At 35.7% G+C, this 128776-nt stretch overlaps 6 protein-coding genes across 11 annotated transcripts; 4 read left to right on the top strand and 2 right to left on the bottom strand.

The window, feature by feature from the left end:
* Positions 1–8076: 8076 nt before the first annotated feature.
* On the bottom strand, positions 8077–34855 carry LOC110105068 (protein Asterix). Its single transcript, XM_020834439.2, has 3 exons — positions 34638–34855; positions 24498–24598; positions 8077–8371 (listed from the first exon to the last, which is right to left on the bottom strand). Exons 1-3 carry the CDS (start codon positions 34785–34787, stop codon positions 8305–8307), a joined length of 318 nt encoding a protein of 105 aa, XP_020690098.1. The 5' UTR covers positions 34788–34855; the 3' UTR covers positions 8077–8304.
* Positions 34856–47483: 12628 nt separating this feature from the next.
* Positions 47484–58778, bottom strand: LOC110105047. 5 transcript variants are annotated; one of them, XM_020834426.2, is made up of 10 exons: positions 58396–58778; positions 56550–56884; positions 55584–56399; positions 53593–55499; positions 53356–53498; positions 50657–52624; positions 50507–50555; positions 50166–50413; positions 49768–49875; positions 47484–48428 (listed from the first exon to the last, which is right to left on the bottom strand). In XM_020834426.2, the coding sequence occupies exons 3-10, from the start codon at positions 56272–56274 to the stop codon at positions 48200–48202; spliced, it is 5343 nt and encodes a 1780-aa protein (XP_020690085.2). In that variant the 5' UTR covers positions 56275–56399; positions 56550–56884; positions 58396–58778; the 3' UTR covers positions 47484–48199. The 5 variants fall into 5 exon arrangements, with proteins under 5 accessions (XP_020690085.2, XP_028551125.1, XP_020690071.2 ...); XM_028695292.1 differs by lacking the exon at positions 58396–58778 and adding exons at positions 57754–57908; positions 58015–58270 and having other exon boundaries at positions 53593–56399; XM_020834412.2 differs by having other exon boundaries at positions 53593–56399; positions 58315–58778.
* A 2233-nt stretch (positions 58779–61011) lies between these two features.
* On the top strand, positions 61012–90805 carry LOC110105035 (protein LEO1 homolog). Of its 2 annotated transcripts, none has more exons than XM_020834397.2 (12): positions 61012–61219; positions 61699–62132; positions 62557–62668; positions 63142–63327; positions 66283–66459; positions 73836–73967; positions 74114–74293; positions 84404–84535; positions 85570–85683; positions 85786–86019; positions 89399–89559; positions 90474–90805. In XM_020834397.2, the coding sequence occupies exons 1-11, from the start codon at positions 61079–61081 to the stop codon at positions 89531–89533; spliced, it is 1977 nt and encodes a 658-aa protein (XP_020690056.1). In that variant the 5' UTR covers positions 61012–61078; the 3' UTR covers positions 89534–89559; positions 90474–90805. The 2 variants fall into 2 exon arrangements, with proteins under 2 accessions (XP_020690056.1, XP_020690047.1); XM_020834388.2 differs by having other exon boundaries at positions 61014–61219; positions 62554–62668.
* A 12263-nt stretch (positions 90806–103068) lies between these two features.
* LOC110105027 (ninja-family protein AFP3) lies at positions 103069–105502 on the top strand. Its single transcript, XM_020834377.2, has 2 exons — positions 103069–103765; positions 104849–105502. The coding sequence occupies exons 1-2, from the start codon at positions 103228–103230 to the stop codon at positions 105265–105267; spliced, it is 957 nt and encodes a 318-aa protein (XP_020690036.1). The 5' UTR covers positions 103069–103227; the 3' UTR covers positions 105268–105502.
* Positions 105503–111018: 5516 nt separating this feature from the next.
* On the top strand, positions 111019–111553 carry LOC110104942. Its single transcript, XM_020834255.1, has 2 exons — positions 111019–111376; positions 111450–111553. The coding sequence occupies exons 1-2, from the start codon at positions 111019–111021 to the stop codon at positions 111551–111553; spliced, it is 462 nt and encodes a 153-aa protein (XP_020689914.1).
* Positions 111554–122185: 10632 nt separating this feature from the next.
* LOC110104992 (glycerophosphodiester phosphodiesterase GDPD6) lies at positions 122186–128493 on the top strand. Its single transcript, XM_020834327.2, has 8 exons — positions 122186–122290; positions 123510–123688; positions 123901–124084; positions 124208–124282; positions 125168–125277; positions 125594–125812; positions 126840–126995; positions 128056–128493. The coding sequence occupies exons 1-8, from the start codon at positions 122254–122256 to the stop codon at positions 128290–128292; spliced, it is 1197 nt and encodes a 398-aa protein (XP_020689986.1). The 5' UTR covers positions 122186–122253; the 3' UTR covers positions 128293–128493.
* Positions 128494–128776: the final 283 nt, after the last annotated feature.

Raw genomic sequence — 128776 nt, 5'->3', positions numbered from 1 at the left:
AATAATAATAATAATAATAATAATAATAATATTATTATTATTATTATTATTATTATTATTCTCTATTTTTACAGCGAAACAATCAAGTTGGATAGATGTGAAATTTTTAAGAAGAAAAATTATTATTATATAATACTTATTCTATGAGAATTTGACTCTTAACATGATTAGAAAGGATTCACGTATTTTCTTGCTTTGGATTGTAAAATTTAATCGAGTACAATTTAAGCTGGAAAATATATTTTATACATATACGGAGCTCCACATACATAATCAACACATAATAATTTCTTTGACGGTTGATCGTATTCCTCTCATAGTGCTCTGCTAGGGTTTTGTTCCCTCGTCGTCTCCCGCCGTTTTGCTCTCTTCCTCTTCTCCCGCCCTCCAGCTCTGACGGAGGTTTCTCCACCTTTCTCTGATGGCTTCTTCTCCTCCTCCCTCATTGGATTTCCCTCCGTTGGCTTCTTCTTCCTCTCCAGGAGGTGCCCTTTCTTCCCCTCAACGCTTATGGAAACAATTTTTTGCTCCCTCCGAGCCTTCTCCTTTGGATCTTCGTTTCTCCTTTCATCCTTCTGAGCCAGAGATCATTCCTTTCTCTGGTGAGAAACTTGCTCTGGACGCTGACTCCTGGGGATTATGCTTAGTTGGTTACTCCATAGGGCGACGTCCATACTATGAGGCGCTGCTTGGTGCTATGAAGAAAACTTGGCCTCTTAAAGGTTCAATGCAACTGCTTTCCTTAAGCGAAGGTTTCTTCCTCATCCGTTTCACTTGCCCTGAAGACTTCGAGCTGGTCTGGGCTAAAGGTGTCTGGTTCTTACTGGGTAAGCCGTTTAGCCTTCGAAAATGGCACCCTAAGTTCAAGACTCAGAAAGAAAATTTCTCTTCTGTGCCGATTTGGATCAAGATTCACGACCTGCCTCTAGCTTGTTGGAATTCCGAAGGGATCTCGAGGATCGCTAGCAAAGTTGGGGTGCTTATTGCTGCGGACAATCTTACTACTCAGAGGACCAGGCTAACGTATGCAAGAATTTGTGTGCTCGTAGACAGTGAAGCTTCTTACCCCACTGAAATCGCTGTTTCTCTTGATGGGGATGTGGTTCGGCTAAAGGTTCAGTATGAATGGAGACCTTCTCCTTGCATGCACTATAAGTCTTTAGTTCACTTACCTGCTTCGTGTCCGTCAAAGCCGGATGTTGCTAACAGTGATACTGTGAATCCTCCTGCTGATTTTAATGTCACCAATAGAAGAGGGAGGAGTCATAGTAGGAATCCCAAAGCCCGGACTCTTCCTCCTCATAATCCCCCTCTTCAGAATGTTGCACCTCCACCAAGCTCCTCTCCAGCCTCTTCCCCTCCCATTATTAATGAAGTCAAATCCCTGGATATCCCCTCTTCTTCCTCTGAACCTCTGTAAACTATTTCCCACTCTAATAGTTTGGGAATGCAATTAATTTATCAGAAACACTCTCCGCCCCCAACAGAACATAGGGATTCCTCGGTTTGTTTACAAGCTCCCCCTGTTTTAATTGCTGACTCCCCTGTATCTGCATGTATTCACAACCTTAATTCACCTAATTCGGAGGACTTAGTCCTAGACCAAATTTAGATCCCACAGGAAACTTTGCCTTCCTCTGGGGTTTTATCTCCTAATCGCTTTGACATTTTACAGCAGCAGGAGGATTCACAGTCCTCATCTGATAACCTGTCAGCTGATACCGTGGTTGATTATGGTAAAAAAACTAAAGAGAAGCCTAAACAAGTTTCTGCTTCTGTTTCATCCAAAAAACCTGCTAGAGGGAAGCAGGGGAAAAAACCCCCTCCGCATCCTAGTTTCTAATGTCTATTCCAAACATTGCTGTTTGGAATATCAGGGGTTTTAATCGCCCTGATAAAGTTCTTTGCTGTAAGAGGCTGGTCTCTTCCTTTAAGCTGGATATGCTTTGTCTACTGGAGAACAGGATTCATATTTCCTCTCTGGGTGATCCGTTCTTCGAATCCTCTCATACTATCTTCAATTATGAAAGCAGTTGTAACAATTTTGCTCTTTCATCCTCCGGTCGCATTTGGGTGAAATGAAATTCCAAAAACTTCACTTTCAACCTTCTGTTATTACCCCACAACTTATTTTGGGTATGGTTTCTGTTGGTGGCAATTCTATATTTTTCCTGTCTGTTGTTTACGCTGCTAACCACAGTGCAGATCGCCTTGCTCTCTGGGAGCTTATTTCTAATTCTGCACCTCAGTTCGATTTTCCTTGGATTTTGATGGGAGATTATAATTGTTGTCGTTACACTTATGAAAAAATAGGGGGTTCCCCCTTAACTTCCAGAAACCTCTGCGACCTCAACAATATGATCTTCGATAATGGCTTAGAGGATCTACCTTCCATTGGGAGCAAATTCACCTGGTTCAATCAATGTGCTGACTCTCCCATTCATCTAAAACTTGATAGGGCTTTGATTAATGAGGCTTGGAGTTCTGTCTTTCCTAACTCCTATTGCTCATTCCAAACCCCCTCTTGCTCGGACCATTGTCCCATCATTCTGCATTCTGGTTTGTCGCTGCATTCTAATCATAGGTTTTTGTTTAAGAATTATTGGACTAAAATGGACTGTTATTGGGCTCTTCTTATTGAGGTTTTTTCTAAACCTCAATCTGGCAACCCCATCATTGCTTTTTGTGCTAATCTCAAATTGTTTAAAAACAGTATTAAGAAGGAATCCTGGGCTTCCTCCAACTCTGTCACTTCTCATCTTAATCAGCTTCACATGCTTCAATCGTTATGGTTGGATAAGCTACACCATGACCCCAATAATTCCTCTTTTATTGCTTCTCTGAAAGAGGTTAATACTCAAATTGCGGATTTCTCTGGATTGATGGCTTCCTGGTCCATTCAAAGAGCTAAAAACAATTGGCTTAAGCACGGGGAAGACGACTTAAAGTTCCATTATGCTAGTATCAGGCATAGACAACGCAAAGCTCAAGTCCTGGGTCATCTTATTCAGTCCACTTCTACGGACCCTTCATCTGTTGGGGCCCAATCTGCCATTCAATATTTCCAGGACTTGTTCAACCCTGCCCCTCCTAACTTGTTGGAGTTGTCTACTTTTCCTATCAGCAACAACATCCCTGAGCATCTTCTTTCTGTGCTTGATGATATGGTTAATATTGATGAGATTAAGCATGCGGTGTTTTCTGGTTCCCCCTCTTCCGCGCCCGGTCCCGATGGTTTCAATTTTCATTTTTATAGGTCTGGATGGTACATCATTGGCCCTCTCCTCATCAAAGCAGTTTGCTCTTTCTTCACCAAAAATTATTTGTCGAGGGGGGTCAAAGCTTCTGCTCTTGTCCTCATTCCCAAACATAAGCATGCTTCTAGCATTTCAGACTTTAGGCCCATTGCTCTGTGCAACGTTCTCTACAAATGCATTGCTAAGATTTTAGCTAAAAGATTATCTCTTGTTATGCCTTACATTGTCAAACCAAATCAATCAGGCTTTGTGAAGCATAGAATTTCTACAGATAACATCCTGCTGGCTAAAGAAATCCTAGCACATTGCAATAAGCATTGCACTAAGATCTTTTGCGCCAAACTTGATATTCGCAAGGCTTTTGACAGCGTGGCTAGGGAGTTCCTCATTGCTAGGCTACACCAGATTGGTTTCCCTACTCAATTCGTGAATTGGATCAAATCTTGCATTTTTTATGTTAATTTTTCTGCCATTCTTAATGGTGGTTTAGAAGGGTATTTCCCTTCTTCGGCTGGATTAAGGCAGGGTTGTCCTCTCAGTCCTCTTTTGTTTTGTCTGGTCATGGACGCTTTTTCCTCTTTGCTTGATGCTAGTGGATTTAAAGGTTTTTCTATGGAAGGCTTTAGCATCACCCATCCACTCTATGCTGACGATGTCCTGATTTTTGGGGAGGCTTCCATTGATAACTATCATGTTTTGAATGATGTTCTCAACAAATTTGCTCTTGCTTCAGGTTTGCAAATAAATCTGGATAAGAGCTCCATTATGTTTCCCAAGTGCTTGAGAAACACAACTGCTATTTGTGATGCTGTTGCTATTCATAATGTATGTGAAAGTATCAGTTACCTGGGCATTCCCCTCTCCTTTAAAGTTCTGAAAATAGCTGACTTCATGCCCTTAATTGATAGTTTATCCAAGAAAATGTCTGGCTGGAGGGCCAAGCTTCTCTCAATTGCTGGCAGATTGCAATTTTTGAAATTCACTATGATTAACTCCATTGCTTATTGGATTAGAGGTTCCATCATGCCCAAATCTATTTTGAAATTCATTAAGCGGATCTCCTCCAAATTCCTTCTTTTTGGGGAGATGGATGGCTGCAAAAAAGATTCATATGCTATCCTGGGATAAGATTTGTAAGCCTAAGGCTTGCGGAGGTTTGGGCTTACCGTCTCTGAATGCCATACAGCATGCGTTTAACTGCTCTGTGATTGCTAGGATGTTTAATAGCAATTCTATGTTTACTAATTGGCTCATCAACAGATACAAATCTCCTTGGCGTCCTTATAACTTTAGTGATTCTAAATTTTGGAAGTCTATTTGCTCTACTGCGCAGGCTGTCAAACCCTACTTCAATTTTAGAATCACTAACTCTTCTCCTATCATGCTGCATTGGGATCACTGGTGTCATAATCGCCCTCTGTCTGATGTCCTCGGTGGATTAAGTTTTTTAAACCTGATGAACACAGAGGTCAAACTTAGGGAGTTTATTGTCGGGAACAATTGGGTTCTCCCTAACTCTCTTCCCCCTCAATTACAGAATTACATCTCTACTAATTGCATCTATGATAATTCCCTTCCTTGTCTCTGCTGGAATAATAACTCCCCTGGTAGCTTTAGTGAGTATATCAAAAGTTATTACATTCAGGAAGTTACTGTTGATTGGGTTAATCATATATGGCATAAGAAATCTGTACTGCGGTTCTCTGTTTGTTCTTGGTTTACTATTATGGGAGGTTTGAAAACTACAGATGAGCTTCTTAAACGAAACATTATTGTCCCTTCCACCTGCGGTTTATGTTTTAATGCACCTGAAACTGCTGCCCACCTATTCTTTGAGTGCTCTTACTCCTTCGCTATTATCACTCACATCATGCCTGCAGCCCACGGGTTTCTTCTTAAGCCTAATGTGATGCAACTTCTTGACTGGATTGAGACTACTTATTCAATGAATAGAGGGGAAAAATCTTTTTACCTCCTTGCTGCCTGTTGCTCTATTTATTTTATATGGAAGGAACGAAATGATAGGAGATTTGGGACTTCTTATCATAGCTTCGTTACTACTGCTTTTGTTATTAAAAAGCTGTTTTGGAAAAGGTTTATAAATGGAAAAATGCCTCTATACTGCTGGAGCTGCTTTGACTTCCTTCCCGATTTCTGTGGCTATCGCTGGGTGTTTGGCTTGCCTGCGGGTAACGCCTTGGACCATGATGTACCCAATTGCAGGCACCCCTTGGATGGTCTTTATGGCAACCAGGGGTTCTCGACTTCCTATCACTTTTTGAGTCCAGGCGAAGCTGAATCGTATTGCCGTCGATCTACTGGTCCCTGTTTTCTTCTGTTCTGCAGACGTAGTGTATTCTTCTTCTTTTTTGGGCGTCTGTTGCCAACCATTCCTTATGGCCCTGTGCCGTTGAGCTACTGTTTCCTGTTTTTGTTCTGTTTTGTTGATGAAGTGTAATCTTCTTCTTTTTTGGGCTTCTGTAAGCCAGCCATTCTATATGGCCTTAGCATTTCTTTTTTTTACCTATAATTTTCTATTTTGATTAATATACGGGCAAAGCCCAAATTTTCCAAAAAAAAAAAATAATAATGTAGTGGGGCAGATCAATAATAATTGAGCTTGTCTTATGTGTGGTAAAATTATTATTATTATTTTTTGTGAATGGGGAGTATCGGTCCGCTGCCACCTCAGTTTATAACGAGCTTGACGATGTCCACTAGTCTCCTCAGCTGACCTAAACGAGCAACCCACACCTATTATTACTCATAGCCCGAGCTTATTAGGTCCCCCCTAGAAAGGCGCTGCCGCCCGAGAGAATCGGGTACGAGTTGAGAGTTCCCAATGACACTCGTCCACCAACTAAACTAAACATTGATGGTCATTGTCATTTGGCCTATCAGTGGGGGTTATTGATTTTGTCTTATTTAATGTTTTGATTATTATTATTTTTATTAAAAGAAGGGCAATTTATGATTAAAATATTGTAATAATTCAACTATGCACATGCACGTGCATGCATCATATAACCTTTTTTTCATTAATATCATAATAATTCGACTATGTGCATGCATCATATGAAATTAATGACAAATGCCATTACGTAATCGGAAATTATTTTTTTAACACACTTGTCTTATACCAACATCTCCTAAATGTAATCTTCGTCTATCATTATTTCCAATATTTAGATAAATGAACTTTTTTAAAAATAATTATACTAGTATATAATTTTTTAGAGTCAAGTAAAATGGGCAAGAGAAGCATTTTGTTTAATGTTTGTTGGTCGATGCATGTCAATACAATAATAACAACAAGTCTTTATCCCACTTGTCGGGTCGTCTTCCTGAATCTTTTTTCTTCATTATGTCATGTTAAGGAGAGAGACTTATTACACGCGGAGTTCGGACCGGAGCTGTCTAGATTCTATGAGTGTGCGAATGAAAATGCGGTGTGCACAATAACCACACTTTTACTATGCACACTCACAGATTCGAACTCCACACGTAATAATTTCTACCCGTTAAAAGTCAAATTCTATTCAAATCTAATAAAGAAATGTCATTTCTAATATTTTCTAAGCCTTTTTAGGTCTATCTCTACCTCTTAAAATAAGTCAAATCTAATACATCTACTTTCCAGTCTGGGTCATCAAAAGGCCGCCGTTTTATGTGACCAAACCAACTATAAGGCGACTCTCTCTAAAGGACATAATTCTACTAATTAAATTTACATAGTTTAAAATATAGCAAAAGCTTTTAAATAATCTATTGAAAACTTGAATGGATAAAATAGAAAGAAAAACAACGGCTAACAATTACTTGCATCAACTTGATATAATCATTTAGCTTCTCGACAAACAAGTCACTTTTAAATGTAAAGTTTTTCTCTAATTTTTCTAGAGGGATTGATGTGGGAGGCTTGAAAGCGCCTAAATCATGATCAATCAAGACCATTTGCTTGGTTAAAATCAATTCTATTTGCTGGACTAAAATGCTTCCTATGGGACAGCTTTTATCCACATATTTTTTTATTATTTTCAACAAATTTTTATACTAAAAAATTAACGTAAAAAATAATAAGAAAACTATCTCTTACAAAGACAAAAGATTCATTTATAACAATTTTTTACTGTTTCTTAAACACTTTCTAATACAGAAATTTCTTAACATCAACAAAAAAAATGAGCTCAAATTTATCCCAAACAAAACTTAAATTAATGTCTTTTCTATTTCAATATTCTTTGAGGAAAGATCCTTATAATATAATATTTTTATACCTTAACAAGAATGACTAGATTTTCATCAACGGTGAAATTACATATATATATATATATATATATATATATATATATTACATTTGAAGATAAACCATATCAAAGAGATTATCATTTGTATAAAATAAAGAAAAATTAACTCAATTTACTTTGTATCAAGTGCACATGCAATTTTACCTGTAATTTAAAAATATGCTATTCAGTCTCATTTGATTCACACACAATATATCCCGCATATTATGACCTGTGCTTTCTGTTGATTATTATTTGCAAGCAACATTTAGTCGAGTGAGATAAATGAAAAAAAAAAAATCATATCGGCATAACAAATGTCGGGTTGAAGCAAAATGGGCAAAGAACAAAATTTTTAACGCTTTGGAAGATGCGAACAATAAAGGACAGAGAAGCGTCCATGGCGATTTCAAACTGTAGCACAAATTTTCTAATGAACTTTTGAATATTTGTTTGAAGAAAAAAAAAAAGGTAAGAAAACATCTAACAATGACTTGCGTAAAAAGCTGCATCTTGAGAATATAGCCATTAAATACTTCAGGAAACGACGAAATTTAAAATAGTAGGGCCATGGAATAAAATAGCCAGGTAAGAGTGCAGGAATTACATTAATCAAAGGATAGAGGCAAATCAGAGTGTTGTCCATTGTAACAACGAAATTAATCTGATTATCACAAGTAGTAGAGTTCATTGAAAAATCTGGGCTAAATTTTTAGTTCAAGAACTACAAAGAAGAGAACGGTGGCAAGAAGATACCAACATCAAGGCTGTGCCTTGGGCGGGCGTTTTGGGCCAAAGTAGTTTGTAACCAATCCCATAATGGCAAACCTACAAGATTTCCAGTATCAGAGTGCGGCGTATAAAGCCTTGATCTATATAAGTAACATAGAAATATGCAATGATTGCTTTGCAAGGATGGCAATAAAGAGCTGTCGAGCCTTCTCAAAAATGATAAGATAGATTGTTCGAGTCTTTTCAAACCACTCTTCATCCAGTTGTGATTTTATTCCGGATATGTGAATCATGAATGACTTTTTATCAAAATGTGCAGCAAATTATGTCGAACATAAAACACAAAATCAGCTTTTTGCAAAGTATTTAGGCTTCGTTTGGGATGGCTTTCTTACTGTTTCTTAAAACAATTTTTTTTACTAAAAAGCTGTTTTAAGAAGCAATAAGAAAGCCATCCCAAATAAAATCTTAAACTAGAAAAATGATTATGCATAGTGCACGCATCTCTCATCAATGCATGAAGCCTTATCCTTAAAGAAAGACCCATCTCTATGATTCGAACATGCTTCATCTAAGTTACAAAGTAGGCAGCATAAGAGCCTCACTCTGACATATCCTCCAAAGAGTGAATTTAGTCGCATATTTCAATGTGGTTTATATAAAACATAGCGGCGAACACCCCCACACATGCATGAGCATAACAAATTATGATGAATGACATCTGAACTGTCAAAATTGTCAAATGGTAAAAAGAATAACATTTCCAAAGTTTGCCCAACATGTTAATTACGACACTGCAATTTTCCTTGTTCAAAGTTGGCCAAGAAAATGACGAATTTATATGGTTTTATTAAATTATAACAATATCAACTTCAATAAAAACATGAACGCAATTATTATGATTAGCCCTATACCACTTATTTGAATGGTAATCCAAAGGAATAACCTCTTTCAAAGTTTGTCAATCATGTTTGTAGCAACGAAGGAATTTCCCATACGAAGTGGTATAAGCAAATGAGGAATTTGCACGGCTTGATTAAATTACCAGGAGATCCTTGTTAATAAAACCATGATCATCGCAAGGATGAAGATGAGGCGGAGATCTTAAAGGGAGAAAGGAGAAGATCCCATCTGGAGCCTTTCCAAAGGGAGGATAGAGGAGGGAGGTATGGGGAAAGGCATGGGTATGGGGGGCAGGAGCAAAGGGGAGCTGAATAGGAACACAAGGACGAATATTATGGCCACCGAGGTGCTAATTTTGAAGGAAGGAGAGGGGAATTTGAAAGAGGTTTTGGGTATCAAAGGGGAAGGGGAGATCAAGAGACTTGGGGAGGGTCAAACACTTAGGAAAGGGGAAACTATAGAGGAATAAGGGGAAACAGAGGAGATCAAAAGATGAGAAAGTTGAAAATGCCCATTTTCGAAGGAGAGGACGCACATGGGTGGATCTATAAGGTGAAGAGGTACTCTCCGTCAATGGGTTGACGGAGGAGGAGAAGTTGACAGTAGCAGGCTTATGTTCGGAGTGGAAGGTACAGTCATGGTACCAGTGGAGGGACTAGAGGAGACCCCTACAGAGCTGGAGAGAGTTCAAGAATTGTTTAATATAACGTTTCCAAACCGACAGGGGAGGAGACTTCTATGAGCAATTCTTTGCACATGTGCAGGACGGATCAGTGGCAGACTACTGAGAGAGGTTTGAGTATCTAGCCAGTCGAGTGGAGCGATTTTTAGAGACAACATTGGAGGGGAACTTCCCGAAGGGGATCAAATCAGATATCAGATATGCAGTGAAGGTCATGAGGCCTCGTAACTTGGGAGAGGCCATGGAGTTGGCACAGCTGGTGAAAAATCAGAGGTATCATGAGAGGGGAGCCAGGAGCAGCAATTCAGGGGGGTCTTACAGGACGATGACCACTCTTTCAACACCCAAGGGGCATGTATCATGCAACATTAATGAGACTCCCAAAGAGAATCCAACAGGAGGAAGTGGAGGGAATTTCAAAAGACTGACGAAGAGGGAGATGCAGGAGAATAGGGTGAAGGGGTTATGCTTCAGATGTTATGAGAAGTATACTCCATGGCACAAGTGTAGGGATCGAACTCTTCAGGTTCTCACCGTCAGTGATGACGAGGAAATTGAGGATGGAGGTGAGAGTATGGGGGAGAGAGAGAGATGGAGGACAAGCTGCATCTGGAGGTGATGGAGGTCTCCCTAAATTCAGTGGTGGGATTCATTCCAAATCATACCATGAAGGTGAAGGGGAAAATAGCAGACATGGAGGTGTTGGTGTTGATTGACAGTGGGGCTACCCATAATTTCATCTCCAACTAGGTCGTGGGCCAATTGGGGGTGACATTAGTGGATATAGGGTGTTATGAAGTGATGATGGGTACAGGGAAGATGAAGACGGGTCAGGGGATATGTAGGGGGTAGTGTTGGTCATATAGGGGGCTTAGGTGAGGAAGAATTTTCTCCCATTGGATTTAGGAAGCACTGATGTCATCCTGGGGATGAAGTGGCTGCAGACCTTCGGGGACACCAAGGTCAACTGGGGAGCATTGATGATGGAGCTGATGGTGGAAGGGAGAATGATAGTGATCAGGGCAGATGCACGGCTCACCAAAGCCATGATATCACTTAAAACCTATGATGCATGGACACGGACACGGCGACACGGACACGACACGACACGGACACGGGACACGGCTTTTTTTTTTTAAATATAGGACACAGGTACGACGCGGACACGACAATACATTTTTTTATATAGTGTATATATATTAATGTAATATCATATTAAAAATGACAAACAATAATAAATGAATGACATGATAACTTGTCTAGCCTATAATATAAAATATTTAGTATAAAATATTTAATACAACCACAAAAATATAAGCAAATAATCACTTACTACAACATCAGGCATTCAGGCTTCAACTACTAGGATTAGCTTTAGAGGTTTGTTTTTGGCCTTCAATATCATCATCATTGAATATCACTACTTTCAACTTTGATTCAACAAGAGAAAGATTTGTAATTGTACAAAAAGAGAGGAGATGAAAATAGCTTCACTGCCAAAGAAATGAAAATGAAAATATTCGATGAAGACGTTAATTTGGTGTTGTAGATAGAAAATAAGAAATTTAGTTTAAATCTCGCCAAACATAAGAAATTATATTTTTTTAAAAAATTATAAAATATTTAAGATACGCGTGTCGGACACGCGTGTCCGACACCCGTGTCCAATTAGTTTTTAATATTTTTTTAATCGGACACGTTTTCGGCGTGTCCGACACATGTCGGAGGAGTGTCGGACGAGTGTCGTGTCGGACACGGTGTTAGACACTGCACGCCTCTTTGAGGAGAAGTGTCGGTGCATCATAGCTTAAAACCAAGGTGAGGAGCATACAAGAGGTGGGGGAAGGTTATCTGATGGAACAACATAGACTGGAGGAGAGCAGATTGGAGGAGAGCAAGGACATTCCTCTTTCAGTACAACCATTGATTTAGCAATTCAGTGAGGTTTTTCAGCCGCCACAAGGGTTGCCTCCTCCGCAGGAACACGAGCATGCTATCATCTTGAAGGAAGTAGTTTCACCTCTCAGTGTCCATCCGTATCATCATCCCCAAATCCAGAAGGATGAGATAAAAAAAATGATTAGGGAGATGCTGTAAGCAGGGATCATTCAACCCAGTATCAGTCCATTTTTCAATCCAGTGTTATTGATCAAGTGCTTTAGGAGCAGTTTCCTTCGTTCCATCTTGAGGACAATGTGGCACTTCGGGAGGAAAGTATTGTTAGACCGGTCCAACCGGTCTAGACAGGACATGCTCAGGTGAATAGAGGCGGAAGAATTCCACCTCCTTGTACGCGCCGACCGAACCGCAAATCCAAACAGAGCTATTCAGGAAGGATTTTTGAGGGAGTTATGGGGAAATTTGAATGTAGGGACTGTTTAGAGATTTCTTTTGGATTGTATGTATTAAATAGTTAGTTTTCCTAGGATTATGGCATCTTGAATTTGGATGAAATTTGAGATCTCTTAGTTTCTTTGGGCTCTAGTGGCGTCTAGAGATTTGGGAGGGATAAATCCTCTCGAATAAAAGATCAATTGTATCAGGTTATTTTCTTCAGTTCTATTTGATTATTGCAATAAAATTATTATTTTTCTGGTTTTCTATTGGAGTTTGGAAGAGTTTTTCTCGCTATTTTTTTCTAAAATTGATAGGATTTACTTGAAATATTCAAGTGTTTCATATCATGCACTCATGCAGTGCTTGGAAGCAATGGACAAACCACTTCGATTGGATATTAGATTTCGATGCACCCACAACAATAAATTGGATCACAACAAGTACAAATTGGTAATGGTGACATGCTTCCAATAGCCAATTCTGGACAAGGTCTCCCTCTCAACACAACATCGTAAGCTTCTTCTAAATTCTCTATATCATGTTCCTTATCTTTCACACAATCTTATCTCTATAAATATATTGGTTTCCAACAATCCTTGTTCTATCATCTTCAATAATGCTAGTTTCTCCATCAAGGATTCGATGAATAATCTCACACTTCTACAAGATCGACCTCATCAAGGATCATACCACATTAAAGCTACCCGACCTACCTCAACGACCTCTTATGTGTTCATCATCACTTGATTTGACTCCAAAATCATTCATAGTGATTCTTATGGTCTAGCAAAGAGTTACAAATTATCTTTCTAGTTCTCTTTCATGTAGCAAATAATCTTTAGAGTTAATGCATACTGATGTATGGGATCCTTCCTCAATTTTTTCAATGCAAGGTTATAAATATTTTCTTATCTTCGTTGATGATTTCTCACATTATAATTAGATTTATCCTTAGCGAAATAAATCTGAAACTACTTCCAAATTTTTGCATTGCAAGGCATTAATTAAATGTCTATTTAATAAACATATCAAAACTTTTCATTCAGACAGCAGTAGCGAGTATACTAACTCCAACCTCCAAATCACATACAAAATTCTGGCATTATCATCAATTAAGTTGTTCTTACACATCTGAACAAAATGGCGTTGCCAACAAAAAAAAACATCGTCATATCATTAAAAATGACTCTAATCTTGATGTAAAATTCCATTTCAGTTTTGGGTAGATATATTGTTAATTAGAGTGTATTTAATCAACAAATTACCATCCTCCACCACTTCCAAATGTTCTCCTTATCAATTACTGTATAACAAAATCCCCATGCATAATCATCTCAAAACATTCATCTATTTTGCTCTCCATGGTTACCCACTATTTTGTTAGACCGGTCCAGGCGGGACCGGTTCACTGGCGAAATCGCAAAACAGGCGGAGAATCCGCCTCCTGGCGGAGAACGAGCGGCCCGACCAACCCACGTAGAGCCGTTTAGGAAGTTTTTTTTGGAGTTTTGAGAGGGAAATTTGAATGTAGGGACTGTTTAGGGATTTCCTTTTGATTTGTATGCATTAAATAGTTGATTTTCCTAGGGCTTGGGTATCTTGAATTTGACAGAAAGTTGAGATCTCTTAGATTTAGGTTTTCTTTGGGCTCTAGCGGCGTCTAGAGATTTGGGAGAGATCGATCCTCCTCTCGTATTGAGGATCAATTGTATCTTGCTGTTTCTATTCATTTACTAGTGAAATACAAGCTTTCCTTTGAGTTTTCTCTCAGATTTTCCCGGACAAGTGCTGTTTTTCTGCTGTAAACAGCAGATTTCTGCTGTTTTCCTGCTGTGGACAGCCATTTGGCTGCTGTTGGTTCGCCGATTTTGGTTAGGTTACTTGCGAACTCAAGTATTTCCTATCATATTTCCAAGCACAAATTTGATCCAAATCGTCTCCCTAGGTTTTCTTCGAGTATGCTACCAATTATAAATGTTACACAAGCTACAATATTCAAACAAATAAAACTATTGTTTCCTGTGATGTAAAATTCTTTGAAGATATTTATCCATTTCATTCTTCATCAAATTCTCCTATACGTTCCCCGGATCAGCCATATCATCCACCATTAACACTAGTTCTAGCTTCTACTTCATCTCAGCTTGCTTCCAGATCGGTTCTCTCCTCCATCAGTCCACCTATTGTTGCCCCCTTCTTCTACATCACATACCCCATCTTTCCCTACTATGGTTTCTTCACAACTCATATTTTTTCCTCCCAACATTCTCCAACGCCACCACCTCACAGATCTCATCCTATGATCACCGGAAGCAAACTGGCAGTTTAAAACCTAAGCACATTGTTAACATGTCTCATGGAAGCAAACTGGCAGTTTAAAACCTAAGCACATTGTTAACATGTCTCATGGTCTACACATTGCTGATCTGACCTGCTATTCAAAAGCTAGCAAAGAACTTGTGTGGCATCACGGAATGTCCACAGAGTTCGAAGCTCTTCAAGCTAAGGTCACCTGGATTTTGGTTCCACCATCACCATCACAAAATATCTTAGGTTGCAAATGGATTTATAAAACAAAATATAATGCAAATGGGTCCATTGCCCAACATAAAGCTAGATTTGTACCTCAAAGCTTTAAGCAAGAATATGACTTACATTATTCTGACACATTCAACCTTGTTGCCAAACTACCTACAATTCTAATAGTGGCAGTTACTCATAAATCGAACGCATTACATTTAGATGTGTCTAATTCCTTCGTAAATAGTTCCCTTTATGATATGGTCTACATAACTCAATTGCTCGAGTTTCAAGATTCACACCATCCGGATTATGCGTCTTTTAAAGAAATTAATTTATAGATTAAAGTAATCCCCTAGGCCATGGTTTTCTAATTTTCCTATCTATTTGCTCAAATTTGAATTTGAAATAAGCACTGTCAATCCTTTGTTGTTATATCACCGCAGGAGCATTTCTTTCTACATTTTAATATACGCGGATGATATTCTCTTTACGGACAGCAATAATAGCCTTATAGCCTTACACAACAAGTCCTCACTGATTTACATAAAGCATTTCAATTGAAAAACCTTGGCAAGTTCATTCGTTCATGGTATTTAGCTAATGCATACAACAGCTGGTCTAAATCTCACAAAATCGAACTATGCTGCTTCTATCCTAAACTGTGCTCGTGATGGATTGTAACCCCCTAGCTACTCCAATGCCCACAAAGTAGTACCTTCGGCAGATTGAAGTGCACCGTATTCCTCTGCAGAATAATATAAACATCTTGTTAGTTCTTTGCAGTATTTAACAATAACTAGATTTGACATTTCTTATGCACTAAATAACCTTTCTCAATCTATGCAGTAACCAATAAATTCAATTTATCAGCTTCTCAAAAAGCTTCTTCGATATATTAAAGGTATTATATCATTTGGCATACCTATTCATCCAAACAATCTTTTCCTTCAAACATATTTTGATTCCAATTGGCCTAGAGATCATGTGGATAAGAAATCTACCACATGATATTGTGCTCATCAGAAATAACTTCAGATCTTTGCAAGTTAAGAAGCAAAAATAGTTGCCCAGTCATCTATTGAAGCTGAATATTGAGCTTTGGTGACAGCTGCCACAGATCTTATTGAGTTGTGACACCTTTTTCAAGAGTTTTGCATTCCCACCGTGCAATCCATTGATCATTATTGTGACAATATCTTTGCAAAAGCTATTGCTAATAATCATATTTTTCATGCGTGAAAAAAAAAATTGCAACTTGTCTTTTATTTTATTCGTGATTGTGTTAAAAACAACATGATCATGATTCATCACATCAATACAATGGATCAAATAGCTGATATTTTCACCAAATCATTATCAATCAAATGTTTTCTAGAGCTACATCACAAGTCAACAATCAGAGAGTAGATCATTAAATTGAGGGAAGATGATAAACAGCCCTGATATGCGGTATTACCTATGAATATTGAACAGCCATTTTCTCAACTTTATGGCACTTTCTCTGCTGTGATCAAATTCCTTTTTATCAGCTTTTAATCTTCAACGTTGTTGTATAACTGAATTCATATCACCGTTCCTCTATTTTTCACTTTTCATCTATTCTGCTTATATGGTAGATGTAAGCACATTACGTATTGAAATGACATAGTCAAGATATATGAAACTAAACTATAGATGCTATGTACATTCTTCATGTCTCTCAGCAATTACTATTTCTGTTTCTGTAATTATAGTTTCCCAGTGCAGTTTACACCATTGGTGCAACATCTTTTGTCCTCATAATATATATGATCAAATTACCTACAACAACAACAATAACAAGTCTTTATCTCACTCTGTGGGGTCAGCTGCAACAATCCTTCTTCTCTATTGCATCATATTAAGAGGCAAAATTTTCAGTTAAATCTAACAGAAAAAGATCATTTCTATTACGTTTTCTAACAAAGTCTTTTGAGGTCAGTATAGGTAAAATCTAATACATTTACTGTTTGGGAATGAGAACCAATGGGGACGGGGACCGGCATGAACACGGAACAAGAAGGGGAGGGAAATAATGAAATACGTTTTAGCTTTTTGTTTTAATTTTTTAATTTAGGATTTTAGACCATTTGATCTAAAATCAATTGCTGCAAATTTAACTCATTCGAAATGCCTGGTTTTTGAAAACTGGAACCGATTTTCCAGTCAGCAATCGAACCTCCAGTTCAAGCCGGTTATACCTAGTTCCGTGCAAAACAGATTCTGCGAGAGAACCGAACCATTCGGCCGACCAGTTCCAAGTCAACTGGCCGGTCCGGTCTGATTTTTAAAACCTTACTGTTGCCCAGATAATCCTCACTCCACATGAGCTTTACCTCTACAATTGAAGTCAATGCATCAAACAAAAATAATAAGCATGTAACTGTAGGAATATGTAGCAATCAATATGAATAATATCATATATATCATAGAATTCATATACACTCTTATCATATACATGTATTAGTCATATCTTCATCATATATCATATGTTCATATTAGTACTCTATCAGTCCGTTGTATATCAGTCATGTCACTTAATCAATCATTGTATATCATATCTCGCATATCATCAATCTTATCAATCATTAATATTATCGACCATCAATCATCGGTCACATTTGTCATTAGTTTAAATATCATATATGTCATCGATCTATCACATCTATCATCTATCATCTATCATCGAACTATCATATATGTCATTGATCATCGAACTTATCTAACATATTTGTCATCGATCTATCACATCTGTCATTGATCATAGGTCATATCTCTATTCAGTTTTCACTCATCAATCTTCTCAATTATATCAGCACAAATCCCATCCATCTCTATAGCACGTCAATTTATTCATTTTGTTTATTCTTTCACTTATTTCATATCATGTATATCATAATAATAAGCATCTTGTATGCATCATAAACAACAATCAGAACATATAGATATATCCAGTATACTCATCAATATGCATGTATTAATGCAAAATGTATGTTATGCAAAATGAAAAGTAATCTGATAGGAAATACTTAGATCCAAGTATTCCTATCTCTCCACGTGGAGAAAACAACAAGAAAGTTGCTGTTTTCTACAGGAATTCAGCCCAAAACGTATGAAAACAATAGAGAATCGTAGGAAAAACTGAGAGAAAACGTTCAATGGACTTATATTCCACTAGTAGATGATCAAAGCAAAAGCAAGATACAATGTTCTTCGATTCGAGAGGAAGAACAACTCTCCGATCTTCTCCGGCAACGCCAAGAGCCCAAGCAAGAAAACCCTAGATCTCAAATTACATTCAAATTCAAGATGATCCTCTCTCCCTCCTAATCCTCCTAATTAACAATAAAGGATTCCTACAAATTACCTAAACACCCCCTTGCATTCAAAAATTTCCCTCCCACCTCATTAAATCAGCCCCAAGTGGGGTCCACCTTGTCCGCCCCCTCCTCTGGGCTTTTCCGCCTCCGCCTGGTGTAGACCCGGGCTGAACCGGGTCCAGCCGGCCCCTCCTGGGCCGGTTCACGCGTAACATAATCATATACATGTCAAGTCTTTCATATCTAGATTTAATACATTAGGACATGATTGTCTTATACATAATATTTCTCTACTCATTTCAATTAAAATATCATATAAGTCAAACCATTCGCTGAAAATTCAATATAAACCAATTAATAACAACATCTACCACATATCAAATATTACACGATGAAAGTTCACTAAAATAATAGCTATCATATTTTTATCACTTTCAAGAGAGAAATATATCAAATACAAAATCATTGAAAATATATATAGAATAGAGGTAACCTACAACGATCAAATACTTTTCATAATAGAAACGATGGATGAACAAGCCCCGGAAAGCCTTCTCTCTTCTCTCTACTCTCCCTTCTCTTCTCGCCCTTTCTTTTCTTCCCCAACAAGGCAAATGGAATGGGGGAGGGATGGCTTAGAAATAAATAGATTGAGATATTTTAATATTTAATATCCAACATTATCAATTAGTGCCACGACACTCAACTTTCTAACTATCACGACCTGGCCCGGAGGCTCGAATTAATGAGGCAGGAACAGATGGTCGAACGGTAGATTAAATTTTTAATTACTAATTAATCATTTCCAATACACAGAAGAGGAACTAAAATCTCAAATTTTTAAAATCAAATGTCATTAATAACTTTCTCTCGGAGCGCTATGTTTACGGTACACATTCTCTTTTCTTCTACTCATTTTACGTCAATCAAATAATACATATGAATGTTATTGAAAATAAAAATAAGTTGCAAAAGAACTCAGTGAGTAAATCATATTTCTAGGTTACGATAACACAAGATATTAAGAATAATATGCATACTTATTTTCAAATATAAAGTAATTTGATTTAAGATTCATTTCAAACATGTACATCAATATTATGCATATTTCATATATTTATCATTTCTCGTAAATAATACAACTGTCATTGGAGACACTCATACACCATCTAAAATAGTACCAAAGAAGATACTCCTCTTTCATTTTTCTTTTCATTTGCGCACATGAGTATATTGTATCCGCATTCAATATCATAAATGAGTGTGCTTCATCAATTAACATGCATATACAAGCATATATATATATATATATATATATTATTATTTTTAATTAATTACAATTTATTTCTTATAAACATATTGAACTTGTATAATGAAATTGGCTCATAAATAATTAATTATTTCAATAATTAAACTTAAAATCTTATTATCATGCTAAATTAAATTTAATTTCATTAATAAATTTAGAAGCATTTCCAAATTCTAATTAATTTATTATAGATTTTATCTATAATATTCATTTAATTATTTAATCACATATTATTCATTATCAAGTTTTAATTTGAAATCTAATTATTCTCTTTATTTCCATTTATATCTATTAAATTTACTTTTTTTCTCAAAATCTAAGTTTTAAATTATAAACCCTCCTAATTCAATAATTAACATGATTAAATTTTCTAAAATTAAACCTCAATTAAAACTAAATACATATATTTTATATTATTTAAACTATATAGAAATTTAAATTACAAAATCGCTTACCGCCGCCTCCTCCTACTTGTTTGAAGTCTCTCTCTTTCTCTCGATTAAACTTGTTTGGTTCCTTTCGTTCATTTGGCTTAATTGGACAAAGCGAATCGAGAATATCTCACGTGAGGAGTCACCGCTTTCCATTTTCGAAAGTGCTGCTTCGCACATTTGCGCAATCGAACTCGTTTGCTGCGCCCCCATGCTCGCATGTGCTTGCTCGTCTACTTCAGTGCTTCGCCCTTTTTGGTAAGGGCTGGTTCAACTAAATCGGTCCAACCAATTATACCAATGCCACTTCACTCCCAAAGAATCTTTCAGATTCTCCCAGAATATCTTCACCTAAGAGCCGACACCACAGCGCTCAATCAAAATCATTTTTTCCTCCTAAAACCTATGAGCTCAATGCTGAGGCGCCGCCAATCTCGATGCCGCAAGGCTTGCAGAAAAATTTTCTGAACATGAATTTTGGACGATTACAGTGGCGTTGGGTTTCTTAGCATTGAAGTGCTGACATCAAAATTTTTCTAAAATATCAAAATCCACTTAATTTTCATTTGTCAAATTCTTCCCTCTTAAGAGCTATCAGTTAGAGAGAGAGAGAGAATCTTAGAGAGAGAAAGTCTGCTTCGAGTTGCTTCAATCTATTTTTTTATGTAATCTCAGTTTGATAAATTGTCCTAATCAAGGTAAGTTATATTCTGTCTATCTCAATTTTTAATATTATAAAACTTTGGGATTTTTTAAATTAAAATTTTAAACGATAACTCATAAATAGGAATAACTTGATATCGATCGAGCTTTCACTGTGTAACTTTCTGCATGTTATACATACGAATATTCTGGATATTTCAATATTTTCTTTAAAAAATTTCATTTGGGTAAATTGGAAAATCTGATATTTTTAGCAATATAGAAAAAAATGTTCTTATACAATAAAAATTTCATAATAGTATTCTGAAGAATCTATGATAAATTGGTGCAATTTAGAAAATATAAATTTATATTTTGGCTGCCATAAAGATAAATAATGAAAAAATGCAATTACTTTTGTTAGTGTTTAAATTATCTAAAAATATTTTTACTATTAAGAATATATGCTTGAATTATCTGAGTTGTGTGAAATGTTGAGAAGTCTGGGTGTTGGCGGAAGTGATGAATTTAGTTGTGTTGCAAGCTATAAGGGCCTGAATTTTGAATAATTGTTGTGCTAAATATTTAGTAGTTATAAGGGCCTATTTTCTAATATGTTAGCACAATGAGCTATAAGGGTCTGAATTCTAATATTTGTTTATGTTGGGAGGTATAAGAGCCTGAGGAAAATCTTTTAATCTTTATTCTGATATAAAAAGTGTTTCTTTATTTATATTTTGAGATAATTATATTTAATTTTTGTTGTTTATGTTAGTACTATTCTATTCAATAGAATATCTTATTCATATTTATGTTGGCTTGTTGTGTGACAGAAAAGTCCCCCTCAAACTTAAGGAAAATTTTTATAAGATGGTGGTGAGACCTGCAATGTTTTATGGTGCCGAATGTTGGCCATTAAAAGAGAAGCATATACTAAGTTAAGTGTTGCAGAGATGAGGATGCTTAGGTGGATGACTGGCTTTACCCTTAGAGATAGGATATGAAATGAGCTTATACGTGAAAAGGTTGGAGTAGCTCCAGTGGAAGATAAGATTAAAGAGAGTTGCCTTAGATGGTTTGGTCACATAAAACGGCGGCCTTCCAATGACCCGGTTAGAAAAGTAGAGGTATTAGATTTGACTTATGTTAAGAAAGGTAGAGGTAGACCTAAAAAGACTTGGTTAAAAAATATTAGAAATGATCTTTTTTTATTAGATTTAAATGAAAATTTGACTTTTAACATGATGCAATGGAGAAAAAAGATTCATGTGGCCGAACCCACGTAGTGGGACAAAGGCTTGATGTTGTTATTGTTGGTTAAGTATTAAAAAAATAGATTAGTAGGTGCGACCTGTTGAGCTGTGTTGAGTCACCCCCCTATTATGCATTCTATTTCAGGTAAGGCAAGAGTAAAGAGTAAGTTGAGTAGCTAGGGTTGTAGAATCTATTTGTTTATGTATAGGTATTTTTCTAGTTTATAAATTTTGTATAGTCATGGTTATTTTTTATTATGTTTTGCCTCACTACATTTTAAAAATTTTGTTGTATATACATTTTGAAGATAAATTAAAGGAGATGTGTGGATAAGCATTTTTGTTTATTGGAAGTTAAATAGTAGCTCGGATATCTATTAATGATAAAAGGAATCTAAAGAGTTTTCAAAATTAGATCTTGGGCTAGGTTTGTCCATCTAATACGATATGACATATTTTGTTTGTGAGTTATATTGAGTTGGGTTGTGACATCTACTCTCTTATTCGGGTCATCATAAGATCAATGTTTTATGTGACCAAACCATCTAAGGCGAATCTCTAATCTTATCTGCTAATAGAGCTACACCTTTTTTTCACTTATATACTAATTTCACATTCTATCTCTAAGAATGAAGTCACTCATCCACCTGAGCATCCTTATCTTTGCAACACCTAACTTAATTTTATGCTTCTCTTTTATTGGCCAACATTCTACATCATAAAGCATTGTCTCAATTTTTTTTCTTCTAATATCTGATTCCCAACAAGTGCTATTCCTTCCATCTCTCTATTATGATCATTTCTTACACTTAAAACTTAATTACCCTACAACTCAATATTTTCATTCACACCATACTCAACAACCAGATTCATTTTAATCAAAGTATTAAGTAAATTTTAACTTCCTCGTTCAAACCAAATGTTATAAGTATACAAAGGAATCTGTATCATATATAAGAATGCTAAGGATAGCGTCGTTAAAATGAATAGGTTTTGAGTCCGATGCTATGAAGCTAGTCAGCGATAAGTTCATATTTGGAGTCAACAGTAACAGTTACTTTAATTTACCGATTTCAAAATAAAGAAATTTTTTTGAAGGGTATGGGTTTTTTAATAAAAGAAGTGATGCACGGTTCAAATGGCATAGCCAAAGGAAACACAAAAACATGAAACAAACTAAATGAGATCTTTTTAATGCTGAGTTTTTTCCGTTGAGTCGAGTGATCCTAGTAGCAAGGCCTTCTTCATGTAAGGATTGTTATTTTGAACACTTTTTGACATATCAGTGAATCACTTTGTAAGCCATGCTTTATTACACTTTTGCATATTGCTTTACTCTTTTGGTCACATTTAGCCATGCAAGTCTAGGGTTGAACCTATGGGAAGAACCATATGCAATATAGTGGAAACACTAGTTTGATCTGTGTGATAGGGAGATCAGCACGATATCAACATCCATGATATATACATAGGAATGATAGGGTGATCACACAATGTTGACATCCATGATATATCTCTAGGAGCTCTTGACATTTTTAATACATGAGGCCTAAATTATATCCCAATTAACGACGCTCTAGTCCCTGGGATCGAGGGGCAAGCCTTCTCGGCGGAAATAGCTATGAACCAGGGACAATTTCAGTCAGCGAGGTTGTACTCATAGACTTCAAATGTGTGTACTTCATTTATCTTGATCGAGAATGTCTGCAATAGACTAATGACCTTCATTGCAGATAACTGTTGTGAGTGAGTGGGTTCTATTGAGGCAAGTGATCCTCAAAGCGTGGACTAGTCTGGGTGAGTCCTTTGAAGGAGTTCACCAAGGATGATTGCACCTATGGTCAGAATATCCAAGGCGAGTCTGCAAACTGATCTATGCAGGATAGAGTGGTTGTTGCCCTCAGGTTGGTGCTAGCCACTGCAAGGGCTGCACTTCCTTCAAGCAAATGCCTTTTTGGCCAAGTGATCCGCCTGATTGAGCTCTTTTATAAGAACTTATTTTGATAGCTGGAGTTACCTACATGGTATGCATACATATACAAATGAAATCTTTCCATTGCTTTAATTTTTCATTTCTCTCTCAAACTTTGCTAGAACATACACATCTATTCTAGATATAATAACTCACCTACTGGGAGTTAAGGTAGTGCAGATTAATTTGCTAACATGTCATAAATTTATACTAACAACATTCATATCACTTTTTTTTAATATTTCTAAAAAATTATTCTCGATTTTTTTTGGCAGTCTTTTTTTATTTCATGTTTACTAAATTTACTGGAAAATAATGTTTTTTTCTATATTTTCCTTGCTTGCATGCATTCCTATTATTTCTGAAAGATGTTGGTGTATTTTGTATTTTGTGTTGATAGATCAACTTAAAATAATCTATATGCCCGGGGTCAAGTATCTTTATACTATCAAAACATTTTATTAGATGTATTGCTGAAAATGAAATTTTAGCCAAAGTAACATTCAATGCCAACGAGTAAAAAAAAGGTTACTCTGCATTAAGAAGTGTGCCTGTAACCAAAAAAAAAATGTCACAATCATCAAATTGTTAATTCATAAGTTTGTATTCTCATGATAGTAGATGAAAACGAGACCTAATCACAACACAACAAACTAATAGACACCAATCCAACTGTTCTTCTCAGTCTTAGTTGCATAATGCATATTTCATCTCATTACGCAATGAAAAAATTTTGCAAAAAAGGGATGATGTAGTTACATAGTAATATTTAAATTCAATTTTAATGAAAGAACTGAAAAGATGCAAGCGGACATATTCAGAGTTTACTTACATCATGGCCATGGATACCTGTTTAAGATCAGCCTCAAAGTTCCTCATGTTTACAAGAGATTCAGCACAGAAAACAATAGCCAGCCATGAGCACAACTTATACTGCAGAATCAATAATGAAATTGGTCAATAATCCGTGTTGTTCATTCTTAGTTTCAACAAGAGGATCAGTTGCTGTATGTTAACAATAAACCAGCAGAAAATTCCACAAAAGCGAACCAAAATAACAAAAAACAACAGAGCAAAATATACAAAGAAATGTTCTATATTCAAACGTTTCAGTATTCTTTCATTCTCGCAATCAGCACCAGCCAAAATTTGCCAACTTATTACTACAAGCTCAACATGTATAATTTATGAAAAAAAGAGTGAACCGACTAGAAGAAGCAGCTAAGCTCTTAGATTCATGTTTCAATGTGTGCTTGCCAAAATTCCAGCTATAACAAGAAAACGACACAACGGGAAAAAAAAAAAGACTCATCCCCCTTGCACTCTGGAGTTTCCTAATTTGGGTGGTGAATTAATCTAGAGGGATTTCTACTTTTAATTCATTTGAATTTTTTTTTTTTTTTGAATTCAAGATATTTCCTAATATAACTCCTTTATTTTAGGAAAGTATCTATTTGGGGCCTAGTTTGAATTTTAAATTCCATTGGATTTAAATTTCATCTTTCTGAAGCCATAACTGAATTTAAGGAGCCTTCATTGCACTCATTAATTGCACCCTGAAATTCCTCATACCGCCGGCTTCTACAGGAGGATTTTGAGAATTTCTTTCCTAAACTTCCTCTAACGTTATTAGGAGCAATTTCAAATCACCACCTAAACCCAGTTAGAAATAATTCAAATTATTTCTTTCTCTGGCCGAATATTCCAGGGACTCCAAGCTCCATATTTCTTGCCTTTTTCACTTCTGCTTCTTTGGAAAGAATTTTCCTGGCACCTCTTCATTGCCGCCCAAGCCTTTACCGTGCTCCCTTTTTCTTTCCAAACTATCTTCCCTCTCATTAAGCCGTCTCTTGAATTGCCTGCACAAGCTTTCCTCCAAAGAATTCGACTGTCTACTTAGAGAAATCTGAAACTTTCTCTAAAGTTTAGCTAGAAAATCTGAAACCTTTTTTAGATTTTCTTTCAAAGATTTGGAGCCAAACCTGAACACAATTTCAGGTTTTGAGATCAACATTTGGAAGAAGCCATGGACGAAGACGTTGAAGGCATCAAATGACGGATCTCCACGTCTCCTTAAGCAAAGGTCTTTCTCTTCTCCATTTGTATTCAATTTCTTCTAACTCTAAATTCTCAATTGGTTGATTGCAATCACAAAAGCTCCTTCAAAGTGCTCTTGCCAAGCTTAGTCATTTGTAGGAATTGAGTGTAATCTTCTATGCATCCTACGTCTCGTTGTTAGATTAGGGATTTAACTTGAAACTACTATTCTGTATTGCTTCTATTTTCTTAATTATCTTGATAGTTCAAACTCGGAGCATGTGATTTAGCCTACGCAATTGATCCACTCATTTGTTTTAATTATCGTTTGACAATCGCTTGTAATTTTGTTCCGAAATTGTTCTAATCTATTAGTTGTGCAATGCCCACATGAATCCATAACATGTCATCTAAGTAGTCCTGCATCACATGATCATCAGTCAATTGAAGCTAGTGTTTTAATACATACTATGAAATGATCAGTCAGTTGAAGCTAGTGTTTTAATACATACTATAAAATCTTTTAACTTTGTCTTGACACTGCATTTAATGATTAATATTTTAGGGATTCCGAATGAATTTCAAGCCTTACAAAGAAAAGATCAATATATCATAAATGCAATAAAATTGGTAGAAGTGTTCAAACAACGATTGCAAAAGATAAGGGAAAATGGGTGATAGCCATTACTTGAAGAAGTGTCATGTTTTTATAATATTTTTGATACTGAAGTTCCAAATATAAATTCTATATTCAAGGCTCATGGACAGTTAGTACGAAAAGGTGCAGAAATAACAAACTTCCATCATTATCGAGTTGACTTATTCTACATTGTTGTTAATATGCAACTTCAGAAACTGAATAATCAGTTCTCAAATACTAGCACTGAGTTACTTCTTTGTGTGAAATGTTTAAATCCAAGTAATATATTCTTTGCTTATGACAAGGGAAAATTAATTTGTCTTGTAGAGTTATATTCAACAGATTTCTCTATGGTTGATCTTGTGTCTCTTGAACATCATCTATCTATTTATATTATTGATATGCGTGCAAGCGATGAGTTTAGCTACTTGACTAGCATCGCTGCTTTTGCAAAACATATTATAAAGGCCAAAAAAATATTGTGTATCCCCTGGTTTATAGACTTATTTTTTATACCGAGGTTATGATTAAGAAAACGAAGAACGACGAAGAAAACAAACCTTCACTGCTCACGTCGCCTTCACTGTTCGCGTTGTCGAGCCGCTTCGTCGACGAAGGATGATCCTAACGACTTTAATGCTCGCGTCGTCAAGCCTCTTTGTCGACAAAGGATGATCATGTTTGCTTCTATGCTCACGTCATCGAGCCGCTCCTTCAACTATAGCGAAGAAGATGAACACTATAGGAGTATCCGTGCAACATAGGAGGTGAGGTGTCGGCTCTAAGGTGGAGGCGGCTTGCGTGAGGAGCTTTGACGAGAAGAGGGATTCGCAGAGGAGGTTCGGCTAGGGCTTGGATAGGTATGGAGAAAGCTACCTCTCTCTCTCTCTCTCTCTCTCTCTCTCTCTCTCTCTCTCTTGTGTGGACCAAAGGATTGGGCAAGGATGGAGTCGGGATTTGACCAGAGAAGACTGGATTGCTGTTGTTGTTGTGTAGTGATTCAACACAGAGGTTGGAAGAGGTCGGAGATTTGACGGCAGAAGGGAGAGGCGAAATCGACGGGGTACAGAGAGTTCGGCTTTGGCTAAGAATCGGAAGTGTTAGTAGGAGGTCGGGTCTGATTTTGGCTATAAGGAGAGTTGCGGCAGTGGAGGTCGAGTGGGAAGAAGCGAACCAAAGGAGCCCTCTTCGTTCCCCTTAACGACAAGTGGGAGCATGGCCAACGCGGGATTTAGATGGAGCATGTGTGAAACGACTAACTTCGGCGCCGTTGCAGGGTATGGGTTGCTGATTTGGGCAAAGATTTGGTACAGGTAAGTAATCATTTTAAGCATTTTTTTTGTTGTAAGGTGAAGGTCAACAGTCACTTTATTCTTTATTTATGGAGAATCAAAATGGTCCCTAGACCCATTTTAGTCCTTTATTAAACAGGGACCAAAATGTACCCACAGAAGGACTAATTTCATCTCTATTTAGAGGGTCAAAAGACTAAATTGGTACTTTTAAATAGTCCGATACTATTTTCGTCCTTCATAAGAAGTTAAGAGCATCAATTCGATCATTTTCTCCACAAAAGACATGCTCTTAGATACTCTTCTTATGTTTGGATGGCATTGCTGGATGGCATAAAAACTGCTGAAATTTTAGCTAGAAGGAACATTTTGGTTGATCTTAACTGTTCTCTTTGCAGTAAGGAGCCGAAGAGTATAAATCATATTTGCTTTTAATGTGATTTTTCGTTTCTAGTGATTTCCTCCCTTCTTACGATTTTGCGAGGTTTTTTATTCAGGACTACTCTATTACAAATTTTTTAGTTTTTTGAATATCAGCAGCAGCTTCTTTCTTCTGAAAAGGTTTTTTGTTATTTTGTGATTTGCTGTGCTGTGTATCACATTTGGAGGGAGAGAAATAACAGACGTTTTGCGAGCTTGGAGTGCTTTGCTACGTGAATATGGACATTGGGGACTATTGAATTCGCTAAGCTGGACGGTGTATGTTGGGAATTTTCCATTCTTCGCGGACGATGATGATTGGTTCCAACACTTGGATATCACTTCCCCTTGGACAGTCTCAAAGCAGCTTCCTGACAGTTTTGCACTTGCAGCTTCTCGGATACTACTGGATCAATGGTGATGTGCTTTGGTGGAAACTAGGGAAATGTCTTTAAAGTAGTTGTTCTATTCGGGTTGGTTGATGCTTTGATTTGCTTCCGGGTTGTTACCCGACTGCGTTGGTCCCTACTAACCTGAGTCCGTTATTTGTCCAATGTATTTTGGTCTTTTTTTTTTTTGTTCTCTTTTTTCTCTCTTTTGGGTCCTCTTTACTTGTATTTTTGGGTATAGGGATGTTTTTTGGTTCATTTTGTAACTTTTTTTTTTCATTAATACATGGCTTTTTGCCCCAAATTTCCCCCCCAAAAAAAATGATAGCCGACTTCATAAAACCTTTAAATATGACAGAAAGGCATGGCAGCTCAGGTTAGAAAAGCCTTGGAACCACGTTCATCCATAAAGAGCACAAACTTTCTAAACAGTCTAGTTATTAATGATTCTTCGATTCAATGTTTTCCTAAATTTTCGCATGAAAAAGTGGCCCTATAATTTTATAACGGAATTGCTTCCAATTTAGGTTAAATTAGTATTTGAATAGAAATTACCATACTTGCCCCTAGTACCACTCTACGCACTAACATTACAGCCACGCATGCACCAATAGAAGAACATATATGAGGTCAAATGAACACTACTTTCTCAACATGGCGTGTTCTGAAAACAACCAAAATGCTAAATTTATCAGCACAACATATTTAGAAAACGAATCAGTACAAAATCCCTTAAATAAATTTTCATAAAAGAGTCAATAAATTGTCTTAGAAGAAGAAAAAAAGTCCTCTGAGGGAGGAGGGAAAAAAAAACAAGGATCCCACATAATTCCTATGCAACAAATAGTTGCTCAAGACAGTCTCTTAATGTTATAAAGTATAATGATCTTCCGTCGTTTTCAGATGCAGACGAAATGTCGAATCAGTCAACCATGAAAAGCTAGTGTAACAATAATACCCAAAATCAAAAGAGTTGACACTTGGGAAGTAAGCTTCCCAATTTGTAAAATACCGCTGCATTAATCTTTGTTTAGGTTGCCCACGCAAAGAGTAATAGGAAAACCCATTTTAGAGCAGGCAAAGTCAGGTTTTGATGCTTTAAAAGAATGATTGAATGATGGGTACAAAGCTAAAATTCAGACTCCAACTAAATAAGAAGCAATAAGAGAAAAAGTCTAAAATGAAACCATAACAACTCGTATGTAGCCAATTTATTCCCAAAGTATCACATTTTTCCACATACAAAATTGATCATAAGTGGTCATTCAAGTAGAAATTGTAGAAATTAGGTTATAAAATTGATCCCAATTTAATCCCTAAACAATACATAATTGATCCAACCTAGTTCTGAAGGGATCATTTGGATTAGTTTTGTATAATATACGGCTAAATTGGAAAAATGTGGTACTCTCGAACTAAAATGGTCGTATACAAATACTTGGGAGACTATTTTGGTTATTTTTTCAATGCAATAATATCAATAACAATAATAACCAATAAATGTAAGTATAGTGTATACAAGGTGTGATATAGTGTGATCTTGGGCTAGGACTTCCTAATACAACTGATATGGTGCAATGCTTTCACGCAAAGAAAATTAATGATTCATAAATCACAAGTTACGAAGTAATTTAACAACTTAACTTTAAATGTAAACAAGTAGAGATAAAATTTAAACCCATTGATAATGAAATGATCGAAATAATTAGATAGGTTTAACAAAAATAAAAAATAAAAAATATATAAAATCAACCATCAAATTAAATTTAATCTTCATAAACTAGATTTATAAAATGTCTTTTTTTAATCAAAATCAAGAGCACTACACAGGTAGATATTATATAATATAAGATGAACACATAATGAAAATACCAAAGAAAAATCAAGTCTCACGCTCGTATAAGAAGAGGTTGATGGGGACATCAGATCAGCGTGGAAGGTTTATCAGTAACATGGCCGCCGATCTACGACCACGATCGGACCGTGGGCCGTCGGGTGTAGAACCGGACCGGTCCAGCTGGGACCGGTCCAGGCGTAACACAGTCCTGCATCAGAGATCCTTCCCCATAATCAGGTAATTGCACTTATATTACAATAAAAGAATGCCACTCAAGATTGAAACTAGAAAGAGAAACTTTACAAAACCCAAAGTCATAAAAACAACTACTTATAAGCCCATCATATCCTAAATTAAAGGATAGGATTGGCATAGGATCAAATTAATTATATTTTAAATTAAATCCCAGAGATAAGAACCCACTCAAATTTTAATTTTAAATGTCATAAAAACCTAGGATTAAATACTGGGCGACCAACTATAATCCTCAAAATTCACCAAGTTTCAGAAGAGATCCTTATCAAAGACATGGCAAAAGGATTAAATACCGAGATATTTCAACCTAAAAAATGGCCACATTCAAGAAAACTCTCTAAGGATGATTATCAAGATTCAAAGAAACTCTCTCTATAAAATTTTCTCAGGAACATGAAATAATTCGAGAAAAAAGCTTACCATTATAGATCATCGCAATAGAATCATAGTCATTAATCTTACCCGACATTGAAGACATTTAGATATTGTTGATTCATTTAAGAACAATGTTACATGAAAAGAATGAACTGAATAAGTGTTAAAAGAGAAATTAATCCAAAGGGGATTATTCAACTTCAGAGATCAACTAGCTAGCATATTATATTCTTGTGAGATTCTAGTCCTACAAAGACATAAATGCACTAATTCTTTACAAACTAGTGAGTAATTTCCTCGGCTCACCTTACAGTGAATGTAGGTCACAAGATGAACCTAAATCTCCATATGCTACACTTCTGGCTATGATTTTGTTGCACCTCCTAATAGAGTACCCGGAGTACCATTCTATCTCTCCCAACCTTTTGTTTTCATTGAACCCAAAATGCCTGAATTCCTATGCTCTCAGTTGAAAGCAAATTTCTCACATTCACATTTAAGCATCATCCATGAGCAAGTTAAATATACTTTCAAAAGTACAAGCATAATGACTCATGAAAATCATAACAATGCTGCTCAGTTCAAGTTTTATGCTATCCATTCTAAGAAATATGTCAGCGAGACATCACATGGTAACACTGATTTCACATGAGAGAAGATTGAGATCTGGTTTAAGCAGATTCATTCACAATTAATTGTCCTCGTTAATACAATTGAAGGAGCTCTTAATTACCAACGGACTACTAATGTTGTTACTCAACCATCCCAATCTTGTCATAAGGGTAAAGCTATTTTTATTGATGAAACATCTTCTCTTTCTAGGACTACAATGCACTACTCTCCTTTTACTTCTCAAGTTTAAAAGGGGCTTGCTCAACCAAAATCACTTGGATAAGCTTGAGAAAATGTTGTCTCTCTGCAATGTTTCAAAAGCCATCAAGCATCGAATATTCGCTACCACCTGCAATGATTCAACATGAAGGTAATTCAAAACTAGCCAACCTCTATTATTGAATCCTTTTGTATTAAGTAGAAAGGGGTGGAGAGTTTGAGAAATTATATGGCCAGATTCAAAAAGATCTCTCATGAGATCGCATTTAATGATCAGTTTCCCAGCAAGACTATTTTAATCATTGGGCTACCATCGAGAAAATTTAAGTTCTCGATGGCAAAGAATACTTCTGATTGCATATATAATATTTTTAGAAAATTTGCAAAATTTGTAGGTGTTAAATAATTTTTGGAGAGTTTGAATATCATGAAAAGGAATGTTCTTCTTTTCTTGTGAAAAGGAAGAACAACAACAGCCATAATATAACTTCTCGACTTAAAAAGAAGCTTAAGACTAATTTCTCCAACCACAAAAAAAAAGGAGAACCACCAGTTGATCCTACGAGGCAACAATTATTTATACCTCCTCTAACACCTACAATCTCCACTGAGCATCAACACCAAGAGAAAAAAAAATCAAGAAAAAAGACTTCTATACCAAAATTTGTTAACCAAAAGTTACTAGGCGAGTACCAAAACCTTTAATCTTCATTCAAGTTAACTAAAAGGAAATACCTTGATTTTCTCTAGATTATGATAACATTATTTCAAAAGAAAAGAAAAGCTAGGCCATCTCATTAGCCCCATACTTAGGAGAAGATGATCTAGAATTTACCGGATGGGAAGTGAAAGATTCCCCAGTTATTTCAGAGCTATCAAATTTAATGATATCAAAAGTTAGAGAAACCTAAATGTTCCTAACCATAACCAAAGATATATGGGATACAATAAGGGCGCGTTTGGGACGGTGGCACTGTTGCTTTACTGTATAAAAAGTTATGAAATCCTTGTTTGGGACATTGCGGTAGAACAGCGGCAGAAAAAATTCTGCGGCACGTAATTGCTTCCAGCGACCTTTCCCTCTCTCCTGCGGTCCGCTGCTTTCGGGCAGAAAAATGACGAAACTCTTCTGCAAATATTCGCGACTACCACCGTTTCTCATCTCCAAAAAGCTAGACCTCCCATTCCTTCCCCCATTTCTCACATCCACCTCCTTATGCACCAATCTCTGTTGTTTAATTCTATCTCCTCCATCAACTCCAGCGGCGGCGGCGGCTTCGGCGGCGCCGTCTTCAACGAACGACGTAAGGATTCCGACGCGAACTCGATTGGAAGTCGGAAGTCGCTCTATCGCCGCCCACCGGAGCGCCTCCTCGTCGTCGTCGATGCGGCGTCTCGAAGAAGCGGTATTGGTTCTTGTGAAGGCTTCATCGACTCCCCAATTCTCCAAATTCATTCCTCTGCTGATGCTTCTGCTAAGCCGCAAACTCGCTTTTTTACCTGAATCCCAAACCTTCTCCATCGATTCTCTCTATAATTTCCTCTGCTCTGTTTCTCTCTCTGCTTCTTTGCATAAATGTGACTTTCTCCGAGAAGTGGCGACAGATTTGTCCAGAAACGAGCCCTTGACTTCCTCCGAGAAGTGGCGGCAGAGGAGTTGGGAGAAAGAGAACGTCACCGGCAAAGTATAATTTTTTTTATAGTCATATCTTAAAAATATATCATAGTTATATTATCATTAGAAAAAAAATTGTTTTGTATGAAGAATAATTTTTTTCCATATTATTTTAAAATATGATAGTACATTATAAAATAATTATATTATGGTATTTAATAGTTACAAAATATACTGCTTTTTATACAACAATTTCTGAAAGCAGCTTTCTGTACAACAATTTTACAACCTACTTTACCGACAACTGTCCCAAACGCACCCTAAATCAAACATATTTAGAGTTTCATGATACAGCCTTAGTCTATGAATTTAAGACAATATTTTAACAACCAAGAAAGATGCTCTTTCATTTATTGAATACAATAACAAGATAAAAATTTATTGCTCGAATTGTCGATGTATTAACATGAGGAGCAAAGAAGATGTCCTATGCTATGAATTTCGATAGGAGAAAGAATTTATGAAATAACAGCTCGGTTGAATGCACACATCACATGACAAAATATATATCAATATCCTTGAAAAAAATGATTCATGAAACCGACCCCATGTAGTGGGATAAAGGCTGGATGTTATTGTTGTTGTATTCTAATAAAAATTTGATCAGAGCATGATATAAATTACATGACATAATTTAGGATTGTGTTCTCTTACAAGAGTGTACTTATAATCAGGTGGCCTCAATGTTCCAACACCTGCAAGAGATAAGCATACCTAAAAAAATGACCACTTGTGATTACAATATGCTCCTACCTTCTCACAATCGGCTTCCTGCAGTAAACAATCACTAGTAGAATTTTATACCTTAGCTTCAGTGCTTTCGATTATCTATCCAGATTACCTTGACATAAAAGCTGCATGTGGAGCTAATCTAACATAAGCCACATTAAAAAAAAAAAGAAAGAGAAAGAGAAAGAAAACAACCATCTGTGATCTGTCAAACCTAAGAACCACGAAACCGCCTTCTAAGGCATAACATACTATTCAAATTGTAAATACTTCTCCGGCAATTATGCACAATATCAAATCCTTACACAAATGAGGAAAAGTTCTTCTCAAACAAATTTAAACCATCGTCAATGATAGAATAAAAAGAAAATTCTAATTGAGATCTGTATTCTATCAAATGAAAGGCATAGATCAAAATGCAGGAAACATGAAAATTTTATAAGAGTTAAAAAGGGCATATCTGAAGAGATCCTGAGGGTGGGAGAAGAGTACACGGAACATGACGCCGATTACTCCGAGGACGACGGCAAGGAATCCGGCGTAATCGACGGGAAGATCCTGCGGGGAAATCGGCGGAGGAACGTAGGGCTTCGCCGTTGATGGCTGGCGGGGATCGCTCCCCGTTGAGCTGCTCTCCTTCATCTTTCTCGCTCTCCCGTCACACTTCCGCGCCGGCCAAAGCTTCAATTTGATCTGTCCACGGCTTAGGATTTTACTCGAGCAAATTATAGAATATAAAATCTAAAAATAATGTAATTAATTATTTATTTTAAAATTTTTGCTAGCATGTCCCCAAAAAAAAATTTTGCTAACCAGTTAGTTGTAAAATAAATTTAAACAATTATTATTTTATTTAAATTTTTCTGTACATTAGAAATCTTTTAATTTATATATTTTTTAATACAAGGCATAAACTTCCTTATTCGTGGTCATTGCTCGCCGCCCATCGTAAGTGATCGCCCAAATCACTAACACCAATGAGAACTGACAATTCAACCAAAGAGTCATCAAATTATTGTCAATATTATAGAATGTTCCTTCTCCAAATTTGAACTGCTAATCACCATTAATTTTTAACTTAAGGACTACAAATTATTCTATTCAAACAAATTTATAATATTTGTAGCTTTAACCCCAGTTTAATCTTTAAACCATTAGACTCTTCTTCTTATTGTTCAATGACTAGTCTAGCTCTCAAATCTTGCTAAAAAAAGAAAAAAATTATAACATTTGACTTTATATATCCATTATAAGATCATTTGGACTAATATATACCATATAGTTTTATTTGAAGAAATATCCCCAAAGTCCTTTTTGGATAATAATGAACTTGTGATAGCAATATAAGGCATAATCATTAATAATAATGTGGAAGTTATAACTTGATTGTTGCTCAAACATCTATCTTCCAAACACCATCATCATTTTCTAAGCATGATATCTCTTCAACCTCGAGTGATCCCTTTGTTATAAAGCCTCACAAATAAATCTTTAAAACAAACAATAAGTTAGTGTTCAGAATTTTCTTTTAGTTATACAAATTTGAATGAAATCATCACCACTTCCGATGTTGACTGAACTATGTTATAATAGGAAAGAGACAAAAAAGAACCATATTTAAATGAGGTTTATATATTATCTATTAATTTTCATGCATTGACAGATATTGCTTTTGCAGTATGTTACAATAGTCTTGTTGCGGATTAGAATATTTGTGGAGGTAAAGTAAGAGAATTTTTTCATCTTAGCATTACACGGATATCCAGCACACAAAAAGATAACTTAAAAATACCAGAATTTTTTACGTGTAAAATCCTAAAAACCGGAAAAAATCACGGGTCACGCCCAATCGAAATGATTCCTCTATTGTTTGAACGGGTTACAAAGAATGTCTCTTCCCTAAACTTGAAGACGGTCAAATGACAGTAGTTCAGGAAAGTGGGTTGAACATCGTGTGAATGTTCGTTAGTTTATAATGATGACAGTCGAGCAGAAGTCCGACTATGGTAGAGCGAAAGTCCGATGACAATTGGGCAAAAGTCTGGTGAGGGCCAGTGGCCAGGTGGAAGTCCGGCGATGGTCGGTGGTCAGACTGTGGTCAAGGAGTCTGGTAGCAAGAGAGCTCCTGGATTTCTTTTCCTCTCTTCTTTTCTCTCTTGCTTGTTTCCCACTTTCAATGAAGAATGATGAGTCTATTTATAGTTTTCTTGGAATGACATGACTTGTAAATAGGGAGAAAATCAATGGTATGTTGGGAGTGTGTCAATGGATGGTTGATATTAACTCCCTTAATCATAGATCATTTATCGAGCATTTAAGAGTCTTGATGCAGTCAAAATTTAGCAATCTTGGGCTCATTGGATTCATCTCGTTGAGCCACATGATTTGACTATAAGTATGTCACATTCGTATAGCATTTGGTAATCCAATTAATGTTATGAAGCTTTTAAGTAAGCTTTAGGTTCATTCAGACTCAGATTTATCTGAATTTGGTGTTGTTGGGCTTATCTCCTTAAGATGTTTAGTTTGACTATAAGTTTGCTAAAATTAGAGTTCTGATGAGCTCGAAATTAATTTTGGGAGTTTTCAATTTGAATTTGTTTCGAGATTTATGCCCGATCAAGATAATTTTTTGATGATATATTAGTTGTCCCTCTATTTTTAAACATCAAAGCTCGCAGAAGCTCAAAAATATATGTCAAAGTTTTCAATAAACTTCAATAGCAAAAATCTAATTTATGGGCACTTACAAGGCGCGACCGTTCCCCGGACGTCAACGTAGACTTTCTCTCGGGTGTCATGAACCAAGTAAAATACCCTTAATTATAAATTTAGCATGTTATGGATTTGTTGTATTGATTGGGATGAAACTGTAATATCAAAATATGCTCCAGGATCGTCCAGGACGATTAGTTGAGAATTTGCTCCAGATTTTGCCCAGATTTGTTCCAGGTGTTTTCCTGTAGGCATCGTCCAGGCCGATCGAGGACATCGGCCAGGCCGATTGGCACTGTTCAAAATATCGGCCGGAAAATAGTTCTGGGAACCGTCCAGGACGATCGAATTGGTCTGATCGTTATGCTATAAAAAGGGAGTTATAAGGGGCCTGGATCCTATGAGATTCAGTCAGTGTCTGGGAAGGGAGGCATAAGGGGCCGGAATCCGTAGAGATTCCGTCAGTGTCAGGGCATTTAGCTATGAATTAAATATATGATATCTGATTTGATATGATTCTGATTTCCGTATCTGTTCTGTAAGCAAGTCTGATTCTGATTTCCATACGATATGAATCTGATTCTGATCTGTATGATATGATTTCTGTCAATTCTGACATATGATCTGAATTTCTGATTTCGGTACGATTCTGATTCTGTTGATCTGATAGGTCTGATCTGTTCTGTTTCTGATTTGATACGACTTCTGTTTCCGTACAGTTCTGTTTGCTTTGATATTTGTTCAGTTCAGTTCTGTCTGATTTGATCTGTCCGTATCTGTTTTGATTTAATCTGTTTCGTTCTGATCTGTCCGATTTGATATCTGTCCGATTCTGTTCTGATTTCTGTACGGATTTGGCTGATGTGTTTGGTTTTGAGATTCTGAGAATTTTGATTGGAGGTTTGTTGCTTTGCTGAGCTGTTGAGCTCACTCTCATTTTCTGGTGGTTTTCAGGTTCTGGGAAAGGGAAGGAAGTCCAGGACTAGAGTTCAGAGTTCGATCTATGATAGGTACTTTTGTACTTTTAATTTTTGTACGGTCATGGCTTTTCTTCTGTATTTCTTCTGTTAGCCATGTACCGTATTTGTAGATGACAGAAACTTATTGAGAAATTTTGCTTCCAAACTTTAAATTTATTGAAATTAAGTTTAGAGGCTCCGTTTGGCTTTGAATATATCAAAATTGAGTTCAAAATGACAAAAATGATTCTGGGGACTCCAAAAACTTCAAAATTAGTTTGTCTAGGCAAAAAATAAGTTCCTAATGCTATTTGGTGACCGAATTAGTCAACCGATCGACTGGCCACCTGCTCTTGCAATCGCGGCCTGCGCTGCTTAGTTGTGGAAATAAATTCAAAAAAATTTTAAAAAAAAAATTTGAAAAAAATTTAAACAAATTGAAAAAAAAAAATTCTATAAGCCTCTTTACTCTCTTTTTCACATATAAATTCCCCCTTAGGGGTATGGGAAGATTGTGCCTTTTCTCCTTTTCCTTTTTTTTTTCAATCTTCTTATAATAGAGGTCTTCCAATATCTTGAATAAGTGATATCTCCTATCAAGTCTCAGTACCCCTCTTTGCATAGAAAGAACCTATCCTTCCCTCCACCTTGATCTCCCTCATATTCATTCATATATTAGAGACTATCCACTATTTTTAGATAGGCGAAATGTCTTATCTAATTTAAGTGTCCCTCTGTATACAAAAGTCTCGGTGCCCCTCTTTATATAGTAATTTTCTCATATTTATGCACAATAAATCATGCATTAATTCCTTTCATACATAAAACAAAAAAAAAAATTTCTTACGATTATTAAACAGAGCTTGATCATGGGTGTATAAAATTAACTAAATTTGATGTGTGTATGTGCACGATAGTTATGTGATTATTATTTCCCTACCCTTGCATGATTGCCCTCTAAGTACTTTATAACTTATAATTAAATTTGTTCAAAAAAAACTATGACATATCATTTGCCTTATCATAGTATTTTAAGAAGATTTAATGGGGATATTTTTGTTAAGTGAAGTTCTGTGTTTGGATAATGGTTTAAACCAAATACTTGGAAATTCATCACTTCCATTGCATATATATTTAGGTCACATGATTGTTGTATTGTGATGTGTTTATATATGTATGTCAAAGGGTTAGCCTGACCAAGATTCAATCCTATCAAGTACTAGTACCAATTAAGGACAATAATTAAGGATAATATCTAGATAATTTAGAATAATCCTAAAAAAGTATACACGAGGCAAATAAGGGTGAAACTATGAAATATTGAACTTAATGACATTATGAATATTAGGTTTTAATTTCAATGAATTTGGACTTCATTTGGTGAGAAAATTAAGCATATATATATATAAGGGTCGGGTTCGGGTTGAACAAATCAACTCGTTTTAAAAATCGAGTCGTCGGGTTGACCCAGCAACCCGAAATTGACCCAAAAGTGACACGAAAACTCATATTTGACCCGAAAACCCGAGGTCGACCCGTTTTGACCCGATTTTGACCCAAAAATTAGCAATTTTAGATCAAATTTGGGTCATTCGTGTCGGGTCGAGTTGACCCGGACCCGAATCGGGTCGGGTTCGGGTCAGGAAACTTGACCCGTTTTTAAAAACGGGTCAGGTTCGGGTTGACCCGAACAGTGCCGGGTTAGTTTCGGGTTCGACCCGCTGACCCGAATTGACACCCTGACCTTTAAGGGGTCTAAAACTTCAAAAAATTACAATAAACATAAATTAAATTTAAAAATACAAATAATTGCTCAAATTTTTAATAATTAAACATATAATCCAGGAAAATTAAAATTCCTATCACCAGGCATCAAAATGGGCTTTAATTTAATAACTAAAAAAATTAATAATTAATTAAAGTAAATAATTAAAAATTATTTAAAAATGACAAATAAATTCTAGACTCTTGAAAACACTCTTATAGGTCATTCCTGATATTTAGGAGAGATTTCAAGAGGTTTGGAGTAAGTTTGATGCAAAGATAAGAAAAACCTCCCTTAATTAAATAATTCAATTAAGTGTCCAAACTTAAAAAAAATCATAATTAATTGTAAAAAACTCCAAATTGAGCAAACTTAAAGACATTAGACTTCTCTCATGATTTAATATTTTTGAAAAATACCAAACTTCTAGAATTCAGTAAAAATAAGAAAGTCAACTCTTTGGTTAACCTTAGTTCAAAAAACAAATTAAATACGAAATGTGAAAAATTATAACTATTTGTAGAAAATTTCAAATCCAGCAAACTTAATATCATTTTACTTATATGAAGATCTAATATTTATTAAAAATAAGAAAACTCTTTAAATTATTATAAATAAAAAAGTCATAAAATGAATCCTTTAATTAATATATTAAAATATTTCACAAAATATAAAAATTCAATAAACCAACTAAATTTGCTGAATTTGTTAAACAAAATTTAATTAGAAAGTCAACTCTTTGACGAACCATTAAAAAGGACTATTTATTAACTTAAACAAAATAAATCTTAATTAAATAATGTTAGTTACTACTGGGTAACTCGGTCCTATGAGATTATTAAGTTTAGCCCCAATAAGAGTGAAATAAACCTCACGACCCTAATATAAATAAAGGTAGTTATCATCTATCAAATAAAATTTATTCTAAAATGAATATTAAAATACTAACATTTAAACTCAAAGTAAAATTCCCTCGGCCTAAAAACAAATAGAGTAAAACACTAGAAAATCTCAAACAATAACTCATTTAGGACACATCCAAACTACATAGCCTGATGCACACACTATAGATGACCTGGTAAGACAATCACCTCTAGGTTTAGACTAGACCGATATTTCTTTATACTTGCTTTCTGTGTGACATGAATTTCTCATGGATATGGTTGCTATAATTGATGTGTTATGTGATGGTTTTATTATATTATTTGTGAATTGATATAATGGGTGATAGATTTCTCCTAGGTTAAGAAAGATCTGGATGCTAACAAAATATTCTGCATGTGATCATTCTTATGCAGAGCTATAAATAGGGGGCTAATTAAAATTTGACTAACAAAATTTTCTGCATGAGCTAAATATGTTAAGCCCCCTTAAAATAAAAAAAAAAACATGGCCAAGGGATAGTGACATATTTGAGCCCCATTTATATCATGTTCAAATAATTCAAATATGTTATTAAAAATGTACACCGCATTACATATTAAATGCTCGCTATATCAAAATAAAATTAAAGATAGATAGTATAACATTATTTAAGATATAAATATGCATCAATATTTAATGTAAATTTACACATAGGATATTCAATGTATAAATATACAATATAAAATGCCACTAAAAAATATAAACTTATAGTAGTCAATGTATTTTGCATAATTGTATGCATATCTTTTTGATTTAATAGTTATTTATACTAGTTAGTGCATATATATAAATAGTAAAATAATCTAAATAAACCAATTATTTATAAGATAATGGGATAAAAGCTTCAATGAATATTCAAATAAGATTCGAGCAAGATTAATGTAAGGTTTGAATAAGGTTTGGACTATGATTGAATAAGGTCGGACACAATTCAAGCTTAAGTTCAAATCAGGTTGAAACATAATTCGAACCTAGTTCTTATGTTGGAACTAATGTTCACACTTTAGTTTTGAGTCTAATGGTCAAACACCATGTTTGAACCATAACATAATTGGTTCAAAATGTAGTTCAAACTTCTATTTAGCGCCCTCGGTCTAATTTTAATGATTGAACTCTATATATGCTCAAATTATTTGAACCAAGTATTTAAGTTTGAAACTTGGTAAAACTAGGTTTGATCACTATTAAAAGAGATAATACGGGCCTTGAACCTTGTTCGAACCTCATATCATCACCTAAGTTCATTTTCAAACATAAAAGTTTAATCTATTGTTTGAATCTCTTGTCTAACGTAGATATATATAACCCGTCTCATGTTTTTCTTTTCTAATTCAACCTAATTGGCTTGATGGTGTTGCAAAGAATGGTGAATGTAGTATAATTAAAGTAAATAAAACTTTAAAAATAATTTGGAAGAGAAGATTCTTGTCTAAGGCTTTGAAAGAATATAATTACAATGCGACGATTGGCATTGAGAATGCTTGACATATGATAGTTCAAGTAAAGAATTTTTTTTACAATTTGGATCAACATGAGGGATTATCCTTCATAATATGGGCATTTTTGTTGTCTAAAATGGGCATTGGGGATATTTCTCCAAATAAGAATGTATATGCATAGTTGTCCAAACAATTTTATAATGAAATATCAATTTCAATAAATTTAGACAAGATATTCAATTATCTAATACAAAATAAACAACATGATAGTATAATTAAAAAATAATTGATGATTAAAAAGCATATTAAAGTCCCAAGAAAGAGAATGATGCATGAATAATAAAACTGAAAAAGATGACAATATGGTTAAGAATTGTAATGGGTAGATGATGTGTTAATGAATCAAAAGCTAAGATATCATATCAACTACATGCAAGCTAATAGAATCTCACCTCTGATTCTCATGATGTTGTACTCAGACTCTTACATAAGTTTGTTGGAGAGGATGCATCTAGGGCTAAGATGGTGTGCTTATAGTTCACGCTCATAGGCATGTTTATTAGAGTATAAAGCCAGAGACATTTAAATTCAGATTTACACATATCACTATTGGTGTCATTCTTGATATCTTATCCTAGATATACACGTGTAACAGTCAGGTATGTAATCTATATATACTCTTGTTTATCCCTGTTTCTAATATAATAAAAGATATATTTACCTCTGTTATCTTGGCTATTACATCGTCTCTTTAGATCGGCAAGATCTACTCAATAACTGCTCAAGTTACCATCGTTCTTCAATGTCAATTGTCGGCAAAAGCAGAGACTGCAAAGATGTATTCACCTCTAAAGGCTCAAATTCTCAACTTAATATAAACAATGCATTCATATAAATGTAACTCCCACAATCTCATATGAACGAAGTGTGGAGATTGAAAGCAATTGAATTGCATAGTGATATGCAAAAAATAAACATAAGAGAGGTATATATATATAGTTGGTGACAGCTTAAGGTTGACTCACTAGCTCTTTATGGAAGCAAGCTAAACCTGAACATATATTATTAGCTTATTTTTAAATGAACCAACAACAAACAAACATTTTTTCCCTCGTACTTTAAGTTTGTATTATTTAATCATTCATAGCCATTGGATTCTAATGCGATGGTTGTGAGCGACTCATTTTCATCAGGGCTAAAGTTATAAGTTTCAGAATAAACCTTAAGATCACTATTTCCATGCCTTTCATTTGGCTCTATCATCTCTTTTGCAATCATGTAGATGTTTAATAGCTCATTTCCTAGCTACTGCTCTGAATTATCTTTGCAGACTACTACAACTAAACTTGGCGTCAATCTATTTTGAAAGGCTGCAAACCTTCTTTATCTCTACTAGATGGCTTTGTCAGCGATAGTTAACTTTTGCTTGAGGATTTCATAATTTATAGCTTGTTTATGATATTATCTCCTGCTTTGGGATTTATGACTTAGATCTATCAGTTTAATTAAATGCTTTTTGCTCTTTCTATTCTACTTTAGATTATCACATATGATCAATAGTTCTTTTGGTTTTTTGTTTAATTTGTCGCTAGATTACTCATGGTATTCATTCGCATGTCCCAATCTAGTTTTTTTCATGCTATATGCTACATGGAGCATACATAACTAGTGGATGCAAAAAAAGTTATTGAGATTGCTTAATTCTCAACTTATTGATTAACAAGTTATTGAGACTAAGACTTCGTTTGGGACAACTTTCTTTCTGATTTCTAAAGCGGTTTTCTAGTACAAAAATTTCTTGAATTAAATTTTTTTACTAGAAAGCCACTTTAAAAATAGTAGAAAAGTTATCCCAAACGAAATCTATGACTACTCACATATAACCTATGAAAGATATAAAGAGAAAATATATCAGCTTTTGGACATGCTTGAAAACTTATCATCTTTCATAATGAGGGAACATTTTGAGCACATGCTTGAAAATTGAAAAGTGAAATTTGGCGTAGTACATTGAATTCCATGCCAAGGTCCTTTATATTGTTGAATGGGCATAGCTATAATGATTTTCTATCCAAATCCAAAGTTCCAAAAATTGTCTTAATAGACTCGATGTTATGCATATAATAGTTTATCTACATACAAAATGTACTGTGTTTGATTTAATGTATCTTAATTAAACAATGTAATATGATCTATAAAATACATATTAAATGTGACTACAATGTTTCTTTTTAATGCCATTTTTTTAGTCTTAAAATAGGCTAACTTCTAGATGCTGACACCATCAAAATAGGATTTTAGTGTCATTTATGTTATTGTTATTCAAAGCTGTCAATGAATCAAGCAACTTATATCTTCAAATAACATTGAATTTTATTGGTGAATCAAATAGCCACTAAATTTACATTGCTCAAATTGCGACTATTTTTTAACCAAATTTATTAAAAAAATTATTTTTATTATCTTGCCTTTATTGGTGAAGAGCAAAACTTGGCTTTCCTTATCCAATTTATAATTTTCAGCTTTATGTTTGGCCAGCTTTTCGTCCTCTTAAGAATTTCTTTTTATTTAATGTAAGGCTTCATCAATACTTGCTCTAAGATCAATTCATATGTTGTTTCAGAAATGATTGAGAGCATGAAGAATGTTGCGAAACTTAACGTGGAATGACAATTGAGGAGAGAAACCTACTTTCTTTTGACTAAAAAAATGTCATAGGAGCACATCGTGCATCGCGGTGCATCTTGTCCTCTATCGAGTAGAAGTAAGTATCAAAACAAAATAAGAACAATGTGAAATTGATCAAAGGTTATCGCTAAAAGGTTGAGGACGAGCTCACAAATATATGCAGTGAAATTTTTGTCTATAATAAATAAACACTTGATCCCTTTTGTCAAATCTGGAGAGTCAACTGTATTTTATCACAAGATGTAAGAAATACAAACACTTGGATTAATTTTAATTGATATTAAGTGATTTCATAAAGGCTAAGCGTGCATCCTATAGTATTAGCAAGAATTTGTGTTGTTTTCTTGCACCTTTATGCTTTGTAGTTATTATGCATATAGATATATTATTGATGATTTCCCAAATTCATCTTCATGGTATCATTTATGAGCCCCATATTTTGAAGAATGATGAATGTGGCCTAGAAGGATGGAGGAAAAATGCTAGGTTATTCAAATGTGCTAATAATGTGCCATGGACGTTATAATATTCACATTTTCATCCACCGTGATGATGGTTAAAGATGAAAACAGTTTCAATTGATTCACAATTTTGTTTATAGATTATTTGAATGGATCTTATAATTAAGAGGTTTGATGGTGTTGCTCTCTTATGAGAATCTACACATAAAAAATAGAGGTAGAAGCATACAAAGGGAGGTAAGAGCTTTTATTTTCGTATGAGAGCAACCTTAAATTATTTTATTTTTACACCAAAAAATATATAGACTAACGAACCATGTCCTCTTCATCTTTGCCAATCTAAAAGGTATTCAACAAGGCCTTACTCAATATCATCATAAAATATAATTATTTGGTAATATCATCTAATACATATCACACGAATTAAGATATTTATTTCAATTCGATAGACTTATCAATTTAAAGTTGATATCACATATTTAATTTTGTCTAATCAATCATCTTACTTCTTAGAATCATCCTTCAATTTGTGAACTAAGGACCCGTATTTCGACTTCCAATTAGTAGATCACGAGTTTAACTAAAAATATAAAAATGGGTGGCCCACATAATCGTATTTGTCGCTCAATTTTAAACCATCAATCAATGACGCTAATATTCTCTCTTAAAAAATTGAAATAAAAATTAATGATCTTCAACGTTTCTTGGCCTTTATTAAATTTCTTATAGAAAATTTGACATAGCCACTCCTGGCATTCAATACATCAGATCAGGTCTTTGTACATTTGAAAATAAATTAATCAAACTTTGGACTCCACCCAAAATGGGTGGCCCACATAATCGTATTTGTCGCTCATTGATTGATTCATGTAAATCAGCCTGACGGGATGATGATGACAAGCTAAAAATATCTCATTCAAAGAAAGTACAAAATAGAAGAGATAGTGGCAATTGGAATGAATAAAAATCAAATAAACAATGGTGATTGGCTGAGCACAGAAAGAATCATCAGATCTTCCATCGCTTTCTCTCTCCTTAATAAATGTCACACGTGAGTTTGAGATGAGAAAGAAGATTTTGATTACATGAAATTGCTGTATCTGTCCTTTTCCTGCAATTTTAAGACTAAGAGGATGGATGATTCCAAAGGGAAGATTGTGGGGGACCGTTTGAATTCTTTATAAGAGGTATAGATTTATGGAATAGACATTTTGACAGAATGATTAGACATTCATTCACTCGCATTGTGAACAAACTTTGAAGATTATATTATATAAATATAAATATGTATAAACTTTAGGAAGTGGGGACATAAAACTTGGTGGCTTATGATGATAATATTATAACAGACCTTTCCCCTTTAGAGTAGACAAAGAAAACATTATTATTTATGACAATGGGAGCTCGGCCATATGTCAAATTTTTGGAGGGTTTCAATAAAATATCCAACTGAGCATAAACTACAAAATAAAAAACTAGGAAAAAAATATAGAGTTAGATTTCTAGCTGAAAGAAATCCAATCAACAATATTGCATTCAATTTTAAATATTGACTTCCATTGATTTGTACTGTTTTACCGTACAAATATTTATCCACAAATTTAAATTATAAAAACTAATGTTAGCCTTCTCATTTTAACCATGTAGGAGGCAATAATATATATATAACCATCTCATCCGAACAAGGCAGGCTTTTGCCATCTGCTTCACAGTCGAGAAATATTCATCACTCCCTAGCAAGAATGTATTGAACAAATAAAAAAATAAAAAAACATTGATTTCATTAAACTAACGAGTGGCACTATCCAATAATCTTGCTTTTTTCTTGAATGGTTGAAAATTTCTTAAAAATAAAGAAAAAAAAAGCAGCAATATTAGATTTTAAATTCAATAACAAAAAATAAATACCATAAACCACATACACTTAGATAAATCCCAAACCAAATGTTGGTACCACTTGAGATCGGGTCTACAGCCAAGTGGCTGACGGAAAAAATTCCTCCCATCCCACCCGAACTCGAATCCCCCAAGTTACCAATATATATATATATATATATATATTGGTACTATGCCCATGATGATGATAATAATGACAGCAATTGGATGTTGTGTCTTTTAACAGCAACAGGACAAACGGAGTACAGCCTTTTGCTGCAAAAACTAAAATAAAAAGGTATAGCATGATACCAACCAGCAGGACTTGGCCTAATTTAATGTCAACTGTAACCACACTGATGGCACTCAAATTAAAATAATAATAGAAGACCAAATATTTTACTATCGTTTGAGTCATCAAAAGAGAAAACTACAACGATTGACCAGCACTCACATGACAACAGTGGAAAAGCGCTAACAGATAAAACGGTCGTAAGAGAGAGAGAGAGAGAGACTTTCAATAATTAATACTTTTGTCCTTTGGCAATGAAACGTTCAAAAGGCAAAAGACAATTTATATGATAATATTCCATTGCTTTCTGGGTACAAATTTGAACTGCAACAACAATGAACTGACCGAATATTATCCTCTATATAAAAAGGAAAGTTAACGGTCGAGGGTGAAAAAACCTAGATTTTGAAAAAGTCCCTTTTGCCTGCACACATCTGCACATTTTTTCACAAAAAAAAACCCCCATAAGACAGAAGAGAAGCATCATCTCAAGAAGAACATATTTGATATTTCCTAACTAGTTACCAGAACCAGATGCTGAAAAGCCCATAGGGAATCTGTTCATTTAGGCTACAACCTGAATATCTTGATCATTTCTCATAAAAACAAAAGAATATATGCTAAAAGCCCTCCTCTCCATTTTGTGAAAAATGATATGGAAGCATAGATTTTTTTTTTTTTTTTTGGTGTTGGGGCAGAATTTACACGAGGAACCTGTACTTGGGGCAAAAAAGAGGATATAAAGGCACCGAAGGATGAAAGCTCTTCCACGAGGTTGCCTCAGGCTTTTTCCCAGTAAAGAAGATGCAATTAGTACTCCCCGACCAGCATTTGGCAAATGTTTTGCTTGCAGAATTATCACGTACTACAACATAGCACGGGGAGGGCTAAATCTGGTGATTGCAACTACAATAGAAGTAGAATCACTTGACAAATTCAGAGTGAAAGGCATATCACCCCATCAGGAAGATTTCTTGGCATTGGTAACACAGACACATTTCTCTGCGGAAATGATCGACGGGGTGTAGTTTCTGAGGCAGATGAGCCATCAATCCCATCCACAGGACCACGACCATGGAATTTTGCAAACCGGTTTATAATAGAACCTCTCTCCACATCTTGACATTCCATTCTAAAATCAACGACTGTGGAACCACCTTCCAACCTAAAATATTAAGAAAACAGTAAAAATAAAAAAAAAAAGTCCATCAACAAGTTGCAAGGAAAAAAAAATCCTGAATGAGAGATTATAAGTTCAGATCCTATTAATCTTCACAAAAATTTTCAAGGCAACACGACTGGGAGCGGAGAGCACATATTCCTAAAGACTACAGAGAATGAAGTGGGAGCTCACAAGGGCTAAATTCAATTATATTTCCACCTTCAAAACTCACATATCACTTTCACGGTCTTAGCTAATATTGACAAATTACGGCAGGATGTTTTGAAGCCATTTTGAACCAGTCTCGGTAACTGGCAATGGCTTCTGCTGCTATCGACAACAAGTCAATGATGATATATACCTCAGATAAACCAAAATCAGAATGCATACATGCATTAAACTCGACTAATAATTTCAACTGATCTCTCTGGCCATTGTATTTAGTATCAACTATTAAATTGAACCGCACCATTTAAAATCGTTTCCCTGGATAGTGAGTTGCTAGACCAATCGGATGTTTTTTTTTTAAAAACTAATCTTTCTTTTTTTTGTAATTAAATATCCATTCTTAGTTCCACAATATTCTATCAAGGCAATTCATACAACAAGTTGAAAATTACACCAAACCAAATTCCAATTAATCACCTCAATATGGCAATAAGACTACAAACATCTTAGTACTATATGGTCATGATACTTCAGCAGTTTTAGTGGTTTTGTTCAAATTTCAATGATTCCATGCTCTCGGTCTAATGCAAGTATAATCACCTTGCCATGGCCAGTGCAAAATTCCTAGAAGGACCATATCAAGTAAATCATGATCCCTAAATGAAACTCTTTTCCTCAATTGACTCAATGGTTGAGAACATGAACAACAAACAATGACGTTCCAATATTACCATGCTTCTAACAATTGAGTCTCCATAAAATTGAATAGTATCAGATATATGCGTTTGAACAACAAGAACAATGTAAGAACTAGATGTTAGACATTAAAAAAACTAAAAAGGGTGGCTAAACTTCTCGGTAAAGTGCAGAAAATCTCCTGAAGTCTGAGATGTATAATCGATTCTATGACCTGAAACCTTTCACAGCGCAGAGAACCTGACCATATGTTACAAGACACAAGGATACAAAATTAGATTTGAATCAAGTATTCTAAAGCACAGCAGAGTCCATCAAAATTCAAGCTAGATAAAACCAAAATACAATGTAGAGTTCGAAACTTAGTTATAGTTAAAATGGAAAGTGAAAGCTGAAAAAAAAAAACGGTGCTCTAAGAATACATGAAAAACACCAAAAAGAGGATTCTTAGACTTTGGAAGAAATATTCAAATCATACCTCAAAAAATTACTCTGGAGCCTCCGTAACCTCAAAATGAAATTATCCACAATATTTAGGAAAAATTCTTCTCGCTTCTTCTTGGGTGTATCATTTTTTTCCGGTATACTGAGCAAACAAATTATGGGATTATGTTAGACTAGATAAATATTTTAAGTATCTTGCTAGATAGGGCTTACAAATAAGTTAGATTAGTAGATGGTCGTAAGATGTACATAAAACATGCAATTAAAAGATCAATGAATCATAAAACTACAAAATCTGATTGCGTGATAAACAGAGGTCCATGATAAAAAAGAAAGTTAGCATAACAAATTTAAAAAAAAGGAAGAAAATCAAAATATTAAACCAAATAACACGAATTCATACAAACAAAATCCAAGTTACGGAAAACTCACGTGTTCCTACTTTCTAACTGCAATCCTGAATCATTTCCCAATACTGAGATCAGGCTGCATGCTTCTCCAAGTGTTAGTCTAGTAAGGTAATAAATCACCTTCTCATAGGACATCACAGAATCCTGGAAAAGAAATTTGGCAGGTACAGGAGGAAAGAGTTGTTGTATCAGCTGAGTGGTCAAGACGAGCCTCCTCTTCGGCCGAGTTATTGATGTAACATCATCCATAGCTTCAACATCATCTTCAATCTATAATCACAAGATTAAATGAGATCTTCACAAAAAACCAGCAAGAGAAAAAGAATAGCCTTAAAGATAACAAAACAAATTTAGCCTGATGACCTTCTCAATCAGCCTATTGGTAGCCTGAGCCCATTCCATCTTAGCCAAGCTGCGAACAACCAAAAAAACGTTTAAACAAAACAAAACATAGGAACGAAAACAATTATAAGCTTAATCAGCAGCTTCTCAGTTACTAGTCAAAACAAACACCTGAAGCTTTGCAAGCTTCGTGAATTTTGAGTAACCTCCTTGTGCCATGAATGCAGATCCGATGAGGCAATTTTTCGTTTCTTTCTCACCAAAACCAAACTTTCATCTGGCACTTTTAGATGAGGAGATGAATGAGAATCTGCAGCCACAGCAGAAGGCGATGAATTCTCTGAGATACTATCACATCTCCTTTTCATCATGGCATCATTATCCATTTGTTCAGAAGCTTTTGCATAAAAGTAATGCTGAGCACCAGCTTTGGTGCTCCTCTGAGAACTTCCAAGGCTGTCGGACAATCCTGAAGTCTGACAGTCCTTATAGTTTCCGTATTGCTCAAACCATGATGGAACCATTTGAGGATTAACCAGGTGTCGCGCATTCGTTCCAGTAAGATTAAGCACAGAACTACTCAGCGAACCGTTCTGTAGTTCAGGCAGCACAGTAGAGGAAGTTGGCTTGCGAGATGCCAACTCTCCAATAACAAGGTGGTTAGATGAATTGCCACTTCTCTCTTCAATCTCCCTGGAAGAAAAGCTTAAAATTTTCATATCACTAGGTTGTGCACCTGCATCTGATCCTCTGCAAGCAGATTCGGATCCTTTAAGCCTCATATTAACTATTTTACTTTGATCAGAGTCCGTTCCCTTCATGGCTTGCATTTGCTGCAGCAAAGAGTAACTATGTGTTTGAACATCATTACTGGAAGGCAAAACAGTTGGAAAGGTCACTTTTTCCCTTCCCTTTTTATCGTCTTGCTGATTAAAACCATCCGAAGAGCAAATAGAAACAGCAGAACTTTTATTTGAGATATTTTTGGACTCTTGCTCCTGCACCTCAGATGTATTGGCCACTTTAGGAGATAGATCCACACCCATTGCGTGGTTTTGCTCCGAATTTGTACCTTTTAGTGGATTTTCTTCTCCATAGGTAAATTGCTGTGAATTGAAAGAGCAAGCCCCTACCTCAGATGAAGCATTTCCTCCCATATTTGCACATTGATCATCTTGATGTGGGGGCCTTAAAGGATTCAATGACTGAAGTAAATTTGAAGGAATCTTCTGAGACTGTAATCCAGAAGGTCGCTGAGTGGCTGCATTTCTCCATGCATTATTGAAAAAGTTAGAAAAGTGACCTTGCTGCGATTCAACTGATGCAGCAGAAGGAAGATTGGCTGACACAGTTTCTACGACTTGGAGCAGTTGGTTCACATTTCTTCTATCGGAGCTAGCATTTATCATATCAGAATCTCCGCTTTGTTGGGAGTATAAATGTGAAGGTAAGGGTGAACCATTGTCAGGAAAGGAAGCAAATCTAGAAGCAGAAACTTTACCAGGCATGCCTGGAAACAATGCTTGAGAAGTTTGATTAGCTAGAGATCTATCATGAGGGTCCTGTGGCTGTGGAAGATGAATATGTTTAGGATGGCCATCAGCATTCACTTTGCTTCCAAACGATTGATTCACAGACAGGTCAAACTGTGCCTGTCTAGAAGCATATGAAATGCTCTGCTGCTGCAGCTGCTGTTGCTGAACTACAGGCTGATTTCTTATGTTAGTTATCATCCCCAATGAGTTCCCTTTGGTATTTGAATACAAGGCATCTTTCATGTTCTGAGGAGACATACTTGTTTTATAATCCAAGTTTTCTCTTCGATTAGTTTCATGAATGGTTGGCAAAGATACAGATGAACTGGGGGATGACGACCATGTTTGAGGAGTACCTTCAGCTGGTGCACGCATGAGCAAGGGATTGCCTACCACGGACTGCCTCTGAGGTGGATGAGCCAGTTTTAAACCAATGCCGTGTAGGTGATTTGCTTGTATACGTTGCACATGAGATATTGGCCCATCAGAAGCAACTCCCTCGGGCATACCAGACGATGAATTGTTTTCAAAATTGTTCTGTTTGGCAGTACTACTACAATCATCTGATTGATCCGACTTGTCAAAAAGCATATGAACATTTTGACTGCAATTGATCAGATTAAATATGTTAGACCCGCAGCTAGTTGCACATTTTTTTGTCAACGCTAGCCATAATTCCTTGTGAAAGCAGGTCACGCGAAAAGTATAAAGAAGAAAAGAGAACACACAACCCAAACTTACTGCAGCAAGTATTAAAGCACAATCATAACCTTATTTTTAAAAGTACCAAGGAAAATGCACTTTAATAGAAGAGGAACTATAAAGTCCTGTGACATTCTACAAAGCAGGCTTACACTGCAAAATGCACTCAAAGCACTTCGCAGTTGTTTTTTAGAGCACATTATGCCTTCACTCCACTCCACTTCCTGGTCAAAGAAGACCGGTTCAACTATGCGTTAATACCATGCATTACTCATCATAATGACTGTCCGATTGCTTGCTAGATTGCACTAGTTTTTCTTGTTAATAATTGAGTTAAAATAACATAAATCGTTGCATAATTTAATTTGTATGATGGTTGTTAAATAACATATAACATTATGTGATGCTTCATGTGATATATGCACTTTAGGTAATCTAAGCACTCACTTTATTTACACGTAGCCCTTTGCACAATGATAATCTTGAAAGATAATTACAGTTTCAATGTGATCATAATGATAAAACATGGTTTACTTGTCATCAGGGACAACTATCATTTTAGGTGTATGATTCTCGGACATGCAATGTAATAAAAAATATGGCGTACAATAACAACGGCCATGCAAAAGTTACCTAGGAAGACCAATCCTCTTTTCTTGGGAGAAGCGAGCCGTTGTTGCGCTGAAAGATTGTATAGCTGGATTATGCCCAGAAAATGTGCCTGTATGTGGTGATTCTGCTAAAGTTGAATTTTTTTTGGGATCAATAAAGCAATCCTACAACAAACAGGAACAACTTTAGACTTTATAATAAAGATTTATAGTAAGCAAGGCTTCCAAAAATGAGCTATAACTCGATGCTCATCATTACCTTTCCAATGTCAGTTGAATTAGTTGAGGCAACATGACCAACTAACTGAGAGTTTCCAAAATTTTCTTTCTCTTGATTTTTCAATCCCCACATCATAGGATGAGCAGGACCTTGAGACTGTGATTTGTGGCTTTCTTGATTAGCTGTTTCCACGTTTATCTCCAGATTTCCCATGGGATGAAATTGAAACCTCTGGGAACCCAAAGATTTTCGATCAGATTGATCAGAGAATTTTTGGCCACCACTGATCAAATGCAAATGGTCACTTCGAGCTAACAAAGAATCATCTCTCTCATTCTCATTTCGTCCATCACCAGTTTCATGACTAGTGTTCAAGTGGCTAAAAGCATGGCCATGTGCTTCACCTGATTCTTTATTGGTGTGACCTGGAGTTGGATCCCAGTCTTGTGTACATGCACTTAGCTGCTTCTGGTCATTAACTTGATTTGCTTCTTTATCTTTCATGAACAAAGGGCCAGCAATATGTTTAAAAGGATGCCCTGTCTGTCTATTTTGCAGCTGTTGATTTATTACCGTGTTTGATCTAAAAGTGCTGGGATTCATAAAATCAGCTAAGTTAGCAACATAGGAATGTTCACGAGCCATCTTTTGGTTATTAGTTTCAGATTTAACCGATTCTGGCCCTCCAACTGAACTCAGGGACACAGCATCCTTACTTTCACCAAACATTCCCAAGTTTCTAGCATGACCCATTTCAATGTTCATTGTAGTGTTTATGTCATTGCTTCGAGCATATTGATTCAGGTCACCGTTATCATCATTTTTAAAATTACGACTTCCACTAGAAGATGGTGATTCGATGCCCCAACTGCTTATTTTGTTACCCAACTGGCTATTCATATTGTAAAAAGGCATTTTCTGTTGTTGGATCCAAGAATGCTGAATTCCCTGAGAATTTGATCCCATTTCTGAAGAATCCATCTGTTGCATTGCTTGCTGGTGCTCCTGGACAACCCAAACATCATTAGAAGCATTCAACTGCCGTTGTCTTTCTTGAAAACTATTCCCAATGAAGTTGTACGGCTGATAATTCTGGGCAAATTGTGCATCACTTGTTTTCTTGGATAACTGCTGAACAGATCGAATAGAATGATCAGTTTCTAACCTTTCATTTTGTTCATATGAGTACTTGATAGGTTGCTGAGAACTAGGTACAGAATTTAAGCAATGTCTGGCTGTAGTATCATTTAACAATGGAAAATGCTTTGATCGTAGTGTATCATGCAGGTTGTTTTCAGCATCTCTTGCAACATTCTGCTTGTCATTATCACTCAACAAAACCAAATGATTTCCTGCCTGTGGTTCTACTTTCTGGAGACTCAATCCACTCCACTCCTCCTGTTGACCTGTGTCACTGCTGGACACTTCTAATGCCTCCTGCACTAAAGCACTCCAAGTACCACTCTGAAGTGAGGGAAATACATTGAGGCAGTCATTATTCTGCATGGGATATCCATTCAGATAAGTTCCTGCAACTTTGCTACTACTCACCCCAAGAGGAGCATCCCAATTGGCATTGTCATCAACACCAAACAGGATTTTTTCTTCAGTTGGATCTAGACTAGTCGCCATGTGAGAAGGGGCAACTTGTGCTGTGATGCTGTTATGAGACTTACCTAACCAATCAGTTTGCGCCCTTCCGTCCTGAAATTCTTGAACTTGAACCCTTTCTGACAAATGATTTGATTGATGAATGCTTCCCGAAACAGAACCACTGTCAGCACCTTGGACTAAAGCATTACCAAACAGAGTTTTTTCTTGAGCTCCCTGCCTTCCCCCAACAAAACTAGCACCTGAGTAACCTTCATTTGAGATGGGACGCTGATCATTGTGGAAGTCATTAAGTCCAGATGATTGCACTGATGTCCTTTCTGCATGATTCTCACCTAATTTTGACATCAAGTCAACTGATGTGCTATCATTTGGCATACCTTGTAACTGGAAGTAATGATTCAGAGATCCCATATTACCTGAAACAGGAGTTCCATGCAAAGATTGATCTAAAGTCCGAGGAACAAATCCCATGGAATGCATCAACTGACCTTGGTCCTGTGAATATATAAGCCCATTTGGAATACCTTGCATCATGGGTATGCTGCGCTGTGCCCAATTCATGTTTCCAGCAATAAACAAATGAGAATTATTTGTTGACTTTGATTGAGACCCCATGAGGTCAGCTGGCATGTAGTTGACTGCATTTGCAACAGGCATGCCACTCAGCATACCTGGCAACTCATCAGCAGCACCCTGTCCAGTTGCACCAAACATCTGGTTAAAAGGATTGTGCTGCCTTGCTCCTAAATGCAGCTGCTGAAACTGTTGCTGCCGTTGAATTTCTTGCATCTGCATGGCAATCAGGTGCTGCTTCCATTGCGTGTCATTAGGGCCTTGCTGATGCATTTGGTGAGGCTGCGACATTCCAGAATGTTGGCCACCAAGCTGCTGATGACCACCAAGAAAGTCAAAACTAACTGGGGATGCTGTTACATCTGGTTTTTCCAAACTTCCAGGAAAGCCAGAAACATAGCCAGGAGAATTTCCCTCTTGAGATCCAAAATTAGCTAAGCCTCTCTGCATTAAACTAAGATTATCAGGAATTGCACCTTCTCGCTGAAATTTCCCCTGACCAGACCTTCCCTGTAGAGCTGTTGAAACATGCATCAAGTCATTCAAGTTTAATTGTTGGATTTTGCCTTGGCTTTTATTGAAATGTTGTTTCAGACTGAACTGAGATCCTATGCCAAAAGGTGTCTGAAAGGGTAGCCTAACATTTCCTTGATCAGAATCTGCTAATGCAAAGTGAATTTTGAATTAACAGATATCAAAAAGCATACAAATTTTGGACCAACTAAAAAATATAAGCTGAACCATAAACTGTATAGTAAGGTGCCAAGCTAATCAAACAAAGCAGATGAGCAAATAATGAAATCATGTACCTTGGCAAAATGGTTTTCATGAACAAAAACATAAACTAAATAATTACGAAGGCCCGGAAGTGTCAGCTACCAATATAAGAAGATTGAGTCACTTTAGTCATTGCCCGGGTACCAATCCATGGATTGATGCTGGAAATGATATGGCCTGAACCTGCTACCAATATAAGAAGAAGATTGATGACTGCTGTTTTCTTCAAAGAAGTTGTGGATACCAGTAATTTCATTCCCGGACATAGAAGAAATAGCTTAAATTCCAGCGGTGACTCTTATTTCTACTTTCTAATTGAAACATGTCCAAATCTATGAGAATTGTGAGCTTCAATAGCCTCTTGGTCCTGAAGAAAAAAATATAGTAATGAAAAAAGTCAATGCAAATATGCTCTATGAGTATGCTCATTCATTAGAACTCTTTACCCACCCTTTGAAAGGAAATATCAAAAGCAATAATAAGTATCTTTGCCAAGCAACCAGCTAAGTGAACGGATTAAAAAAAAATCTGTCAAAAGTCAGTAAAAAATATGCTCCAAGAGCATGTTAAGTCTTTGAAATTCTCTCCCCACCCTTTTAAAGTAGCAATAAATCTTTTTGTCAAGAAATCAGACTTGAACGGAAAAAAAAAAGTGAACCTAGAAACTTCCTTCTAATTAGTGAATGTAATGCAATGTGCCAATGCCTTAGATATACAAAAGTATTAATGACTCCATGAGACAAGAATAAGATTAAAAATAAAATGAACAAAGCATAACATGTGCTTCTTTACTACAGATCTATAAAAAAAGGTGACAATAAATGAAAGATGCCTTAACATTTTGCAGAAAGGTACTAAGATGCAGTTTTCAACGGTTTATCTCAAATATTACAGGTTCCCAATTATCACCATAATAATGTGAGAGTGAGACAGTCAATTTGGGAATTAAAGAAAAATCACTTAGAAGTTGCCATCAATTAGGAAATAAGGGAGAAGCTTTGCCCCAAAGCAGACAGCAAAACCATGAAAGTTAAGTGTGCTATTATTCAACATGACTCAAATGGCATCCACATCTATTGCACACCAGAAGGATTCCTGGTGAATCTCAAGCTTAAGAAAACACACTCAATTTTGAGACTAGGCATTGCACTATTTAAGTAAGCAGCAGGTTATGCCCTCAAATATATCAGGCCAAAGAGATTCCTGAAGAAAGACAACAAACCAAACAAACCATACTTAGTTTTAAGATACTCCTCACTGCGACTCTTTGGAAATTCCTTCATATATAGATATTCTCCAATCTTGACCCAAGCCTATAATATTCAACAAGCAGAAAATTTGTACAGCCACAACTTAACTTCATGCACTAGAAATCACGCTCCATGATGCCACTGTGTTCATTATAAACCAAGCAGAAACCTTAAGATCTATATAAAAAGGGGGAAAACAAATGGTAAGAAAAGCATGGAAGCCACAACAAGAAAAATATATTTTTACCAAAAAAGCTATCGTTCCATGAATTAGATGGGAGAGTTCTTGAACTAAGTTGAAAAGCATATGCGGTTAGTCAAGTAGCAGGCGAGTCCAAGCAGCAAAAAATTGCAGACAAAACAACCTTAAGCAACAAGAATACCACATTCTTTCTTTAGCTCCATCACACCCAAAGAAAGACAACATTTGACCTCAACCCTAAACCTGCGGACTCACCCATTACTAACTTCCCCTCACCAAACCCAGCCCCGGCCACTAAGACAAGCCACATAAGTAAAAAATAAAATAAAATAAAATAAAATAAACCTGCTCGCCCAACAAAGCCACACGAACAAAACCTAAAGCAAGTGCAGAAATTCGGAATCTCCAAACCCAATTAGGTCTTACGAGCAGCCGAAATCAGCCACGAGTAGAATCCACACAGCGGAGACTGTTTTGCTTCTGCGAATCAGTTCCACCTGCGATCCATGAAGCAGATTCCAGGGGTGACCCGTAGAGGGCAGTGGGATTACTCGTACTTCCTCAAATGGCGATCTTGAGTCGATTTCTGAGGAATTGGTGTTAGGGTTTCCCGCGCTTCCTCGAGCTAGGGTTAGGGCTTCCCAAAGCGAAGAGAGAACAAAAAGCGATTTAAAAATAAAATTCTCACGAAGGTGTTCTCGGCGAGAAATGGGGCACAGAGAGATAAAGTGATCAGAATTAGTGCGAAATTTTCAACGAACTCTTGGAGGAGAAGATGGGGAGGTTCGGTTCCGAGGCGCTCAGGATCGGACTAAGAGCCGGGAAATTATTTTCTTCTTTTTTTTCCTCAATTATTTTAGTTGGCCAGAACGGGTTGGACAAATCTTAGCCGTCCGTTTTACGCATTCGATGATAAACCCGATAGATTCCTTTACGTTAGGTGTGACGCAGCTTGGAGATTTAATATCAGGAGATCAAGCCGTCCATTTCGTGATCCTCATCGAAGGATTCCGGGCTGGATTTTAAGCTAGGCCCAATGACCCCGTATGGAAAGAAGAGCACCCCTAAAGCCTAAGCCTATTAATATGTGGGCCAAGTTTCAGGCACTACAATTAGGCTGTTATTTGGCCCATGTAGCACTATAATTATAAAAATAATTTTCCATTAAAGGTAAGCCAAAGTTTAAAGTTAATCCACCACGTTGTATTAATATATTTTCTAGTTATAGCACAGTGCATCATTTGTATCATATGACTCGCATTGGTTCAACTTTATTAGACTTCATGATTTTCTTTTATTAATAAATTTTTCTTATATAAAATTCTCATGTCTCGTATGTTTTATTCTTAACATAATCATATATATATATATAATTATTTTAGTATTAGAATGATACTCTCACTCATCATTATAATTATTTTAACATTCAATAATTTGACAACAAAAATTAAGATGGAAGGAGGGTGAATGAATGATCTAAGAAGAGAGAATTCATAACTATGTATTGAACCAACTAATATTTACTATCATTTATGCGTCACTAAGGTTCATCTGTCTTTGACCTCTAGAAAAGCATCTATCATCTATCGATGCTATCAAGGATAATGATTGTCATTAACATCAAAATGGACGTCTATCATACCCATTGATGTACTTACCATTGCAACCAGAGATGGTGATCATCGCTAGGGGTGTCAATATTTGACCCGACCCAAAAATTTCGGGTTTGGGTTAGGGATTTCGACCCGTTTGCAAAATCGAGTCGGGTTCGGGCTAACCCGGAAATTCGAAATCATCTCGATTTGACCCATTTTTAATTAATTTAGAGGGTTTTAATGGATTCTTATGAAATAAGTAAATGATATTTCAAAAAATTATAAACATTATTGCCCAAATTAAATTAATCTTGATTTATTTTAAATTAATAGAAGTAAATATTACCTTAATTTGATTTAGATTTAAATAAATTGAATTAAATAAAAAAATTTAATAAAATATATCTGAATCAGGTTGGATTCGGGTTGACCCGGACATGAAGCGGGTCGGGTTCGGGTTTGGAAAACCAACCCATTTGCAAAAACGGGTCGGGTTGAACAGTGTCGTGTCAATTTCGGGTTGGACCCGAACCCGACTCGTGACCCGATTTTGACAGCCCTAATCATCGCTTTGTGTGCCATTGACCCTTACCCTTGATAATAAATGTTGATGCTCATCATTGATAGTAGGTCGACGTCTTCTTTTACTGCTAATAAGACCAACACTCACCATCACTAACAACACTGACATGCCCTTTTTCCAAAGTTGATACTTATTTTAATTGTCAATCTTTCTTGTTATAAAAAGATGATATAGCACACTAGTGAGTGTCTATTATTGGCAATTTTTACCTCTTCAACCCTTAACTTTCAACATATAAGCCATATCTAGAGGTCATATTCTTTGCATTGTATTATTATTTTCAATAGATATGAAAATTGCATATTTCATGATACATAGCTCTTTTTTTTTAATTATTTTACATGTCTAAATGCTATGAATTATTTTTTTTTCATAGTCATTATTTTAAAAAATAATATGTACTTTTGAGATATTCTCACTTTATTTTATCTATATATGTATACATTTTTTATTCATGTTAAGACAATAATCTTTTTGTAAGTATAAATATTCTATTACTTAATAAAATGAATTAAATTCTCAATTTAATTGCGATTTCTTTGACTTTTTATGCTTTTGTTTTGAATGTACAAAAATTTATGAAGTATATACGGGTTAAAACTTATATGAATGTATCATATACTAAAATAGTAGCGGGACCCATAATTCTTTCAATAATAAAAAAAAAAATCTCCCAATGCAGATGCTTCATCCGGTTCAGCGGACCGTCAGTGTCTACGCAGCCAACTCGGGCTGCTTTCGTCCCACCAGCTGAACCGAAGTTACCGAACCAACCATCCATAGCATGATAATTGATAGAAAGAATCACGCGCTAGGGCTAGAAGCTGGTCACACATTCGAACGCGCTGCGAAATAGATCCTCGAAGCTCGCGGCGTTATAGTTAGCGTTAAGACGGAGGACTGAGAGAGAGAGAGAGAGAGAGATTTTCGGATGGCGGGTGACAGAGATGCCGACGAGGAGACTAGGAATATAATGATGCAGAACCTCTTCGGCGATCAGTCCGAGGAGGAGGAAGAAGAAGAGGTTGATTCCGAGCACGAGGCGGCTGCAAATCAGTCGGATTATCCATCGGTGTGTATTTACGATCTTAAAGAGTTTTTCTTTCGTTTCCGTTATCATCAAAATCTTGAATTGTTATATTCACTGCTTCCTTCTGATTTAGAGGATGGAATTCACCACCATAGATACGCATTGATGAAGCTTAATCTTTGTATGTACTTGAGTTCGGGGTTTTTATAAAATAAGGTTGATATTTTTTTTTAATTTCTTCTTCATTCGCATGCTCTGCGTTGTTGTTTTTTGCTTTAATGCTCGCCATTAATTTGATAGATTATTGGATATATTTTTTCGGGATGTTTATGAGCAAGGATTTGCGTTATATATATATAATTTTTTAACTTAAATGTTATGTAATCCTTTGAGAGGAAAAGTGATCACTCACTCTCATAGTCTCATGTAAGTGATAACAGTAGCATATCTCATTTACATCTTCATACAGCAATTGATTTTTTTTTTTTGTAGTTTTATTTTAATTCATTTGACTTTTGCAGGAAGACGTGGAAGCCGATGCTGAAATTGAAGTTGATGTTGACGGTGAACAGGAGGGTGAGGAGGAGCAAGAGGGCCAGGAGCTGGAGGCAGAGGCTGAGGGAGAAGATGAAGGTGAGGTTGATGGTGAAGATGCAGCTGAGGGGCAAGGTGAAGTGGAAAGTGAGCTGGAAGCTCATGATATCGACGTTGAACAAGTGGAGAGTGAGGGGGAAAGGGTTCAGAGTTCACCAGAAAGAGAAGTTAGTGATGAGAGGATTGGGAGTGAAGGGAAGTATGCTGAAAGTGAGGATGAGGGATATGGGCAGAGGGCAGCAATAAGTAGAAGGCGAGAGGTATATGACATAGAGTCCGAGGGTTCTGAAGAGAACCATTTTGCCCATCCTCACAATGAAGACGAAGAAGTTGATTTAGTTGATAATGCAAGGAACATAAGGTAACACCTTATGTATATGACTGAAATGTATATATTTGTAGGTGCTTGTGTTCTTGCTTTTCACGGTTGCATTTTTTAATGATAATCTGAGTACTGGATAGTGGTGCATTGACATTCTAAACAATGCTGTAATAGATTTGCCAAATACATAGTCATTCACGTTAAGTTAGTGGTTGGATTTTATGATGAAGGTGATTGTACCTGGATTGCGTTGTTTAAATTGCTGATCTTCGTAACTTGTTTTATTAGATCATTTTGTTTGCCAGGTTAGTTTTGTGGTTTTAAACCATCAATTTATGTTTCTATTCTCTTAATGGTTAGAAGGAACTGCAATAACAATTTATGGTTCTATTTGCTTTTGAGGTTGGTTCTTTTGGTGTCAAATCCATTGAGGATCTACTGGCATTTTTTATTTTTGCAGCAGCTCACCTGTTGAACAAAAGGACAAACTAGCAGTTCGTGATGTGTTTGGAGATTCTGATGTAGATGAACAAGATGAGTATGGCGTTCAAAACGATCTTGAACAAGATTCACATGTGAGATTTTGGCTTTCAACACCATTATTATTATTTTTTTGTATGTTCAACTATCATAACTGTTGTGCTTTAGGTATATTGTTTTATGCAACGTAGACATGATCATGAAACCACATGTTGGATTAGGTTTTAATCTTCTGTTTGTGTAATACTAGGTGTTATAGCAGGCATCACTAAGAAATTGACCTTCCCCAAAATGTTTGGGAGTTTGCTGTGTGAATCCTCATTCATTTATGTTTGTTAAAATTTGGAGATCCGGTAGCTTGAGTCATGGAATATGTTTTTGTAGAAGCTCCTTTGAGACACGGACAAAAAATTATGAAGGTTTGATGCATGGTTGTACACTTAAGTGTGTGAAAATGATCAAGTGATTTTTAATTAATCATGAAGGCATATTTAATGGCTTTTACTATTTGTTTTGTTTTTGTTTTTGGTAGTGGTGCAAGTAATTGAGAAATTTTTTCTTGTCTCAGAGGTCTCCAATGGAAGAGGAAGAAATTTATGAGAAAGATTTGAAGCCAGAGGATATAGTGCCTGATGAAGATGCACAATATGAGTTTGAAGATGAGAATCTTGAGCAAAAAACAAAGGAGAAACCAATTGGTCCCCCATTAGAGATGAACATTCCATTGCATCCACCCCCTGGTCGACCTGATCAGGTGAGTTACCTTGGTCAACAATCCCTTTATTTGTTGAAATTTTATCCCTTTAGTTGTTTAAGTTTTTTTTTCTAACTAATATGGGAGGAAAAGGCTTATTCAACATATTCCATAAGCTCTGCTTCTTTAAAAAGTTGAAAGACATTTGTACTCCTTGGTATATTATATTCTTAGATTTGAGAGGTATCTTTTGTTTGTATTTTGCAGTAGCATGTTTGTTATTTATGTTTATGATGGGGACATCAGTTGGAAAGTCTACCGTCGACGTGGCCGTAGATCAACGGTCACGATTTATCCGATGTTCTTTTGATATTATTATTGTTTCCTTATTGATGCATTTTTATTTCAGCAGTTTCCCTTTTTTACCCTTGCTTGAGGGATTGAGTCATGTAGCCCCTTGAGGGTATTTGAGTCCTTTTGTTTTAAGTCATTTTAAGAGGCTATTTAAAGCTTTCATCTTGTTCTTTTGAGGTTAATGAATTATTATGAAGAATTTTCCTGCATTTGTGTTCTTGAAGCTTATGTGAGAGCTTGAGAGAAAGTTTGAGAGTTTGGTGGAGCCTAGGAGAGGCCACCCGTCATACCCAACAGTCACCACCGGTGGCTCTTGGTTCTCCTCCCTTCTTTTCCCCCCTTATCCTCAACTTCCACCGCCGGCCATCTCCGCCACCAAGCCCATCTCAAAGGCCCACCTACCCAAGCTCACCCTCATCCCACCCACAAACCCGAGCCCTCACCCTCATCCCGCCGGCCTTTCCATTAGTCGCCGGCCTACCCCTCAACCACCACCCTACCCCTCTGTCAACCACCGGCCCCTTTGCCTCCACCCCCATGTATTTTCAAATTTGAAATTCAAAGTTGATGAGTGAAAGTTTCCAAATTTGCCCGAGGCCAAATTAGGAAAGTTTCAATGAGATTTCAATTTTAAATTTGAATTGGAACGGATTTGAAATTTTCTTCATTAATTAGTCGGAGCGGATTAGGAAACACATAATTCCCTTTCCCCTAGTCCCTCTCCCTCTCACCATGCCGCCGGCCCCTTGATTGGGCCCCTCTCCTTTAATGCTCCTTCAAGGCTCTTGATTGCATGTCATTTGAAATCCAAATTCAAATTATTTCTCTCCACTTTTACTCAAAACCTGAGAATAATTTCATATTTGGATATTAGCACACTTTATCTCCATTCAACCTAGTTCTTTCCTAACCCTAGCCCTCTCCCCCCCTTACAAGCCGCCGGCCTCGCTCCCCAGCGCCAACTCTCTCCCTCTTCCTCTCTAGTGTGTTATCTCCTTCTTTTGTCTGGGTAGGGGTGTCAATTCCGGTCGACGGGTCGGGTCCGGGTCGAACCCGAGCTGACTCGGATCTAAACGGGTCAACCCGAACCCAACCCGTTTTTGCAAACGGGTCGGACATTTCAACCAGACCTACCTGCTCGGGTTGACCCGTCCCGACCCGAGTGCGGCTGTGCGGGAACGCGAGCGGCAGCTGCGGAGTCCAAGTTGCGACTCGCGAGCACGCCTGTGGAGTGGAGCTTGTGCGGGCTGAACGCGGGATCCGCAGAGGTGCCGAGTGCGGGCTGGTCGCCTGGTCAGGCTGGACGCGGGTCGCGGGATCTGCTGAGGCGCCGAGCCTGGTCCGACTGGACACGGTCACGCGGGATCCGTTGCTCCGCGGTTGTGCGGGCTCGCCGGGCTGGACGTTTGCGAAACAGGTCAATTCGGTTTGACCCGCGGGCTGTCGGGTCAACCCAAACCAGACCCGTTTTTCAAATGGGTCAAAAATCCGAACCCGACCCGTTTCACAAACGGGTTGACCCAAACCCGGATTTTTTCGAGTCGGGTCCGGGTCGGGTTTCGGGTCGGGTCAAAAGTTGACACACCTATGTCTAAGATGTATGACCGATCCGGAGTTTGATTTTGGTTTTGCGTACGACGGCTAAGGTTTCGTGGATCTTCTCAACTTGCCGTTCTTCAACTTGAATCCAAACATTGATGGATTCATAGAGAAGTCCGCCGACTATATACTATTCATTTTGACCAAGGCTATGGAGGAGAAACTATCGGAAGGTAGGTGGTGTATCAAGACACTTTTCCGAGAAGGTGATCTTCTTCCTTGACTCGTGTACTTTCACATTCTACTTACTTCGTAGAGAGATTGTTCAAGCAAGAGATTGTGTTTAATTATCGCCATCCATTAGTAAGCGTAAGTTTTTTACTTCTTTGCTTTTGGATCTCATTGTTAAACCAATGTTATGTTGGAAACTACTTCGCATGCAACGCTTTGATTTTCCTAAATGTTTTGATTTCGCTTAGTCTCTTGCGTGGCTTAGCCTAAACGAAAGTGACCACTTATTAGTTTTATTTTGTTGTTTTAGTTGCTAATAACGAAAATCCAAAATTGCTCTTTAACTATTTTGTGCAAATTTCCTGTTTCGCATATAGTCCTGCATCAGTTTTTTTTTTTTTTGACTTATATAGTTATATTCATCCAACCCAACTTTTTGATCAGTGGCATGTTTAAATCATTAACACATACTGATAGACCCCTTTAGTGCATTTTCTTGTGAGCATTCCTGTAAATGTTATAGGCCAGTGGTTGTGTGTTCCAAAAATGCATCACTTGAATAGAGGGTTGGGCCTGGAGCAATGATTTGTTTATCACATTGTCCCACTTACAGGTTATGTGTTGAATATATGTTCAGCCTCTTTTCTTTACCGGTTAAGATACATGCCTGATGCATCAACCATTTATTAGACCCGATGTGGGGTGGGGTTATTGCGTTTATGAATGATAACATATTATTCCTTTTCTTTTGTTTAAAACAATCATTATATATTTTAAAGTTCATTTGTTTGACCTTTCCTCTCAAGGAATTGTATGCATACTTTTCATGTTTTATGCTTCTTTAGCCTCTCTTATCTTGATCATTTTCTTAAATTATTTTAACTTTTGCAGATGCACATGATTCGTGTATCTAATATTATGGGTATTGAACCAAAGCCATTTGATTCCATGACATATGTAGACGAAGATGTGTTTGTTACTGATGAATCGGGAACAAAGAAACGCATACGTTTAGAGGATAATATTGTACGGTGGAGAACTGTTAAAAATCGTGATGGGAAAACCAATGTAAGTGAATACCTGTTACCTAACATGCTCTTATCACACTTGCACTAAATATCTACTTATGCACTGTTCTTTGTGAGGGTCTTTTTCTTTATACTAGTTGATCAACCACGTATGATATTATGAGCGAGTTAATTTTTGGCATAGCATTCTTCTTACGGTTTAAATGAATCTTTAGATGTTGTTTGCAAGTAGACGACCTGCTGTCCATCACCTAGTTGCCATGCCATGGTAGAATTATTTCCTTATGTATAATGCTTTGTTCATGTTCATTTTTTTCGTAGATGGTTTTTTGTTCTCAAATATAAGTGAGAAGAAACTAACAATATTTTTAAAAATCAATAAACCGCTAACATGGTTTCATTCCTCCCTCATTCACCAAGTTATTAATATCCTTATCCTTTATAGCGGGCAAAATATGACAATGTGTATTAGTTTAATTGAGGAGCGATCAAGCAACCACATATATGAATGCTTTTCATGACTAAGAAACCACATATATGAATGTTTTTTCAATATGTGTGATGGTGCTTTGGTTAATATACCATTTTGATAACTTTTGTGTTAAGTTTATCGATAAATAATTTTTTTATAGAAGGTGAGTGTGAGGGAATTTTCCTACCACCAGTTGTTAACGACGTAAACTCGTTTACCTCAAGAGTAGTAGAATATGCCCATTAAAAGTTTGAGATAGAGAATAGGAAAGTATCGCACTAGGATTACTCTTTGAGGAAGGTGAAAAGTCATAAGATAGACAAAAGACAGAATTTTATGTTGGTTGGCTGAGTGGCCTATTTCTATTAAGGGCTTAGCTGAGAGGATATTTTATTCACTATTTAGGAGCAATAAAGTACATGTTTGAGAATTACTCATCAACATTCTTGATAGAGAAAGGAGATAATGAAGAGAGATATTACAGTAAAGAGAGAAATAGGAGAAATTATTCCTAAAATCCAAAGAGTAACTTCCAGATTAAATATATTAGAGAACAAAAAAAGAAAAAAAAAAGGGTCATGGGGATGCCGTAAGAGTTCCTATGGCCGATCCTGTAACTTCCTTTGATGAGTTCGTAACCTTCTGTAAGGTTTAAGGGACTTGCAATGGCAAAAGATTGAAGACCAAATATTCAAAAGGTCTTTAAATATGCTTGTGGCTTGGTATTTATAGAGGTGGTCTTTCTCAGTAATTTGGCCGAATTATTATGACTGTTTAAGAAAGACTTGTTAAGGAATAACCAAATGTTGACTTTTCTGTTGAAATTATTGTGCTATTCGACTGAAGCATTGCAAACTATCGAATTGCTAAACATTCATATCATGTGCAATGAATACGATGCAATAATGTTACGCATGTTGAACTATTTGATATTTCATGATACCGCCTACAGAGAACCTTTGATAAATGCTTGAGTTTGATGCTAATGACAAATAATGACATTAGGGAAAGTTTCTAAAGTAGGCCTAATAGAAGTGATGTTGAATGTGATATGATAGAAATTGATAATTGCCAAGAGGAATTTCCCCGAGATGAGTCATTCTTGAGAACCTATGATACATCTTGAGAGCTAGCACGAGAATCCTTCTTGAGAAGTCCCGAGAAGGATAAATTCGCGGACAATTGAGATTGCTTCTGAGGTTTAAATATATTTTCAAGGTTATATCAGCTGGTCAATGATTGATATTTGCTTGGTACATCTTTACTAGTTTTTGTTATTCAAATTAATCAAAAGAACTTTTAATTAAAAGTTTTGTTACCTAGGATGCTTCATGGATTCTGATTTATGTAGATGCTTTTTGTACTTTTGTAATCTCCAATTTTGTTGTTTGGTTGTGATTTGATTAAGAACGGAATATATATATATATATATATATGAAGCAAGGAATTGAAACACCCTTACATGCACAGTTATTCTCACTAAGTAGGAATTCATAAATATCTACCATACACGTTCATGATTTGAAGTGATCTTCCATGAGATAACACAATCGTGCTAAAAAAAAATTTGAGCTTTGCAAAGTAGAAGAGTTTCAAAACGTCCCTCATATTTTTTGTTGGTGTTTTTTTTCAAAAATATTTTCGGCGATTTTACCTGGAAGAATACTGTAGATGTTTGCTATTCACCAGTATATGCTCTAGCATCAAACTCATGATATGAAATGATATTCAATACCATGACATGCTCTTGCTCAAGGCATAGGACTGCTTAAGATGCAACAACTTAGGTTTTTGCGAAGTACTACAGATTTAAGAATCCTTTTTGGCTATTGAGTTTCCCCATCATGTCATGATTTCAAGTCAGTGTACACCATAAGGAACAGGTCATACTGTTTCAGTGTCAGTCTATTTATATTCATTTTTTCTTGGAAATCCAGTAATGTTCTTAAAGAAACATGGGTGATATGAGTTAGAAACTATGTTGGCAAACCATAATGATCTTTATGAGATGGAAGGGATTCCTAGCCTTAACATGTCCTGGCGTGGAGAATTGCAGCAAGTTTGGACTACTATTCCCAAATCAACACTTTCTATATCAAGTCGTACTTGATGTTGTTACCTGTCTAAAGTGAAATAGAATAATTCGTAAGTTTTTTTTTTTAATTAGCTAGAATATTTAAAAGAAACAACTTGAATTAAACCACATGAAAATCTTGTGGATCTAATGATGCCTGTTGTCATTTTGCTCTCTCCAAGTGAGCATGCAGGTTATATTTGTGTTTCTTGAAGCATTGTTTTCAAAGTACATCTGTTTGCATTTCTTTATTTTCTACTTTGAATATGGCTTTAACTGGTGGAAAAGGTCAAAATACATGGGATGAGTACATCCCTGCCATCAACTTTGGACAAATTACTACGACCCATCCTTAAAACCAGAGGACCTTATGCTGTTCTTGCTATTGAATATATTAATGGAGACATGTATCTCTGCTATAGGATGATTTGTAAGCTATTTTTATCGGAATGATGGAGTTTTTATCAAAAGTAGTAACTATTAAATGAATTAGATAAGATCCAGGGGCTGTTTGGTTTGAAGTAAAAGGGATGTTAAGTTTTTCAAATGTAAGGATTTTAAAAATATTGATATTTGATCTAAAGAAAAAAGAATGCAAATTAAATTTTTTAATTATTTATAATTCATACCAAATACACCATAAATTCTCCACTACAAGCTACCTCCATCACTGCCGCCACTACAACATGTCACCTTCTAGCCATCGATCACCGCCATCTTTGGGCTTACATTGTATTCATTTTAATTCAAGTTAAATAAAAAAAAATATGTTGTCTAAAAAAAAATGAAATAAATATGAAAATGAATGAAACAAATAATGAAAAAGAAAATCAAACATATGCATCTTTCCACGAACTAATCAATATACCGTTGATCAGTCCCAGACTCCCACTAACAGCAGTTAAGTGTGAAACTAGACAACTCTTTGTTGCCATAACTTCCTTTCAACGATCTAGTCTATAAGAAAAAAAAAGAAGGAACTTATGCTCTCAATCCCGCATTTGTTCTCCAACTGACCCTGCATCCTCTATCTTCGGTTTGATTGACTGAAGCCTGCACAACTACCTAATGTATGTCTGAATCCACACGAGAACAACTCGTGGCTTCGACGGCTTCCACGATCGGACACCCCACATGCCGACTAATCCTTCTTTTCCAAACCTTCAAACCCACACGACTAATTTGTTGTTCTCGCCAACCCGATCGAAACACGCCAATGCTTCTCGTCTTCCTTCACTCGCATCTCTCACGTCCGATCCCTAGCCTTCACCTCTTGTGCTGCCTTGCCCCGTCAATGCGTGCTCCGGTAATAATCCGCACATAGGCACAATAGGAGCGGCTCTAGCCACTTCAAATTTCTCTAGAGCACGTTTACTTAGTTCTGTTCCTTATCCACACTTCCATGACTCTTATTTGATCTCCTTCAATTACTCATGCACAATTTTTAAAACTCCTGAGTTTGGCAAAATGAGTGGACAACATTTGTTTCAAAACTGGAAGAAAAAAAATAGCAATATGTATATAAAATCGCTCCAAGTTAACAATATGTATTTAAATAGTTCAGCAAATTGCGATATAATTAAATCAATCCTCTTTTGGAAATACATCAAACATGTATCTGTTGAAGAAACGTGCCATTGATCTTTGATCTGGGCGGATGGTTTTGAATTTTGAAGACCCACGCCATAATTGTTGATCTGGATGGATGATTTTCATTTTTCAAGACCTGTGCTGTTGATTTTAAATCCAGCCTTGAGGAAATTCAAATCAAGATCTCGTACCGTTGATTTTAAATTCGGTCGAGGAGAATTTCAATTGAAGATCTTGCGCCATCGATCTTAGATTTGTTCGAGATGGTTTTAATTCGAAGACCCTACACAATCGATCTTTGATTTTGGTTGGACGATTTAAAATTCGAAGACCCGTGCCATCAATCTCTAATCTGGGCTGATGATTTTTTAAATTCGAAGACCCTACGGATGGGAAGAAACAATGATAAGTGCCACCCCAACCTCCCCGCGAGGGAAGGGGATGCCGGGTGGTTGCTAAAATTGCTTCAGAAATCTAGATGGTAATTCAATTTGAACATTAATTCAATTAAAATGTTAAAATTGATTTTTCAATATTAATTAACTAATTTAGTTAATTAATATTTCATAAAAATTAATTGATTAAAGTTAATCAAAATAATTGATTAATTGAGTTTGATAAGTTGCAAACACTTATCCTCTAGGCCCTCGAACGACCTTTGCAATCATCATTGCAATTAAGTTCATTTAGTTGTTACTAAGAACTTACTACCAGAATTTTCATAAGTCAGAGAAACCAAAATTTCCATAAGTCAAAGATGCGAGCTTGTTCTCCCATTTACTTTTTTCCTACTCATCTTTCTCTTAACTTGTTGGACATCATTTTAGTTCCAAGACTATCTTGAAGTATTTCAAATGTCTCCAAATGAGTCATCTCTTTAAAAGATTCCGATATAGATAACATTGAGCGAAAGACTTTGAATTGTCGCGGCATTTCAAATACTATTCCATTTGAAATATTAGAGGCCTCTGACTGTCGAAACATAACATCTCTTCCTCTAGCTAATGAAATAGCAAGGCTTGTAACAAATCATCTCATTAATTGATTAGTCAAAATTAATTAATTGGTTAATTTAAAATACGAAGGCATTTCAAATCCGTGAGCATTTAAAAAAAATTGAGAGCAATGAAATTTATATTTAATTGGTTGATTAAAATAAAAAAAATTAATTAATTAAATTGATTAATTAATCAATTAATGTGGAGAGAGCTACTTTGGTGAGTTTTCTTTTACTTTAATGTGGAAAAAGAAATGTTGCTTTTCTACTAATCAGACCTTTACAGATAACTCTCAACACAGCTCAACTCACAAACCCAACCCTTGTACAAACAACTCTCCAACTTGATACTCTCACTCAAACTCAAGTCAACTCAACACAACAAATAATGCTCTCAAACAAAACTCTCCAAACTCACAAACCTAACTCATGTACAAACAACTCTCAACTCAACACTAAAACCCACAAACACTATTTTCCAAATTCTTAACAGAAACTCAACTCACAACAAACAACACAACACTCTCAACACACTTAAACACAACCCCTGTACAACTCTTCAATGCTCCTGAACAAAGCTCAAGTAGTAGAAACTCTTGCAAATAAGCAAATAAAATTTATTAGCATCGAAATCAAAATTTTAAAGCAGGAAAAAGAGCAGGCTACTAAAAGTAGAACATGCTACTGATAAAATAATTACTAGTACAATCTACGATACTAAAAAGAAAAAAAACCACTGTAGCAAAGACACTGATGTCACACAACGTCAACTGTTAGCAAGTAAGTGTCGAACTAATAAACAAATTTCTATTAAACAATTTAAAATCACAGTCTAATGTTAGGCTCAGAAACAACTATTGTCCTCTAAAGGGAAGTTGTAAGACCTACTCAAACAATTAAATACCTGAGCTACCTTGTTGTAGAGCTAGGTTGTAAGACCCAGTAACAGACAACTCCTAAGCAGAGTCGTAAGTCTCGCTCCAAATTAAACCTACAAATAAATTTTAAGGGAGTCATAAGAGCTGTCAACCAAATTCAAAACCAAATGGGCAGCCTTGTTGTAGAGCTAGGTTGGAAGATCAGCTTTACGGGCTACTTTCAATGAAAGCCGTAAGTATCGACCCAAATTCAAACTTGTGCTACTTCTAATAGAAGCTGTAAGACCTGCTTTAATTCAAACTTCTGGGTAACATCTAATGAAGTTATAAAACTCAAACCAAATTAATTTATGAGTATTCTAATTGATGCAAACCCCAAAACTCTCAAATAAAATTAAAACTCACATCTAACCACCTCAATCTACTCGGGATCCCTGAGAGGAGGCAACCCATGACTACTAATCATATTCCCTTGACACTACGGTCAATGATTATTAGTGTTGGTAGATTGAAACATTTGGTATACCCAGGACGACGGAACCATGGGATGTTGATAGGTTTATCTCCATTTACCCCACTATTGAGACTAAACACCTAAAAATTATTCATCCTTAATCGAGAGTTCTTCTTATGTGTTAAGAGGGATGATTAACGATGAGTGATTGCACTCGTGGGAAATAAAGACCCATATCTAATTAAACCCTGACATTAGCCTCAGGGGAAATCTAGTTAATTACATTTTGACCCGTGGAAGATGAAATCCTATATCTGCAAAGCGGGATTCATGCATTCGTGCCATTTTTCTTGAGCCAACAAAATCGCATGTATTTATTTTACACTGAGCCTAAGGACTTCAAAACTTTCAAATGCACTGCTTTCATTTTACATTTTATTCAATTTTATTTTGCATATTTTTTTCATCCAACCAAACGGCCACCTAGTCCCACTAATTTACTGCAAACGAGCCTGTCAGTGCTGCTTATTAAAATGCCTTCTTTTGTTGAAACTCTCTGTGACACAGAAATTTGCAAACTTTCCAGCAGATCTTGTTGATTCACTTTTATTTGATTTGTCTGTATTAATATTTTATCCAAGCACGCGGGCCTTCCCTCTTTAGCTGATATCAAGCAAGTATGCGGTGATGTTAGACTGTGACAAATCCTTTTGAATCTTTCTTATATAAACTTGAATTCACAAATATTTGACTATGCACTTGAACGTAAAATTTATCTTTAATTCAGACCATAATCAATGTAATCTTAGCAATTAGTTTAATTGCTCATCTAGAAAGTCTTATACTTTCATTATTATTTTGTGAATTCCAGTTTAAATTTATTTGAAATGCATGCTGTTGTTTTTTTACTGTTATTAAATGCTCAACATATCTTTGCATGTTGTGTTGCAGTATGAAAGCAATGCACGTTTTGTTCAATGGAGTGATGGGAGTTTACAGCTGTTGATTGGGAATGAAGTTCTTGACATATCTGTTCAGGAGGCAGACCATGATCAAGCCCATCTTTTTCTTAGACATGGAAAGGTTCTTATCAAAATCGATACAGCTATGTTTGAAGCAAGCTTCTCATCAAAATTATATTGAAATTTCAAATGGTTTTTCTTTATCTTATATAGCGCATTTAAGTCATCTTTTTAGTATTAATTTGTCAGAATATCCTATAAAATCAGGGAATTTTACAATCACAAGGGAGGCTCTTGCGGAAAATGAAATTTATGCCATCTTCCTTATCTTCAAAGTCTCATCGTCTATTGACCGCCCTAGTAGATTCAAGGCATAAAAAGGTCTACAAGGTTAAAAATTGCATCACGGACATCGATCCAGAGAGAGAAAAAGAAGAAAAAAGAAAGGTAGGTCTTCTTGTCGTAGACCACTTGTGAGTAATGATTTTGATTACTTAAGCTTACCAGCTTATTTGAATTCCCTTAAAGCATGACGTAAGATCTGGATGCAATGGTACCTTTTTTTCTGTCGGTATTAGCTAGCATGATGATCATGACCATTGGCTTGGATGCAGTGATACCTTATCATCAGCATTTTGCTTTGAATGCAAATTCATTGTGCCGTTGCCTTTCTAGGCATATTTTATAGATTCCATTTATTTTGTCATAAAATTAGCTTTTAAAACTAATTATAATTTTACTTAAAGATCATAAGCGCCAATTTTTGATTTACTCATACAGAATTAACTTAGTAATCACCATATCACTTATAACTTTAATAATTTTATCTTTTAACTCTCTATCCTCTATTATGTCATGTTATTTATTATCATTATTTTTAATGTATATGACAATTTGAACTTTCTATCATCCCTTAACTCTAGCATATATTAAATATGGGTTATTTATCTTCTTTAGAGATACTTTTTCACCAATTATCTGGCTTCCTATTCAAATTCTACATCACTTGTCAAACCTTGGGGTGTGTAAGTGAGCCGAGCCGGCTCGAGCTTTACTCGTTTATGGGTTTGCAAATCGAGCTTATCGAGCTCACGAGTCTAGCTCGAGCTCGTTTACAGTGAGACGAGCTCGAGTTCGAGCTCGCTTTTCAACTAACGAGACGAGATCGATAAGGGCCTAAACTCGACTCGACTCGACTCGACTCGTTTACACCCCTAGTCAAACCTAATCTCAGTTTTAGAACTAGTTAAGGCTATCACATTCTTCAGATTTGTTTAAGTTGCTTTACATCGCTTGCTATTAACTTCCTAATCAATCTCTTTCACTATTTTAAACCACGGTCGTGTTAAGTTTTGTGCTTATTACTGAAAAGTAACTTAGTTATCAAGTTTTATCAATCCAATCTTTTGTATTTTAATTCAATTATAAAATTTATCAAATTAAAGATTTCTGAATTCGTAGAAATTCAGTTTAAAGTTGGATTGCTAGCCGAGTTCTTAAGAAAGCTTAGGCTATATAAATGTTTTAGAGTAACAACTATACTTATGGCTTATGCCAATAAAAAATGAGAAATCAGCCTGACTTAATTGGTTTCCTTGCATGGTATTCAGTTGGTTTAATTGAAGAATTTGTAAGAAAGCCTAAATTTAGAAATATTCAGAGTGAGAATAGTATGTTTCAGTTGAAAATGAAAAAAATCACCTTTGATTTGAATTATTGGATCGCTGGCCATTTTTTCTGCTCGGTTATGCAAGAATGTATTACATGCTCGGTTATGTCATGTTGAAAATCCATCCTTCAGTTTAGCAAAATTGGTGGGAGGCTTAATGACTCTTTAATGTTAATAATTCATCAGCCACGTTCCTGCTTTGGGAATTTTGCTAAACTGAAGGATGGATTTTAAAAAAAAAAAAAAAAAACAGACGGGATAATCAGTTTTGGGCCTTTTGGCACTTAGCAAAAATTTTAGATGCATCTGGCTGTTACCATTGGAGCAGACACGTGTAAAAAACTTGAAATCCTTGCTACGTGACAAGATAAAAGCCCAATCCACAGAATGAAGTTAATTATCGCCTATTGTGTTGAAATGAGAACTAGTTATCTTGAAGGTAGACAATTTTGATCACTTAGCGTATCTTGTAAATTTGAAGCAAGATCAAATTGAACTTGTACATCTTAGCGCAACTTTCTAGGCTTTTATCAAGAACTAAGAAGTATTCCTTCAAATCATGGAATTGTTACTAAAAATTTCTTGCATGGTTATTATGAATGGCAATTTGTTTGTTTTTGCAGAATGAATGCATATACATGGACAATTAAATTGCATTGGATTTCATGATTAGTGTAATTGCATCGATTTATCTAAGTTTTTTCATATAAGAAAATTATCATCATTAATCTTTTACTATCTATTTAAGATGAGCTTTTTTTTTATCCTCCGCTCACTTTTTGTTAAGAAGATTTCAAAGTAGCACGTGTGGGTTTAACTATTTCTTTGAACAGATAAAGCCAGATGCAAAGACACGTTATGAATTGCTGTTTCCCTTATTAAAGAATTTATCTTATCAACTTGTGTGAGACTTGAAACATTTTTGTTCAATGATCAATCTGCATACATCCACCAATTCTCAGCACTGACCGAGAGAAGTGGGAGGGATGGAGGAGGAGAGTGATGAAGAAGGTGAGTGGACAGGGTCAGAGAGGGGAAGAGGAGGGGATGTAGAGGTGGCGAAGACTTTTAAAAGAGGCATGAGCAATTTGAGAAAGACCTCCACCATGAAAGGTTCTTTACTATATATTTTAGGTAGTGAGAAATTGGTTCAGAGTGAGAGCACAATTAATTAATTTATGAAGTGAGACAAACTTGCATTACCCAGGGAGTTATGCAATAATTGGTTGAGTAAAATGTGATTGACCAACCGATTTTATTGGGGGGGAATTAGAAATTTGTTTAATCAAGAGCAAACTATTTAGGAAGGTTCTGAATCAAAGGGGAATTGTTTAGGAATTATTTTTATTATAATTAGGAGGGAATTATTTTGGGCAAGCGTTCTAATTTGAATTTAAAATCTAAGAGGGAATTATTGAGGAAAAATGAGGAGTTAAAGGGGGATTGTTAAGGAAAGTTTTAATTATAATTGAGAGAGAATTAATTAGGAAAATAAATCTAATTTGAATTCAAATCTATAAGGGATTTATTTAGGAAAAAAGGATTGATTTGGGAGGGAATTATGGGATCATATTTAAGGCTAACTATGGGGTGATTTCATATGATGTTTTGGATGTTTGTTGATTAAGTTTTTTCTTAGATTATTTAGGCTCTAGCTGCGGCTAGGGATTTGAGAGAGTCAGATCTTTCTCTCCAATTGAAGATCCAATTGTATCTTGCATTTCTCTTTATAGCTCTTTCAATAAAAAAAAAATTGAGGCGTTCTTCTTACCAATTTTTCGTGTTTCATCCACGGATTTTATTGAAAGTGCATCCACTTTCTATTAAAATGCAGATATGGGTGTCAAATTGTGTCAACAAGTCGGGTTCGGGTCCGGGTCCAATCCGACTTTGACCGGTTAGATTTTGAGCTGACCCGAACCATACCCGGTTTGAGAATCGGGTGACTTTTCTCAACCCGAACCCGTAACCAATTGAGTGATGCAAATGACAGAATTTAATTTTAAAAAATTACATGCATTTGGCAAGGTAAATTACATTAAAATCTTACAAGTATTGTACAAATGATACATTACAATTTTACATTTTTACATACTGCATAATACATTATAAATATACAATTTAAAATTTACAAATGAATTGCAATACCAACACAAATCTAAAAGAAAAACCCAAGCGTGCAAAGAAAACAATAACACCACAGACAATACCAACACATTTGAGTAATTCCAGCACTGAAAATGTAAACCAATAATCGATTTTCAGTGAATAGCTGAACATCTTAAACATGCCTTTCAAATAACTATACACCAATACTTCAATTCCAACCAAAAATGGATAAAGGGCCAAAGGTATAAAGGAAATAACCAAATAACTACCAACTATGTCAACTAACAAGAAGTTAGAATTGCAAAAAATTGCAAAGCCCTAAAAGATCATAATGAGAAATGGAAAAAAAAAATGAAGCATTGATGCTCTAATTGCTTATGCAAAACGGCCAAAATTGAGACCACATGACCAATCTTTTTTTGGACGTGATATAAACAAAATATTAGACTAAATAACTATGTAAAAATTTCAACATGGTAAGCATTAAAGAAAACGAAAAAACCCTAGCGAACAATAACCACACAAAATTTCCATGCTTCAACTTCTAAAATATCAAAAAATTAGAATAGAAATGAGATACAAACAGTGTAATTTCTTGTTGCTAAGCAATGGATGAGTTGATAAGCTGAAGGAATTAGAAGAGGAATGAAGGGATGAGACGGAACGTAAGCGAGGAGAGCTCCCGCAAAGAAACCTTAGACAGACAAACTAACGAAGACAGAACGAGCGAGCGGCCGCTAAATGCCTAAATCCCTAATGCGAAGCAAAATGAAGTATAAGCCACTTACAAGCAACAGCCCGCTGCTCGAGTCCCGCGTGCTCTCTCTACTTACGCTTGCCCTAATCAAAACGGTGCTGGTCAATTCAAGTTAGCATCGGGTTGTCGAGTTGACCTGAACCTGACTTGAAATTCAAACGGGTCAAAAATTGGGAACGAACCCGACCAGTTTTTCGAACGGGCGGAAAATGGGTCGACCCTAACCCGAAAGTTTTGGGTCGGGTTCGTGTCAGGTTTCCGTGTTGTGTCAGTTTTTGACACCCCTAAATGCAGACATAAAATACATTTCATATTTGTAGAGGTATTTAGTTGACCCAACAAACTTCTATTCTGCCATGCACCTTTCCTAACCATTCATTTCAAAGGAAAGAGTGCAATCTTGGTGCTTTTCAAGTGACTGGCAACTTAGGAGAATGCCTTGTCAATTTTAGGCAATTCATTAGATGATTTATTCTTTATCGTTTCTTTGTCTTGTATGATGTGTGTTGTGCAAATTTTTTTTTTTTGATGTTAGTTGAATTTGAGTGCTAGCCTTTTTATACTTTAAAAATTTTTTGAGTTGCTGATTTCATGATAGAATGCAGCAGCAGTATGTCATAATTTTGTCTTTATTTGCTATAATCGCTTTTAATTTTTTTCCTATTCTTCCCGTGAAGTCATTTTTCGCCTATTATTTGAAAGAAAGTAAAAATATAAAGTTTCATCTTCTTTTTCATTTGTTTCCTTTGTCATCTTACATTCTTAATTTTATTATGCTTTTAGCTTGTTCTCTTATTTTTATTCTTTTAATAATAATAATTAAAGATTTGTTATTTCTCACTCTATTATGAAAAGTATGTATATGTATATATATATTACTTTGTGAAGTGCTTGTCCTATTATTTTAGAAGGGTTATTAAAAAATTGTACCAACTCTACTAATGATTCTATATATTACATGTCATTTATGATAACTTAAAAGATCATTGAAGTAAAAGTTAAAAAAAAAAATATTGTCGCTCTCCCATTTGCTAGCAAATTAAGTTAATTCACATGCTTAAGGTTTTCATGTCAAAAAAGAAGACAAGCAAAAGGAGTTTGCCAACAAGTCTTGTTTGGTGAAAGCCAACTATAGGCTATTGCTGAGATTTTGTTTTGCTTTGCAAGTTTGCATATATCATGAATATTCATGTCTTAAATCATATAAATGTCTACCAACGATCTTTCTAAGATATTTTTGTGATAATTGGGACGTTTATTTATAAAGCAGAGCATTTGGTAAGTCATACCTTGCCAGCCCCATTTTGGGCTTTAAGTCCTTGTTGTGGAGAAATTATTAGGTGCGGAGTCCGGACGGGAGAACGTAATAATTTCTCCTTGTTGTGACTTGGGAACAAGCAAGTTTTGAGCCAGTTAAAGTAATTTGCATAGGCTCGTTGTTGTAGCGATTTGCTTGGGAAGTCTGGCACTAGTTGAAGTAATTTGCGAAAGATACAACTTTTCTAACTGCTAGCTGGTTGCTGTTTTCAGTGTTCTTGTTCGAGGAGCAACAATTCTATTATAATAACTAAGAAAATGTAAAACAGAAAGCACAGATTGGTGTGAAAGACAATGGCCACATTATTATGGGATCAGTCGTTTTTCTAAAAGCATCACCATGATTTCATTTCACTTGCATCAAATCTATTTTCAGGTTCTCATTTGAAAGAATATATCTCATTTGCCAATATAGAACTTTTGCTCGAAAGCTGATCTTGGCAAAGATTCATTGTGGCGTACGAGAGAGAACTAGCATAATTAAGTCAACCTAAATGTTTCCTGTTTCAAAAAAGAAAAAAAAAGTCAACCTAAATGAGTCTTTTACAGTCCTAGTTTGATCGAGGCAAGCAGCTTATTCAAGTGCTTCTAAAGTTGATATGTGTTAAACTACTGGAATATGTTCATCATTACGCTTATCTCAACTATTCAATCGGTTTTATTTAGATGATTTTTTCATGTGATATTAACTTTTTTTTGTGTTTTTTTTTTTGCACAACTTTTACTATGTTGTATTTAGTCTTGTCATTTTCTTGAATTTTCCATATTAATTCTGTGCATGCACTTAGGAGTGCATCTTCAACTCTTACTTGATAAGCTCAAATAACCCAAGTCTATTTATATTATCTCATTTTATAGGTTTTAGAATGTTTTCTTTGTAACAAGATAGTATTAGCAATTATTTGAGGGGAACTGTATGAAATAATATGTAAAAATAACTTGTAAGGATGAATGATGAGGAACTGCTACTTGGCCTGATAGAAAGCATAAAAAGGGACCATATGATCCTTCTGAACTAAGCCATCGTTTAGTGTTTGACCATTTTGTTTGCCGTGAATAACTTGGCCCGTCCTTTTACTGAATGATTGGATTGAGAGCACCCCCGTTAGATATAAACAATTTATTTTTAGCCAAATAAAATACAAACTAAATGGTCTATACATATGCAATAAAACACTAGTTTAGTCTTTTTTTATTTGTTTTAGGTAAATCGGTTCTATAGTATTAACTTGGTCTACCCAAGTATTATAAATATACCTCTTTTTATAAGAAAATATTATGAAATGAATAATTTTTGGTTTCTTCATTTCTAGTCTCTCTTCTTCCCCTTCTTCTTCCTTAAAGAGTCCACACCTACTCAAAAGGTGTCTTCCCCTTCTTGATGTGTAGATCAAGAAGCATAACAAATTGGTGCTCACGTTGAGACCTTTACCCCCTCATCCCTCTCCAACAGCAACAGCTGCAACCGTTCTTCTTCCACTCCACGGTCAACCTTACAGGCCGTCTGCCTTGAGGACTGCTGTTCTTCTTCCACTCCATCAACAACAGCAGCATCTCTCATCCCTCACCAACAGCAAGAGCAGCAACCTGCTGTTCTTCTTCCACTCCACAGATCAGCGTTCAACGCTGCTGCAAGAAGCAATCCCCCTCTTCAGCCCGTCTTCAGCTGTCCTCTGTTTTTCCTTTCAAGATCCAGTCTCCAATTCATCTCAAAATCAGTCAGCTGCAAGATTCTGCTACCAATAGCTGTTTGGAACCCTCTTCTTGCTGTTTTCTTCAGCAAACCAACCTTCCAAATCCTTCCTCTTCAGTTTCCTGCAGTATTCTTGACACCATTCCATTGCAGCCCTGCAAATTTTTTTTTTCAAGAACTGCTTCTTCTGCAGTTCTTTTGCAGTATTTCAGCCACTGCAGCCCTGCAGAATTTTCACCAACTGCTTCTACAACCACAGCAGGCACAACCACCACAGTATATCTCCTTCAGATTTTCAACCACAACAGCCTTGCTTCAATCACCAGATTCTAGCTGAACACCTTCACAGCTGAGGAAGGCTTCACCGAGTTCTCCATACCTGCGAGACTCATCTACAGGCTTCAACACGGGTGCCAAGTTTCAAGAATGGCTTCCATCACCTCCACCGGTCCATAATCTGCTCCAAGAATCTGTTTTGGTGAACAGCAGTGGTGAACTGCTGTTCACCAAAACTTCAATTACAAATTTTTGGCTCTCCTCCAAGCATACATCAAGTTAAGGTTCTTGTTATCAAGAATCTTATCCTTTATCCATTTTTATCTTGCACCAAAGAACTCTCAGCATGAAAAACACTGTTTGGCGGAAGTCATCCGGACAATACAAACTAATCAAGAATTATAATTCTCTACAACAACAACAACATCATGTGTTTATTCCACTACGTGGGGTCGGCCACAAATAGATTACTATGACAAGCTGATGTTCCATTTTCTTTCATTAGTTCATCCCTTCAACAAATCCATGTTTTCATGGATTTTATAGACAAGAAACTTGATAGTTTGAGTATTGACTGTTCGCATACTCCACCCCATCAAGATAGTTTGCCTTCCGCCAGCATCTTTGGTTCCACTGACCAAATCACTTCACAACTGCAACATTCTCTGACAGGTTTCTCTTGTCTTACACATCATCTACCATTATCCAATTCTACCTTACTCAAACAAGCTCAACATTTGTTTTAGCCACCACAAGTCTTACCTCAACCTCGTACCATTGACCATCGTATTCATCTTCAATTCATATCTCAACCTATTAATATCCATCCTTATCTTTCTCCACATTTTTCAAAAGGATGTTAAATTTAGAGAATTGGAGAGGTAAAAGACTTAATTTTATTATACAAAACTATCTCTATTTATAGATCTATACAAGATGTTTTAATAAAGAAACAATTAACTATAGAATCATGCATAATTGCCTTAATATAAACCTTCCTTAATCAACCACCCAAATATAGAAGGAGATCGATGTGATCCAGGTAAGCCTCCCACGGATCCTCATGCTAGCAGTAGGATCAATGGACAAGGGACGGTTGAGATTTAATAGAGTGATCCAGGTGAGCCTCTCATGGATCCCCATGTTGGCTGTGGGATCAAAGGCCAAGCGAAGGTTGGGATTTTAACACTCCCCCTCAAATTGGGGAATACAAATCTGTCATTCCCAGCTTGGTAATTAGTCCCAGAAAAGTAGAGTTATCAAGTCCTTTTTTTAGATTGAATATACTCCTTAATTTAAAGCCCCTTGGTGCGCCATATTAGTCCTCCATTTGGTCAAAAGTTTGGGAGAAATTAGCTTTATACATTACAGTTGAAAATGGTAGCAATGAAAACTATATTAAGAAGGACATCAATGAAGGCTGCTTTGGTTATAGATAGGATAACAACCACAAGGGAAGGCTTTCAATGAAGGCCCGACAATAGGAAAAAAAATCTGTTTTTAGGGTTGTGGCAAGCTTCTTCAAGGACAACAACAAAAAAACATGTCTTAAGCAACTTGGCACTTGGCACGCATATCTCCTCCCGTTCGATCGAGCCAGCCTTCAGCCAAATACAAATTAGTCGTCCGACTCCACCCGAACACTCTTGTTCGATCAACCCTGTACAGGCGCACGCAAGGCCTCTGATCCCTATAGTTTGATTGCAGGAAGCAGTGCAAGTCTTGCACTCTTGATTGTCTTGGCCTTAGAACCTCACGAGAGGAAACTCTGAACTCATTCCATACGCACGCAAGAGGAGGTCCTGCGCTTGGCTTCTCTCTCTTTTGCTCGGTCGACTCTGGACGTTACAAGTGAGAGGAGCCCTCCTACTCGATATCTCCTTGATCTTGGACGCACGAAAGAATCAAAATGACCAATGTTCTTTAGAATTCCTTTATAAATTATTGCCCCCGGTTTCTTCTCTTCCTCCTTTAAAGTCCACGCCTACTCAAAAGGTGCATTTTCCTTCTTGATGTAGATCAAGAAGCATAGCAGCCCCTCGATATTTTTGCGAGGCAACTTGGCGGGGAGCCAAGAATCAAGAATCTTTGGATATACATATTGTAAATGCCCTTTGTGAGGTTTAGAGCGTATTGGTATTGTGGTTCAGAGGGGAAAGCATGACAAAAGTGCAGCCATAGGCTTACTTCTTCTGAGTTGATTGGGATGCTGAATAAAGGCTGTATTGTTCTGATAAAAAGTTATTTGGCTAATCAAATCGATATTTTCTTACTCAAGTATACTGATGGTATCATGGCATTTGTCCTCATTATTGGAAATTAGCAGATGTTTGCACTTGGTGTTGGTCTTTGTGTGAGACCTACTGGTTTTATTGATATTCCTACCGGCATTCCATATACGTGAGACTTATGTTACTGTCTGGGAACATTTGCTAAGTATGTTGATTCGTTTATTGTTTCCAAAAGTTGATTTTGTTCTGCAATACAGAAAAGGTGGGATGCTCTAATTTTTGTGACTGAAAGGTATTGTATGAAATTTGTGTGTTGATTTATTATTTATAAAGAAGCAAAATACAGTATTATGATTTATATATACTGATGTTATTTTTAGCATTGCGTAACCTTTATGGCAAGTTCTGTTTCCTACTTTCCTGAGAAAAAAAGAAAAAAAAAAAACTTTTACGTACTATATTTTCTTCATTATTCTCTCTTCTGATGCAATGAAAATACTTGCAGATTGAAGGCCAAACAATAAGAGCCAATGAACAACTTAATCGTAAACGAGAAAAGGTGAACCGCAAATATTCACAGCCTGTCAATAGAGGACGGGAACTTTCTCCAGGTTTTCTGGAAGATGCACTTGATGAGGTTTGCTTTGTTTTACATGTTGAACTTAAAAACTGCAAGATAAAATTTATGAATAGATTTACTTTTAAGCAATTCTGTATTGTAATAGTTGCTGAGTTTTTTTCCCTTTAATTGAAGTAACAAGTTCTTAACTAGCAATGGTAAATGCAATGATCTTGATGAATTTGAAATTATTTTTCTTATCTTATTATATGTAACTTTATTAAAAATTTAATGGGTCTTTTTATATATATTTAGATCGATTCCTCATCTAGATATGTAATGGAGGGTGACAACTTTCTCCAGGGCTCTTGAAAAATGTGTTTTAAGTTTTGTTATGTTTTACATTTTGAACGTAAAAACACTAGTATGGAATTTATGAATGGTTATAGTTCTAGCAATTATATATTCAAATAAAATGTCTGAGATGTTCCTTATCATTTAATTAAAAACTTGGTGATTAGCTATTAGCTAATGCGGTGATCTTGATGTTTGCAAAATATTGTTCATGTTCAGCCTTTTATGTATGCCGGTGATCTTTTGCTGACCATTTCTATTAGTATTTACACAACTAAATTAATATAAGCTATTTATGGAAAATTTTAAAGAGAATTATGCGAGGACAAATTATATCTTGATTAAACAGAAGTTCAAGCAAAGTGTTAAGCAGGCCCAGTTGATTAATCGTAGTTTGGTCATGAAAAAACATATTTAATTTGATCTGGAAGCTGCATCTGAGCACTGAATGTATCCTCTAGGAAGATGGATTTGAAGATAACTACAGTTTATTATGGTTTTTCGGCACATCACTTTGCATATTAATTTGGAAAATAAGGTTTGTATTCTTGTCTCAACCATGTTTATGCAACTCCATTGTTCTCTTAATGGCAAGCTTATAAATAGTACTTAACATAAATTCTTATCTTTATGTAAGTTATTTATTGAAATTCTTAAGGAAGTTATCAACGGAATGCTATATCAATTCAATTCTGCACAGCAGGACTATTTTATTAATCTTTGTTTTGGTGATGATTGAATATCTTTAATTTGATCAGGAAGATGAACACGAAGACTACTACAGTTCACGTAAGTTTACAGCTCGTCGTCGTTTTGAAGATGACTTGGAAGCAGAAGCACAGGCTGAGAAGCGAATTATTAATGCCAAAAGGGTATTCTTTTATTTTTTGAGCAACGGAGCTGTTGTACTGCAAAATTTATCACATCTGTTTGCTTATCGTAGTAATAAAATTCTCTCTTATTGGATTCTTCAGCCAAATTTACAGAAAAGCAACCCAAGGAAACCAGCTCAGCCTGCTGCTCGTTTGTCAAGGCGTCCTGTTGAGGACTATTCAGAGAGTGAGAGAGAGGAATCTGAGTATGAAACTGATGGTGAGGATATTGAGGCATCACCAGGTGTTAAGGACAAGGAGCGTGACTATGAGGATGACTACGAGGAAGAGGCAGATGAAGAAGTTGCAGGCATCAATTCTGCCTCAGAAGAAGAGGTAAAGTTATGCACATGTGTATCCTCCTAACTTTTTTCTTTTTTACTTTTTTTTTTTTTTGAAAATTTGTTCGTCCTTGGTTTATATTGACCTAAAGCAGTATTAACTTTAGATACAGTATTAAGTGCTAAATAGTATGATTCTTTGCAAGAAGGCCTAATTTGCAAATTTATTTACGAACTGATAAACCTTTATAAAAGCTGCAATTCATGGGATTGACGTTATCACACATTTATCATCACTTTATTTCCATACAAATCCAAAGACCTAAATCTGAGTTGTGCATAAAGTCCTGTAACTTGTTTCTCTACTGTACATCACAATAATTAAATCACTATGCACACAATCCACCAAAATGTAGAGCATACACCCGCATCCCAAAGATACAATCCATATGATTGGTTGCCTGATGTAATCGAAAAGGCAAATTGAACCTTTTTGCTTAAACGCTGAATTAGTCTTCCTCCTTTCCATAATACCTTCAGAAATGCTATATTCAGGAGTCCCTCTACCCAGAAACTATAATGCCTCAAATCATGACAATTTATAAGATGCAGAGCGCAAAAATCAATTCATTCATCACCACATCATTAGTGTTATCCCCATTCGTAACAATTTGACATCGGCTTTGACAAAGGTCAATTTGTTGATATCATAAAAAGAGTTGAGGGATTGAGAGACAGGAAAAGAAAGGCAAGGAAGTTTTAAGGATTTATGGCTTGCTGGACTAAGCTGAACAGATGGGATATAGAATTCTTGTTCAATCCTAGGGTCCACAGATATTTGCATACTTAAAATATTTAAATATATATAAATATATATAGGCAGGATAGATACCTGGATTTGGGGCTTATTAGGCATGTTTTACATGGGTTGTGTTGGATTTGGTTAGAGTCTGTCGAAAGTTTGGGTTATATACCTAAAATCTTCGTAGATTTTGACGTAGGTTAGGCCAAAAACTGATTCCGTAATAGCATTATAGTGGAGCTGATTTTTCAACTCCTACTGAGTAGAGCTAGAAGGGATTTTGGAAGCAGCAACAACAACAACATCAAATATTTATCCCACTATGTGGGGTCGGCTATTTCTCCATAGTGTCCTGTTAAGAGTTAGATTCTCATTTAAATCTAATAAAGAAAGGTCAATTCTAATATTTTCTAACCAATTTAGGTTTACCTCTACCTTTCTTAATATAAGTAAAATCCAATACATCTACTTTCCTAATTAGTTATCGGAAAGCCGTCATTTTATATGACCAAACCCTAAGACAACTCTCGAACCTTATCTTCCATAGGAGCTACTCCAACCTTTCACATATATGCTCATTTTGTATCCTTTCTCTAAGAGTAAAGTCACTCATCCACCTGAGCATCCTCATCTCTGCAACACTTAACTTAATATTATGCTTCTCTTTTAATGACCAACATTCTGCACCATAAAGCATTGCAGTTCTAACCACCATCTTATAGAATTTTCCCTTAAGTTTAAGGGGGACATTTCTATCACACAACAAGCCCGATGCATTCCTCCACTTCAACCATCCAACTTGAATTCTATTAATAATATCTCCATCTATTTCACCATCACTCTGAAGAATAGACCCAAGATATTGATAACATGTACTCTTATTAATGTGATCACCCAAAGTCATAATCCCCTCACTAGATCTATTATTACTAAAATTTCACTCTATATATTTAGTTTTAGATCTACTCAAACGAAAGCCTTTAGACTCTAAGTTTGACCTTCATAATTCAAGTTTACCTTCAACTCCCTCTGTAATCTTATCAACAATAAGAATATCATTGACAAAAAGCATAAACCATGGTAATACCTCTTGCAAATGTCTAGTGAGAACATCCACGACTAAAGCAAAAAGATATGAGCTTAAGGCTGATCATTGATGTAATCCAACTGAAATAGGAAAAATATTTGGTCAAACCATATTGTGTTTGAACACAAGTAACATATTCTACATACAAATCCTTAATGACTTGAATATAAGCATTATTAACCCCTTTCTTTTTTAGAACTCTCCGTAGCACTTCTCTTGGAACTTTATCATATGCTTTCTCTAAATCAATAAATATCATATGTAAATCCTTCGTATTCTCTCTATACTTCTCAATCAAACCTTTCAATAAATTTATAGCTTCCATTGTAGACCTACCTAACATGTATCCAAATTGATTTTGAGAAACATTAGTATCACGTCGCAAGCTATGCTCCATAACTCTCTTCCATAGTTTTAAAGTATGACATATTAACTTAATTCCTTGATAATTCACACAATTTTGTGCATCATCTTTATTCTTAAAAATAAGAATCAACACACTCATTCTCCACTCATCTGGCATCTTTTTAGTCTTAAACATAATATTAAAAAGTTTAGTGAGCTAAGAAATTCCTTCATCTCCTAAACATTTTCACACCTCTGTTGGAATATCATCAGGTCAACAGCTTTTCCACACTTCATTTTCTTTAAAGCATCTCTAAATTTGGTTTTATTAATACGTTGATAAAAACAAAAATCTTTATTTTCGTTTAGGATTCGCATTCAAAAATATCTTATCCACCTTTGTTAAATATCTTCTTCTAATAAAAGCACTTTTTGAATTTCATCCTTAATACACTTCACTTGAACTAAATCTTTTCTGATCTTATCTCTTAGTTTTAAAGTGAAATACCCAACTAACCAAATTGTTATTCCTTCATGCTCTTATCTCATCCACACTTCATTTATATATAATCTTTCACCCTTCTTAGTATCTAATACACTATATAAATCATTTGAAGCTAAAATTTTTGCATCACACATTATTTTCTTAGATTCCTTGCGGTCCTCTTTGTATCTTTTTCAATTATCCGAAATTTTATATTTAAATTAATTTTTATAACAAATTTTCTTATTTTTTATATTTTTTTATACATTTCGATCAAAATGTTAGAATGTTAGAAAGCTGAATCAAAATTTGAAAACTCAGAAATATGGAATCTCGAGCATTTCCAACAGTCCAATGACTAAGGACTAACAATTTGGTTACTTGGGTATTCCACTTGGAAAATTGCTTCTTCACAAATGACTCCGTAGTATATTGGGGTTTTCCATGATAAGAATTGTCTATTTATTTTGTAAAGTATGACAACCCATATGAGGTATCCCATAACTGTCTAGTTACAATACTAAGTTACAAAATATGTGAAATTGCATTTCTTTTTTATTTACGAAATATTAGTGTAAGTTGTAAAGAACAATGCCCCCATTATTTGTCCTGCAGTTTAAACAACCACTCTTCATCTGATTTACTCCTGCAAAAACATTGATTTTTTTTTTTTCTTCTTATTAATCAGTTATTGCTTCTTTTTCCCTTACTGTTAGGAACCAAGGAGAAATGTTAGGGAGAGTGGAGGCAGCAGTCTCAAGCGAAAGGAAATAGACTCAGATGTGGATTCTCCACCCAGGAAGGCAGTACATCGCAGGAAAGCGGTCGTCTTTGATAGCGATGATGACTGATGCGTAATGAAGTGCATGCCATAAAGGTTTACTTCTCTCTTTGGCATGGACATATTAAGTCATTTAACTCATGCATACTAAGTATGGTTTGTAAACTCAAGAAATAATTCTTGAGATAAATTCAATGAGTGAATGAGCCAAATTTGTGCTAGCTCTATGTCAACTCGTTAATTAATGAGTTGACTTGTTAAAAAAATAGTAATATAAAGGATATTTAAAACATATTATAATTTAAGGATTTGGGTGGGGTTGCTATTTTTTTTTTTTTTTTGAAATTCTACCCTTTCTTTTGGGAAATGATTTCTATTTGTTCACCTAATTTCTTATTCTTTATATCATTTATTAGGATATCATATTCTTTTTCAAATTAGTTGCGTTGGCCTGTGAGCCTTTTAAAACTTTATAAAAGTGAACTAAAGTTCATCTCAACTTATTCACCTCGTCTTAATCATGTATAACTTTTTTTCTTAAGCGAATTTAGGTTTCATACCTTCTTAAAATAATTTTTCAGTATAATAATTTAAATTTTTGTACTACAAAACTGCTTTACACAGCAATAAGAAAGTCATTCCAAATGAAGCTGAAGGATTCGTTTGGTAGCTTCAAAGGATTTGTTTGGAACAACTTTCGTATTGATTTTTAAAACGACTTTTTAGTACAAATTTTAAATTCAATAAAATTTTGTACTAAAAAGTTGTTTTAGAAAGCAAGAAGAAAGCCGCCCCAAATGAAGCCTTAATCTCATATTCACACGCATGCAGCCTTAATCTCATATTCTCACGCATGCATAAGCTAGACTCAATTTGACAGCTTTTGTTTGGAAGTTAAGTTATCAAATAATCTGCTAAAATGGCATGCAGATCTTAACGATTTTTGTTCTTTGCACACTATTCTGTAGTACGTAATTATTATACTTATCCTTATTTTTCTGGATAAGTAGGTCTTTGCCAGGAATTTCTGCTGCATCTTGGTGAAGTCAATTCAAATTCCACCGTGAGGATATCTGCTTCAGCCCTGTGATAACTGCACGCAGAAAAAAATGTTGTCTGCTCTCCGCACCAATTTTATTTGTTTGATGGAAAAAATGGCAGTGTGGATTTTCATCACCAAAAAGAAATATGCGACATCTCGAGGTATTGTACTGTTATGAGATGTTCATAATTGTTCCGAAGTTAATCTTTTTTTCATTAATTCCCCTTTACTGGTCTACTATTTGTATCGTATCTTACAATCATCCTAAATAAAAAAAAAATCATGAATTATTGTTTCATATTTGCATGTTGCAGTATTACATTCAGGATTTTTTTAAAAAATAAATTATCAGTTCAAATTATTCTGTGTGGAGATTAGACGTAGAATGCTGTTCAGAGATTAATTAGAATGCGCCACGTCAGTGGTACCGAGCACAGAGGTGAGGTGGCGCATTCTAGTTGGTCTCCAGATAGTGTTTTGGGTCCGCACAGAATAATTAATCCTTGTTTAGGGATGATGATTATGTTCTAAGCTTAAAGAGTTCAAGCTCATTTGATGATTGCATTTATTAAAATCACTGTTTGATTAGGATGACTTGCTAGAAATTAAATTAACAATGAAAAAGATGTTCTTTCATTATAAAATCTTGGGGAGAATTTTCCACCCTAAAGAAAAAGGTGGAGTAGGTTAGCTGCCCATGCCATGTTCTGTGGCTCTGAAAAAAAAAAAAAAACGCAACGTACTATAAAACTGCTGATAGATATTTCAATAAACAAAATCGTATATAAATAAAACTGCTTGTTATATGATATAATATTAACAGGATTGATGAGGAATGAGAGTCCCATATCTTTCAGTGCTGTAAACGGTCTTTAAAATCATAGATTATAAAATAGTCATAATTTTATAATTTACTTGGGGTCATTTGGATGACTTTTATTTATTTTTCGTTATTATTTCATTATTTATTGTTTAATGTGTGTGTTATGCAAGGCATACATATTCATTTTAATCAATATAAAATTAGTGGTCATTAATATGAAATCGAAAATCAATATTGATACATTAATAAAAATTAATATGATCAGTAAAGCATTGCAAAAAGCTTATGAATTTGTTTAAGATATAATGCAATGTTAGGTGTCATGTAGGAAAGCATATATAGATTAGTAATCGGATATATAAATGGTCTTTAAAACCATATATTATAAAATAATAATAATTTTATAAATTGCTTGGGGGTCATTTGGATCAGTTTTATTTATTTTTCATTATTTATTTTTATTTCATTATATTCATATTATATCTTGAAATGAAAACAAATTTATTTTTTAACATGCATATGCTAAAATCAAATTGGACGAATGAGAATGACAATTAAATCGAATGATTTAAACCTTATTTATGGCAAAAAAATTGGTAGGAAACCTGTAGAAAAAAAAAACTCTTTTAGTTAAATTATTGTAATCTTACAATGACCAACAATCAAATATAATATGATATACACACAATATAACATAAGAACACCTACTTCAATAAATTAGATTTAATTAAAAGCCAAACAATAAACTAGTATAAACTGAATTAACATATGAACCATTACATCAGTTCTCTATATCTATTGTCAATATAATGCAAACGTACATCAACAACTTTACTCAAACTAGCACTATTGCATTACTTCTCTTTCGTGTCCTCACTATCCTTAAGCTATGTCCTCTTGCCAAAATAATTATGGGCTGCGATGTTGTGCTCTCCAAAGGAGAGCGCTATACACCGTGGGGTTGGAATTCCAAATTTTATAAAAATGTCAATTTCCACTCATTTTATTTTATCAAAAAACCATTTCTCCCCCTAAGTGCCGCAAGCTAGAGAGAGAAAGAGAGAGAAGGATTCTAAAGAGAGAAAGCTAGGTTTTGGCCACTTCGATTCATTTTCTGCTATCGATCCATTTCAGGAAGTTGTCCGGATTGATATACGTTACATTCTGTCTATCTCAATTTTTAAAATATTAAAATTTTAGAATTTTTTATTACATTTATAATTTCGTTGCGTAAAAAATGATGATAATTTTACACCCACTAAACTTTTACTTCGTATCTTTTTTGTATTGTAGATATGACTTTTATGAACATTTAGGTTTTTTTCTTTGAAAATTGCTGTTGAATAATTTAAGAATTGGTAAATTATTCTGATCTAAAAAAATAATACAATAGTATAGTTAAAACTTTAAAATGATATTATGAATAATATCTGATAATTTGGTGAATATATATATATATATATATATAAATGGTGTTTGTGTGATTCTGAGGAGATTTGATATGTGACAAAAGTTCTAGTATTGAATGTACAGAGAGTCATAAGGGTTAAAATATTTGAATATCTAATATGTGCTAAAGTCATAAAAGAATATTTTTTAATATGCTAGCATAAGAAGTTATAAAGATCTGAATTTTGATATCTATTTTTTATGGGAGGTACAAGGGCATGAGATGATTCTATTTCTTTTTGCTTTGATATATGAAATATTTGTTTATTTACTTTAAGTATAAAATTTATTTAAATACGGGTAACTACTAGTATTATTATGTTTAGTACAACAATTGGCCATTGAATGCCTTTATTTTAATAAATACATATGAGTTTATTTTTGGGAATTGGGGTTGATAGTTGTGATATGTTGAGTTTTATTGGCTCACACTTACTATGATGCATTAAGACCTAAATTAGAAGAGTTGCATCTTTTTATCTTCTAATTAATCTGCTAGAGTTGTTAATTTTATATTATATTAATCAAAATAGTGAAAGAATCAATATATATAATCATCCACCAATATATACATCACTAATCAGTATACATATATAATAACTAGAAGTTTAATATATGGCATCCATCTATTACAACCTTTATGGTTACAAAAGAATAATAATAAAAAAAACTAAATCATATTTAACTCCGATCAATCTCACTTAGCTTATCTCCCCTTCCGAAACTTGATATGAATCAAATCCACATAATGAGCTTACAAGGCCAAGCAATCAATCATAACTGCCAAAACTTTAAATACAAGATAATAATATTAATATGCATGCTCACCTCAATCAATATAAATTAAATAATTTTTTTTTTAAAGGAAATATATTAATAGCACAAAAATAAAGGTTACATCAGCATAAAAAGAAAAGCTAGCAGATAAAAAAACAACAGAGAGAATTAGAAAATAAAAGCGAGCTCAGAACAAAGACAAAGCTAGCAGCGTCCAGTGAGTCCCGAACGGAACCACCAGAAAGCGAATTCCACCAGCAAAGAAGGACCAGGACGCGAGCCCGAAGCACATCATAACCCAAAGCCTCACGTAGCAGCAGATCAAACAGTAACTCCGCCAAATCCCGAGAAGAAGCAACAAGAATCAACAAACATACGAAACGAAAAATCATCTCCTGCGTCGACCTTTCCCCCAAAATTTTCCGCGAGAGCCAACCTTTGAAGTACGCACAAGAGTAAAATCATTGTCGGACTCAACAGACTGCGAATCCGACTCCACATCCGACGAATCGACCAAACAATTATTCTGATTCCTACTATCCAAACCAGAAGAATTACCCACACAATTGACCATCACTTGGAAATCAACCACGCTTACAGGGACCACAACTAAACTGTTGGTATTCAAATTAACTTCCTCTCTTCCCTTCTCAATTTCAGCCGGCACCACCGTAACAGGCAAAACACTATCAGAACCACCATCTGCATCTTTTGAACCTTGAACACCCCCATTAGAATTCACAACACCCATAACTGGCGAGCCATCAGAAAACACCACATTCATTGCATCAAAAACCACCTCCGGCACCACCACCGGAGAACCATGGTCACTAACATCAGTTACAACCGGAGGTACAAACGGAGCTGCATCGGGGGATAAGACAGAACAGTTATCAACACAATTACTAGGCACATCATTCACAGCATTAACCACATCAACCACATTCACGGATGGGTTAGAAGTGACCAAAGACTCCAAAATCTCCGAATTTCCGCACACAGGCAACGGCCGATCCCCAAGATCGGGAAGATCGCTCGCAACCTGCGCCTCATCAACAGGCTTCACCACATTCTCACGAGATTTATTCACATTCAAAGAAGCAGAAAAGTTACCACAATCCCCCTTGAAATGACCAAGCCGTTTACACACAACACAATAAGCAGGCACCTCCTCGAAACAAACTCGTTGAACATACCCAGAATTCTCCGAACCAAGCCAAATTTTATCAGGAAGGTCCTTAGTAATGTCAATCTCCACCAGGACCCTCGCCAGAGAAGGTCTAGATCCGACAGATGTAGAATTATCAACTTTTAAAGGACGGCCAAACATCGAAGCCAAAGCATGAAGGAAAAATGGTCAATATCTCGTGGTTAATAGTTTGGATTATTACAAATGATATTAGAGCAATACACAAAGCGCGATTTAAAGGACCCATCCAAGAAACCGGGGTCACAAACACGACTAACCACCATAATGAAAAAGGCAGAAAAATGAGAGGGCAAACTTCCCTGGACAGCAACCTGAAGAAAACAAGCCCAGGCGGCGGCGAAGCCCAGCTGTCGCGAAAGCAGGCGGCGGCGTGACCAGCCGTTGCGAGCGGCGATAAGCCCAAACCGTCGCGGACGAGAAGCCCAAGCTGGAACGGCGAAGCCCAGCCTTGATTATAAATTAAATAGTTATTTGTATTGATATGTCATAAAAAAGTATCTTGATCGGGCACGAATCTAGATGCAAATATAAAAAAAAACTTACAAAATTAAATTTGGGATCCTCTAAACTCTGATTTAAACAAACTTATTGAAAAATTTAACATCCTGGAAGACAAACCCAACAATACCAAAATTAGTCCAATATGAACCCAAATTGGTCCAAATCAAGGGCCCGAAGCTTATTAGAAGCTTCATAATATTAATTGGATGATAAAATGATATCCAAATGTGACATGCTTATAATCTAATCGAGCCACTTGACAAGTCAAATCCAACAAGCCTAAGATCGTTGAATTATGACATCATTAAGACACTCAAATGCTTAATAAATGACCTATGATTGAGGGAGTTGATATCGGCCGTCCATTAAAACACTCTCAATGCGCCCTTGATTTTCTCTTTAATGTATTGTAATAAATAAAGTATAATTAGACTTAATTCAGAAAATATCAAAATGTCCTAACGACAGATAATAAAAAATCCTATTTTGGAAAAAAATTACACTTTTATAAATTAATCAAATTAATAGAGATTATGTAAAATATCATTTTGAAGCTTTAATTGAACAAAAATACTATTTTTAGAGGTCAAAATAAAATTTTGAATTGGTTAAAATTGTTAAATCATCAGGTGAAAAATCTCAAATTAATACTCCAAATATTAATAGCTCGATCTCTATAAATATAAAAAGTTACATGATAAAAATTTTACCAATACAAAATTATCCACATTTTTTTGATAACATAAATACAAATTTGATTGAAAAAATATAAAATATATAAAATTTAGCTTTCTTTTCTCACATTTCTCTCAAAATTTCCCTCGCATGCTCTATGTTAACCCTAAATTTTAGGTATTAGAATGGATTTTAATAAATTTATATTAAGAGACTTTAGATATTTATAATATCTTCGATCGAACAACTTTGAATTGAAAATCACCAACAACCGAAATTAGTGTTCTCCCCCAATCATGCATTTATTTTTAAAAATCAAACAACCATGCATGCAACCAATTTAAGATGGTTGATAGTCTCTCTCTAGCTATATATGTGGGTGTGTGTATTTTAAGCTGTGCCTCCTATCATTCAATAATTGAGAATGAGCAGAAAAAAAGAGAAAGGAATACGAAGGATTTGTCGTCATTAGAAGAAATGTGAAGAAAAATCTTTGAATAGAGATTTAGGATATATGTTGCGGGGATCACAATCCCACACATGATGGGGACTTATTCTATTTCTATTTCTATTTCTAATTGGCTGTTTATAACTCTACATATATTTAGATCAGATAATTTGTAATTGTTGAATCCCAATAGGATTCCACAATATACGCATATATGGAAGCTTCAAATGTTGTTGTCTGCTCGTGCGAGCGTGCGTTCGTTATTGCGCAAATGGAGTTATTGCGATGGAACTTTTATTTGGTCCGGTGTAAGGATGCAGAGGAACATTCGGTCGTAGGCAAAATCCCGCCTATATCGAGGTGTACCGAGTTTTTTGGAAAAACTCGATACACCTCGGTATAGGCGGGATTTTGCCTACGACCGAATGTTCCTCTACATCCGGTCGGAGGACGTAACAATTGTTCATTGCGATGAGATCGTAACAAGCCCTAAATTAAGTTAGGTCATCTATGATGTACAAACACGATGAAACATATATATAGGCACGACACGGATATATGACATGTTAATTATTAAAAATATATGACGCGGACACGATATTATAATTTTTATGTTTTAAAATAGTGTATAAGAATTGAATAAGTTTAATATTAAAAGTAATTTAGAAATATTAATAAGTAATTTAACTAAATTTTATGCTTAAAATGATTAATATTAGGATTCGAGAGTCAGACGCCGATATCATATATTTCATATAGAGAGAGGATATAATAATTTTTTTTATTTCAAATAAATAAAAATTGTTAAAACAAGAAATTATATTTTAAAAAAAAAATTCACATTCAATTTGTATTTAATATTTTTTTAATCGGACACGTTTTCAAAGTGTCCGACACATGTCGAAGGCATGTCAAATGCATTTGGTGTTGGATATATGTTGGACGTTATACTTCTAAACGAATACGATATTGTGATCTTTTTCCAGAGCGCAATTGGGTTTGAAGATCACTTCTGGATCTGGGTCTTTTACTAGTTAGTCCCGGTAAAGCCCCCAGCCGGCGTATTTTTTTGAAACGAGGTCCTCGGTAACGAGACATATAAAGGCTCCTTTTTGATTCACTTTTCTTTGACAAAAAGATATAAATTCAGACTGAACTAAAGGATTAGCAAAGCAAAACGAAATTTACTAAAGTCCTATTAAAAAAAAAAAAAAAATCCCTAAAACATAAAACGAAAACAACAAACAATAAAAAAAATTCACATAGTTTGTTTCCAAATACAAGACTGACGACCCAGTTGGATGCATTGGTGGAGCCATGGAGGCTTGAGGCCGAGGCGATGAAACGAGAATTAACTTCCTACACCGCCCGACTCGCAAGAGCTTCTGAGGTTGAAATATTATGGCAAGCGAATGTCGAACCCCCAAAATGTCGAACCGTATGCAAGTATGAGTTTTTTTTTTTCGCAGAGGCGGCATGTGCCTCCGCGGGACCCACCTGCCTCGGCCGTCGTATATAGAGAGAGAGAGCGACAAAGATTTTTTTCATGTTTTAATGCTTTTATTTTAAAAAATAAAAAGTAAGCACAAAATTGTATGCTCCATAACTATGGTGATATTACCTTATTGATTGATCAGCTAATTTTTCATGTTCTAATGATAAGTTCATCAATATCGGTATCATGTTAACGGATTTTTGTGAAGGTGGTCAAATAGTTTTTTTTTTTTTTTTAAAAAGCGTTTTAAATTAAAAAAATATATATTTTAGTTTAGAAAATAAGCTATGTGGGATTTGAGACGTGTTCAATCCGCGTTGATACTCGAGATAATGGCTAGAGGGATGACTTTATGATGTGAACGCATGATATCATATTTAAATATAGTTTCTTTACTTTGGAAAATATTATATGACAAAAAATTCAAACTATTTAGATCTATTCACATGAGTCAAGGAAAGGTGAAAAAATCATAGGTAAATATATTGATTTAAATTTTTTAGAATTAATTTTGTACTTATCTTATTTGTATGCTTGTACATGTCTTTCAAATTTTTTTATCGGTGTCTAATAGTTTTTAGTTGAAAATTTTGAACATGACGAACTCCAACAACAAAGACTCTATCAAGAATGATTGTCACATCTCTCAAAGTACTCGTCAACCAAAAATCATTGGTCAACTCGATCAAAAGGCTTGAGGGTCACCTTTAGCAGGAATTCCAAGCATCCATAAAAATCTCTTTGGGCTTGGAAGACTCATCTCATTGGTGAAGAACATCCTCCTAGAGCAACTCATCATTCCCTGGACCAACAAGGCACCAACATCACCTCTAATCCAATCGCAAAAATGGCTCACCCTTAGAAGAATATATATAAGCTCCTTTGTACTTAGAGAACCCTCTGCTCACAATTACTATATCAGACGTGAACTCATCCCTTACATTCAAACAGCCTAAAACTTGAGCCCATGGAGTTGCCAAGATGGCCAAAGAATTTGTTGCTATAGCCTCGTCTAGCATGGGCTACCTTGAGGACTTGCTCTCATCGACTTTTCCATGAAAGTTTAGCCAAGTAGACTCATCCCAACGCTGAGAGCTCGGCTTAAAGTGAACAACAGTGCATAGCACTTATCAAATCATGACGTGCATTATAAATCGTTAGAAATGACTCCTATTTATTGTTGTACTTTGTATCTTTAGTATGTAGCCATCTCTATATCCTCGATTTCTATAAATAAATAATGAATAGTCATATATTGGATCTTTTAAGTTTTTTTTTTTTCTAGTGCCACATATTTCGATTTCTCTACTCATATATCTCTTAAATCCTCTTAGCATCTTCCATAATTACCTCTAGTATCCCTGAGCTTTTTAGTAAAATAGAGTATCATCTACAAACGAACAAATTTAAATCGAATAATATTAACTTTAAAAAGAGTGATAACTCATATATTCCAATTAAAATGAAGAGTCATAATTTATATGTTTATACACAAATACAAATCTAAATACATATAAGAAAAAAAATTACAAACTCATACATTGTAATGACAAATAAATATATAAATGAGAATGTAAAAATATAAAGATATATTTGCGAGTCAACAGCTCACAGTATGAATAGTGGCGCGAATGATACTGAGTAGGGCCCATCACTGACGTGACATCAAATGAAAAGCGCCTACGTGTCGGGCAGGCCAAAGTCTGCAGCCCTCATATTCTCCGTTCAAAAAAAAAATTATGGAAGGAATGGTCCCAATCTTTTAAAGACATCGGCTCCTTTTGCTTTCCCACTCATTATCTTTTCTTCTCATCTCATCAATCAAACATTCATACCAGCTGGAAGATTTTTGTTCCCTCAGATTAATTATCTTATAAGAAAATTTAAAGTTAAAGCGAGAAGGAATCATGTCCTTATGCTGCCACTTGGACAATTACCTTTTTCTCAATTATTTTTTTAATATATATAATATTTATGTGTGGACAAAGTCGGATCTGGATGTTAGAGGCGGGAGCAATTATTCTATGCGAATGTTGAACGTTATTTTTAGACCAATCAGAATGAGCCATGTCTGTACCGTGGCTCGGTACCGCTCGATACAACGGTTTGGTACCATGCTCGGTATTGCTAACATGATTCATTCTGATTGTCTCCGGATATAGGGCTGGGTTCGACGTCCACACAGAAAAATTTGGTCAGTAATTGAAAAGCCTAGCTTTGATATTTCTAAATATTTTTTGTGTTGTTTGAGGATATTTAAATATTTTTTTTTAAAGAGTTAATTTATCTAATAATTTATTATTTAATATCTTTATCAACACTATAGATATTGATATAATATTATAAATATTTTATCACATAGAAAATAAAATTGACATGAGATTATTAAATTTACTTGATCATGCAATGCATATATATTTGAATTAAAAATTTTAAAATTAAATTCAAAATCAACTAAATTTTGATTTCAATAATTTTATGGTCATATTAAACATCTCAAAAAGATGAACTATCGAGATAAAAAGTGATACGACTAAAATCAAAATGACCTCAGATCAAACATTTGAAGCGCAAAAAATTTGATGTCCTTTGTGACCCATTTTTATCAATGTGCATAATAGATCTTCATACAATACGAAGATGTAAAACTTGCTCTATCGCTATGAATTTTCTAATATGACTATAAATATATATTTTTTAATTATTACCAAACTTTTCATAAGTAAAGTATACATACTTAGCTACAAGTACAAGTTTGCTTGATTTGGAGATTTGTAGAGGACGAATCATTAGAAAAAGAACCGAGTTTTTTGTATGGTCTGATTGCATGAATTGTGACTTACATTCACCGTCAAATTAGCTCCTTTAAATTAATGCTAATTCTTCTAATTATTTTAGAAAAGTCTCCAATCCACCAATTGATCACATCAGTGAGCTAGGGCTCCACCATCCAATCCTTATCATCATAAAGAGAAAAATAGAGGATCCTTTTTGATACCATATTGCTAAGAAGAAGAAGAAATGAGGAAAAAATTATGCTGATTGTTTTCTATATATTATTACATGCTAGATCGTTGATATAAGATAAAATATGAAAGTTAATGTAGATATAAAGATCTAAACGAATATGACCTGTTAAAATATGAAGCATTCAATTAAAGCGTATTTAATAGATAAACGTAATATTAATTTTGATTTGTTTTTTTTTTTGTTTTTATCGAACATACATTTTAAAATCAAGTTAATTTAAGAATTTTCATAACTGAATATCTAAAATCTATTTTTAAAATTTAAAGCCACAAGTTGCGCAAAAATGACATCATCACTATTGATGCTTTCGAATAAGAATTAAATATCACACGGGTTTTTTAATCACAAAAAAAGAGGGATTTCCTTCTAGAAGGTTGTTGAAGTTCTCTAATAAGGGTGGAGCAATTTAAATTATTTTGGAGTACTTTCTCCTTTGTTAACTACAAGTTTTTTTGGATGTATAATAATAATAATAATAATAATAATAATAATGATAATAATAATAATGATAATGATGATGATGATAACAATTATTGTTATTATTATAGCTTGGACCATTTATAGTTACTATTGCGGACTAGAACATTCATGGTGGTAGAGAAATATATAGTTTAATGTCTAATATTTATATGAAAATTTAGCACACAAACATATAAGAAAGAGGGGTGTAAGAGTCATAAGTGGCATCATGATTTTTACGTGAAAAATCCTGAAAAGGGGAAAAATCACAGGGATTGGCCCAACTTAAATGGTTCCACTAATATTTATTATTGATTGAAGGCCATAGATTGATGTAGAAAATATACATATATAGAGAAAATTACATGGTGGGAGTTGGAAAAATTAGTGATATGAGAGTTGTTCTCAAGAGAGTGTGACATTTTCATTTGGTTGCTAGGACTGTAGTCGGCTGGTGACGGTGGTCAAATGGACCGTAGTAGGCAGGCGACGTAGGTCAAAGAGATCGTAGTCGGCTGGTGATGAAGGTCGAAGGGAGCATAATGGGTGGGCGACGGTGGTCGCAGGGGCAATAGTCGGCGAGCGACAGAAATCGGAGGGATCGTAGTCGATGGGCGACGGTGGTCGAAGGGATTATAATCAAATATCTTTGGACTTGAACCCTAATGATAAAACAAATTGAAAGAGCCCAATGAAAAAGAGAGGGGGAGATAGAGAATTAGAAGGGAGATTGAGATTAGCTATCTAATTTCTTATGGCTAAAAAGTAGAGACTTCGTGATAATAAGTTGTGTCACTTGTGTTTATCCTCTGATAGCTTATTTATAAGTAGAGGTAGAGTTATAGATCTATAGAAAATATTACGCTTAAAAAAAAAAAAATACACACGATAATTAACCTTATGAAGGATTCACATTCTCTTTGGTCAAGTTATGTTAAGTTGCTATACTAGAAGCTTTTGATTAATTTGGGTGGCTAGCCTCTTATGATTGTGCTAATAGCTATGACTCAAAAGTAGTTTGATATATGCTTTTTATTTCAATTCCTTTGAATTTTTGGGCAATCTAAGGTAGGCTATAACCAATGATGGATTATGATATCTCTATTGAGTAGGTTCTACATAATTGATATTATATTTAATTGTGAATAAAGTATATATTTTTAGAGTCCATTCCAATTGCCTTTTAGTTTTTTATCTTATATTTATTTTTTCATGTATATTTCTTTATTTTTTTATACTTTTTGAATGAGTTAAATGTATATAAATATTTTTCTTTAATTTTTTAATTCAATTAGTAGAATTTTTTATTTAATAAATTTTAAACGGCTTGAATCGTTAGTGGAAGTCAAAACTTCAATCCTTGCGGCAGGATTGGGCAGCATCCCAATTTTAAAAGAAGGACAATTTTTGGACGACATTGGGTCCCACTGAGAATGGTAGAACCAAGAGAGGCCGGGATCAGAGGAAAGCAACATGATGTGGCCACGTGTCCAAACTCCGTAGTTCTCTAGCCGGACGCCAAGTGTCCTCGGGCAGTGTGGGCCATCCGCGCCGGTCCCTTAGCAAGGACGCGATGCAGTTGCCGTTATCTACGCCATCAGCCACGTGGACGCGTCCTTAGATCTAAACACATGTCCCTCCTGTTGAGTGAGGGTATGTCCGTCCTTTCAACCCTTTCGCCATAAAAATCACTCTGTTCTGATTCCGACCACTGGGTGTCACCCCGCTTCCCCTCGTCTTCTCCGGCGATTTCCGGCTGGATCCCTGGAAAACTTTCCACTTTTAGATCCTTCCTACTTATTTTCTCCCTTTCTTTGTAAAAGTCTTGTTTTTGGCAATCTATTTTACTATTTTAATGGATATAGAGGTCCGGGAGGTTGAAGTAGAGGAGCTCCCCTGCCCTCGCGACCTCCTCCGGCGACTTGCCGGCACAAGCTGCAGTGAAAACCATTCCTTTACGTCGTCGGATTGTTCTTTGCTCTCCGCACCTGCTTCCAGTGAGATGGATCTCTGCCTCGGGCTCTCACTTGGCGGTTGCTTTGCCGTGGAACGTAGCGACAAAAGGCTCGTGCGTTCCTCTTCGATCGCTGCACTCTCCATATTTCCAACGGAGAAGGACTTCCTGCCGGCCGCTGCTCCGCTGGCGAGGACCTGCTCGTTGCCGGTGGAAGCGGATGAAGAGAATCGGAAGAGAAAGGAGATGCAGAGCTTGAAAAGACTAGAGGCAAAGAGGAAGCGGGAGGAAAAGAGGAGCTTTTCAAGGCCAGGTGTTGATGGTGAGGTGTACGTGGGTGTTCCCCCGAGAGCCAGCGGCCCCCGGCCGGTGCTTTCGCCTGCGATGCTGGCTGGGATGCGGAGGAGCAGCTCGACCTTTGATACCGGTGGATCGCGAGGTATTGAGTTTTTCTCGTTATACTGTGGTTAACTTTACTGATTGGATAAAAAAAAAGTGGGAACTTCTGAAATTTGTGAAATGGATTTGGATTTTTCTTGGATGTTCCTGCTTTCTTTCTCCAGCTGTTTTGGGATTTAGGCGTGGGAAAGTATGGGGGTCCACGGAGGAGCAGTTCCTGCTTTAAATTTCATTTATTTCTGTTTTTTGTTTTCCTTTTTGTTGTCTACTCTCTCTGTAAGGTAACTAATTCGTGGTGATTTTCTTGTGAAGCAGCGGCCTGTTGCTGCCTATTTCGTTTCATCTCTTTTGTTTCTTCACCAGATTTGCTGAATCCTGTTTTCTTGTGGGCTGTTTAACGACATGTAGGATATAATTCAAGTAGGATTTAGTAAGTCTTTGCAATTCTTGAATGATTAAATCCTGAAAATTGTTTTGCATGATAGATATCAATTCTGATTAAGTACTCGTCAACTATCTCACAAAATCTTTCAAGATCTAGTATTTAAATGAAAGAAAAGAAGATGCACAATGAAGAGAAGTGTATGTAAATCTCTCAAATCCTATTTCCTCCTGGAGAGTAGATCTGGTAGTTATCCTAAATCGGGAGGAAAACAAGTTCTAAGGTACTAGGATGTATTGAGGTCAGTACATTTTCTGGCTACATTTAACTTAAATCCTGATTAAATCTCTTGCTAAATCTTGCAACCAAATAGCTAGCCCCTTAATTTGAGCTGGATCTGAACTCTGCTAAATCCTGATTAAATCCCTGGATATAGTAGCAGAAGCCTTACAAATAATAGCTTCATAGCTTGTAAATCTAGGCAAATCTCAAAACTCGGTCTTTTGAAGTTGGTGGCAAAGGTTACCAAGGATTTCCGGTTCACGAATCAAGGGCTGGAATCTCTCTCTCTCTCTCTCTCTCTCTGAGCTTTGGTTGTCTAAAACAATCACTTGGTAACCTGATTAGTTGCATTATTGATGAGTTGTTCGTGAATATAGCTTTAAAGAATCTAGCTCAATTTTTGACTTGATTCTCTCTCTGTATTCATAAAATTTACAACATATATAAGTTGTTATCCAGTGCCTGAAATCCCAGAGTCGCACAACAACAACAACAACGCAGCAGTTTCAACATCTGACGCCATTGACAAAGCAGAAACAACAACTCATCCAGGTTCAGCTTTACGATCTCTCAGATCTTTGGGAGAAGATGATGAAGCGATGAAGAGGATGATGAGTCAGGTATCGAAAGACATGAAAACAAATATAATGGAAGAAATGCCTTGTGTTTCAACCAAAGGAGATGGTCCTAATGGTAAAAGAATTGAAGGTTTCCTCTACAGATACAAAAAGGGTGAAGATGTGAGTATCGTCTGTGTTTGTCATGGCAGCTTCCTCAGTCCAGCTGAGTTCATCAAGCACGCAGGAGGGGGAGATGTTGACCATCCTCTCAGGCATATTGTCGTCAATCCTTCCACCTCATTGCCCCCTTATTACTAATTAATGGCTGTGTTTGGACTCAACATCTTAATTTTTATGCTGACGATGTCGTTGTCGTCATTCCAGCTCGTGTCCCCTTCATTTATAATTCAAGTAAAAGAATGTATTTTCTCGAGTTCCTTCCTTGCACGAGCATGTATATATGTTGGTATTTTTGGAAATGCAGATTGAGTGGATCCTCAAATTATCTATAATATTAATTATAAATGCTGAATATATATATTTATCACAGAAATCTATGGGAATTATTATTGTAATATAACCTAATTAATCAGCAAGTATATTTTCATTTTTTTGGTTATTAGTAGTACTGTATTATTATCATGCCTATACATCCGAGGGCATTTACACAAGTGTGCTAGCTAGTTTTTTTTTTTTTTTTTAAATCATATTACATGATAATTTTATTCTCTTGATTATATTTAGATAAGTTTTATTGCATAATATTTTGTATAAAAATATTAAATTTTATCTTTTAATTTATGAAGCATTTTCCCTAGAAAAAAGCCCCTGATCACCTCTTATAGGCTTATTATTATTATTATTATTATTATTATTACTACTTTTAATGTTTCACAATGTGGGCTTCGGCCCAACTTGGATGAGGTCGTTTTGCTTGATCACAAATTAATACAATACACTGGAGCCACAGCTCTGCCTCAACTAGGTTCATTTCCTTTCCCTTTTTTATATTGTTTTCAATATATATATATGTTCAAAAATTGTTAAATGATAATTGGATGTTGCATGTCATTTGACATTTATCAAATTATAATTGATACGTCACAAAAAATCACTTTGATCCATCACAAGTTTGAGGTATATTCAAGTTGAAAACTTTCGAAATTAAACACGGGACCATTCAAACTCCGATATCATCAAACTTATGGTCAAACTGAACATCTCAAAGAGATAAACTCAACGACACCAAAATCGGTTCAATCCGAGCCCAAATGGGTCCAAATCAGGGCCCGATGTACATTTGAAAGATTCAAAACATTAATTGGATGGACAAATAATATCCAAATATAGCATGTTTATATTCAAATTGAGCGGTTCAACGAGACAAATCCAACAAGCTCAGGAATGCTTGATTCATACATGATTTTAGTGCTCAAATGCTTGATGAATGCTCTATAATCGAAGGAATCGATATGAGCCGTTCAATTGACCACTCTAATTTTGTCTTGGATCTTCTCCATATTTACGGAGTATGTCATTTTCAAAAATCTATAAATAGAGCCTCACTTTCCACATGAAGGAGGGTTGGGTTTGGACATTTTGTTGGAGATTGAAAAGAGCTATGAGGCTTCAAGGATCTAGAGCTCTACCCCAAGCACCTCCGCTGGCGAACTTTCCTCGATCGTCGTTGGGCTACCGCTCGACCACCGACCGTCGTTGGACTACCCTATGGTTGCCAACCGCCGTTGTACTTCCGCTCGACCATCATCAGATCATCGCCAGGCCGCCATCAACCGCCCGGCTACCGCTTGACTTTCACCCGACCATCGTCAGACCACCACCCTATCGTCGATGCCCATTGGACCACTGTTTCTTAATGACTATGGTCCCTCGGACCACCGTTTCCCGCCTACTATGGTCCCTCTAACTACCGTCACCCACCGACTATAGACCGTTTGACCAATATCAGCCATCGATTATGGCCCCTTTGACCATCGTCGCCTGTTGACTGAGATCCCTCCGATCACCATTGCACTTCGTCTACAGTCACTTTGATCATTATGGCCCACCAACTACGGTCTCTCCGACCATCATCACCCGTCGACTACTGTCCCTCCGACCATCGTCGCTCGCCGACTACGATCCCTCTGACCTTCGTCGCCCATAGACAACAATCCCTCTAACCGCCATCGCCCACCAACTACGATCCCTCCGACCACCATTGCTCGACAACTACAGTCTCTCTGACCTCAATCGCCCTTCGAGTGCGGTCACTCCAACCCCCATTTCTCACTAACTACGGTCTGTCCGACCATCGTTGCTTGCTAACTTTGATCCCTCTGACATTCAACGTGACTACCGTCCCTCCGACCACCATCACATTCCGACTATAGTCCCTTTGACCACCTTCACCTGCAAACTATGGTCCATCCGACCATCGTCAACCACCGAATATAGTCCCTCCAATCTTAATCACATATCGACTATGGTCCCTCTGACCACCATCACCCGCCGACTATAGTCCCTCCAACCTCCATCGCCCGCCGACTATGATCCCTCATACCACTGTCACTTGGAAATTGTGATCGGTCCAACCAATGTCATACGCCGACTACGGTCCCTTTGACCTCTATCGCCCCCCAACTGTGGTCCCTCCGACCTCTATCGCCTGCCAACTATGGTCTCTCTAACCTTTGTCACCCCTCTACAACGATCCCTCCATCTATCGTTACCTGTGGGCTACGGTCCCTCCGATCTCCATCGCTAGCCGACTACAATCCCTTTGACCACCATTGCTCATCGACTACAATCTCTCCGTCATTCTTCGCCCACTAACTATGATCCCTTCGATGTCAGGATAATAAGTGATTCATAAGTAGTATGGTACATCTATTAATAGCCTTCATGGGAAACCATTAGCAGATTTAAAAGAATTAAGTATTGATTCTTCCCTCTTGAGTTTTTTTTTTTATTCTTTTTTGAAGTGAAGAGCAAACTCAAATTCATCCTTTATTATAATTCACCAACGTCGGAACAGTGATTTAAAATTTAAAGAAGAAATTTAGGTTATAATATCCACTATCAAAAAATAAGGCTTTCGTAGCAAATATTTTGACTCTTCTCGACGGTTTTACCCACAACTAATATTTTTGCATCGATTTTATAACCACTAGATGGCGTAACCCGCCACTAATATTTCTCGACGGTTTTACCCGCCACTAACATTTTTATAGCAGTTTTACCATCACTTGTTAATGCTAAAGCAAAATCAGGATATCTAGAGTCAAAGGATTTCCATGCTTCTCCATCAGTTGGATGTCGTAACAACCCATCTATATTTCTCTGTTTGGCATGCCAAATAATTTCTTCAGCATACTTTTTTGTTTTAAACAATCTTTGAAGCCTATGAATCAATGGGAAGTATCAAAAAACCTTGGCAGACTTCATTTGTTTTTTATTTCTTCTAGTTGAACTTTTTTTAACACTTGCCTATCGTGAATAACCATAAATATGTCATACCTCCTGATTGGATATATCTTTCCAAAATAAACAACAATCATTTGGACATGCATCAATCTTTGTATATCCAAGATCGAACACTTTCATAATCTTCTTCACTTCATATGTATTCTTAGGTAGCAACGAACAATCAGAGAAAGCTTCAATCAATAACTCAATCAATTGATCAAAAGATCTTGCAGACCAAGAGTGTAATCACTTTAGGCGAAATAAATATACGATGAATGATAACTTCGTGAATGACTTATAGCCAGGGTATAATTCTTCCCCTACTTCTAGTAATAAATCATGAAATTGCTTCATACCATCATTTGTCAGATCTACATTGCTTTCATTATGTTCAATATCTAAATTGACATTGTCTGAGCAAAATGTGACCTTTAACAATCCTTCTATATCATTTAGTCTTGGTTTCTCTTCTTGAATTTGTACTTTATTAACATTACAAGTATCACTAATTATTTCTGATCTTGTTACTTCAGCGAAAAAAGCATGTTCCTCTCAATGTCTATTCCAAACAACGTATCCGTGAAAAAATTCTTTATAGAGTAAATGCAACTTGACATTTTTGACATAATGAAAATATATGTTAATACATAATTTGCATGGACATAAAATTTTTTGTGTCGAGCTTTGACATTACAAATTCTAAGAAATTCTCAACATCTTTATCATAGTCACCACTCCATGTAGGTTTTGATATCGAGCTCTTATCAATCATATTTGAGAAAATAAATTTCCAGCAGTTTTTGAGAAAAAATATTACCCAATTAGATTAAGGAGAACAAAGACTGAATAGAATTCTAAAAATATTACCCAAAAGTTTCATGTTCTATGCCTTTGATGCTCTATATGGTCTCAACTAATCATGCGCTAGGGTTTGCGATTTGCGATTTCTGACCACCCTCTCTGCCCCTTCGGGGAGGATCTCTTTCGGGATGTCCTCCTCCATTTTTCCCCCTCTCTTCCCCCCTCCTAATAATCCTTTCTTCTCTGCTGACTTTCCCCGAGATTGGAAGAGTCTCATCGCGACTCCGCCTCTTGTGTCGAATGAGTTCACTTCTTTGATTTCTCACTTCCCGACTGAAAATGCTACTACTCATTTCATTTCGGTTCAGTTCAATACCGGATCTCTTGAATGGGCTCTTTCGCTGGTCGGATACTCCATCGGCCGAAGACCTTACTATGAAGCCCTTCTCTTCACAATCAAAAAAACCTGGTCCCTAAAGGGCACTCTCTCATTGCTGACCTTGGACGATGGCTTCTTCCTCCTAAGTTTAATAATAGTGAGGAATATGATATGGCTTGGTCGGGCGAACCTTGGTTCTTCTTCGGAAAGCCCTTCATTTTGAAAAAGTGGACGCTGAACTTCGTCCTTAAACGCGAAGAGTTTCTTTCGATCCCTCTCTGGATCAAAATCAAAAACTTCCCCCTTTCCTGCTGGACGCTGGAAGGGATATCCAAAATCACGAGCTGCGTTGGGATACCACTGTCTATGGACGCTCTTACTGTTGCAAAAACTAGACTTACCTTTGCTAGGGTTTGTGTCCAGTTAGCAGCACCTCTCCCCTTCCTGATGAGAATTACTACACTGTTGATGGGAAAGTTTTTCCCCTAACAGTGCTTTACGACTGAAAACCTACTCATTGTTCGTTATGTAACTCAATAATGCATGCCCCCACCGCCTTCCCTGAAAACCCAAATCAGCAACCTCCACAAGCTGAGCCTCCCAGAACCCGTGGCAGAAGCTCTAGCCGCAAGCCGCATAAGCTCCCGCCAAGACTCAACATACCCAAACCTCCATAACCTCCTCTCTCCCAGGCACCGGTGACACCCTTGGATAATTTTTCCCTCCTGCCACCAATCCTACCACCACCCAAATTGTGATTCCTAACCTCAATTCCCCTTCCACAGAATCTCCCTCACCATCCCCAATTTCATCCTAACACAACCCCATGGTCAACAATATTACAGCTCCTCCAAAATCCCCTACTATCCCAACCACTAATAAATTTGCCATATTAAGGATCAAAATGATCCTACCACGAGCCAGACCTCTTGCCATGTTATCCCTCCTTTCCCTGCCTCTGAGCTCTTGAAGGTAGGTGGTGGGGGTAATGCTGGCAGCTCAAGCATTGGAAGTGAAAAACAGGCACTTGCTAGTACTACTTGTACTAAACCCACGATATCTAAAACAGCCAAAAAGGCTACCACCCCAACCTCCAAATCCCAATGATCAGTTCCCCTCCTATGACGGTGGAGGTTGAAACATGAAAATCTGGAACACCTGATTTTCCCTCACAACTTAACTGTTAGCTCTCTTCTTTCTAATGGGAGATGAACTTTACCCCTTGCTATTTCGACTCTTTTGGCTGACATTATGACCTCTGTTCCCATCTCCAACTCTTTGGGTAACTGTTACTGGACTAACAATGCTAAACCTTCTTTTAAAACTTTTCACAAGTGTTTCTTTTGGATTGTCAAACTGTGCCTTAGTATAAGCTCGTCTGACATAAACATTACACATTGCGCTTTTCTCTTTACACTTGGATGGCTTTTAGGCATGGTCTCAAAACTTCTGATAACTTGATTCTAAGTGGTTTAGCGGTTAACCCCTTATGTGCCTTCTGCCAAATCATTGGGGAAAGCCACAATCACCTTTTCTTTGAGTGTGATTATTCTTTTGATATCCTTAAGAAGGTTTTTCCTCGTATGAACAGCATGCATTTACGTCCTAATATCTGGCAAGCTTTTCATTGTATTGATGATTGGGATATTGATAAAAGCAGGAAGAACATGTGCTATCTCTTACTATGTGTTATTGTTTACTACATTTGGAGAGCTAGAAATGACAGGTTATTTGGCAATTCTATTGATTGTCACTCCACCACTGTTGCCAAGATCAAACGTGCTGTGTAACTCAAAATCTCCAAGTGGAAACGTTCACATCTATTACAGAATTGCTTATTTTTGTTCTTCAGCTGAGGAAGAGTATCTTGACGATGAATGTGCTACTTACCGAGCCTCTGCTGTTCCTGGATGGTCTCCTTTGGCAACCAGGAACTGCCTTTTTGAAGGACGATGATGAATGCAATCATTTTATTCATCCCCTTGGACGGCCTTACGACAACCAGGGGACCCCTACATCCTTATGGATGAATTTTGCTGCCTGGGAGCTATACACGACTATTGCTATTCTGAGTCCTTCCATTTTTGCTTTCTTCTATTTTGTTCTAGGTTTCTTTTGTTAAGCAGCTTTTTTGCTGATATGGTTTTGTTGTCTGCTAATTGTTTGTTGTGCTAGTAGACAAATTTCTTACTGTAATTCCTTCATTTTTGAATGAAATGGGCTAAGACTCCAAATTTTCCAAAAAAAAAAAAAAAAAAATGCCTGCTATTCTCTGAAAAACTAAAAGCCTTTTTAGTACGTACTATCCTTCTCTGAGCACGCACAAGCGGGGGGAAATCTGTCATCGAAGGAGCTGCATCCGTGTGAGGATGAGAGGGAGAAGTTCCCTCCGGCATCGCCGGAGGGAAGAAGGAGGAAGAAGATAACAACTAGCGGCGAAGGAGGAATAAGCAAACCCTAGCCGCCTCTCTACCTCATCAGCACCATTAATCCTCTACTACAAATAAGGGAACTGACTTATATAATAAGATTTTGTGACAAGCAATCTACTGAGCATATGAATGTATAGAAAAAGGGAAAGATCAGGTTGCTAAGGTCAGGGCTGCCAAGAGCTAACTCGACAAATGTATTTTTGTAGTACAATCTTTATGCTTAAATGTATAGAACAAATTTGTGTTCTATTGATTATATGTAATTCTTTTGAAAGCAAAAAAGCAATTACGAAAATAAAAATTATACTTCATTACATTAAATTCTATACAATTTGCCAAAGAACTAATTACTTTTACGTTTTGAAAATTAAACTAATCACACATTTATTGCTTAATTAATGAATTATAAATTGCATTTTGGCCCTACCTCATTTCAATATTATATACAATTTAGGCTTTAATTTTAGCTTCCCATGGCCATTACACACTGTTATAAAAATATAACCAATTTTAAAGAAATATAATTGTTTTGTACATTCAAATTAAAATACAAAATTTGATTTAACTTAATTTCATATATATAAAATATTCATCTCAAAATAAATACAAAATATTTAAGATGCATCTTCAAAATTTTTTTTGTCAGTTAGCTTGATTTAAAATTTAACATGCAAACAACAATTTTGTGACCGTTCCTGCAAGCTTCGGAAGCTCCAAAATCTCATGCAAATCAACCATCACATTTTTTTGGGAGCCGATATTTTTGTTCAAACAATATTGCAAACTCATCCAAATTATATAAACAAATTCACAATAATGAGGTCATTTCGTTAACCATCATCTTCTTTAACCTAATGTGCAAGCATTTGAAAAAAATTAAAAAGAAAAAGTTTAGGGTTTATACTGAGCAGGGAGATCGGAGGAACTACCATGGACATGAGCAGATGGCCGGACTTTGGTCTTTGACGCCGACGACGGCTCCTATCAAAACAAGCCCGCGAGATCGAGTGACGAACGGTCGAGCAAACGGAGAGAAGGGTCACTCGGAGAAGCCTAGGGTTTGGTATCTAAAGAGAAAGAAGAGGCCGTGGATCGCGAGATGCGAGGGTCCAGCGATTATAATTGGATCATGAGTCCATGATAACTGCTGCGAAAAATCCTATTTTATGATAGTAATCTTGAAGTAAATTTTTGTCAAAAGTGAAATTTATTAATTATTAAATTTGATTTAAGATGAGTATATTATATAATTAATTAATTAGTTTTATAGTGTCCTTGTATACGTTTGTGGTGTGATCTTAACATGTAATGGCCAGGTGATCATGATGAAGGTGCCAGGCAAATTACCTATCACTCGTCAGCTCCACCATAGAACCATCATTTCTCACTCGAGCTTGGCGCCAGGAGGGCTCTCATCCGAGGGGGTATTAGTAGTACCACCTACGCCCATCACCGCATCAGGCTCTATTATTCTGTGCAGATGCGGAGGACGTTCGGAGATTAATAAAAATACGTCATGTTATGTTATTAGTGGGTATTCAGTTCGATACCTGCACTCGATATTATTGGGCACTGCTAGGTACCCAGTGCTTAACCGAACGTTCTTCCGTCCAGTGTCTATACAGAATAAAAGCTTCCGCATCAAATACCAATTTTCTTCAGTACACTCCTACCCATTCCATCACCACGATCCTTGACTTCGAGTGAAACAACAAGGCCTAACCGGCTGCCACTATAGAATTTGTATGACTCAACGTCAACCCACGACACATTAGAGCTCGTCCTTTATGACCAACAACACATCAGAGGTAAATTTTTATCCTAGCTCTCCCACCAATGAAATGGCGTTATGTGTGTGTAGCATGGTGTGATGTTGTATTTTTTTTTTTATCTTTTTTCATTGAGCTCTTTCTGTAGCTCTATGAATCTTATAAATAAGAGGTAATGTGCATTGTTCAAAACACACAAAATATTATCAAAAGAAGCCTCTTGGATTAGTATGAAATTTTATGCATGTCTGAGATTTTCACTCATCCTCTCTTTTTTCTCTTTACTCTTCATTAGGGGTGTCAATTTCGGGTCACGGGTCTGGTTTGGATCGAATTCAGAACTAACCCAGATTCAAACGGGTCGACCCTAACCCGACCAAGGTAGAAAATGGTTTGGAAATTCAAACCCGGACCCGACCCTGCGGGTTGCCGGGTTGACCCGACCGAACACGGGAAGGCGGGCTCGGACTCAGAAGCGGATGTGAGCGGGCTGGTGAAGCCACGCGGGAGGGTGCAGCATGGCGTGCGGACAGGGCGTTCGAGCAGCCGCGCGGGCATCCTCGTTCGTGCGGTAGCGTGCTGGCAAGTCCGCGGGTAGCCGAGCAGGGGGCGGGAAGACATTTTAAACGGGTTTCGGGTTGACACGGCAACCTGTCAGGTCAACCCGACCCATTTTGGAAACGGGTCGAGTCTAATCCAAATTCCAAAATTTTTGGGTCGGGTTTTCGTGTGTTGTCAAATATTGACACCCCTACTCTTCATTCTTATTCATAGGTTATTTCTCTCTAGTTAGACTTGCTAATAAGGTTGGGTATGTTCTACGAATAAATTCGGATCCAACGATCCTATTTTTAAAATTAATTAATAGCTAGAAAATTCACAAGGGGAGTTGTGTTCTTGATTAAATTTTAGTTAGGATATTTTGAACAAAATTTTTTAATCAATAAAAGATTAAAGGGTTATTTTGTTCATAACAGTTGAAGTATATAGCATTCTATTTTTTTGCATTTCAAAAATTTTTTTATATTGTAATTTTTGGTATTTGATATCATTTAAATTGGATGGTTTTTAAATCCATTCCGTCAATTTTTGGTATTTCAATCGTCTTTAAAATATATGATAACAAATAAAAAAATATTTAAAAATATTTTATTTATATAAAATCAAATATTTTTAATGTTTCTAAAATATACGCGGCGATAGAATTAGAGAATTTTCGAGTCAGCGTTGTACGAATATTCAGCTCACAAACAGAAGATAAAAGAACACTAAGATTTTTACGTGGAAAACCCTAAAAGGGGAAAAACCACTGGGTCACGCACAGTTGAAAGGGATCCACTAATATTTGCTTGAAATATGAGAGGCTGACCCGTCCTTAAAATTTAGGACGATCAGATTACAATGAATCACTTATGGAATGAAAATCAGTTACCGTCGAGTAGAGTCAGTTCCGGCGTTACTCGGGCGTCGTGCAGAATTTCGACGTTGTTTAGAAGTCGAGCAAAATTCTGGCTTCTTTTGGAAGTTGAGCAGAATTCCGGCGTTACTCAGACGTCGAGTAGAATTCCGGCTTCACTTAGGCGTCGGGCAGAATTCCGGCGTCACTCATGTGTCGGGCAGAACTCCGACGACGACGGTCGAGGAGTAGTTTCTTCCCTCCTAACCTTCTTCTTCTCTTCTTCTTGCTTGGGTCTCCTCTCATGAGAAATGAGATATCTATTTATAGATATTCTGGAGTGGCATAGCTTATAAATAAGTGTGAGATCATGGGTAAATAGGGAGTGGTCGAATGGGCGGCCGATATTAAATCCTTTGATCGTGCATCGTTCGTCAGACATTTGAAGGTCTTAATGATGTTGGAATTCAGCGTTCTTCGGCTCGTTGGATTCGTCTCGTCGAGCCACTCCATTCGACTATAAGAACGTTGTATTTGGAAACCGTTTGGTGACTCGAATTATGGTTTGAACTTTCTAGCAGTGCTTCGGGTGCTTGATTTGGACTAATTTGGGCTCGGATTGAGCCAAATTTGATGTCGTTGAGTTCGTATTTCCGAAATGCTCAGTTTGACTGTAAGTTCGTTGAAATCGGATTTCATGTGACCCCGGATTTAATTTTTTAAGTTTTCTGCTAGATTTTGTCTCGAGATTTGTGCCCGGTCAAGATCATTTTTTGAGGATATATCAATATGTATTTAAGAAACCAAGTATTGTAAAAAGTGAATTAAAAGGGAGAGCATAAATTATAGCTATTTTTTCAAATATTTTATTTAATATAAAAATATATTTAGTTTAATGTTTATGGAATATTTGTATTTTTTACTACTCGAAAATATTATTTTAATTGATTTTTCGTGCAGTTCAAATCTTTTGCTTTGCTTTAGTACTACGTACGTTCTTGGAAATTGAGAACATCTATATCGTGAAGAAGCAGTTGGTTGATAGAGCCTTTTTGCAACAATAATTGCCTCTCTTTAGTCTTTTCATATGTATAAACTCATTATTTAAGAATTTTGAATACATGTAACCGCTTTTTGATTAATATACGGGCTTAGTCCAAATTTTTCAAAAAAAAAAAGTAATTTTTTTTGTTTTTCCTTCAGTTGTATTAGTTTGTATTTCTTTTAGTTATTAATAAAAGGGTTGAACCCAAAATTCCCCCCCCCCCCCCCAAAAAAAAAAACCCTAAATATTGAAATTTTCTCTCTTTTAAAAAAATATTATTTTGAAAAAAAAAAGGGCCTGGATAACTAAGTAATAACAGTTCCCTTGGTCGTGTCTCATACTCCACATCATATATAATTCAATAAGAAAATTTGTGGAAAATCAGGTTTGAATTTTCTTATGAATTTTATATGGGAAATTTAAACTTAATGATGAAAATAAAAAATAAGAAATACGAAATATTTTATTATGAAATGGCTATTTTTATACTATGACTTTCGAGCTCATTTCTTCACCCCAAAATAAAATGGCATATCATCTTTTTGATATTTATATTAAACCCCTCTATCAAACAAGCTACTTTGGGTGGATCTAATGAGCAAGTGGGGGCACTTTCCTCCTCTGCCTCCACTTTGAATCCACAAATGTTCGTTTAGGATCTAATTTCTATTATAACAATTTTAAAATAAAAATGCTTAAGGATTTAAATAATAAATAAAAAATATCGGTTGACTCAGGAAAATAAAATAAGCAGTCAACGACTGGGTTTAATTTCATAGCTAATTATGGAGCCCATTTCCGGTGGTATGCAGTCAAGGAGCAGGTGACATCTTCTAATTTATCGCAGTGAGCAGTTTAAAATTTTTATCTAACCTGATTAGTAAAATTTGAAAAAAATGAGATGTTAAATTTTATCTCTCTAATGCCGCAAATGTTCCAATTCACAACAATTCTTAGCTTCTTTTTTAAAATCTATTAATTATGATTAATCATTGATTTATGTTGTAATTAAGTAAATGAAATATAAAAAGGGGATTTAAATGCTTTTTTATTTAATTATTTAAATATTAAAAATTATCACAAATCTAATTGATCTTTTCGAATTGTAAAGCAATTTCATTTTGATGATTTGGAGTTCTACGAAATGCCTCCTGTTGCGTCCTGGAATATTCGCGGCGGTAAAGAAATATATGGTTTAACGTCTTAGCATTGTACGAAGATCCAGCACACAAGCAGATAAGTGAGAGGGTGAAACATTCATAAGAGACACCAGAGTTTTTACGTGGAAAACCCTTGAAAAGGGAGAAAAACCACTGGGCCTGGCCCAGTTTGAATGAATCCACTAGTATTTGTAGTCGATTACAAATGAGGCCCTTCCTTCGGAGAAGGCCTTGGATTGATGTAGCAAATGTACATCATATAGATTGCATTACATGGTAGGAGTTACATATACATGTTTGTTTGGTCGGAAGGACTGTAGTCGGCAGGAGACCGGGGTCAGAAAGACCGTTGTCTATTAATGGAGGTCGGAAGGACCATAGTAGGCGACGGAGGTCGGGAAGACCGTAGTCGGCAGGAGACTGGGGTCTGAAAGACCGTTGTCTGGTGATGGAGGTCGGAGTGACCATAGTAGGCGACGGAGGTCGGGAAGACCGTAGTCGGCATAAGACCGGGGTCAAAAAGAGGCGGTGGTGGTCCGGCGAGGCTCCGGCGGTTGTCCGGCGAGGCTCCTGCGGTGGTCCGGTGAGGTTCCGGCGGTGGTCGAGGAGGAGCTTCTTCCTCCTCTTCTCCTCTTCTCTTCTTGCTTGAGTCCCCCTCTCATGAGAAATGAGGGCTCTATTTATAGATTTTCTGGAGTGGCATGACCCGTAAATAGGCGTGAGATCAGGGGCGAATAGGGAGTGGTCAAATGGACGGCCGATATTGAATTCTACGATTATGCACCGTTTGTTGGACATTTGAAGGCCTTAGTGATGTCTGAATTCTGTGATCTTGGGCTCGTTGGACTCGTCTCGTCGAGCCGTTCGATTCGAGTATAAGCTCGTTAAAATCGGAGACCGTTTGGTAACTCAAATTGCGGTTTGAACCTTCCAACAGCGCTTCGGGTCCATGATTCGGACCCATTTGGGCTCGGATTGGGTCAAATTTGGTGTCGTTGGATTCGTATTTCCGAGACGCTCAGTTTGACTGTAAGCTCGCTGAAATCGGAGCTCATACGTTCTTGAATTTAATTTTTGAAGTTTCCAAACTCATTTTGCCTCGAGATTCGAGCCCGATCAAGATAATTTTTGCATGCCGTATCACCTCCCAAACTTAAAAAATCTATTATATTATAGCTGCATATTCTCCAATTGTGAAGAATGATAAATAAAATGGTAATTCTCATTATTACATTTTAAACCATCATTGTTGACCAACTTTACATTTTTTTTTTCTTGGAAAAATAACTTTACATTTAGGACCACGAACGACTAACACTTGAGGACTTTGGGGATCAACGTATGGTTGGAAGTGAATTAAAGACTTGCTGTTCTTTCAAATGCAGCTGCCTAGCTTCTTGGAAGTCGGCCTTTCACAACTCTCTCTCTCTCTCTCTCTAGAGAGAGAGAATTCATGTACTGTTAAGTACTGGTATTGATCAGTAAAAGAATCTCTGGTTCGAATCCATTAGCAAGTTGTGAAAGTCTTAAGTGTTAGCCCATGTAAAATTGGTGTGGGTTGCATGTTAGGTCAACCGGGATTTACACTGGCCTAAGGACAAAGTTTCCTCGTAAAAAAAAAAAAAAAAGAAAGTTTATAATTCTATTTTCTTAAAAAAATAATAATAATGCTATTTTCTTTAATTGAAGCTAGCAGGTAAAGCAAACTGATACTGCCATAGGATTTCAAGGAAGCTCAATATATTCATTTTTTCTTTTTTATGGTGCGCTGAAATCTCTTTGGAAGCGAAAGTGATAAGACTAACTATAATGTAATAAAAATGAGCCTAATTATTATTTATAATCTAAGTTAAAATAATTACAATTGAATTAAATTAATTATTATATTTCTTTTTTTTTTTTCATTCAAGGATTGTAGAATTGACAAAAATAAATTTGATTGATGTACATTATTAAGAGGATTGTAATATTTGATTCAAGTTTTTATTTATTTATTTATTTTTGGATTAGATGAAATTAAATAGTTTACTATTAAATTTGTTAATTTTTTATTTTTATTATACATGGAGAGAGATTTAAATGAAAAAAATGAAGAATATGTACATTAAAGTAAATTGTGCTCTCACAAGAAAAAAATATTGGCTCCGTCGCTGGTTAGAAATATGACCACTTTTAATACAATAACATCAACTCATTTATCAACTAGCTTTCATTCTTTGGAGTTAAGCAAACATGGTCTCTTGTAATGTGCTCTTTCCCCCAAGTTGGGAGGTATCCCTCGTCAAAGACTCAACTTCTTTGCATTTCTTCTAAAAACTTTTGATTTTACATATCTTTCATAATCGTTGTAACACTATCTCAATTGATGTTCATTTGATGATATTCAATGTAGTGTACCAATGCATATTTTTTATCTATTCATTTTTATTTTAAGTTTGTTCTTCAACATTATTCTATATCACAATTAATATGATCAGCTTGATTTATGAGTTTTTTCAACATAGTTCTCTTTTGGGATCTAAAACTCACTTTAAGAGCAAATATTTATTTCTTCAATTATATGTATATGAATATTAAAACATGAAATATGCCACTCAACATGACATGTTGAACTAAGCTTCATTTTAAACCTTGGGAAGTGATGTAAAGTTATTCATGATCATCTTTTGAATGATTTGAACTCAATGGGACCTATGGTTGACCAAGCTTGACCCTTAAACCCATTAAAATCCTTAAATTGAAAATCTATGTATGAAAATTGATCCAAACATAGTTCAAAACCCTAGGATTAATCCCTAGAACTTCTACATTCATCATTGTTCATGCCTAAACCAATTTAAAGTCATAATTGACCATATTTGATCATGATTGGTCAAATTGACCATTTGAACATCTTTTAACCTAAACTACCAAGCATTTTGGTATTTTAAGCCTTATGAAACAGTTCTAACTAATTTAAACTTGATTCAAACCAAAGTTCAAATATGAATTCAAAACTCATTCGAACTAAGATTTGAAGTGGTGCAAACAAGTGAACGCATCCATCGTTTGGTTCGAAGAATCGACACTATGCCAGCTCCACCATAACGAAATTCGATATTGAGATTCTCATTTCTTTTACTTTCACATGTTTTTAAGGATATTTTTATTTAAAGAGCATTTTAATTAGCATGTTTGCTCAAACAAAAATATTAAAAAAGATTTATTTAGAGAGACAAATTATTGGTTGATACATTCCCAAAAAAATTACTTTGATATATTCCCTTATAATTTTAACATCTTGATGAGATCGACCAATCTCTATAATTAACGCATACATAATTGAATAGGATCTATCTAGTTCCTAGGATTTAAAAAAAATGCATATATAATTGAATCAGTCCCAACTCGACAAAATCCCATGATTTTCTTTTTTTTTTTTGGACTTTTCGAAGTAAAAAATATCTAACGCCTCCAAATCTCTTTTGCTTTTTTATTTATGTGCTAGATCTTGATACATATTTTTTTCACTCTACATTTATAAATTTTTTGGCCCAGAAAGCAGATAAAAAAGTGCCCGTGATTTACTAATAATTTTGTATCCCCACGCAATCGGAAAGGAAAGCAAGGAGTAAGGCGTCGAGAAGCAGTCACCATCATCTTCATTTCATTCTGAAAGGAAGATACCAACATATTCCCTTCTCTTATTGATTTACATTTTAAATTGGTCTTACAATGAATGAACCAATTAAGAGTTCTCCTACTATTAACATCCTATTGGTTCAATTAATGCCTTCTTCTCTTTTTAAATAGCCGCTTACCACCACAATCATCCTTAAAATTCTATTTAAAATTATTTTTTTACATAATCAAAGAACTTAATAATAATAATAATAATAATAATCCGACATATTTGACCGTATAATAAATAAAAAATAACAATATATAGAACATTTCAATGCTTTAAAGGCTTTATTTTCTGCCACTCTAAAAAAATTGAAAAAATAGGGAATCTATACATAAAATCGAGTTGAAAACTTTAGAAATTAAATCGGAGACCATCTGAACTCCGATTTCAGCAAACTTATAGTCGAACTGAACGTCTCAAAAATACAAACCCAACGGCATCAAATTCGACTCAATCCAAACCCAAATGACTCTAAATCAAAGACCTGAAGCATATTTGGAAGGTTTAAACCATAATTTGGATTATCAAATGGGTTCCAAACATAACCTGCTTATAATTGAATTGAGCGGCTAGACGATGCGAATCCAACGAGCCATTTAATTTCCTATTCATTTACATTTTTTTTTCTTAGTGATATTAGCTTAATCTTGTATTGATTAGATCTTAAAGAGATTTAATGATTTTTTTTTGTGTAATGAGATTTTTAATATCACATATTTAGTTAATATATTGAACCTGTTCTAGCAGAAATCAAGTGATTTGATGATTGAAAGTCATTTTGAGAAGGAAAAAAAAACTAATTCACTATCAAAGTTTGATCATTTTTAAAGCTTATTATATCGGTCCCAAGTCCGTATGTAAAAAGTTAAAGAAAATTTAAAAAAATTTAATTTAGGCCCCTCCTAAAAACAATTTCTGTCTCGGTCACTGTTTTCTGCTAAAATAATTACAAAAATTATGTTAGCGGCTTCTGAATTAATTACGATGATTCAACGATATTTCATATAAATATTATAAAAAAAATTCCCTGTTTCTTCTTAAAAATTATTATAACCTAAAAATAAAGGAATCAATCAATAATATACGTTTAATAATTAATAATTACATTTTTAATTTCCTTTTATTTATTTGTTTTTTCCACGATATAAATAAGGGATAGAGGTTTAGTAACGGCATCAGATTCGTTAATGAGGAGCTCGGGGGATAAGAAAATGATTTCACTCTGTAAGCTATCGCTAATTTCTTGCTTTCTTCGGCAACTTTCCTTTTTCATTTTTTAAAAGGGTAACTTTGCATCCAAGATTCAATCTTTTTTGTCGCTTCCATTTCATTCCATATGGATTTTCAGTTGGTAAGCTTTCTTGTTCGATTATCTAAAAGTTTAGCTATTGGTTTTATCGTTCATCTGTGGCGCTTGGTCGGAATTTTTGTGCTCGGGTGTTTTTCTCCCTGCTTCTAAGCCAATAGCCTCTACTCATTCTCGCCTATTGTTTGATTATTTGGGCGTTTCTTGAATGGATCAAGATCTCTTCTACATATTCAAGATCACAGTATTAATTTTCATCTTCAACATTAAAGTTGCTAATGTCGCTCCCCATCCCCCGGGCATGGAAGGAAATCACGGAAACATATGAAAAAGAGTGCGAGCTAAACATCAAGAAATAATTCCAAAGAGTCAAAATATATGATTTCAATAATTTTTTTTTTTTTCAAATGAGATCATCAGAGCATCCAAATTAAATATCGAAATTTAAACACAAACATTCTACACATGTTTTTTAATTGTTTAGTAGGCAAAATTGCTGATTGCCTCTATATTTCTCAGGGTTTATTGGCTGAATGTTATTTTTATCTAATTAATTTGCTGGTATCTACTGAAAAAAAACTGCATGTTTGGATGGATCTGCTTAGCCCATAATAAGAGACAAAAACATAAGGAAAAAAGTAAAGCAAAGATCTTTTTGAGCTCCTCGGTTTCATTCTACTGTTAAGCTGTGATGTTTGGCTTCACCTGACATTTCTCTCAAGTATTATACCCTTTTGTGACATGCTGGTGTTGAAGCGGTTAATTTTAAGTATATTTTTGGTAATATATGCAAAAATAAGTGCAAAAAAGTGAGGATTCCATACATTTGAATGATAATCAAAGTTATATCACTCTTGTTAACATTTGTATCCCCATTCCCCACTGGTGGTGGCAATACTGGAATGAGGCTCCCTCCATTGTATTATAGTTATGTAACTGTATAATCCAATGGGGCATTATGTGTTATAGCGTAATGGTCCCCTTTGCAATTACGGGCTTCTGCATCCTACCAAATTCTTGCTTCTTGTCTTTCTTTGACGAATTGGGATTCGTTTGTGGCTGCTCTTCCATAGTCTTGCGATTTTACATTGCAAATTCAGCAACAAGAATGCTGATGCCTTGACTTCTTTGTGACAGGGTTTATTCCATTTCTTCTTCTCTCGTTATTTGATCAGGCAATTGGGAGACCATTCTATGAACTTCCAAGTAAATTACAGAACAAGCATAAAGAACCCCTGCAGTCATTTCGTCCATACAATATTGCTCATCGAGGATCAAATGGTGAAATTCCTGAAGAAACAGTGGATGCTTATATGGTAAACAACCAGTGGCATTAACCTATTGTTCCTGCGCACAATTTTTAATTCAACTATAAGATTTTTATATGGATGTGTCTTACCAAGGATATGTAGTATGATGTTAGAAATTTATATATTATTTCCTAATTATATGAGAATTCCTTTATTTGTATTTTATATATATTTCTTTTTAAAGCATCTAGTGTAAGCATCTTACTTGTTTCATACAGAGAGCTATTGAAGAAGGTGCTGACTTTATAGAAACTGATATCCTTGCTACTAAGGATGGTGCACTGATTTGTTTTCATGATGTAAATCTTGATGATATCACTGATATTGCTGATCATAAGGAGTTTGCCAGTCGCAAAACTACATATGAGGTTCAAGGTGAAAATATGACTGGTTGGTTCGTAGGTATGTTTTGCCCACACCACATTATAGTTTCTTATCACATGAACTTCAACATTTCTTTTTCTTTTAATCAACAATACATAAAAAAATGGGCTTGATTCAGCCTTATTTTTGTTGTTGTTGCAGTGGACTTCATACTTGATGAACTTAAATCATTGAGGCTGAAACAGCGTTTTCCATTTCGAGATCAACAATACAATGGTTAGTTTCAATCTTAACCTGATTGTGCTTTGCATGTTGCGGTTGTAAACTTGCAATATACTTAACTAACACCATGTACAATTGACATGGCCACGACCATTAGCTTCAATTTTGACGAAGCAGTAATTCTGTATATGCCTTTGAACTCATATTTCACTTGTGCAAAGGAGAAGAGTTGTGAAATTAGTTTGCATCCGGTTTTTAAGATAATTAAGTTTTATCTGAGCAATGGCAATCCCATTGATGGGCGGAATTCTTACGAATGGTAGCATCACTGCGTGGAATTTACCTTATCTTGTGTGCATCTCACTCTTCATGAGATGGAAAGCTACCTTCAAGTAGAAAAAGTGTACAGCTTACATTTGACGAGGTCAACATGGCAATAGTTCAATTCAATTTAGAGCTGACAATTGAGAGTAGAAGTTCGTCTGAGTACAACTTTTTAGATTTAGTTGTAAACTAGGAAGCAAGCTTCATATTATTCAGGGACTAAGGTCTATTCTAGCTCAAATTTTACCGATGCTGCTGTGCAAGGACTTCTTTTCTTCAGAAGTGATCATTCACCGAATGATTAATGCTTTATTTTCCCTTTTCTTACGCCATCTTGCTGCTCAATCTGAACCGGAAGTCAGTGCAATGTTTCGCTTAAGTTTCAACTAAACATGTAAGCTTTTCAGCTAACAACGGAGTATTAGATAATAATTCTGAGGGATTATGATTGATTTTATAATTATAAGCAGTTGTTGAAGAGTTGCTCTTTGTTTTGAACTAATTTGCTATTGTTTTCAAAGTGGTTATTTTTGGTACTTCGAGGAAATTGTTTTCTTGTGAACCGTTGCTCTCTTGTGACGACTAATATATACAATGTTATTAATTTTAATGCAGGGAAATTTTCAATTATCACATTTGAGGAGTTTATTGCAATTGCTCTAGATGCAAACAGGATTGTGGGTATATATCCAGAAATCAAGAATCCTGTTTTAATCAACCAGCACGTGAGTGTTACTGTCTTTAGAAAGATTTTGATAAAATAGGCATCATAAAATCATTTATTTGTGGCTTCAGAAAATAATGCTCCCTTGTTCTGTACTATATCTATATATATAGTTTTGTTTTCTTAAATGATTTTACTACTTCCACAATTGGCTTCGCTATTAAACTGATGCCCATTTGGAGAAAACGAAACTCCAATACTCATGACATAATTAAATCCATTATTTCGATAATCTAACCCAAACAGCTTGTAGCGTTTTGCTCCTTTCTAATTTATTTTCATACTGCTTGTAATTGCTTGGTTTCAACTTTTGCCAGGTCAAATGGGCGGATGGAAAGAGGTTTGAAGATAAATTTGTGGAGACTCTTCTTAAGTATGGTTATAAAGGTTCCTACAAATCAAAGGAGTGGCAAGAACAACCCGTGTTCATACAGTCATTTGCCCCGGCTTCCCTTATTTATATTTCAAATATGACAGATTCTCCCAAAATATTGTTGATTGATGATGTCAACATTCCAACTCAGGACACTAACCAGGTTAGCTTTATGTCTTTACTAGAGTTAAAAAGCACTTATGGAAGTAAACACCCTTCTTGTTGTATTTTTGAAGTAATCATAACTATTGGATTTTAAATCTCATTTGAACTTTATCTGGCTAGTAAGAACTCACATAATATGATCTTGCTCTCTTATGTTTGTCTTCTGATGACCGTTGCTCTCAAATTGGTTCTTCTAGAATTAAAATTTCAAAATGTTCAGTGCATACACACTTGTATATATGTAAGAAGAAGGAGGCTTATCAATCCATATAAAGAGAGACATCAGATGCCCACACACTCATAAACTTAAAAATCTTATCTTTTAGAACTAGGTTAGAATTTTATTTCAAAATTAGGGCATGCTAGAACTTTAAAATTTCTATTGCTTAATAAGAGTGAAAATTCCGTTAGAGGCAGCAAAACGGCTTTGAATCCAGTTGCAATTATTACAAATACTTGATTGCTACGAAGAAATCATATGAATATAAGATGGATGTGGAATCCATGTAGATATATGGATATGTTCATATGCACAAGCATGCATTTTTTGGCTCCAAAGAAGTGATTATCTAAAATTCACTTAATTTGTAAAAAATTATACTTTACCAATAATCTGATTGATTCCAAATAAAAAAAAAATCAAGTAATGAAGTTGGTTGGAAGAAAATGTTTCTCATATTTGCCATATTTGGAAATACACAAGTGAATAACATAAAAATAAGTTACCGTAGTAAGAACATGTTATAATTAGAAAGAATGCTTCATGTGGAGATTCAATTTTTTTGCCAGCATAGGAACTATCAGCTTGACTCTGTAAACAATCATTGAGACAAGCCGTTTCAGTGTTTGCAGCCACAAAATTTGATACCTTCTCTCTCTCTCTCTCTCTCTCTCCCCCTCTCTCTCTTTATTATTTTGCTTTTAATTGATTGATCTCAAGGTTGAGAACCATATATCCTAACTCTTATCTGGTGTCCTTACAATAGTTCCTGAAAGCCTTGTTAATGATTTGTTTCTTGCTACAGACATATGCACAGATAACTTCAGATAGTTACTTTGCCTATATAAAGGACTATGTTGTTGGGATCGGACCATGGAAAGATACCATAGTTCCTCCAAAAGATAATCATTTGTCTACTGCCACTGATCTTGTTGCAAGAGCACATGCTCATAATATCCAGGTAACACTTGTACAACTCAGGCAATATTGTCTAATTATTTATTATTTTTTTCAGAGATACTCGACGCTTATTACTTTATATATCCAAAGCAACTTAAAATAAAGAGGGATTTATATAAATAGCACTAAAAATATTGATATTTATATATTTCATACATAAGCTTTACTATTTACATCCATATCATCCAAAACATCCAAATAGAATAACAAATAACACACCCACCCTCCAAAAATGCAACTCCATCCCACCACTCATCGGACACGCCGATGCCTTCGCCTATGAGCTCGATGCATCTACACCCATCGATGCTTTTGCTGACAATATCTTGTTTGTGGCGGCAGTGCTCCCAACCAAAATTCTTAAAGCCCTCTGCAACAAAAAAGCTAAAAAAAATTACATAGGTGCAGGCATCGACGGCAGTTCAAGGCAGTGGCGAGCTTAGTGATGGTTGCAACGGACCCAATCAATCCAGGTGGAGGCGAAGAAGGGCCCAGTGATGTGCTGTGCGAGATCCGACAAGATTCACTAACTCTATTAAGGGAGTGCTAGATGGTGAAAATAGTGAAATTTAGGTGTTAAATATTTAAATTTTAATGTTTTAAATATTATGTATGTAGATCCCCCTAAAATAAAAGCTTTCTATTTACAATAAGTCTATTTATTCAAAAATTTAGTGATCGCCACTGAAGGTACTCTCCGGTTCCATTTTAATTGTTATTAATCAATATTATTGTAAAGAGATTCACAAAATGTTCTACATATCCTTGTTATAATATAAAAGATGTCTTATGTAAACATAAGGTGTTTTATTCAGACATAAAACCTTTGATTTAGATACAAGTGTTTAACTGATGTAAGACATTTTAATGAGAAAATAACATTTTAGAAGATATAAAGTTTCTTACTCAAATACAACGCTTTTGTTTTAGCAAAATATAAGGCCTTTTAACTGATGTGACCATATTTTAACCGCGCATTTATTTAAGGAACTTAGTATCATCCTATGTTGAAAGATCTTTGATTGATGTTAGTCTTTAATGTAACCCATCGTTTGCTACAGGTTCACCCATACACGTTCAGGAATGAGAACCAATATCTGCATTTTAACTTCCATCAGGACCCTTATGATGAATATGATTATTGGATAAATGTTATCGGCGTGGACGGGTTGTTTACAGATTTCACAGGGAGTCTTCATCATTATCAGGAATGGACAGCCATTTCCAAGCCGAAGGAAACTGAATCAGACATATTGAAGAGGGTTGCCTCTATCATCTCTTCCTATAGACATGATTAATTATTCTATCTATGGCCTTTTTGCAAAGTTCAAATGAAAGTACATGCATCAACAAACTGCAATCAAAATATTTGTTCTTTTAAATTCATGTAAAAGATCCCTATGGGTAGCGTGTGAAGGAATTGACATGAAATTTGAATCAATTTGTGATTTGGTAATGAATATATAGTAATTGATTAAGTGTTTACAGCCTTGTCTTCATTTTTGTCCTGAAATTATTATATTTCTATTATGAAGGTATTTATAAGGTTGACTTTTATCCAAAAGTCATATTCTATTTAGATAAATAAATCGATTAGAGTTCTTTATATCTATTTGGATATCTCATAAATTGATCAAATACAACAATAACAACCTTTATCCTATTATATGGGGTTGGCTATATGAATTTTTTTTCTCCATAATGTTTTGTTAAGAGTCAAATTATCATCAAATATATGAATTGATCAAATAAGCTAAAAAAAAATGTAACTAATCATCATTC

The sequence above is a fragment of the Dendrobium catenatum genome, unplaced genomic scaffold (assembly GCF_001605985.2).
Source record: "Dendrobium catenatum unplaced genomic scaffold, ASM160598v2 fragScaff_scaffold_621, whole genome shotgun sequence".
In the NCBI taxonomy this organism is placed as follows: domain Eukaryota; kingdom Viridiplantae; phylum Streptophyta; class Magnoliopsida; order Asparagales; family Orchidaceae; genus Dendrobium; species Dendrobium catenatum.
Note: the sequence above shows the minus strand (reverse complement) of the source record. Positions and strands in the feature narration are given on the sequence as shown.

Excerpts from the sequence above, each read along its gene's own strand:
- LOC110105068 (XM_020834439.2), bottom strand. The coding sequence starts at position 34,787 with ATGAAGGAGAGCAGCTCAACGGGGAGCGATCCCCGCCAGCCATCAACG. Across the intron at positions 24,599-34,637 it reads TAATCGGCGTCATGTTCCGT|TATAAGTTGTGCTCATGGCT; the intron begins GTACTCTTCTCC and ends TTGATTCTGCAG. Across the intron at positions 8,372-24,497 it reads CAGGTATCCATGGCCATGAT|GTTTGCCATTATGGGATTGG; the intron begins GTAAGTAAACTC and ends GAAATCTTGTAG.
- LOC110105047 (XM_020834412.2), bottom strand. The coding sequence starts at position 56,274 with ATGCATGTTTCAACAGCTCTACAGGGAAGGTCTGGTCAGGGGAAATTT. Across the intron at positions 52,625-53,355 it reads AAGAGGATTGGTCTTCCTAG|TCAAAATGTTCATATGCTTT; the intron begins GTAACTTTTGCA and ends GATCAATTGCAG. Across the intron at positions 49,876-50,165 it reads CAGTTAGAAAGTAGGAACAC|TATACCGGAAAAAAATGATA; the intron begins GTGAGTTTTCCG and ends TTGTTTGCTCAG.
- LOC110105035 (XM_020834388.2), top strand. The coding sequence starts at position 61,079 with ATGGCGGGTGACAGAGATGCCGACGAGGAGACTAGGAATATAATGATG. Across the intron at positions 61,220-61,698 it reads ATCAGTCGGATTATCCATCG|GAAGACGTGGAAGCCGATGC; the intron begins GTGTGTATTTAC and ends TGACTTTTGCAG. Across the intron at positions 66,460-73,835 it reads ATCGTGATGGGAAAACCAAT|TATGAAAGCAATGCACGTTT; the intron begins GTAAGTGAATAC and ends GTTGTGTTGCAG.
- LOC110105027 (XM_020834377.2), top strand. The coding sequence starts at position 103,228 with ATGGATATAGAGGTCCGGGAGGTTGAAGTAGAGGAGCTCCCCTGCCCT. Across the intron at positions 103,766-104,848 it reads TGATACCGGTGGATCGCGAG|TGCCTGAAATCCCAGAGTCG; the intron begins GTATTGAGTTTT and ends GTTGTTATCCAG.
- LOC110104942 (XM_020834255.1), top strand. The coding sequence starts at position 111,019 with ATGGCTTTTAGGCATGGTCTCAAAACTTCTGATAACTTGATTCTAAGT. Across the intron at positions 111,377-111,449 it reads CACTGTTGCCAAGATCAAAC|CTGAGGAAGAGTATCTTGAC; the intron begins GTGCTGTGTAAC and ends TTTGTTCTTCAG.
- LOC110104992 (XM_020834327.2), top strand. The coding sequence starts at position 122,254 with ATGAGGAGCTCGGGGGATAAGAAAATGATTTCACTCT. Across the intron at positions 123,689-123,900 it reads AAACAGTGGATGCTTATATG|AGAGCTATTGAAGAAGGTGC; the intron begins GTAAACAACCAG and ends TGTTTCATACAG. Across the intron at positions 124,085-124,207 it reads TATGACTGGTTGGTTCGTAG|TGGACTTCATACTTGATGAA; the intron begins GTATGTTTTGCC and ends TTGTTGTTGCAG.